At 41.3% G+C, this 133,961-nt stretch overlaps 7 protein-coding genes across 10 annotated transcripts; 6 read left to right on the forward strand and 1 right to left on the reverse strand.

The window, feature by feature from the left end:
- Positions 1–3,468: 3,468 nt before the first annotated feature.
- On the reverse strand, positions 3,469–53,481 carry LOC119659588 (arrestin domain-containing protein 1-like). 2 transcript variants are annotated; one of them, XM_038067748.1, is made up of 4 exons: positions 53,317–53,481; positions 53,045–53,207; positions 8,636–8,967; positions 3,469–3,980 (listed from the first exon to the last, which is right to left on the reverse strand). In XM_038067748.1, the coding sequence occupies exons 2-4, from the start codon at positions 53,046–53,048 to the stop codon at positions 3,495–3,497; spliced, it is 822 nt and encodes a 273-aa protein (XP_037923676.1). In that variant the 5' UTR covers positions 53,049–53,207; positions 53,317–53,481; the 3' UTR covers positions 3,469–3,494. The 2 variants fall into 2 exon arrangements, with proteins under 2 accessions (XP_037923676.1, XP_037923675.1); XM_038067747.1 differs by lacking the exons at positions 53,045–53,207; positions 53,317–53,481 and adding an exon at positions 20,181–20,449.
- LOC119659587 (arrestin domain-containing protein 2-like) lies at positions 25,411–40,365 on the forward strand. The gene is made up of 4 exons (XM_038067746.1): positions 25,411–25,653; positions 38,980–39,344; positions 39,402–39,948; positions 40,014–40,365. The coding sequence occupies exons 1-4, from the start codon at positions 25,539–25,541 to the stop codon at positions 40,208–40,210; spliced, it is 1,224 nt and encodes a 407-aa protein (XP_037923674.1). The 5' UTR covers positions 25,411–25,538; the 3' UTR covers positions 40,211–40,365.
- A 31-nt stretch (positions 53,482–53,512) lies between the features above and the next one.
- On the forward strand, positions 53,513–65,486 carry LOC119659586 (arrestin domain-containing protein 17-like). Its single transcript, XM_038067745.1, has 5 exons — positions 53,513–53,924; positions 63,890–64,048; positions 64,109–64,323; positions 64,466–65,102; positions 65,179–65,486. Exons 1-5 carry the CDS (start codon positions 53,813–53,815, stop codon positions 65,358–65,360), a joined length of 1,305 nt encoding a protein of 434 aa, XP_037923673.1. The 5' UTR covers positions 53,513–53,812; the 3' UTR covers positions 65,361–65,486.
- A 7,982-nt stretch (positions 65,487–73,468) lies between these two features.
- On the forward strand, positions 73,469–83,024 carry LOC119660365 (arrestin domain-containing protein 4-like). Of its 2 annotated transcripts, none has more exons than XM_038068873.1 (5): positions 73,469–73,977; positions 74,336–74,476; positions 74,551–74,765; positions 74,819–75,389; positions 82,786–83,024. In XM_038068873.1, the coding sequence occupies exons 1-5, from the start codon at positions 73,863–73,865 to the stop codon at positions 82,965–82,967; spliced, it is 1,224 nt and encodes a 407-aa protein (XP_037924801.1). In that variant the 5' UTR covers positions 73,469–73,862; the 3' UTR covers positions 82,968–83,024. The 2 variants fall into 2 exon arrangements, with proteins under 2 accessions (XP_037924801.1, XP_037924802.1); XM_038068874.1 differs by lacking the exon at positions 73,469–73,977 and adding an exon at positions 73,988–74,247.
- Positions 83,025–85,482: 2,458 nt separating this feature from the next.
- On the forward strand, positions 85,483–99,018 carry LOC119660405 (arrestin domain-containing protein 3-like). 2 transcript variants are annotated; one of them, XM_038068939.1, is made up of 5 exons: positions 85,483–85,714; positions 91,318–91,458; positions 91,521–91,732; positions 98,181–98,739; positions 98,807–99,018. In XM_038068939.1, the coding sequence occupies exons 1-5, from the start codon at positions 85,603–85,605 to the stop codon at positions 98,950–98,952; spliced, it is 1,170 nt and encodes a 389-aa protein (XP_037924867.1). In that variant the 5' UTR covers positions 85,483–85,602; the 3' UTR covers positions 98,953–99,018. The 2 variants fall into 2 exon arrangements, with proteins under 2 accessions (XP_037924867.1, XP_037924868.1); XM_038068940.1 differs by lacking the exon at positions 85,483–85,714 and adding an exon at positions 85,778–85,955.
- Positions 99,019–107,817: 8,799 nt separating this feature from the next.
- Positions 107,818–114,951, forward strand: LOC119660337 (arrestin domain-containing protein 2-like). Its single transcript, XM_038068822.1, has 4 exons — positions 107,818–108,186; positions 113,471–113,635; positions 113,695–113,909; positions 113,971–114,951. The coding sequence occupies exons 1-4, from the start codon at positions 108,072–108,074 to the stop codon at positions 114,553–114,555; spliced, it is 1,080 nt and encodes a 359-aa protein (XP_037924750.1). The 5' UTR covers positions 107,818–108,071; the 3' UTR covers positions 114,556–114,951.
- Positions 114,952–123,770: 8,819 nt separating this feature from the next.
- On the forward strand, positions 123,771–131,208 carry LOC119660518 (arrestin domain-containing protein 17-like). The gene is made up of 5 exons (XM_038069137.1): positions 123,771–124,028; positions 129,835–129,963; positions 130,030–130,244; positions 130,373–130,973; positions 131,044–131,208. Exons 1-5 carry the CDS (start codon positions 123,914–123,916, stop codon positions 131,205–131,207), a joined length of 1,224 nt encoding a protein of 407 aa, XP_037925065.1. The 5' UTR covers positions 123,771–123,913; the 3' UTR covers position 131,208.
- The last annotated feature ends 2,753 nt before the right edge of the window (positions 131,209–133,961 follow it).

Raw genomic sequence — 133,961 nt, forward strand, 5'->3', positions numbered from 1 at the left:
ATGACGAGCCGCCCCAGTAGTGGACGGGACAAAGGCTGAAGAAAAAGAAGAAGATGTGAGGAGCGAGGAGTGCATGACCGCTCCATATCATATAGCTGAAAATTCCACTCTGAGTTTAACATTATTAGCAAAAGCGCAGAATTTAACCTACATCAGATATAAACAAGTCGGGAAACCGGAAGCTGGACGCTTCAGGTACGAAAGGTTTTGTGTATTTCTTAGTACGTAGCACGTAATATATGCATATATTATGTGGGAATAACCACTTTCGGATGATATTGACATTTATAGTCATGAATTTGCGAAGAAGCGACAACTTTGACGTATTATAACTTTGTTAGTAATAGTGCGATTTCCACCAAACTTGGTAAGATCATGCTCTATGTTATACCCTATATTGTCGCGAAATTTCGTGGTCCTAGCATGAATTTAAGGGGGGTTCTGCAGCGAATTACTAAAAATTATAGTAATATACTATTATTAACTTTATTTATGCAGATATCAGTGTGGAAGGTATTTCGGAGCCCAGGCACCATATAGTGGCAGCCTTCTGATTTTTTTCAGATTTTTCGGTTAGGTAGTTTCTGAGAATGGCCCCCGTAAAGGAATGGTCACTTTCAACCACCCGCACTCCCCACCTTTCCAACAAATGTAAAAACTAAGACCAGCTTCGAAAAGTACTGATCGAGACCTTTAATTTGATACCCCACATGACTATATTTGATGAAAAAAAAATTTACACCCCCCTTTTGCATGTATGGGGACCCCCCCTTAAATTCGTTGTAAAAGGATGTAATTCACTGTATGCGTGAACGTTCACAGTTCCCAGCTTTCCACCAAATTTGGTGTCAATCGCTGCAACGGTCTCCGAGAAAAATGCGTGTGACGGACAGACAGACAGACAGACAGACAGACAGACAGACAGACAGACGGACAGACAGACAGACAGACAGACAGACAGACAGACAGACAGTAAACCGATTTTAATAAGGTTTTGTGTTTACACAAAACCTTAAAAAGAGCTGAGGAGAAATAGGCTCTTCATGAATGGAATTTTAATATTTCACTGGAATGTCAATTATTCTTGTCAATTATGACGTCAGCATCTTATTTGTATGGCTTAGCATGCTGTTAATTAGCGCGAAATTGCTAAGTTTGAACTGCTATAACTTTGGCGTTGGCAAGATTTCCATGAAATTTGGGACGTTTATGCGAAATATTGTCCTCTATGCCGGGATGAATTCAAGGGTTTTTTAATCAATTTCTAAAAGTTGGTAATATATTATTAGTAAGTTTATTTGAGCAGATATTGTAATGGGACATATTTTAAGGCCTAGATTTCAACTAAGCACATCACCGGAAGTTTCCGGAAATGAGTCCTGTCTCACTTTAAGTGTGTACATTTTGGCTCCTTACTTGGGCACTTTCCAATTCACGTCAAAATTGATATCAGATTCGGAAAGTACTAATTGAGTTTCATTCGATACCCCATATGACCATATTCGATGAAAAAAATGTTTACATCTCCCTTTACATGTATGGGAACCCCCCCTTATACTGCACGCAAATTTATGTCATTCACTATATGCGTACGATTTGATAGTTCCCATATGTCTACCAAATTTCGTTCGGATCGGCTTAGCCGTTTTTGAGAAAAGTGCGTGTGACAGACAGAGAGACAAACAGACAGACAGTGAATCGATTTTAATAAGGTTTTGTTTTACACAAAAAAAAGTTTAAGTAAGGTTCTTCATTTAATTGTTGAAAAACATGTAAAATAAAAGCAAATATTTTATAATATCGCTTGCGATTCTTTAAATTAGAAATCTTGAGCACTTTCTTGAATTTTTTCAGATTTTTTTGCAGCATCCCTAAAACTTGTATAAACATCAGGACAAAAAGAACGCACCTTTGCGGCTTAAAGGTACCAAAAAGAAACCGTTTACGTTTGACTTTTTAAGCCACACATTTCCAGTCCTCACTCCCCTATGCTTTACCCAATATCAGAAATATAATCATTTCCCAAAAGTACTAATTAAACCCTTTCATTTGATACCCCATTATATTCTGTGAAAACAAAATTATACCCCGCCCCCCCCCCCTTTCGCATGTATTAGGAGCCCCCTTCAAACTCAACACAAAATAGCGCCACTCGCCGTTTGTAAAGAAACACAAGGAGGATATAGTCGCGGTGATTCGCACTCAGTTCGAAATCGAGGAATTTTCTGTAGAAAAGACCAGACAAAAGACGCTGGCCACATAATTGGCAGTAATAAATATCCGGTGTTCAGGAAGACCGAAATCAACATGAAGGTAATACAGATAAACCTCAATCACTGCGAGCCGGTTCAGGATCTCCTAGTACGAACTGTAGTAGACGAGGATGCGGATGTGGTTCTGATCGGCGGATCATACAAAATATCTGAAAATAATACGTGGATTCATGACAAGGGCAAACAGGCAACTATGTGGGAGCAGCAACTATTCCTTGAAATCGAAAGGCGATTGGAGGCTTTGGTAGGCTACTGGAAACATTTGAGTGTTTAATTGAAATTAGGAATTGCTAATAACAGTGATGCAAACACATATCATAAAGCCGGAATGTTCGATAATTGACATCAATTTCACCAGGTTTTCCCTTTTGCACCCATCCACAGTGATCATCAGGCGGTAGTGTTTTAAATCTAGGAGCACAGAATAGTGCAGAATGTCAAACTAATAAGTTCAAAATGGAAGGATAGGCGCTTTGATAAAGATGCGTCCAATTTGGTGATGAATTCCGCTAGTATCAATCAAGGATGCGCAAAAAAGTTGACTAAGCATTTAATTCAGTTCGACATTGCATTTGCGTCTATTACTACTAGGTTTTCTAGACTATGCAGTGAGAGGAGGAGGCGTACTTTCAAGAATGCTATCACCTTATTTCGCTTAGGATTAGGCGCTAACATCCAGTTTATGTCACAGTACAGTACAGAAACGGAGAGGGGGAGGAGTAATTTTGAATAATCATTGTTGGGGTCCTCCGTATCAGATGTGGTTCAAAACCATCCCTCCTCCCCGCTCAACAAAAGACAGTTTTATCTGATAACAACAAGATGCAATCGAAAAATCGAATAAGTAATATTTACTTAAATTGGTAAATAATGTGCTTTGGTTTTATATTATTTTTTTGGAACTGGGGAACTGTCTCCTCTTTCTGAGTGAGGTTTACATTACATTTTTAAGGATTTTCTCTTTTAAAATGCTTGTTTACATATGATTCTACTATTATAATCTGCCAAATACTGTTTAGAATTTGCGTTGATACGTTATATTTAATATCATTTGCATATATGTATACAGTATGTACTTTCTGGCTTTTGCAAATATAATACTTTTCCTAGCATCCATTTGCATTACCTAAGCATTGTTTTTTAACAAAAACAAAGTCCTCCTACAATTCAAAAAATAAAACCAAAATTTCGAGGACAATGAATTCATTCTTAAGATTTTTCTCATAATCGTGTATCAAGGACATTCAGAACTTCAACTACATCACCTCCAATTGGAACAACCCCTAGTACGATGGGGATCACTGCGATCAAATCCTCATGTAGGCGTGGTGTTCTAACAATTATCTGAATTCTATAGTTAGTCGTTATTATATCACATGTGTCCTCTGAAGAAGATGAAGTTATTGGCACGTCGATGAAATCGTCAAACTTCCGAACTGTTAACTTTTCGATAGAACCTAGCGATTTTTCAGCAATCGTTACTCGGATGGTATTAGCTTCTTCGTCGGCTAGATGTCGAATGATTTGCCGTAGTTTCACGGAAACATCCTTACACTTGAACACGGTGTCATTTTCCACAATTAAATGAAAACTGAGAGGCTTTCCTATTTGAAATCCGGTCGTCTTTGTGTTAAATTTTACTCGAATCATTTGCGGTCCACAAACGTTCCACCAACTGCTGCATTGTGTTGTGTAGGAGATTGGTTGCTAAGGAGTAAATTAAGATAAATTCAATTAATATATGTGATGGGTTTAGAAACCGATAGAAAAATCCTACAAACTATCTTGCAGATAAATCTCAGTATTGTCACTTTCTTAATACCCAATATCTATCTACATAATGGCTCCAAGCTTTTATTGATTCATTTCATTAATTTTCATAAACAAAAAGAAGTCTGCTAAATACTAATATGCAATTTAATTTTTTTTGAATATATAAATAATCGTAAATATCTCCATACATGTCAAACTCATGTTCGTTCATGAACTTTAATATAAAATTTGTTTGCCAGATGGTCATATCAACGCTATCTTGAGCTATAAATAATTGTTGGTGTACGTATACACAATCCCATGTGGTGTTGAATTGCTATTAGATATGAAGAGTTATTACGAGTTTTCTAATTGCAGATTAAATTAAAGACCTCATGCAACATTCCGGGGAGATTCATTAATGAACTTTGAGTAACCATTTTGGAGATATAAAATTCATTTGCGACGTTTTGCTCAATTTATCTACACTTTTGAAAAGTTCCGAAAAGAAGGAAGGAGGCCTCATGCCAAATCGACAACTGCATCTGGTGTAGGTGATCTGACCGCCGGCGATGCAGTTGGTGGGTCATGCTCCGATGTGCCTCCACATCACTCTGCCCCCAAATGAAACCGCGCAGGTTCATTAGAGAAACCCGCGACGTGATCCCGCCAATGCAGTTACAGGGCGAACCAAACGCTTCGCGGACGCCCTTTTTTGGATAGTCCCTTGGTTCGGAAAAGGCATTCAGCCTCGATAAGGATTGGGTCCGCTTCGAACGTCGAGCTTAAAGGAGTGCTCCCGTCACTCCAGGGACTTTAAAGACCCCCCCCCCTCCCCCTAATAAGGACCGGCGAGCATGTGTCGAGCTCCCTGAGGGTGTCGACTTTCGGCGTTGTATATCGGGAAGGAGGAGTCGGCGTAGTTTCGAAACCGCGTCACTGAGCTCTGATATCCAGCACAGTGCCGGCGGGTAGTCGCAGATTCTCCCCATACACCACCTCCGCAAGGGTGGCCGTGAACTCCTCTCGATGAGTTGTGCAAAGGCCGAGGAGGACGAAAGGCAAGGTCAGCGACCGCTACGGATCGTCAGAAGCCATTAAGGCGGCCTTTAATATCCGGTGCCAAGGTTTCAGTTCGTCAAAGCTCTTACTGTACGAGGATAGTTCAATAAGTCTTTAGAATAAAGTGTAAAAACAATTTTTTTGAGCAAATTTTTTTTTTATTTTTCAGCATAATCTTCTTGGAGCTCTTCACACTTGGTCGATCGTTTTTCGAGTTTTTTTAATCCTTCAGAAAAGTGTGTTTTCGGAAGTTCCTCAAAATAAGCACTTACAGAGGCAATGACGTCTTCGTTAGCCGTAAATCTCTGTCCACCGAGCCATTTTTTCATGTTTGGAAATAAGAAAAAGTCACTGGGGGCTGAATCTGGTGAATACGGTGGGTGTTCGACCAATTCAAATTTAAATTTTTCATTTTTGCCGTTGATACGAAGCACGTGTGAACTCGGGCGCTGTCGTGATGAAAAAGAATTCTTTTTTCGCCAAATGTGGTCGTTTTTTTTAATTTCTTCTTTCAGCTGCCCTAATAATAATGCATAATACTCACCAGTAATTGTTTTACCCTTTTCCAAGTAGTCAATAAGAATAATTCCACGGGCATCCCAAAAAACTGTAGCCATAACCTTACCAGCTGACTTTACGGTCTTCGTCTTCTTTGGAGCTGGTTCGCCCGTGGCGATCCGTTGTTTTGACTGTTCCTTCGTCTGAGGAGTGTAGTGGTGTATCCATGTTTCATCCACAGTCACAAACCGACGAAAAAATTCCTCAGGATTCCGACTTATGCGCGCCAAAAGAGCCTCAGAGGTGACCAATCTATTTCGATTATCCTCAGCTGAGAGCAAACGCGGCACCCATCTTGCTGACAGCTTTCTGATGCCTAATTTTTCATGTATAATTGAAAAAACTGTACCTATTCATATCCCTGTGGCCACAGCTAACTCGTGCACTTTTAATCTTCTATCGTTCAACACCATATCGTAGATTTTATGGATGATTTCGGGAGTAGTCACTCCTACGGGCCTTCCTGAACGTGGTTCGTCACTTGTTGATTTACGACCATGCTTAAATTCATGTATCCAATAATAAACCGTTGCTAAGACGGGGGCAGATGTGCCATGAACCGAGCCTAATTCATTTTTTATCTCATATGGAGTTAAGCCCTTTAAATGAAAATGTTTTATTACCGCTCTGAACTCGTTTTTTTCCATTTTTTTTCACAAGCAAATTTTTTTTCAATCGATTATAAAAATATGTAAACTCAGAAGATGTGGACTGTGACTGCACTATATATCTAGTCGGGAGTGGCGCTGACTAAAAACAGATGATTTAGGGCGATTCGCGCGCCATCCGTTGCTCATTCTAAGGACTTATTGAACTACCCTCGTACAAGACTATGATCTTGCCAGTCCTCATGTATTCCTCGGAAACTTGGGTTCTTAACAACAGAAATTGCGAACTCTTGGTCGCGTTCGAGAGAAGAATACTCCGAGGAATTTTTGGCCCCCTACATGAGGATGGACGATTCCGTAGCTACATAACGACGAAATCTATGAGCAATACCATGACCAGACAGACAGACCCTGCCTAAGATGGAGCGATGGCGTAGGTCAGGATGCCAGACTGCTTTTAGGATATCGAATTGGTGCACCTAGGCGCAAAACCAGGATGTCTGGAGTTCCTTATTAAGGCAGGCCTAGACCGGATATGGGAAATGGTACGTTGTGTACTTGATTGCTTCCTATATATATCAAATTCGAAGCCGTTATTCCTCTTTAGTACTTTGATATCGAGGAAGGGGATGCCATCGTTTGATTACTCTTCCATCGTGAATTTTATATTTGCTGATTTGTTGATTTGATCCAGTATATCTTGTTTATCTCCCTCCTTTACAATGGCTAGGACGTCATCCACATAACGTAACCAAACTCTAGGTCATCTGTCGTTCCATTTTCTTTTCTAGGCCTTCCAAGAAAATTTCACTTAATAGTGGGGATAAGGGGTTAGCCATCGCTATCCCTTTGGTCGTCTTATAAAATTTATCTTGAAAAGTAGAAAGATTTTCTGACAGGAAAACAATAAAAAGAGTATCGTTTGCGCAGGTGGAAATTTTTCCTGACGTATTTAAATAGGTTGCGGGGTCTATTAAGGCTTTGTTCTGTATGTAGGTCCACCAACAGCCCATAGTGACGCAAAAAGGCTCCGCCTAAAATGGGAGTCGACTAGTATCTGCCATTTAGTCGCAATCCAAATATCACGTCGGGTTCACCAATTTAGGAGTTGGGTTCACTGACAAATCATTTTTAAATATTGTTTTTCAGGGTTCTAGTAAGATAAATAAGGTTTTGTTTTACACAAAACCTTAAAAACAAGTATAAACAGTTTTCTAAGAATATTTAAATCTATATTTAAATTAGTTTAGCTATAAAGGTAGTAGTAACGAATTATATATAACCACTGAATGAACTAAATTATTTCAATTAAATTTGACAAAAATGGCCGTCGTCCGTACGCTCCAGTGGTCACGAAAAGAAGAAAGAGGAAGCGCGCGCGCCGGCTTTGCGCCACGTCGTCAGCTGTGTCGGTAGCAGTTCAGTGCATCTGCTGGAGGTGATCTGACCGTTGGCAATGCCGCCGGTCGTGCTTGCCTCCAACGTGCTGCCACAAGGCAAACATTGCAAATACTACTAACTGTTGGTAAGCTTGGTTCCCCCTGTGAGGGGAGAATTCACTGAAAGTAGTAAAATGGATAGAAATTTGTGGACTGACTAGCAATCTGCGAATCTTAGATTCTTTATTTTTGGGACTCGACTGCCATGTTCCGGAAGCTGAAAGATTCTTTGGGTTTGACGTTTTGCTTCCATCAACCCTCCTACATTGTATGTTGGAATGTACGAACGCGCCTGGTCCGCCTTCGGGATAAAGTTTCGAAATGTACAACTTTGACTACGCGCTAACCCTAGTGAGGGAGGCAAAAGTTCCTGCAAAAAATTGTGATTTCAGAACCGCATCATGAAAGGAATTGTGGATAGTCACAACTTTTTCGGGGATCCGATCAAGGGCTTTAATGGTGGGGTACTCATTCAAGATATCGAGCAGCTGTAGAAGTGGAGAAGAATCCTTAACTATGCTTTTCAATCGCATAACACGCCTATGTCTTATGGACGGTTGCATTTTGTCGCAGTTACTATTCTTTATTGCTATTGATGACTAGAAGACTTGGAAAGCTTTAAGCGACCTTGATGTCTCTCCTCAAATACATTGATTACACTGATATCCTACACGACTATATCCGGTGAAAAATTTTTTTGAATCCCCCCTTTGCATGTATGGGGCACCCCTTTAAACTCCACTTAGATTTATGCAACTCGCTGTATGCGTGTGATTTCATAGTTCCCATCTGTACACCAAATTTCGTTCGAATCGGTTTAGCCGTTTTGGAGGAAAGTGCGTGTGACAGACAGACAGACAGAAAAACATTGAATAGATTTTAATAAGGTTTTGTTTTACACAAAACCTTAAAAAAAGACCTAAGTTTATTAAAAGGAAATTACCTGATACGAAATTTCAGAATTCAAATCAAGAGCATAGTTCACTCGAATTGATTTAATGCAAACATGATTTAATGCTAAAGGATTCACCACAGTTAACAATATGTCGTAGCTGATTCGTCCAAATTCCGTCTTCAATGAGCTTGGCAAATTCTCTGGCAGTAGAAATTGAAAGGGAAAACTGTGAACACCAGAAGATAGTGTGAATGGTTTACTCTCCTCACTACCCAGCAAATAGATTTGTTTTAACATGTAATGCCTTTCATCCATAAACAGTTTAAATGGTCCCTGATGCCAATAGACCTTCGCATATCCTTTGAATATAACATGGATACCTGGAAAAGAGAGAAATTGTTCTTTTTTAATATGATAATAGTGACGTGGTACTAGCAATCACTAGCTAATGGTTAGCAATTAGCTACTAACCTAAGGTAGTTGCAAAGCCTGTGTCCAAGAGGAGCTTGTGGTTACGAAGGGCGGCCTAGCGGCATTTCAAAATCATACAAGCATAATAGTGTCAGAAAAGTGAACAGCGGTGTAGCTCTCACCATGCTCAGTATGGATTGGTGCACGTTGTGTTTGTCCTTGATAAATTCGACCAGTTCAACTCTTTTCACACCAAGTTGGGTGAAGGGATTGCGGCCCTTATTTCAGTGGGCCATTCTCAGGACCCGCATGGCTCAGTGATTAGAGCGCTGGGTTATCGCAGCTGAAGGTGCGATTCAAATCTCAATGGTGGGAGAAGCATTTCGTATTGTGGATGTCAACTTAACTGTGAATGAGTACTAGGCTACTCATCAGAGTAATAATCACATTGATTCCGAGAGTATACTGTAGTCTTCTAGTGTATCGTTACGGTCTTGAATGAAGCGCTTTAACACAATTAAGGCCCTGATCTCATATATATCTCAGCCCTCTCTATGACTTTTTGAGAAGCCTGCACTACCATTCGATGTTTAGCAACAAATGTTTTCTATTGCGGTACCCGAATCTAGAAGACAATTCCTAAATCTGCCAAGAGCGGAAAGCATTTGATTAGCAATGAAATTTTCAATTTAAAATTTTTTAGTTTGCTAGCATATAGATTTCTCTTTTAATCGCCGTTTCCGATAAAAAGAGAATGTTTTCAAATGGGTTTGAGTCTTGGTCGGTGACGGAGCGAATCCCTGACAAAATCTTCAAAAATAAAGTTCAGCAGCACCGCTGCACAAGATAATGAGAAGTTGCAGGGGAAAGGCATGCTGCAGCTCCATGGAGTTCTACGTTAGGACGATTCTGAACATTTAAGCAGTAAACATACTTCTAATACGTAATTAAAATTAATATAATAAAATTCATTAATTTATTCTTCTTTTTCCAAATCTTTTAAATTATAATTCTGCCGCAAGAAAATCACAGCTTTCTTATAGCATTCTATCGTCATCATCAACGGCGCCACAACTAGTATCCGGTCTAGGCCTGCCTTAATAAGGAACTGCAGACATCCCGGTTTTGCGCCGCGGTCCACCAATTCGATAACCCTAAAAGCTGTCTGGCATCCTGACCTACGTCATCCTTCCATCTCAGGCACGGTCTGCCTCGTCTTCTTTCTCTACCATAGATATTGCCTTTATATACTTTCCGGGCTGGATCATCCTCATCCATATGGATTAAGTGACCCACCCACCGTAACCTATTGAGTCGGATTTTATCCACAACCTGACGGTCATAGCATCGCTCATAGATTTCGAGAATTTGCGAGAACGTGTGGTCTGACGTTCCCTTTACATATAGTAAGTGGTGCCATTTCATCTTCATATATGTGAATGGAGGGTGCAATTATTTTTTTCACAGAATGTTGCCATGTAGGGTATCAAATTAAGGGGCTTAATTACTACTTTTCGGAACTGGCCCCATACTTGCTTTCGGGTGAACTGTAGGAGAGTGAGGACTTAAAATATGAGCATCGAAAAGTGTAACAGGTCTCATTCTCAGAACCTATCCAACCGAAACATCTGGAAAAAATCACAGTGGTGTATCTAAACGAAATCTAGGCCTCAAAATATATTCGGTTCCGATATCTCCACAGATAAAGTTAATATAGTATATTAGCATATTTTATAAATTTTGCGGGAAACTCCCCTTAAATTCATGCTAGAAATAGCAAATTGCATTTGTAAATAATCCAACTAGTATTAGCAAAGTTATAGACAGTGAAATGTGCCATTTGTTGTGAATTTCGTGCATCCTACAACCTGTATGACGTCATCCTCCCATATCAATTCTTCAATACCACACAAAGTGAGCTCACATCAATGGGGGGTCCAAAAAACATTTTCTTTGAAGTATTTGGGTCATTTATATCAACATGTATATTAATATTACTCCAAACAGACTTATATGTGTATGTAGGTATATATACGTGGTAATGTAGTTTGCGGGTAGTTAGCCCAGATACATATATTAGTACATTAAACCAGCGGTATTTAATATACATACTATATATGTACATATAGATACTTTTGTACATGAAGTAAACCAGAAATATAAGTAGGATCAATTTATATATGCATGCATATGTGCAGTATTCGGTAAAAGGCAGTTTGTTTATTTAGGATGAGAACAATATCTACATGTCTGTAAAATGTACATATATCTTGTAGTTTGGAAAAATATGAAGGAATATTTGGATTTGTAGCTATATACGAATGGAAAAATGTGCGTTGAAGTTTCTCCCACAAGATGAAGAGAAAATCTTTATACCCGAAGCGCCTCATTTGCTAGGAGAGCACACTCGAATCTATTGCCCAGAATGTTGCCCGTGCTTGCTTCCACTAAGCTCGCTCGCTCGCTCGCTGATGCTATTAAGGTCCATTATCATTAATCCCAAATGAATCTTTAAGGAAGCTCCAACTTTGGTTCCCGCTGGGATATAGGGAGCCATAAATAGAAGTCTCTGTTTTTATGGCCCGTTAGCCGAAGCCGAAGCCCGAAGTTAACTCGCGCAACTCCCGTCGCGATACAAAGTGTGCAAGACTTTTTGAATCTCCTGTGTATAGTCTTCATGCTAGGAACTAAACAGAAAGGCGATGGTTACAATTGGCATTAGGAGTGAAGATGACAAATAAAGATAGACTTCACTGAAGTTCAATTCGAACTCGATAATTCACAAAGGATGACTGTATTACTGACTAGTTCTCTGCCGGTGTTACAAATGCAAACACTATTGATTTGTTATAAAAGCAGACATTCTAAAAATCGAAACATAAAATTACATCTCGGTTACCTATTTTGAAAGCCCATCGAAGAACCAACTTTGCAGTCAGATGCTAATTGCTCCTCTATTGAACACGTTTCTGCGCGAAGGTAATAAGATATCCAACTCCATATTTAGGTGAAAAATGATTCAGTTGTTTACTTGTTTACCTTTTACTAGAAATGGAGGAGATAAAATTGATTTCTTTGTTTGAAATGTGTGAACAACGCAGTACATAGTATGTAAATAAACTTTTTAGAACTTTTGGATAACACCGATACCATACGACTATATAAATCCAGACTAAGTTCCTTCTTAATATCTACAGTTGTGAATTCTGATTGTTAAATCAATGTTTAAGGCTTAATATTAGTAACTAGAATGTGAAACTTACAAGAAAAATACAGAACCCTAGGTCAAATCTAGAATTAACTCACGAACAGTATTGGAACAAAGTTAAGGTTGAAGGGTGGGAATGTTGTGGCTTCTGAATTTCCATTCCACATGTCATCGGAATATATGTACTATAAGTAACATATTCATCATCATCATCATCAACGGCGCAACAACCGGTATCCGGTCTAGGCCTACTTTAATAAGGAAGGTTTTGCGCCGAGGTCCACCAATTCGATATCCCTAAAAGCTGTCTGGCGTCCAGACCTACGTCATCGCTCCATCTTAGGCAGGGTCTGCCTCGTCTTCTTTTTCTACCATAGATATTGCCCTTATAGACTTTCCGGGTGAGATCATCCTCATCCATACGGATTAAGTGACCCGCCCACCGTAACCTATTGAGCCGGATTTTATCCAGAACCGGGCGGTCATGGTATCGCTCATAGATTTCGTCATTGTGTTGGCTACGGAATCGTCCATCCTCATGTAGGGGGCCAAAAATTCTTCGGAGGATTCTTCTCTCGAACGCGGCTAAGAGTTCTAAAACCCCAAGTTTCCGAGGAATACATGAGGACTGGCAAGATCATTGTCTTGTACAGTAAGAGCTGTGACCCTATGGTGAGACATTTCGAGCGGAACAGTCTTTGTAAGCTAAAATAGGCTCTGTTGGCTGACAACCGTGCGCGGATTTCATCATCGTAGCTGTTATTGGTTGTTATTTTCGACCTCAAATAGGAGAAATTGTCAACGGTCTCAAAGTTGTATTCTCTTATCCTTTTTCTTCTTCGTGTTTGTGTTTGACCAGTGCGGTTTGATGTTGTTGGTTGATTCGTCTTCGGTGCTAACGTTGCCACCATATATTTTGTCTTGCCTTCATTGATGTGCAGTCCAAGATCTCGCGCCGCCTGCTCGATCTGGATGAAGGCAGTTTGTACGTCTCGGGTGGTTCTTCCCATGATGTCGATATCGTCAGCATAGGCCAGTAGTTGGGTGGACTTAAAGAGGATCGTACCTCTTGCATTTACCTCAGCATCACGGATCACTTTCTCGAGGGCCAGGTTAAAGAGGACGCATGATCCCTCCTTGTCGTAGGCCGTTGTTGATATCAAATTGTCTTGAGAGTGATCCTGCTGCTTTTATCTGGCCTCGCACAGTGGTCAGGGTCAGCCTAGTCAGTCTTATTAATTTCGTCGGGATACCAAATTCTCTCATGGCCGTGTACAGTTTTACCCTGGCTATGCTATCATAGGCGGCTTTAAAGTCGATGAACAGATGGTGCAACTGTTGTCCATATTCCAACAGTTTTTACATCGCTTGGTAATATATTACTAAAAAAAAAAAATGGAAGTTGAGGCCTTAGGCACAAAACGAAATGATAGTGACGTAGCTGGCATCATAAACATAAAGAAGCAATCAATGTGTCATACGAGCGGTGCTTCTGAATCTACGTCACGAAGGGAAGTTAGATTGAAAAGTGAAGAGTGAAAAACATAAATATTCGCCTGAACACAAGCCAGTTAATGGCAAAAACCATTACATATAATCTGGGAAATATCGATCACATCATTTTACTAGGAGCAAGAGGACTTGCTGAAGGTACTCCCGATCCAAAACTAGAAGTATCATGGGTCGAAAAAAGTATCATAACTATATCGCGGTCTGACTGACAAGTATGGGTTTTCAGATATGTGTTTTATATGTCTCATAAACCTAAAACTGATAGCTGAGTGTCAAATCAAACGCTTGGTTACATATGAATACATAATAGTACTATAAATTACTGTAAATTTTTTTTTTGACTGCCGGTGAAGTTTGATTAAGATAGAAATAAAAAGTATGAAATTCGGCGGCGGATCTTATAAACAAATAATAGTGCGCTTTACTTGGCCCTCTTGGGATTTAAAAGCCTCAAAATTGCACCCAGATTAGGTATTCAATAGAGCCAGATGGCGAAACCGATCACGACGAGCGAACCCCGCTTGTGAACGTGAAAAAGGTTGAAGAAAAAGAAGACTTGGCCCTCTCAACAAAGGTGAAGAAAATTCCGCAACAATTACAGGACCAGCGTTACTACAAATATATCGGTGTCAAATTTGAACCAACTTATTATATATATGAACTTATATACAGATGCTCACAAAATTGAAGGCACAAGTGGTAATTTATTGATTCGGGTCATACTAGTTTTAAACTTTGCGGCAAATAAAATGGTTTTCTAGTTTTTGCAAAAGCAATATATTTCCTCTTCATAACATAATAAACAACATCAATTTCATTCATATATATATGTAATATGATACAAACAAAATAAGTCGGGAAACCCGAAGCTCGGCGCTTCAGGTATGAAAGGTTTTGTTTGCTTCTTCTTAGAGTATATTTGGGTGCAGAACTACTCCATTTGTGTGTAGCCCGTTATGTATACGCACTTAGCATGTCAGACTACTCTCTTTAGTGTAATATTTAGTTGCAGGAAATTTACATGGCAAAGCCAAATTTGAGCTACTGTAAGTTTGTTAGTAATAGTATGATTTTGATTAAAGTTGGGGGTAACATGCTTCATATTATATTCTATACTACAACAAATTTTTACAACTCTAGGATTAACTCAAGAGGGGCCTTTACTCAATTTCCCCAAAAATATGGTAATATACTATTATCAGTTTCTGAGAATGGGTCCGTTAAAGAAATCATCACTTTCCACCCCTCCCACTCCCCATCTTTCTACCAAATCTCAAAACCAAGACCGGCTTCGGAAAGTACTAATCGAGACCTTTCATTTGATACCCAACATGACTATATTCGGTGGAAAATTTTACACCTCCCTTTTACATGTATGTAATCTCAACGTAGAAGGATATAATTCACTGCATGTCTGGGCGTTCACAGTTCCCACCTTCTCACCAAATTTCGTGTCAATCGGTATAGCCGTTTCTAAGAAAAGGGCGTGTGACAGACAGACAGACAGGACCCAGAAAGGAGATCCCATGTTTGAACCGAAAAAATCCAGCGTGGGGAAAACTGACGGCTTTCGTAACCAAGTCTTAAACTCACTTGGGGAGAATGTCGCAGTTCGTTTCCAAAAACATGAGATCTATATCCAGTGCAAGGATTTCGATGAGGTAACATCCAGAGAAGAGATCTTCACTGCCTTGAAGCAACAATTCAAGTTGGAGAAATTCAGCGAAGGATCTATCGTGAGTCACGGTCACATTGCGACTGCCAGTGAAGTCAGCGCAGAAGTTGTTGGCCGCGTGGGAGGTTCGGATTGGATGGGTTGTTCGCCGACTAAGGGAGCATATCTCTTTAAAGAGGTGTTCCAAATGCCTAATGTTTGCACATTTTGCGAAGTCATGCACTAGCGACGTCGAAGGTATAGGGAGAAAGGACATATTGCCAAGGAGTGCAATAGAGACCCCAAATGCATTTTGTGCGAAGGAAAAGATGGACGGGATAACCGGCATATTGCCGGAAGTGGTAAATGCCCGGAATTTAGGAAGGCGTTAACTGCAGTGAAAAAATGAGGTTAATACAAATAAACCTTAATCATTGCAGGGTCGCACAAGATTTGCTTGCGCAAACCACTTACGAATCCGCGATGGAAGTTGCTATCATTAGTGAACCGTACAGAAATCTCTACGGTGGTGTATGGGTCACCGATTCGACTGGTGGAGCGGCGATATGGGCAGCTTTGTGTGGGAAAAAATAAGTGGTATATTCGTATACAGCTGCTACGCCCCATCGAGCCTCACACTGCCTGAGTTTAAAGACCTGTTAGACGATCTTGTTCACGACGCAAAGGGACGAAGTCCAGAGGTGATAGTCGTTGAATTTAATGCGTCGGCTATCGAGTGGGGCAGCAAAGAGACTAATTTAAGGAGGCAGTGCTTATTAGAAGCATTTGCCCAGTTAGATGTAGGTCTGGCCAATTAAGGCGATGTAAACACTTATCGGAAAGAGGGAACTGATTCAATTATAGATCTGACTTTTGTCTACCCTGCACTTCACGTACAGCAATCACCAGGCAATCATCTTTGAACTAAGGATGGGGCCACAAAGAAGGAGACCCGCACCTCGGAAGCCGAAATCCAAAAGAACACCAGGATGGTTTGCAAAAGCGATGGATGCGCAAACGTTCATGGAAGTGTGGCTAGACCTGCTTAGCAAAGCAGGTACCTCCACGAATAGAGCTCTCCGTGTTACACAAAGCATCTCTAAATCATGTGACGCGTCGATACCTAAGAGATGCTCATTCCCCACTAGAAGACCCAAGTATTGGTGGAATAGTGAACTTGCCAGCCTTCGATCGATTTGCCACAGTGGCAGACGAACGGCTCAGAGAGCAATAGGTAGGATCGATCAAGGGTAAAAGGAGCTTGCCTATAGGAAAGCTCGCAAGAACCTCAAGCGCGCCATCCAGTGGAGTAAGAGGGAATGTTTTAAAGAGCTGTGTTTGGAAGCGGACATAAATCCGTGGGGTAGGGCCTGTAAAATCGTGACAGGAGGATTCAGAGGCCGATCATCTCCGCAGATCACGTGCCCTATGTTCTTGTTGAAAATAATACAGGGGTTATTTCCCCAACAAGAAGAGGGGGTATTGACACCTTCCAGCGTCGCCTGAATGTGACGCCGATTCCACCAATCACCAGGGACGAGCTGCTGGAGATCAGCAGTCGAATAGGCGACAACAAAGCCGCGGGTCTGAACCGCATTCCGAATAAGGCCCTCAAACTTGCCGTCAAATGTAGACCGGATATGTTCGCGGAGCTGTTCGAAATGTGCATGTCCGAGGGTATGCTTCCTGTACCGTTGAAGCGGCAGAAGCTGGTGCTGCTGCCAAAAGCTGGCAAACCACCAGGGGAACCGTCCTCCTATAGACCCATATGTCTTCTAGACACCATGGGAAAAATGATGGAGCGGAGTATTTATAATAGATTGCTCCCAATCGTGGAGAGTCAAGCGGACCTTTCAGGTAGGCAGTATGGGTTCCGTAAAGTTAGATCAACCATTGATGCCATCAAAATGGTCACTGGCTTGGCCGAAAATGCAATTCACGGCTGGGGTTGTACTAGCAAATATTGCGTGGTATTGACCCTGGGTGTGAGGAATGCATTCAAATCGGCCAATTGGAACCTTATTCGAAAGCCTCTGGCGACGATTGGTGTTCTCACCTACCTCGCCGTTATTATCGATAGCTACTTGAAAGAGCGGAGACTCTGGTATAATACCGATGATGGACCCAAGGAGTACGTTGACTCCGCGGGTGTCCTACAGGGTTCTGTACTGGGTCCACTACTGTGGAACATCATGTATAATGATGTACTTAACCTTCCGGTTCAGGAGGAAGCCGCGGCGGTGGGTTACGCCGATGAGATATGGTTGTGGTCGTAAAGCATCTCGAGGATGTTGAGTTGTATTCAAGCGAAGCAATCAGTGTTGTTAAGGCTTGGTTAGAGAGTGCTGAACTGGCACTCGCGGAGGAAAAGACGGAAGCGGTCCTCATCACTAAGCGCCGCAAGAGAAATTACGCCTGCATTAGAATCTGAAATTGTATCGTCACTTCCCCTTTCCCTTAACAGAATCACTTCCAAACCGGCCACCAAATACTTGGAGGTGATGATATACGGCGGACTCAATTTTAAGCAGCACATGGAGCATACTTGTAAAAAGCATCCACCAAGTATGGCTCTGGACAGGCTGATGTCGAACGTAGGAGGACCGCGGCATACTTGCAGGCTGTTCATAGCCAGGGTGGCGAGTTCTATCATGCTGTATGCAGTTCCAATTTGGGGAAACGCGCTGCAGGTTTTAGGCAAAACACATAAACTGGGTACGGTTTACAGAAGAACATCCTTAAGGGTGTGTTCTGCCACCATCTCACACGATGCAGCGTTCGTCATTTCGGAAATGATGCCGATTGACATCCTGGCAATCGAAATGATGAACATTTATAACACTACATCCATTTCTCCCTTATCTCAGGTGAAGAAAACCGAACGTGAAAGATCCATTATCAGATGGCAACAGCGATGGGACCAGTCAGAAAAGGGTCTTTGGACTTACAGGTTGATTCCTTCCATCAGGGAGTGGCTGGAGAGAAAGCATGGGGAGATCAATTATAATCTCACCCAGTTTCTCATGGGCCATGGAGGATACCGTCAATACCTGTATAGGTTTAAATTGGATACCTCGCCAAATTGTCCAAACTGCGCCGGAGTCCCAAAGGACCCAGCGCACTTATTCTTCCAGTGGCCTAGGTTCGTGGAAGAAGGAAGGAATCTAGAGGAAACTCTAGGTGAAGTGCTATCACCGGAAAATTTTGTCCGGAGAATGGTAGCCTGTCAGGAAGACTAGGATGCGATCAATTCCATGATCGCAATAATCCAGGATAAACTGCGAAAAGCAGAAGAAGTGAGGAAGGCGCGGTTACGAACCCCGCGGGTAGACGGAAGGAGATTTAGCTAAAGTATGCTAACTCCGCCCCGTCATGTAATACCTAAAGGTGGTTCCACGGAGTAGGGGGAGAGTCGGGGGTGGTTTTAGTGGGTAAAAATCCCGTGCCCAGGCCAAAGTCTTTTGAAGAGCTCCTGGCAAAAAAAGGCAGACCGACAGACAGACAGACATTGCAAACAAAACCGTAAAAACCAACATCGACTCGATTCTAATAAGGCTTTGTTTCACACGAAACCTTAAAAAGGTTAACAAAGGTCACAGTTAGTTCAACGCGATCAGGCCTTATATTAAAAGTAGATCACATGTTAGTATGTACATAGTTATGCAGTGAGTTAGTGAGTCAATTATTTATTTTGAGCCGAATTTTTGCCAGTCTAAAATATATACGAGCAAGTCAACCTGACTAGGAACGTGAAGCGGGAAATGGAGTTGAATGGATTCGATGGAATCGAGATCAATAACGTAGAAATATTGTCTTTAATACAACGTTATGTTTCCATATGCAAGCTATTCAATGTTAGCTTAAAGAAACATATCCTGGATTATGTTGTGCCAGCGACCAAGTCAAATTGACGCCATTGCTACCGCCACCATAGCCACTACATTCGTTGGTTTCCGGAAATGGGTCAGATTCTGTACATTTTTCGACTTACACCCTCAAATACGACTATTGCTTTCAAATTATGTCATTTGGCGAAGAAAAAGCTATTTGAGATAATGTTATCCCTACTCTCAAATAAGTATATTGGGAAAGGAAAATTTCAACCACCATCTGGCTGGCACAAAATAGATTGGCAACTTTCAATTGACACGGTCTAAAGTTAGTTGGTAGCTCCGAATTGAAGAAAAGCAACCAGAAGTTAATGGGGGAATGGCAGTATTGTAAGATAGCACGTCCGCTGAGTCAGCTAGTGCTAAATAAATCACAAAGGTAATATGCTTCCAAAAGGAAGAGTTCACAACAGCCGTATGCCTACAGAGAAACTATAGTGAGCTGCGAAGATGCAATGCGTGAACAAACCCAGAATCTGCAGCTATATAGTATTTTGAAAGGTAGAGTCCAAAGAGGATAAAAGATTCTTATCGCGGGTAACAGATTGTGCTTTAAAACTGTCGGTACTAAGGAAATGATCATTGAACTGACAAAGTAAACTATCCTGAAGATCAAGTCCCAATTTCATATATTGCTTTTTAGGTTAAAGAACTTCTTCTTCGTATAATTTACTGTATTTAAGGATTCAATGTTACTCTTCCTTTCAATTTACCGTCGAAGAACAAGTGCAGGATTTGAAAAGAAAAACCACTTTGGAAGATAAAGGCGCATCAAAAATTGTAAAGATAATTTTTGAACTATGTGGGTTATTATAAAATTAGAGAGCAAATGGAGTTTCGAATCACATTTTCTATATTTTTATTAAGTTATTTCAAGTGTCACAATCACATTTCTTCACAGGCTCAAAGTTACCTTACCCTTGATAGTTTTTGGTTTCTTCAGTAGAACAACGGCGACTCCGGACAATATCTGGCCACTATAAAATACGTTGTTGGTGCTGCTGTTATTATAATCCTTAAACAAAATACTACAATCACAAGCCATTTCCTTGAGAATCTATATTCCCTTCCGCACTGTTCAGAATATGGAAACACTCGCAAGACTGTGAAAATTTGCACCACGTTGTACCGACAAGAAGATGTTGATTTGATTGTTCGGTACAAAATACTGAATTGATTTAACACGCGATAAGGCGGCTTTAAGTTTTCCTATATAAAGGTGTTATCGAGATAAAAGTATCTATTAGCATCTCGAATATCTATTAGCATCTCTTGTAACCTAGCATCTGATGTAGATAGTGGATTAACAAATTTGGGTTCATTTTGTAGCATAGGCTCATTGTTGGGATAATAAATTATAAATATCTGGCAATTTATTTTTAATTTTCATGAGTTAGCTTAGAGGTAATTAACGTAAGTAAACTATGTGTAGCATATGACCATATACCTATTGGTACGTTGTCTTAAATATTTACACTTAAAGATACATATCAAACTATTTAATTCTGTTGAAAAATATAGTGTTATACTAATGGGGGATCTGTTAAAATCATTGTTACCAAGGAAAATTCAAAGTATTCAGTTTGTGCTAATTGATCTATTTCATTAAAGTCAATTTTAGATTTAGACCTTTACTTTATGGTGGTCGAGAATGTACGAGGTGAGGGGAGCTGGGCAGTGTGGACTATAGTATTCCACTAATATAAGCGGTCAATTTCCGGCTGATGCGAGCATGAAAGACTTAGGCTTTGCTCTTAGATTCTGAAAATGTTCACCATGAGATACCATATACTGAAAACTGACATAGTAGGCTTTGTACTACATCACAAAGAAGAAACCTGAAAAGATAACTGGACCAAACCAAAGCCACCAAAAAAGTAACGAACCTTTCAACTTATTCTTTTCTTGCATGAGTAATAATAGGAGAGGATGAAGCAAGGATAAGAACTATGAAATTATTGAAACCACTTTATAGCTTCTACCAAACAGATGCATGGAAATCGGAGAATTAGAAGGCATTGCGAAAACTGGATTCAGTTCTCTCAATAAGTTTTCTAACACTTTGTAGCTCCCATGCTTCCCCATGGACCTAATCGAATGAGTCTATGAGCTGCTCTTATTGAAGTCCTCTGAATAAATAAATCTAAGGCTACAAATTGAGCAATTCATTTAGAGCTGCGCCGGATGTGCTCATGGCATCGGTAATACCCAAAAACACAGCTCTTTGCAGTGTAGCTAGTTTGTAGTGAAAATTCTTTTCTTTCTTTTTATCTTTACGTCTACATTTTTGTTCCAAAAAAGCTTTTTGTCTAGAAGAGCTACCAGATATTTCACTTCTTCGGAGAGTTAAAAAATTGCACCCTTCTCTCTGGAAGGCAAAGATCATTCAGTTTCCTACTCTTTGTAAATAATACCATTGCAATTTTATTTGGATTTACCGAAAGTCCAACCCGGAGTCACTAATTGTCAATCAAATCAACGGCACAAAGTGTATTTTTACACTCCGCTCCTTTCTGTCTTTCACGGCTTCACAGAGCTTTTGGAAGGGCCCATAGTCAAACGCCCCTGCAATGTCTACGAGCACTCCCATCGCGTATTCGCCTTTCACTGTTGCATCCTCTATCTTTAAAACCAAAGAGTGGAGAGCAGACTGACAAGACTTTCCAAGCTGGTGAGGGTGTTATTTTTCATTTAGTCAGTGCGAACTTAGCGCCTTCTTACGAATATACGCTACATGCTCAACGAATCTCTCCAGACATTTCAACAAAAATGATGCTAAGCTGATTTGTCTGAAGTTCTTTGGATTTGAATAGTCATCCTTCCCAGGTTTAGGTGTGAAGGCTACCGTAACCTTCTGCCAAGATGTATGTACGTAATCCAGAGCAAAACGTCTTTGAAACATATTTCTTCGAAGCTGCTCTGAGTGTTCAATGCCCTCTTTCAGCATTTCCGGATAGATGCCATCCATGCCAAGTGCTTTGAAGTGTTCAAATTATATCATAATAGAGCAGCTCTTGCCTTTTCATTGGTACAGCCACTCCGGCAGCATTCCAATTTCCCTTGCAACATTTTCGTGTGGAAAGGTTTGCAGAAACCGCCAATTCTCCCCCTCTCACTTCTGTCACCTGTTCTCCCGTCTGCATAGACTCAACGCTAGAGTTTGTGATAGTTCTATCCGGTTTTCTAAGATAGTCCAACTTAGCCGACATCTCCTTTTTAAGGACTTTGCATAGCCTAGAAGTCTCCCTTGCTCCTTCTAAATCCTCACAGTATGTATTAAATAACTTAAGTGTTGGCTGGGTTGGAAGGCAACGAGGCAGCAGACGAACTAGCCAAGAAAGGAACAGGTATGCCGTTACCCCAGAGCCCTTCAGTGGAATCGGAAACGGTTTCACGGCTATGAATCTAAGAAATTGGGGAATACGAACCCATACGCACAAAGGATTGTTTAAGCCTCACCAAAAAGAACCTTCGAATCATAGTGGGAATTCTCACTGGCCATTGTCGGCTGAACTATCACCTAGGGAAGTTAGGGATATCTACGGACACTGCCTGCTGGTTTTGTGAGGAGTATGGCGAAACCTCTATACACGTGCTAGGACAGTGCCCGGTACTTGTGCAAAGTAGCTCGAGGGATCTGGGAAAACACATAATACCAGATGCAAAGCTGAAAGATCTGGAAGTAGGGAACATACTAAAGTTCCTGATGGTTATAGGCCTGCTTGAGATACTATGATCAATAGGTACACTATAACCAGTAAAAGGGGCACAATAGTTCTTTAAGGACGCTGTGCGACTTTCCCTTAACAGAATAATAAATAAGTGTTCTCGGTAGATCTCTCCATGGGGTAATTGGTGAAAATTTCAAGATCCACGTTTTAGCTGCGACTTGATGCCTAATAGCTGCGGAAAGATTAGAATTCTAGAACTTATTACAACTTGAAAAGTTAATATCCTTAGATTCTATCTCCATTTTGGGACATACTTGGTGTAGTAGCGAAATACTACTGGCAGCCCCTTCACTTTGTAGTTTTCAGTTCATAACTCAATAACTCATCAACGGAGCAACAACAGGTATCCGGTCAAGATCTGCCTTAATAAGGAACTCCAGACACCCCCGTTTTGCGCCGAGGTCCAATAATTCGACTTCCCTAAAAGTCAGTCAGTCGTCTTGAGCTATGCCATCGCTCCATCTCAGGCAGGGTCTACCTCGTCTTCTTTTTCTACCATAGATATTGCCCTTATAGACTTTCCGGGCTGGATCATCTTCATCCATGCATATTAATTGACCCACATACCTGAGGCTGTGGAGCCGGATTTTATCCACAACCAGACGGTTGTGGTATCGCTCATAGATTTTGTCGTTATGTAGTCTACGGAATCGTCCATCCTCATGTAGGGAGCCACAAATTCTTCCGAGGATTCGTCTCTGAAATGCAGCCAAGAGTTCGCAGTTTTTCTTGGCAAGAACCCAAGTCTCCGAGGAATACATGAGGACTGGCAAGATCATTGTCTTGTACAGTTAGATCTTTGACCCTATAATGAGACGTTTCGACCGAAACAGTTTTTGTAAGTTGAAATAGGCGTGGCAGCTATGCGCATCACAGCTGTTATCGGTTGAGATTTTCGACCGTAGATAGGAGAAATTTTCAACGGTCTCAAAGCTGTAATCTCCTATCTTCATTGTTTTCGTTTGGCCAGTGCGATTCGATGTTGTTCGTTCTTTCGGTTTTGACGCTATCGATTCGTTCAGTCTTATCGATTTCGCTGGGATAACGAATTGTCTCATGGCCGCGTACAGTTTTACCCTGGCTATGCTATCATAGATGGCTTTTAAGTCGATGAAAAGATGGTGCAACTGATGCCCATATTCGAACAGTTTTTCCATTGCTTGCCGCAGAGAGAAAATCTGATCAGTTGCTGATTTGCCTGGAGTGAAGCCTCTTTGGTATGGGCCAATGATGTTCTGGGCGTATGGGGCTATCCGGCCTAGGAAGATAGCAGAGAATATCTTATAGATGGTACTCATTAACGTGATGCCTCTATAATTGCTGCACTGTATGATATCCCCTTTTTATGTATGAGACAGATAATGCCTCTTTACCAATCGTCAGGCATTGATTCGCTGTCCCATACCTTGAACATTAGTTGATGAACGACTTGGTGCAATTGGTCGCCTCCATATTTAACCAATTCGGTTGTAACTCCATTGGATCCTGGCGACTTACGGTTTTCAAGCCGAAGAATTGCACGGACTGTTTGTTCTATGATTGGTGGTGGCAGCATTTGTCCGTCGTTTTCAGTTAGCGGGACCTCTAACTCGCCGATGTTTTGGTTGTTGAGCAGTTCATCAAAATACTCAACCCGTCGCTTCAATATCGCCATTCTGTCGGAAATCAGATTTCCTTCTTTATCTCGGCAGAATGAGCATCGAGGTGTATAGGGTTTTATTCTGCTGACTTGTTGGTAAGACTTGCGCACCTGGTTCATTTGCTCCGTGTACTTTCTAGTTCACTGACTTGTTGGTTCTCTTCGTTTTTACCTATGTGAAGTCGCCTTTCTGCTCGACGTAGTTCATGATAAGTATCTGCACGTGCCCGCGTTCTTTGAGAATGCAACATTACTCGGTATGCAGCATTCTTCTGTTCCTCTACTAGCTTACATTAATCGTCAAACTAGCCATTCCGACTTCTTCATGTGGTTGTGAAGATTATTTGTTGAAGCCTCATCTTCAGGACATCTGTTAGCTGCGGTTATTGCGGTATCCATTGGTGTTGCGGAGGGTTGTGTTGTGAATAGCTTCAGTATTCACTCTCACCTGATTGTCAGTGGGAATTTATAGCTACTGACCAACACCCTGCAAAAAAATCATCATGCCTAATTTCATAAAAGACTATCAATTTTTTCAGAACTGTTGATAACCTTGGAAATAGCAAATATCTTAAAATTACTTCTATCACAAAAATATGCAACTGAAACCACGCGCGAGACATGAAATTCTGCAAAAGAGACCGAGCTTTATGTCTCTCATTCTCTATAATCTAACTTTTAGATCCAACGAGCTTCTGGAAGCTCCCTTAAAATTTCAGGAAGACTCGAAGAGTCGAGATTAAGAGTAAGGAACTTTAGGAATTTTAAGGGTCCTCAAAGTACATTTAGACGGCATTCAGATGCATCCGGGGTGTCGCGTAGTAGAAGTTTCGGTTCTCCAATTCTGTGTTTGGTTTTGCATTGATTGTTTCGTCGTGGCGTCAGATTTTTATCGGTCGATTTCCTATGGCAACCAAGTGCGTCATTCATTTTGATAATAATCGCCAAGGTGTATTCTATGGCGGACAGCTACTTTCGGGCACGGTTCAATTGATAACTCAGAAGGAGAAAACTGTTCGCGGTATGTACACATTATCTGAAGAGATGTTCCTAAATGTTTAGAATTTCATGAGGCAAAAATGTGGGCAGACTAAGTTGACAAATAAGAAGTTTGAAGTATGCACAATAAAAAAGCTTTTTTTCGGTACTGGAATAGGAAACATTGTCCATACGTCCATTGTCAGTCAGATGAGCTACGTTTGATATTAACTGCCATCAATTGATTTTTTGTTCTATTTGAATATAATTAGCTTCTTTCTCGTATTATCTCATCTTTCGATTATTATTTCAATCTAACCTTTGATATATACACTGCACAGCTTAGCTGGAAAGATACCGGATTTTATTCAAATGTTTGAATAGCACGAAAAGTAGGCGTTGCGGTTGTGAAAAGTGGGGATTGCGGTTGCATCTATTCTTTCGGAAATTTGATCCTGGGTGGTCAAAACTTTGAAAACTTCTCTACCAAGAGAATGAAATGCTTGTGCAATTTTTCTTTTCTGATATATTTGTTTTTTTTTTGCTGGGGCTTGCTATATAGTCTTGGATAGATATCATCATGTGTCTGGATAGCTGCGTGGTTAGAGCACAAGGCTGTTGTTCGGAAGGTCGCGCTACAAATTTCACTGGTGGCCGAGGAATTTGTACCGTGATTTGACGTCGGATATCAGTCGACTCAGCTGTGTATGAGTACCTGAGTCAAATCAGGGTAATAATCTCGGGCGAACGCCATGTTGACGACATTGCCTCCTACAGAGTACTGTAATCCTGTAGTGTAACGTTGCGGTCTTGAATGAAGTTCTCTAACACACTCTAAGGTCCTGATCCATTGGGATTGTTGCGCCAACGATTATTATTATTAGATATCATTGCCATGATTTTAAATTTTTAAAAAACAAAAAAATTCAACCAAAAATTGAAATCGTAAAGTCTTTATTCTCTCAACATTTGGAGACCTCAGCTTTAAAGTTGGATATTACAGTTCTTAAAAGATGCCCGTACTAAACCACTTCAAATGAGATGAAGGAACTAATGGTAAATGCAATCGAGAATGATAGCTCTTTTAGGGGAGTTGCAGTGCTTTTTGGTATCACAAAATTTCCGGTATGTGGGATCCCAAAAAAATGGAAGAAAGGGGGTACAGTATCCCTTTTTGATGTGATATGGATATTTAGTTTAATTTACTCGGTAAAGTCAACTTTGAGCTACTGTAACTTCGTTACTAACAGTATGATTTTGATCAAACTTGGGGATAATATGCTTCATATTATATATATATTATATATATTATATACTACTATCTTTTATAACTCTGGGATAGACTTAAGGGGGGTTTTACTCAATTTTCCCAAAAATATATAAAAATACTCTTATAAACTTAATTTGAACAGATATCTATACTACCACCACCACCAAATTTCGTGTCAATCGGTATAGCCGTTTCTGAGAAAAATGCCTGTGACAGACAGAGAGACAGAAGAGAAATTACGTCTTTATTAGAATTGGGAATCATATTATCACTTTCAAGCCGACCACCAAATACTTGGAGGTGGTGATAGACAGGAAGCTCAGCTATAAGAAACACGTACAGTATGTTTGCGATAAATCATCCACTGCTAGTATGGCGTAGTGTGAGGATGATGCCGAATGTGGGAGGGCCACGGCATATCTCTAGGTTGCTTATGGCCAGGGTGGTGATCTCAATCATGCTCTATGCGACCCCAGTTTGAAGGGCGACGTTGCAGATGTCAGTTAATACCAACAGACTGAGTGCAGTCTACCGGAACACAGCCCTGAGCGTATGCTCTGCTTCAGGACTGTCTCAGATGATGCAGCATTCGTCATCTCTGGAATGAGGCCGATTGACATCTTGGCAGATGAAATGACGAATATATACAATACGAAGCCAATTTCTCCCTTATCGCAGACGAAGAACGCTGAGAGGGGGAGATCCATAAATAGATGGCAAGAGCGGTGGGAACGCTCGGGAAAGGGTTGGTGGACTCACAGGCTCATTCCTGCCATCAAGGAGTGGTTGGAGAGACGACATAGTCAGATTAATTATAATCTCACCCAGTTTCTCACGGGGCATGGAGGATATCGCCAATACCTGCACAGGTTTAAATTGGAGACCCCACCCGATTGTCCAAATTGTGATGGAGTCCGAGAGGACCCAGACCATGTATTCTTCCACTGTCCGAGATTTGTGGAAGAATGGAGGAATCTAGAGGAGACTCTAGGAGAGGTGCTGACACCAGAAAATCTGGTGTCAAAAATGCTAGCACATCAAGAGAATTGGGATGCGGTCAACTCTATGATCGCATCTATCCAAAATAAACTGCGAAAAGTAGAGAAGAGTGGAAAAGCGCGGTCACGTAGGCCGCGGATAGAAGAAAGGTGACTAAGCTAGAGGGAGCTGACTCCGCCCCGTGATGTAAAAATATCTTATGGTGGTTCCGCGGGGCAGGTAGGGAGTCGGGGGGGGGGGGGTTTAGTGGGTAAAAATCCCACACGCCGGTGTGTCCAGACCAGTGGAGTCTTTTGAAGATTTTCACCTCCTGACAAAAAGAAACAAGTCGGGAAACCGGAAGCTGGGCGCTTCAGGTCTGAAAGGTTTTGTTTGCTTCTTGTGTCAGTATATTTGAGTGTAGAACTATCCCATTTAGCATATCAAATTTAGTACCACGGGTTGTAAATTTACAGGGTAAAGACAACTTTGAGCTACTGTAACTTTGTTACTAATAGTATGATTTTGATCAAACTTGGAGATAATATGCTTCATATTATATTTTATACTACTACCAACTTTTGTAACTCTGAGATAAACTTAAGGGGGGTTTCACTCAATTTTCCCAAAAATATAGTAATATACTATTATTAGCTTAATTTGAGCAGACATCGATATGGAGAGTATTTTGAGGCCTGGGCACCATATAGAGGCAGCTTCATGATTTTTTTCAGATTTTTCGGTTGGGTAGTTTCTAAGAATGGCTCCGTTAAAGAAATCATCACTTTGCACCCCTCCCACTCCCCGTCTATTCAACCAATCTCAAAACTAAGACGGGCTTCGAAAAGTACTAATCGAGACCTTTCATTTGATATCCCACATGTCTATATTTGGTGAAAAAAATGTTTACACGCCCCTTTCACATGTATGGAGACCCCCCCCCCCCTAAATCTCAACGTAGGAGGATATCACTCACTGCATGTTTGGGGGTACACAAGTCCCACCTTCTCACCAAATTTCGTGTCAATCGGTATAGATGTTTCTGAGAAAAGTGCCTGTGACAGACAGACAGAGGAACAGACAGACAGACATTGAACTGAAACAAAACCTTAAAAATAAAGTTTTTTTTATTTTTGCACTCTTGTGCTGAAATTTGCTTTTTGTTTTTACCAATATTTTGTTTGAAATTTGAATAATTGCTTTATTTTCTGATATTGTTTCAAACATTGGATATTCAAACTATTAAATATTTACTAATGGTCAAGTTGCTTCAAGTATGTAAAACAAAACTCTATTAAAATCGATTCAATGTCTGTCTAAAAGGGTTAAAATCAGGGAGCCAGGGGTCCTACTATATGGCAATGTGAGACTTTTATTCACTAAAACCGTCTTCTTCTCCTTCGCTTACACGGCGGGACTGCCATATCGATATTACCTTGCTTTTCTCCCAGGTTCCCCTCCTCAGGAGATTGTGGATCGCTGCCTAATTTTTCACTACCCTTCAAGTTATTTCAAAGGCTAGCATGCCCTCCACAATATTTTTGGGTGATCACTTCGGCCTTGTGTGCGGCGACCCTCGGGCAGTTAAAAGCTATATGCTACGCATTCTCCGGAATTATCTAGCATGTCGGGCAATATGGGGAGTCGTCACGCCCGAAGTAGTAAAATCATGCACAGTACCCTCCGTGTTCGCTTAGGAATTGAGTTAGGTCGTAGCAAACTTCCTGGTGCCTTCTTTTGTTCCATTTTGGCACATGTGGGATAATCCAGTGAATCCAGCTTCCTTTATGCGAATCATGCCAACATTTTTGCAACTCCAAAGAAACTACGTACTAATTTCCGACTATAAGTACAGGACTCGCCGATCGCATATGTCAGAACATAAAGGAGTTGATCCTTGTTCGCCAAGATGTCGATGGGGACCATGCCTGCTATGACACATGCTGCTTCGTCTGATGTTGTATAGTAAATGTACGACTAGTTTTCAATTTCAATGCAGATGGCCAAATGGAACTGCATAAAGCAAGATGGAGCTGACAATTCTCGAGATAACCCGAGGCTACCTACATTCGGTCACATTTTGGCCAACAATGTACCGAATCCGGAAGCCTTTTTCGCTAAACTCTCGAGATCCGACTTGAATTACAGTTTTTGGTCAATCATGACTCCTAGCTATTTAAGCGTTGGTTGTGAATTAATGGTGGGTTCGCCGACCCTGATCCTTATTGACTTGCTTGAATCATTCCTTAGTTTGGGAGGACCTCGAACTACTAAATATCTTGTGTCACCATTTTCGCTCCGAAATCGTCGGTTAAACCAATAACTATCACTCCTTTAGGCAACCACAACTTCAAAATTCCGCCATGCGTTATAATTCACAAAAGAAGACCGATGACTGATCCTTATTGAACCCCGCAGGTTATTCTATACGTCTTTGGTCCATCGTAACACAATATCCTCTTCCGGAAGAATCCTACGACTATGCGCACCAAGTATTTTGGGAGCGCCTAATTTGGATAAAGCCGCAGTTATGTTACTCCATTTGGCAATATTGCAATATATTCACATTCGTTTCCTGAGCACAGTGCGGTGTGGCATTGAAGAATCACATGCTTTTTGTATCCTTTCAACAACCTGCTCACCTTTCCTTCTGCATTTCCGGTCTCTTGCAATTATATTTCTTCGGACATTTGCTTATTATTGTTGGATATCCAATCCGCTACTGCAGCTTTCTTGATATGTTTTGCTCCTGTCCTACATTCCCTCTGGAAGATGATCACTGTGCGAATATTCCTTGCTTACCTGCCATTCAAGATCGGTAATGCGTCGCTAACAAACTTAAGGTCTATTACCGATCGCATATCCCGCCTCGGAAAATTGTTGTATTTGCCAGAATGATATTCAGACATGAAAATACTTCGAGTAATATGTGGTCTCTTGCATTTGTTTCGCGATTACCCTAATCTTCTGCTTAAGTGTTAAAATCGCAAGCTATTATTATTGCGTTGTGGACGCTCGCTTTAAAATTTAATCTTTCCACCATCAATATGAATTCAAGTGGCGCGAGATTTGACGCATGTGAATGGAGCTTACCTTATCTCTTTTGAATTTCCTGGGCTATTGCTCGTGTTCCAGATTGGCGCTTTGCCGGTTCTGTCTGATACAAAAACTCCCCACTGCTACCAGTGAGATTTGAACCGCATCCTTCCATACGACCACCTTGTGCTCTAACCACTCAGTTATCTGGACAAATCCGAGCACGTATTTACACATCAATAAGTACGCCACTACCTATCACATGGGGTCGCCCCTGATGGAAGATCTGTCTGTCTGTCTGTCACACGTGATTTCAAGGGAAACCGTTGAACCTATCGTGGCGAGATTTTCTGAAAACGTGTGGTCTATGAATTCCTATACATATAGCAAATGACATCATTTTGAGTTTAAGGGGGCTTCTCATACATGCGAAAAGGGGGTGTAGACATTTTTTTTTCTTAGAATATGGCCTTAAGAGGCAATTTCCCTTGGAATATTGTTGTATTCTACTAACGTGAAAACCTCGTTCGCACGGAGCTGATGTCGTCATAGCGCAAATATTTCAAGATTTAAGCCCATACTTCAAACTTGGAGTCGAAAATTCGGATGGTATCGGGTTCGGAGTTACTCGTATCTAATGCGACTCGAGGTCTCCGAGCTACTCAAACAAACTTATGATAGTCCACCCATAAGCTGTATTCATTTTCTGCTCTAAAATTGAATTTCCGAAGTTAACGGTGATTGATGCCAATATAAAAAGGAGTTTACCTCTGGGCCTAGAATAATAAAAGATTTTCCCGTCACATATTGACTTAGTAGCAGATTCAAATGGGTCGAAAAGTAATACCAAGTGCTGAAGAAATTCGACACCTGTTGCTGTTTAGAATAGGCGGAGCTGACGTATTGATTGATTTATAATGCTGTTTCTGATTGGCCAAAGCACCAAAAGCCGTTCGATCAAACAATAAAGGGCTCGCAAAACAGAAAGCGGGCTGTCCGCGCGAACTCTGGATTATGAAGTATTGCATCGTCCTAGTGAAACAGCAAGCGATTTACCGCGGTGGACCAGTCTTGTCCGCGGTGGACTGCGAACACGTTGTGAAAAATTACAGAGTTCGCGGCGGACAGGAAAAATGGATACAAAAAAAGTAGTTATTCTTCATCGGATATCATCTTGGAAACAAAATTTGCAGCGGGGTACATTCAATCACTTTTTGCATAAAAAAAGTTCGCGTATTTGCTTTTGACAATGGAGAGGAGTTTTTGAGGCTTATTACTGGAATACATCCATATAACGTAAAAGCAATAAATCATTTCGTAGCTCTTGATGGCAGCTTGTCATCTTTGGTGCAATAGTCTAGCTGCACACATTTCAGAGTAAACTAATTGGTATTGAACTACTATCATCATCAACGGGGCAACAACCGGCATTCGATCTAGGCCTGCTTTAGTAAGGAAATCTAGGTATCCCGGTTTTGCGCCGAGCGCCATTCAAAGCTGTCTGGCCTACACCATCGCTCCATCTGAGACAGAAACTACGTCTTCTTTTTCTACAATAACTATTGCCCTTATACTTTTCGACCTGAATTATCCTCACCCGTACGGATTAAGTGACACACGCACCGAAAACTATTGAATCTGATTTTATCCATTGGTATGGCTCATAAACTTCATCGTTGTAGAGGCTACGAAATCTTCCACCCGCCATGTAGGAGGCCAAAAATTCCTCCGAGGATTCTTCCTTAGAACATGGGTAATAGTTCGCAATTTTCCTTGCTAAGAACCCATGTCTCTGATGAGTACATGAGGACTGACAAGATGATTGTCTAGTACAGTAAGAGCCTATGGTGAGATGTTTCGAGTGGAATAAATAAAAACCGTGGTTGGTTCATTGAAATGTGCTTTAGGTCCTGTTAGTTTTTCCCGAGAAGCCTAAACTCCTCCTCTATTCTTCTGTGCCGTGTTTCAAGGGCAATGGGTTAATGGATTCGATGGCATGGTATTCTCAGCAATGGGGCTGTCTCTCTTTCTTAAAGTGTAACCTACCAATTGTCACATCTGCCTTCTAATCACAACATTTACGGGTACTTGATCCGTAGGTCGAGGCTACTCTATATTCGAGGTTGTCAGAGTACCCTTGTGACATGGTGGAGATAGGTATTAACGAAAGTTTGGAGCCTTTGAGTGACAGTGGTCACCTTTCATGTGCTGTACAGAGAGACCGTAGACGCGAAACAATCTCAACTTGGTGTTGGTGTTGAGGTATCTCCATTTCTAGATTTTAGACGAAACGGCTAAAGTGAATCTAGTGCTTTTAATACGTCAGGTAACATCAAGGTCGATGCCACCGTCGGATGGGAATAGTGCTACTAACATAGGCAAATTGATTGACTCCTCGGTGCCCTTTTTCAAAATCTTGGTGATCATCCCTTTTCTTACTGGATCTCCGATAGTTTTTAAAGGTTTTTAAATAATGGTGAATAGCAATTGCCTAGATCTGAATTCAATCTAGTGTCTGCCGGCTGTTTGCTAATGAATCAGTTTTCGTAGGCGTCCAGCTGGTTAATTTTCCTTCCTGTTTTAACACTTGTGATCGTCGGCGCTTAGATTATGGCCGCATAGCCACCATAGATTTTGTAGGTTTAGCTGGTAAATACGACTTGATCCTACCAGTTGTATATCGAACCTTTTTAATGACCGTTTTATATGCTTGGACAAATTTGAGAAGGTGACACTTGATCTTTTTAATACGGTAGAAATCGATTGTTGGGTGTACAGTGTCATGAGATTACTACGTTCTATCCTTCATGCGTGCCTCCTGACCATCGTATCTATGGTGGTGCTGGTGTACCCGTTCTTCCTTGCATTTTATGCTGGTAACTATGGAACGAGAGAGAGGCTTCATTCCAGGCAAATCAGCAACAGATCAGATTCTCTCTGCGGCAAACGATGGAAAAATTGCTGGAATATGGACAACAGTTGCACCATCTATTTAAAGCTGCCTATGATAGCATAGCCAGGGTAAAACTGTACACGGCCATGAGAGAATTCGGTATCCCGACGAAATTGAAACGATTGACTAGGCTCGCCCTGACCAATGTGTGAGGCCAGATAAAAGCAGCAGGATCACTCTCAAGACCATTCGACATCAACAACGGTCTACGACAAGGGGATGCCCTATCATGCGTTCTCTTCAACCTGGCCCTCAAGAAAGTTATCCGTGATGCTGAAGTCAATGCAAGAGGCGCGATCCTCTTTAAGTCCACTCAACTACTGGCCTATGCTGACGATATCGACAACATGGGAAGGACCATCCGAGACGTACACACTACCTTCATCCAGATCGAGCAGGCGGCGATTGGCGCGAGATCTTGGACTGGACATCAATGAAGGCAAGACAAAGTATATGGTGGCAACGTCAACACCGAAAACCAACGAACCAACAACATCAAACCGCACTGGTAAAACGGGAAGAATAAAGATAGGAGAATACAATTTTGAGACCGTTGATAATTTCTCCTATCTAGGGTCGAAAATCACAACCAATAACAGCTACGATGATGAAATCCGCGCACGGTCGTTGTCAGCCAACAGAGCCCATTTCAGCTTACAAAAACTGTTCCGCTCGAAACGTCTCACCATAGGGTCAAAGCTCTTACTGTATAAGACAATGATCTTGTCAGTCTTCATGTATTCCTCGGAGACTTGGGTACTTAGCAAGAAGAATTGCGAACTCTTAGCCGCGTTCGAGAGAAGAATCCTCCGAAGAATTTTTGGCCCCCTACATGAGGATGAACGATTCCGTAGCCTACATAACAACGAAATCTATGAGCGATACCATGACCGCCAGGTTGTGGCTCAATAGGTTACGGTGTGTGGGTCACTTAATCCGAATGGATGAGGATAATCCAGCCCGGAAAGTCTATAAAGGCAATATCTATGGTAGAAAAAGAAGACGAGGTAGACCCTGCCTAAGATGGAGCGATGGCGTAGGTCAGGACGCCAGACAGCTTTTAGGGATATCGAATTAGTGCACCTCGGCGTAAAACCGAGATGTCTGGAGTTCCTTATTAAGACAGGCCTTGATCGGATACCGGTTGTTGCGCATTGATGATGATGATGATGTACTATGGAACGAAGTGACCGGGATTGTCCGCTAGGTGCTGGTGGGTTTCCTCAACCATATATATGGCAATAATCCATCCTGCTCCATTTTCTCCTCCAGTGATGCCACAAAGATTTTTTGCCTGCTATCATTTTCCCCTGGATAATGTCAGGAATTTCTCAATGGGAGTGTTTGAAAATATCTGACTCGTGTTGTTAAGAAGCGTTGTCGATGGCCTCACCTTTTTTGAGATATATAGATCTCCGCTTTATAGAGCGCAGAATAATCGAAATAACTTCTGCTGTTGCCAATATTGCCGGCTTTCATAGGATTCTCGCAACCTTCAAGTAGGAAGGAAAACATCCAGTTGAACTGATAGAGTGACAATCCAGCTTAGCTTGTTTGAGCATTTAGCGCATTTTAGTGATTTGTGGACAACATCGAAAAGCAGTGAAGAGGCTTAGTTTGACGGACGGGCTTGTTTCCTTCAAACCAACTGCATGTTCGTGCTCGTGTTTGACTTCGAAACTAGACTGTATAAGCAGATTACTAAGGTAACACCAGAAAACGTTTTGGGAAGGAATTTAGTGACAGAGTTGAGGCGCTCCATTGCAGGAACCCTGATTAATGGAACCTGTAAGGCAATACAAGTCGCTATCAGCACTTTGACATCGATTATCATGCATCGATTAAATTCAAAATGATGGGGCTGCACGTTAAGATATTCCTCTGAGCAACATATGCACACATTATCATGTAACTTACTCTGTAATTATTTTTCTTTGTATATAACTCCTCTTTTCCCTTTTTCCTCCAATCTGCGCTTACCTTTTCTTTAGTCGATAGCCCCAATGGCAACCTTGAGGGTAATTTTGGACGCGGTCTCAATTACCTTACTAAAATCGTTGTGTTGAAAATCAATTATTACATTTTCTTCTCTATTAGCATGATTTCTAGCAAGAGCAACCTTCGACTGTCATGGAAAAGCCCATTATTATACATAATGCTAGCGATCATACCCATGCTGAAAATGTCCGTCCTGTTTCACTTCTCTTCTTTAATCCTCCGAAATCATTCAGTTACGAGTATATGCTTCCTTTGGCTACCTTTTAGCTCCTCCAGCATCCTAGTCTTCACCTGCTACGTGGCTAAATGTTTAAATCCACATTACCTACATGTATTTCTTTAAGGTGAATCACTCGTTACTTCCGTCAAAACTCGCCTCACTTAACCGTTCCCTGCCATTCATTCCTACCTTTCTTCCTGCAGCGTTTCTTTCGATGGTAGTGTGGCGAAGCGACACTAGGCACCCACTTCACAGTTGTATAGTATATCCCGTTCATTTTATTCTCCCTCTCTCCAAGTGTTCATTCTGGGTCCTTAATTATTTTTGTTCTTGATTGACGACTTTCTTTCTCTCTCCGCTTGCCACTTAATTACTTAAATACATTTTCCTCTGTATTGTCCCCAATAGAATGCGCCCCTACAATCTAACCTGTTAGACTTTTTAGCCCAGTCGAGCCCTGTTAATAAGTTGTCGCTAAACGTCAACGAATATCACCTGATGTGCCATTTGCCTAAGTTTTCGTCCACTATTTTTCTATACTCCCTTTGCCAGTCATTCTTTATGATATTAGGCATTCACAGCGTCAGTTTTGTAATGGTAAAAATCAACCTTACAGTTAAGGGCCAGCGATTATGCCAGCGTTTAGGCAGACCCTGCCCAAGATGGAGCGACGGCGTAGGTCAGGACGCCAGACAGTTTTTAGCAACATCGAATTGGTGGACCTCGGCGCAAAACCGGGATGTATGGAGTTCCTTATTAAGGAAGCCTATACCGGACACCGGTTGTTGCGCCGTTGGTGATGATGATGATGATGATTACGCTTGCTGGCGAGCAGTTATAAGCTAATATGACAAAAAGTGACCACGTTCCAAGGGAGGGGGTTAGACTCGACTATTGCTCTAATATACGTCGGTGTGTCTTTGATGAACGGGGTATGCTCTTGAGGGTGGTTGAACACCGTACTCGCAACAGTCATCACTAATCACTTTTCCCGAAATTCGAGACGAAGCTTCAGCTACATAAGGCTTTCTCGCAGCATGACAGCCAAGGTGTTTCTCTGGAACCCGGGGCTTTGATGAAAAGGCAATTCTAATGGCTTTAGAAGGAGGAGGAGGAGGCAATGACCACAATTTAACTGAAGTACTCGGCCCTGGCTTCTGGTTCAAAATAATAACAACCCTTGTTACGATGGAAAACGAAGATTAGCCTGAAGCGCTAGTCCAACGAGATGAGTTATCGATACCCTCAGTTACTGAGGAGGAACTACAGTTAGTTTCGGGCATATCTGAAACCAATAAGGCTACTGGTTAGTTGGAATATCATATAGAGCTTCCGAGCTATCTGCTAAGGCCTGGTCTCGCCAGCAGTTTTAATTTCTGCATAGTGGGAGGAGCGTTGGCTGCCTAATGCTTTACTAAAGTAACCCCATAATTCATCTCACGCTCATTATGTCGTCCTATCTGCCTTTTCGATATCAGGATTTTCTACGGTGGATGAGTTAGCAAAAAACATGAATCTGATCGTGATTTGATTGTATTTGGTAACTGCCTCATGATGGTGGCGCTACGTAACAAAACGTAATCCAGCAATCTGGTGCTTCATTGGAAGTATTTTTTGGTATGGTATCGAGATAGATGAACAGCCGGAGGAGTACATTATTAGAGTAGGAGGCTTACAAAATTTCGTATTGAGACCTATTCAAGGAGCGTATTGTGCAATGGAATGCTTGACTTGTACGGCTAAGTTTTGGTTTTGCAGATGACCTGGCGGTGATTATAGTCATAACGCGTACTGAATACTATACGTTTCTCAAACAATTCATATCATCAAATTATTGTTACGAATGGATCAACCCTAGTGGCAGAAACATTGAGGTGATCCTTATCACTAACCGTATGAAAGACAACAGTATTAATATTGGAGTCCGTGACTATGAGGTCGTCTCAAAACCTTGGTTAAGTGCTTAGGAGTGATAATGACTGCCTGCGTTTCAGGGGGTGCCTGAGCTGCACTCAGGTCTGGTACCAGCTGGCTCATTTTTAGCCATGATGATGCATATTATCTGGTGATCGAGATGGAGGGCTGTTTGTGGCAGAAGTGCTTGGTTTCATCTGTTATGCGTGGCTTTTGTCTAGGGCAGAAGTGCTCAGAGGTGACGAGTAGGTGGACAGGGTAGCAATTCTGTCGGCTGAGTCAACACCAAATGACTAAAGGAGAAGCTGCAAGTTGTGACACCGGGGACGTTGTATTAAATTGACCTACTGATTGTGAATGCAGGAGACGAATGCATTGAGGCCTAGGACGCGAGTCTGCAAAGGACTGATATGAAGTAGCTCTCGGAGGTTATCTGGTACCATGGAAAGCGGGATGGCCCTCTGAGAGTATATGTCTTAGGGGTATCCCTGGGGGATGTGTTCTAGGCACGATCATTTGAAGTTGGCCTCATTGTGGGAGTTTCATGGTGGTTATGCTTGTGCCCATATCCTCCTTGTGGGCTGAATCGCTGTGGGCGACGTGTCCCTTAGTTGCAGTAGATAGTGCTTCGGAAGTTTCGCATTCACTGATATAAATGCTAAGCCTGCACTTAGTATAAACCAGTACTGCTGTGCCAGTCACGGCAGGACTCCGGTTGTGGTCTCGAAATTAATCCGGAGAACAAATAACAAATCTATTGGACGTGCCTTCGGACTTTCAAAAAGTAACACGTTTTTGTCAATGTTTAACTATCTCTTGTACCGGATATATTTGATATCCTAGTAAGATAATTTTTAGGTAATAAGATAAATTTTGTCCATATGCTGACTTTTGCATTACTCGGATTGGTACAGTCCGTGCATCAATTTTTTATATCAGTTTCTAATATGGCCGTTATCGATCATAGAGTCTGCACAATTTTTTCTATGTATATTTACAGCCATTCATATCACTATTGAAGGATATGCATCTGTGCATTGGACAGAATCACGTTCACGACGGGAAAATGATCGAACTGTTCATTATACAGTCGATTATCGGGCACATGATCAGTATTTATCATCTAGAACTTATGTCCTAGGCCGAGAAGGAGGAGATTCAATAGACCTACACCCCGGAACATATTCATACAATTTTCAAGTGGCCTTACCTCATCAATTGCCAAGTTCGCTTGAAGGAGAGTACGGACATATTCGTTACCAAGTAGTGGTGACGATCGATCGACCTTGGCGCTTTGATAATGTGTTCAAAAAGCCTTTCACTGTTTTGTACTCGTTGGATTTAAATCGAGATTTCACGTATAAGGTACACAAGGTAAACTGTTTGAATCTTTATCTGAATAACCCTAACTTTCACTTCCAGACACCAATATTTTTAGAAGATGAAAAAACATTTTGCTGCATGTGCTGTCAATCAGGCTTGTTAGTAGCAAAACTAAGTGTGCCTTTTTCAGGATATGCTCCCGGCCAAAAGGTTCCCTTTGTCTTTAAGGTCGAGAATGAATCAACTGTGGATTGTGAAAATATTCGGGTGAAACTCGTCCAAGAGATAGTTTTTACCAGTGACACTCCAGAACGGGACACTAGGAAACAAACCAGGAAAGTTGCCGAAAAAAATCTTGGTCCAGTATTAAAACTTAGCAATAAGGAATTTAAAAATGTCCTTGAGCTACCATCAATTCCACCCAGCTCAATAAATTCCTGTCGAATCATTTCTACTTCGTATTCATTTTATGGCGTTGTGCACACTCCAGGGTGCCATACAAATTTGGAAATGATAGCACCCTTTACAGTTGGTAGCGTTCCATTGTATGAAAGTGCAACCAATCCTGCAAATATTATAACGCAACAGCCAACAGCACCACAGCTGCCGGATCAAGGCGACAGTCCTCCGGGGTATAATACTATAGGTAAGAGTTTTGCTTTTGGTCAAGCCTCCTGGCACTGATGTATATCAATGTGTTTGTTTTTGCAGTTCCACCGTCTTATGAAGAAGCGACAGCTAAGGCTGATAAACAGTATGTCCCAGATGATGTTGATCCACACGCCCAAGTTGAACCGTATGTTCCTAAATATCCAGTTTATTATAATTTCGCGACAGCGCCTCCAGAAGAAGGAAACTCCAGTGACAATAGGGGTTTGGATACAGTGTCTTACGGATGGAAAAGTTAACGAGGGCCGACGGAGAATGAAACGAATTTATGCCTAAAATACTTAATCCTACCTCTTTATTATTTGCTATTTGTACTCGTATTGTCTATTGGTATATTTACATGCTTTTACATGACCAAATTACAAATATATTACATATAATGTTTGAAATAAAACGAAATCTAATAGGGTTTGATTTTCTATTGGCGAAAATCAGCCTATTTCAGCTTACAAAAACTATTCCGCTCGAAACGTCTCACCATAGGGTCAAAGCTCTTACTGTACAAGATAGTGATCTTGCCAGTTGTCATGTATTTCTCGGAGACTTGGGTTCTTAGCAAGAAGAATTGCGAACTCTTGGCCACTTTCGAGAGAACAATCCTCCGAAGAATTTTCGGCCCTCTACAGGAGGATGGACGATTCCGTAGCCTACATAACGACGAAATCTATGAGCGATATCATGACCGTCCGGTTCTGGATAAAATCCGAATGGATGAGGATGATCCAGCCCTGAAAATCTATAAGGGCAATATCTATGGCAGGAAAAGAAGACCAGGTAGACCCTGCCTGAGATGGAGCGATGGCGTAGGTCAGGACGCCAGACAGCTTTTAGGGATTTCGAATTGGTGGATCTCGGCGCAAAACCGGGATGTCTAGAGTTCCTTATTAAGGAAGACCTAGACCGGATACCGGTTGTTGCGCCGTTGATGATGATGATGAAAATCAGCCTGCCTTGTGTTGGAAGCTCGAAGAAGATGTCAAAGGTGATGGCGACTGTTTATACATAGAGTAACACTATATGAAGATCCGCCTTTTAAAATACCATACCTTTCATTATTAACATCTACAAACTTGTTGATTTACTCTTCTTTAGCCTTTGTTCTGTTCAGCAATAAGATTGCCTCGCCTAGATAATGGTGTTCAACCCTCTGGTTTTAGAACCCACGGAGACAAAACTCATCAAAATTTAATGAAAACTATTAGAATGCTGACGAAATACATTTTACTTTGGCTACTCAACCCTAATATTAGTAAATAGTTACAGCTGGCCCGCCCGATTCAAATCACTGATGGGCTTCATTGAATTCTGTTACAAAGGTAGGCATACATCTGACTGAACTGGAAATAGGATCCATATGTTTTGATTGCAAATAAATATTATGTATATATAACCGGAAGGACTGAGTCCCTAAAGACAATCTTCTAATGGTCGTGGACATCATCACTCTATAAGAGTTTTTCTATCGTCTAAAAAGGATCCTGATGGGAGACCATATTTGAGAATTTTCGTCCTTTGAGGAGTTACTATTGGCCTGAATAAAGAGGAAACGTGAATTTTTAATAAAGATTGTACGTATACTTGCGAGAGATACATTTCTTAAATCTTAATAGGAAGGTTAAGAACACGAAGCAGCCGCAAAGGAAGGTAGCAATTCAAGTGTCACTGATAATAGAGGGATTGGATGCCGTATATTAGTCGACCGAGCTGTAAGTGACCTGAGTGAAATCATGATGCCAAGCCAATTTCAATATATTGTCTCCTAGTGTACCTTTACGGTCTAAAAAATGAAATGCTCTAATATATTTTAAGTGTTTGGTTCCGTCCTTTTCTGCACCATCTTTATCACTAAAAAAAAAATTTCGGTTCAGAATTCAAATGACATAAGATCAGGAGAATACAAAAAAGCGCAAAATATCAAATCCTAGTTCACTTAATTCATATTAGGCGAAAAGGTCATATGTGACTCACACGTTCTTGATCATAGTATGAACGATATGATTGTCAGAATCGTTCAGATTCTTCGATCAAGCATTCATTAGACTGTTCACACGAAGGTGGCGGTTAATTTCAACTCAATTCTCATCTGACTAGAGATTGTAGCACATACACGCAGCTTGTGGGAGATGAATTACTCCAATTTCATCAAGTCGCCGCGAGGCCGCACCCTCGTTTACAAAACGATCTTTGCTGCAGTCGACTGTATTGTTTTATTATTTTCCAATTGTTCCAATCTCGGTAGAAGTCAGATTTTACCTAATACTTGCACTATGTCAAGCATTTAGGCTCCGATAATCCTACCTATTTAAAAAACCTTGGGCGCTTTGCTGCAAGCAGTCTCTGTAAATATCCCTAGTTTCCTTAGGTGATAGTTTAGCGGGTAGTGGCTAATAAGAATTCCAACTATGATTCGAAAATTCTTCTTGGTGAGATTTAAACAGTCCTTGTACGTGGGTTCGTATACCCGAATAAACACCCTGAACTGCTCCATTTATGAAATACCCGCCCAGTATAGTTCGCTTAGCCTTTCCTCTTCATTTAATGTCGTAGTCATGAACCCGTTTCCGACTACACAGAAGGACTGTGGTCCGTGTAAAGGTGTCCCTGCTTCCTTCTTGGCTAGTTCGTCTCCTACCTCATTGCCTTCCAACAAAACATAGCCTGAAACCAGAATATTCAGACCTTGTGGAGCGAGCCGAGCGTATTCAGTCTGCAAGGCATTCCCGTAGCAGTTTAGAGTTCACCTGGTTGGACCTAAGTGCCTTGATCGCTGCAGTTCCTTTGGAGATCTATTCCGTATATTTCCACCTGGAATATGCTAGCGTGCTTACCCATTGGCTCCAAGTACATTTTCCTTGGACCAACGACCACCCGCTCTCTACGCTGTGAGGGATATAGCCACGCTCCCCCAGTTTGCCTTGTTACTCCAATGTGTTTCAAACTTCTGATCGAAGTGAAACCTGATTCTCATCTTATCCTTGGGTATCAATAATTCTTTTTAGGCGGTAAAAAAGAACATCAATCTTCCTTCGATTTAGGCAGCTCCCCGCCTCACTGATACTCTCGGCCATTCTGAATATTGCCCTCTTTGCCTGTATCTGTATGTGGGGATGGAAAGGAGTTTATCTCAGAAGGACCTCCAGGGATGCGGTTGCGCATGTCTTCATTGTAGCACTGATACACACCCAAGCCAGTCTTCGGAGTTTGCGCAACTCCCTCGCTTGTGTATTGAGTTCAGTTCTTTCTGCCCAGAGTACCCGTCATTGGCCTTACTATTCCAATGTAAGTAGTATCTTCGGGGTACAACGAAATTTTTCCCTGCTGTAGACCTGCAAATCATCAGAGCCCTCGTGGCTTTCCGACAAGTGTTTCCGATATGCGTTTTCCAGAGTAATTTTTGGTCTAGCGTAATTCCCAAATATTTGACCTCTGTTTCTCGCTCCATCCTGGTGTCATGTAACCTTATGGCTCTCAGGTGATCAAGCTAACGATTCCTAGTGAATGGTACTATGGTGGTTTTGGCTGGATTGATTAGAATTCAAACAGAAGAGCATCCTTCAAATCACTAGCCCCACCATGGGTTCCTCCCACGATTTCTTGGTGCTTGTTAAAGTCTGTCTCGGTTATAGCTTGGATATGGAGGTCACCATATGTCCATCGGGCTCCTCGTGATGATTTTCGCGGATGGCTAGGACTCGAAACTTGCTTACACTAAAATCCATCCGAATATCGCGCCTGAATATCTCTAGTAATAGACTTCTATGGTAGCCATTAATATCAGCATGCAACCTGATGTCTTCTAAGTACATCAAGTGTGTCAGTTCGCACTTAGAACATAGGCCATACTTTATTATGAAACAATGTCTTCTAGCATCATTCAGTAGCCATAAAGAGGGTTCAACACCATACAAAACCAAAGAGATACAGATACAGATGTAGGATATCGATAAGTCAGGTGTGCGGGACATTGTCAAAAGCCTTGGCATAATTGAAACGGCAAATAACCTCCTAGCCTGTCCTACAACTACCGCGTCGATAATGAGTTGCTCTTCGCAATTCGGTACCACTTCTGCTCCTCAAACAGAATGTAGTTGGTCTCGAGGTGTGCATTGACCCTTCGATTAAAAATGGACGTTCATAACGTGGAGGGTTGGTAAGCAAGTAATCGATCTTTTGTCTGTAGACTCCTGCTCTTTGTATTTGTTAGCGCAGTGTCCCGTAGGCCGACATGACCTGGTTTAAGCTGTACGCCAACCGAACATGCGTACTGGTGAGCTTTTTATACCGAAAATCCTGCGCCTAATGCAAATTCGGGCTACTCCAATTCTTCAAGCTGTTTATGGCTATGGTGTTACATCATTGAGTCTTCAAACGCAAGTCTGTTGTAGCAGGAAATCTCGACTCTGGTTGAGGCGCTGTTGACTACCGTTTAGAACGTGCAACCACCCTGATTGCTCATCGTAGAGCATCAGATCCCTGATCGTCTCAAGGATGTTCCGCTCGCCAATCAGATGTTTCTAGCGTTGGACCGAGGGTCAGTTTGAGTTTGGGATCCGTAGATTGATTGGACTTTGCGGAATCGATACTGCACTGGAATGCACCAAGATAATTGTGACCAATTTATCCTATGTCTAATCCAACGTTGTTCTTTTGCGCAACGCCTCGGGTATTATCACTGACGCCGGTAACACTGTGCTGGTCTGTAAATTTAAAAATTTGATGGAAAATACAAAGGGATTACAACTGGATCATGATAAAAGATATCTTAACTATATCCTTGGTAATATGTTTCAGTACTCCGACGATCGGTTGGGGTGGGCCGCTACAAGGCACCTATATCATCGGGCCCCCATGAAAAAGAAGGGAAGACAGGGCGCCACTCGTTGCGTAGGTACCAGAAATCGCTCCTCTCTTCTTAGGTCGTTAGGCAATTTAGCTATTTTGGGAAAGAAATGTTTGATGGTATCAAACCGTCTCGAGATTTCACGTCTCTGCTAAAGTATTATAGTTTACCCCGGATCTGTTTAGTTTTTTGAATACTGAGTCTAAGCATGTGAGTAAAATCTCTGTCTCCTGACAGAGAGGTAATATTTGAGAATCAAGACCAACCCATTCATCTCGTCGAATTGCTAGCATTTGGGTTAGCTCTAGAACATGCCGTCCGGTTATAGTAGAACTTCACTCAGCATGCGGGGCGATAAACCCAAAGTCCACCACAATATTCTTTCGCTTCCGTTCACAGAGATGACATTATCTAGACGCTCTGTTGGGATTGGTTGTGTGACCTGAAAAGGCTCCGCTGGTTCTGTGACAAAGCCCATAAGTGTGAATTCCCGTTAGAAGCGGGAAAACTAAGCATCGTCTAAGATCGACATTTCTCAAAAAATTCTTTTGACAGTTGAAGTTTCAGGGCTGGTCACAGGAGTCGATTTCTGGATTCTGCGGATAAGAGCAAGCAACAATATTAATTACCCTTTCCTATTTACCGTCTGTCTATTCCAGAGAGAACATACTCCCCATCCATTCATGCCTTTGTGCTGCTTCTATAATTCAAAGAAAGCGATTCAACATTTTTAAAATACAGTGGCTTTCCCGTGGCTTGGATCTCTGCTTTTTCCTTACCGCTAAGATTTGCTCCTACGGTCAACCGATCTTTTGAGATATCATCATAACATTTTCACGAATTTCGAACCAAACATTTTTTAACGAATCCCCACTTTTTCCTGGTGGACCATCTGTTGATTCTCCAATAATTTTACCAGCAGAGACGCTATTATACGGAGCATTTAATTTGGGAAACCATCTCGGCATCTGCCGAGGTGGTGGCAACTCAGAAATAATATTAATATCATTAATATATATAATAATATTAAATCATGCTATGGGCGCAGGTAGTACTTGATAGTTCTTCGTCAAGCGTTTCCTGCAATTCGGTGCTGCGAGTCGCAGACCAGTACCGCTTTATTACTCGCACCGGCACAATCCTGGCCATCATCAGGGAGTGTGTTCGACTCGAGGTCATCGCGGAAACTGGTGACCAAGAGTCGATGGGGGCAGACGCGGCGGCATCAACAACAGCACACCACATTGCAGCAGTTTCAGGACTCGCTGAAGTGCTCTCCTTTACCGTCCGGCTGAGGTTTCGTACGTATGCAACCCAGAGGAACGGAGAACAAGTTCAGTTCGAAGAACTCGACAATCGACGTTTAATTTTTTTTTTGCAGAACCCTAATACAGCACTTGATTTAACGAAGGCAAATCAGAGCTGATTCGCGAAGACACGTCAGGAAAAACAGGAAAACGAGTACACCTGGACTTTTTGCGTACGGAGTTCCAGGGACACTTGTGTTGTAGGGACGGTTATGCTCCAGTGGCAAAGAGGATGGAATGCGCTTCTTTCTTTTTCGATGCTTCGGCTGACAGTAGCTCTGACATACTTTCACTATACGAACCGCTGGAAACAAGAAACTAAAAAATTTACCCGAAAAAGACACCCGCGCTAAAATATTATAGTTGACACAGGCCAAATTTGTCGGTTAAAGTAGCTACTGCTCCAGCTTACGTGGGAACTCTTGGAGATTTCAAATTCCGACTTCTCCCTCAACTGCCGTCTTCGGCTCAGCAGCCGTCAATCGGTTACCCGGTCTCGTTCCAGCTAAAGCGAAGTTCATATCGTCTCAGCGACAACACCAACCCACCGAGCCTGGCCCAGAAACATAAAAGAGCGGTTAGAACCTACACCCAACATCACGGTGACCAGGGGCCAGTAGTTAGTCTTTTTATGAAATGATGGCTTAATGACTTAATTAAAAAGTTACAAAAGTTACATGTTTAAGTTGAGAGTTCAGATTGGAACGTAGTGTTGGGAATGGATAAACTGACTGTAGTAAATTTGGGAAGGCTAAGGAGTGTAGGAGGAGAGAAAATGAAGGAATACTGCATATTATTAAATGCATTCCCCCGTTTGAGTGTCCCCGGACAAGGCAAAAAAATGTTGTCAATATCGCGGTCGTTATATATCTACATTATACCAACACCAGACTGGACTTCAAAGATGGCGCTATAAACGATATCCAATTTATAAATCTAACCTTCAAGTTTTGGCCGAAAAAAGGAAAGGTATCAGACTTGAGCGTATAGCGAACGAGCATTCTGGTCTGTACGCTTCCAAGCTAATGCCTTTGGTAGGCAAATTAAAAGTGGTATACCCTTGTGTCCCCTCTTCGCAAACTAGGAACAAAATTCAAATCAAATTTTGTTCAAACAGTCACTACCAACGGGGAAATTAGGATCCCAAAACATGATAGCAACTCTGAGGTCGCTATCCTCTTAACTAAAGTAAATTTCATAGTTTTGGTCATGAATACCATCCACTTGACTTACTTTGGAGTTATCTTGTGATACCAGAAAGCGCAATCAGACTCTAATTGTACTCACCTGTAATACTGTATGCGATAAGCAACAACTAACTTCAATAACCCCCATGTGTATCAACATAAGTTGTCATCATTCTAATAATTCTACATGTCAGGTCATTACCTATCTGTCTACCTTCAATTCAGATAGTAACGATAATTCTCAAGTGTTACTCACCACAATACACCTCTTCAGACTTGACTGACTCAACCACTTACCATTTTATCAACTTTTAAATGAATCACACTTGATAAGGGGTCATCTGCGAGAGGACTAATTTCCTTGAGATAAGCAGCTAAAATTTATATATGTGCGCACTTTTAATCATCGATTAATCGGGGGCCATTTGGGCATATTTTACAACGCTTGATTAAGTATGTTAGGTTGGAAATTGTTTATTATTGTTTTAAATTATTGAAACAATGTTGACGTTGGATGTGTAAAAGCGAAAAATTAATGATTTAATCTCCACATGTATTGATACATTGCGGTAGGAATTTAGTTGATGGATTGGCTTTGGAAACGGGGAAAAACTTTTTGGAATTTTTTTCAAGGGGATGTATATATTATAGTTGCATGGGATGGTATGAGGACATTTACTCAATTTTTTTCGATAGCTTAGTAAATGTTTAATAAAAAACTGTATTAATATAATACATATTGGGGGTTACTTATAAAAGTTCTTTTAAGAAAAAGAATTAAAATTTGCTGATCGACTGTAGTTTTCCAAGAGAACATTTTTCGGAATGTTTTGCAGTGGACACGATAACCAGATAATGGTTCTTCCGAAATCAGATTTAAAAAAAACTTAAGAATATCATATTATCTAGTCGCAGAAAGGAGGATTTGGCGAAATACGAAGTATTAAGAAAATGATGACAGTTTTAAAAAATTTTTAGTTCTCCGGTGAGTTAAACTTCCAATTTTTTCACTCAAGGTGGAAACGTTTCAAACTTTTTTGCATATTTAATTTTTTGAATGGCGAACCTATCAGGAGTGTTGTGCGAAAATTGGAGACGGGGCAAAAGTAAGGAAGATACAATGGTTTAAGCAACCGCACCTCATGCATGACTTGCGGTTCGTATGGCAAAAACTACTGCACGGGTCTTTTTGAAATTTTTAGCACTATTTCTGTACATAATTTACGAGGTAATGCTGGAGAAATTTTTTAATATTTTTTATATTGTAATAATAAATTAGCCTATTATTCTTTGCAAAAATTGGGTTTTTCAATTCAAAGTGTCCACAAAAAGTGAAAAATCGAAATTTTGTTGGGCTGAAAAGTTCATAGGCTAACACACAGATTGCTCTACCAGTATTAAATCCATATGATTTTTAGTTAGCTCTAACCTTCAAAAGACACGTGTATAAATTTGACAGCTGTCGGACTATTAGTTTGCAGGATAGAGCATTTATATTGAAGCAACTTTTGTTAGTTTAAAAAAATGGATAAAAAGGAATTTCGTGTGTTAATAAAGCATTGTTCTTTGGCAAAAAAATATACTGTTGAAACCAAGGCTTCGCTTGATAAACATTACTTGGGCTTTGCACCAGGAAAATCGACCGCCGCTGATTAGCGGTGTGCTAAGTTTAAAGGAGGCGAACTGCGCAGTGGACAATTTGGGATGACCGCAAAGTAAAGTTGGTCGAAACAACTCAGACTGGAAAGATATCAAAGAGACGTGTTGGTCATATTGTGTATGAACGCGCAATCGACTAAAAACAACAACGAGTTGACGATTCTGAGCAGTGTTTGAAGCTCCTCCTCCCTAAAAAATCCGAATGCGTTGATATGTGACAATGGACGAAACATGGTTCACATTATATCACACTAGAATCAAAACGATCGTCATCTGAGTAGACTGTACCTGGTGAACCGAATCGAAAGCATGCAGCGGTATAATATTCATCGACTATCTTGAGAAGGGGAAAACCATCAACAGCGATTAATGCATAGGGTTATTGGAGCGTTTAAAGGATGAAATGGCAGAAAAACGCCCCCATTTGAAGAAAAGAAAATGCTGTTTCATCAAGACAATGTACCGTCTCACAAATCAATGAAAACGATGGTCAAATTGCATGAGTTGGGCTTCGAATTGCTTCCGCATCCACTGTATTTTCCAGATTTGGACCCCATCGAGATTATTCTCTGGAAAGAAATTTAGTGACAATGAGGAGGTAATCGGCAAAATTGAAGCCTCTTTTGAGACTAAAGACAAATAGTACTATACAAGTCGGGAAACCGGAAGCTGGACGCTTCAGGTACGAAAGGTTTTGTGTATTTCTTAGTACGTAGCACGTAATATATGCATATATTATGTGAGAATATTTACTTTCGGATGATATTGACATTCATAGTCTTGAATTTGCAAAGAAGCGACAACTTTGACGTATTATAATTTTGTTATCTAGTAATAGTGCGATTTCCACCAAACTTAATAATTCCACCAAACTTGGTGAGATCATGCTCTATGTTATATCCTATATTGTTGCGAAATTTCGTGGTCCTAGCATGAACTTAAGGGGGGTCTTGCAGCGAATTACTAAAAATTATAGTAATATACTATTATTAACTTTATTTGTGCAGATATAATATACTATTATTAATTTTATTTAAATAGGTATCGATATGGAGATTACTTTTAGGCTTAGATACCATGTGAATGGATCATCATATTTCTTTTCTGATATTTGGATTGGGTAGTTTCTGAGAACGGGTCTTTGAAGTAACTCACCGTTTCCGGCCCCCCGCACTCCTCCCCTTTGCAACCAATGTCAAAACTAATAGCGCCTTCGGAAATTACTAATCGAGACTATACTTGGTGAACGGATTTTTCAAAATAAAGTGTTTGACTTCAACTAAATATGTTGTTATCTCATGCTAAATTACGTGCTCGTGCAACCACGTGGTGGCATCTGTTATATCAATCATATGTCATCACATGAATGCACGTGAAAACCATTCGCAGATGAGAATAAATACACGCGAAGATGCACCGAATTCTTCAACCAGTCCCATGCCCCGCCCACATCTTGATACGTCTTTTCACTCAAACAAACGTTGCGATTTAGGGGGGGGGGGGGGGTCCTCATACATGCAAAAGGGGGGCTTTCCGACTTGTTTACCTTTGATGTAGGTTAAATTCTTGGCATTTGCTTATAATATTAAATTCAGAGTGTGAAGCGTATGAGGTTGACTATTATCAATACAGAGCCTTCCATCAAATGATTTATTCAAATCGCTTTCTAAAAAGTAGAGGGCTATGGAATTTTTAGCTATATGACACGGAGCTGCCGTACACTCGTCGCTCCTCACATCTTTTTTTTCCTTCAGCCTATATCCCGTTCACAAGCTGGGGCGGCTCATTGTGATCGGTTTCGTCATTTTATTTTCTCAAATGCCTGATCAGGATGTAATCGCGAAGCCTTTAAATTCCCATCCAGCGTATCAAGCCACCATTGTTTCGGCTGACCTTTTGGTCACTTACCATCGACTTCGATGCTCAGACCAATCTTGTCAAGTGAATTCCCGTTAGCGGGAATTACGTGACCACACCATAGAAAACGCCTCTCTCGCAGTTTTTCCACGATCGGTGCAACCTCATGTCGATCGCGGATATCCTCATTTCGGATGTGATCAAAACGTGTCACGTCACTGGTCCAACGTAACACCCTCATCTCCATTACCGCGAGACACCGTCCGTTGCCTTTTATAGTCGACCAACACTCAAAACTATAGAGAGCGGCAGACGGACGACATTGCGGTAAATTTTAGATTTGAGACGTTCGCTGATACGTCGTTCACAAAGAGCACCAGTTGTGGAATGCCACTTCATCCAGGTCGCGTTAATGCATAAACAATTTCACTAAGCAGTTCTCCATTGGCTGGTAGCATCGACTCGAGATATTTAAATCGCTGAGTTCTGGCAATGGCAGTAACCTGGCCAGAATTGAGCGATTTAAACATCTGGGGTCAAAGCTATCAGCCAATGGAGAACTGCGTTATGCTTCTCACATAGGGAAACACAAAACCTTTTATACCTGAAGCTTCAAGCTTCCGGTTTCCCGGCTTATTTATATCTGTTGTAAGTTAAGTTCTTCACATTTGATAATAATTTTAAATTCCGAGTGTAAAGCGTATGAGGTTGACTATTATTAATACAGGGCTTTCTATCAAATGATTTATTTAAACCGCTTTCTAAAATAGAGGGCAATGGAATTTTCAATTATGTGACACCGAACTGCCAGGTACTCATCGGTTCTCACATCTTCTTCTTTTTCTTCAGCCTTTATCCCGTTCACAAGCGGAGTCGGCTCGTCGTGATTTTATTTTATCAAATGCCTGCTCTGGATGTAATCGCGAGGCTTTTAAATCCGCATCTAGTGTATCAAGCCACCGTTGTTTCGGTCGGCCTTCGGTCGCTTACCATCGACTTCCATGCTCAGACCAATCGAAGACCAGCGAAGACGCCTCTCTCGCAGTTTTCCCGCGATCGGCTCAACCCCATATCGATCGCAGATATCCTCATTTCGGATGTAATCGAAACGTGTCACGCCACTAGTCCAATGCGACATTTTCGTCGCTATTACTGGAAGACATCGTTCATTGTCTTTTATAGGCGGGAAACACTCAGAACCATGGAGGGCTGCAGGACGGACGACATTGCGGTAAAATTTAGATTTGAGACGTTCGCTGATATGTCGATCACAAAGAACGCCAGTTGTGAAATGCCACTTCATCCAGGATGCGTTAATGCCTGAAACAATTTCATTAGGCAGTTCTCCATTGGCTGATTACTACAACTAATTAGTTTATTTTTATGTCGCTTATATAAAAAGAAATGAAACAAGTTGGGAAACTGGAAGCTTGACGCTTCAGGTATAAAAGGTTTTGTGTTTCCCTATGTGAGGAGCATAACGCAGTTCTCTATAGACTGATAGCATTGACCCGAGATATTTAAATCGCTCAGTTCTGTTAGCGGTAGTGACCTGTCCGACTTGTTTCATTTCTTTTTAAAAAAGCGACATGAAGATAAACTAATTAGTTTTGATTTCCCTTCTCCAGTCTAACTCGCAAGACTCACAGTAATTTTACGGACATCCTACAATATTATGGCCTGAGGATGACAAGGCAGGGTGCGAACCGGAAAGGCCAAGCTTCATGGACATCTGAGGCAGGAGAATTGAGGATGTGATTGTGTGAACCCACGCATCGGTATAACGATAAGTGAAGGCTTGTTAAATGACACATGAAGGATTAAAGTGTTCAAAGGATCCCTTCTCACATTCTCAAGCCTGGTTAAAGGCAAAGAGGCAAACAAGCGGAACAGTTCGGTGGAGGTTCAATATTAGCGAGCGGACAGTTTTTGGGATAGCTCTCTCCTCTTGGTCGACTCCAGTCACTCAATATAGTCTTTTGACCATCGCTAATTCACAAAAGTCATTACACTTGGCTACACTTTCTTTTACACGTAGGTGTAGGTACATGCACATCATATTCATTTAATTATTTGTTGTAGTTGAACTTAGGCTTCAGTATTTACTTTGATTTTAATCTGACAATGAACTTAGGTACTTACTTTCTAGTAAAGCAAATGACTCCTAAGAAACTAAATAGTAAACCCTGGAGAAACATATATGTATTATATATACTTACTTACCCATAAGCCAAGCAGTTCACTTTTTGGTTTGATTATCGTTACTTAGAAGCTTTTTATTATCAGAGTGGCATCAAAATAAAATAGAAAGTAACAGTGAAAACTTTACATGCCCCCTTTAGTAGAGAAATGGCAGTACAATAGTTCAATGTTGAATTGAAAAGATCTGTAAGGTTTAACGAGCCATAAATTCCATTATTTTCTTAAGTATCTCACACTATCAGATAAACAACAGATAATGCAATATTGAATCCACGTATGCAGTATATCCACACCTCAATTAAATGAGATAATTGTGTCGGTGTGCAATCTTTAGTTATCTGAGGTGGCACCAGTATTCAAGCGTATTTTTTCGGTAATAATGACCACCAGAATTAATATTTAATACAAACCAGAGACTGTTAATCTAATACTTTCCCGATATTTCAGCAACCTGCGAAATATTTGTTATGAGCATGCGTGCTAATTTATTTTGCGATGAAGTTATCCCCATTCTAGTAGCTCACCTAAAGCTATCTGTTATCTATAGATAAAAAGTACTTGGAAGTTAAACTCGGAAAATGGCAAATATTATCATGTTATTCGGAGCACCATCAGCAAATTGCTTAGTATATGACGGCGTTTCAACGGCATCGTTTATATTTTTACTTGACCGGTTACTAAGAAAAACATTTAATAGGCCTATGACCAATTTGAGCTACATTCCTATTTGTTTCACCTCATTAGATATTCTTAATTGAGAAGTGACAAAATTAGGATAGTGTGTAAAAAATGAAGCCGATTATTAACATAAAATTTGATCAAAGCGAGTGCGTTTATTACAGTGGACAAGTAGTTTCTGGAAAAGTTGAAATTTCTTTTTCAAAAGCTAAAAAAGTTCGAGGTAAATAGGATTTAAACATATTGGACTGGTTTCTGACATTGGTACTCGTACTGTCCAGCGGAAACTGAGCAAGATCTTGTTAGTGAAGATAAAAACATATTGTAGAACGTTGGGGACAAATCTGATGATTCATCTCATTGCCTTGTGAATGTTATTAAAATAACTAAGTAAAGATAACACGGGAGATAACCAAATATAATGTACCAATTGTGTTTTCAAGCTGAAGCGAACACAGCAGCGGTATTCGCGTATACTAATTAATGAAAAAGTGATAAAGCAGAAGCGTGTTATTCCACCGAGTTGTCATTGATTTTGATAATTCAGAGTATGCGTGACTTTTGGGTTGCACTTAAATTGGTTATTATCTAACTATCCCACTGGCCGATTTTTTCAGATAGCATTTGTAGGTCGCGTTGATCGGGCACAATGAAATAAGGTTTATTTCATCGAACTCCAACTCTTATAATTCGCATGATCCTTTTCATGTATTATGTTAAATTTGATTATAGCACTCAATTCTAATAAAAAAGGATGTTAAGAGTGTGATCTAATAAGCTTATATTGAAAGAGGGCTGTGTGGCCGAACGAACGGTTTTTCTGAATATTGACGACCCCTGCTAGTCGTCCAGCATTTCCTTAATAAATCAACTAAACCTTGATATCAAGTGAGTTATTCAGATGGTGATGGTGTACTGAGTAAGGCAGAAGTAATATTGAAGGAGGTAATGTGCTACTATCTTCTTCTTCTTCTTTGGCCTTTGTCCTGTTTAGTAGCGGGTTTGACTCGTCTCGACTGGGTGAGTCATTTGCTATGATCATAGTCTTGGTTCGACTGCGTTCGAAAGGCTCTTATATCACCATCCACCGTAAATGGCGATTACTGTTTCGACCAACCTTTTGGTCGTTGTCTATCTACTTCGATACTTACCCGAAATATAGCTAGTGTGATCTTGTTAGCACGAATAATACGATCAAATCACACCTTTCTTCCAATCTTTCGTCAATGGTTGCAACCCCATACCGATTGAGCATGCCTTTATTTCGGATATGATTACGCGAGGCGCCGTTCATTGTCGTAAATAGTCGGACAGCTGTTAGAACCATAGACGGCAATGGAACGAACGACGCCGTGGTAGATTTTAAATTTGAGGCTTTCGGTTATCATGTAACTGTTTGGAAGGACGGTGCTTCACATGAGTCCTATCTATATTCTATTTAGCTGTGACAGAATAAATCGATTAGGGAAAGAAAAATGCATAGCAGCGAATCTAGAAGATCACCAGAGAATAAAGTATCGATAATAAAATATTCATATCGTACGAAAAACAAGCAAAGTTTCTATCCTAATTTAATTAAAATAATTTTAAAAGATTTTCTGCCTGCGTTCAAAAATTCAGTTATATTTTTTTTGTTAGCATGTTGTATGCTATTGTCATCATTGTTATCAAATTCTGCAGTTTCTATATTGCAAGCGAAAATGACTTTGTTGTGAGCGAGCAGCAAGAAATGTGTGGCTGATCGACTAACGAGAGAGAGAACAATTGGAAGATTGTTCCCTTTTAGAGTAGTGTTTTATTTGGATACATAGAATGTATTTTTTAAACTGTGGAATATTCATAGTCAATATTGGTTTGAAATTATTATTTATTAATCTTGTGCACAGTGTTTGCAGTCCACGCAGCTCACAATGCTTGTGGGTCATGTAAGCCATAGTAGGACACATTTTGAGACAAGTATGGATATGTAGGGAGTTTTCTGGAATGTTGTAGTTGGCATTGCCCGTGGTAACCACTTTTTAAGATTTTGTGTGAAATGAAATATTATAAAAGTGGCTTCAATGTCTATATGTCCGTCTGCCTGTCTGTCACAACAGATATATTGGGAAACGGCTGATTGTCCCGAAGTTTGGTGCGAACATGTGGTCTGTGTGTCTCTTTACATGTAGCGCCATTTAGTGCCGACTTTGAAAGGGGGCTTCCCATGCCGCGAAAGGGGCGTATACATTTTTTTTCATCGAATATGGTGTCATATAAAGGTCACGATTATTATTTTCCGAAACAAATCTTATTTTTGATATTGGGTGAAACATAGGGAAGATAAGGCTTAAAATGTTAGCCTCAAAAAGGGAAACTGGTCTTGTTCTCAGAACCTATCCAACCGAACAACCTGAAGAAATCACAGTGATGCAACTATATGAAATCTAGGTCCCAAAATACATTTCATTTCGATATCTGCACAAATAAAGTTAATAATAGTATATTACCATGTTTTAGAAATTTACCGGAAAAGTTTGAAGGCATTCCCATTATTATTAACGTATTAAGTTATAGAGCAGTTTCGATCTACTGTCCTGCCCGGTAAGCATGTTGACGCTGATGTAGGGAATTCCGCATTAGAACGTTAGTTCCAATATAGTTCTCTATTACCTTCTTCACCGTTTTGAGTACAAATGATGTTAGGCAAAGTGGTCTAAAAATGTAGGCTGAAAAGGATCGTTTTTATATGCTTTCGGGGTAAAGACCACTTTTGTCCGCTTTCATTCCCATGGTATATATCCCACGGATTTGCTGCCTACCACCCTTAGAAGAGACTCAAAGGTAATTTCTAGGCCTCTCTGAATTAGTGCTGGGGAGATGCCTTCTACTCCGGGGGATTTCAGTGGTTTAAAAGTTCCCCCTGCCACCTTAGCTTCCGAGCATACCTCTTTAGTTTCCATTTCTCCTTTTTTCCCCTTTTATTCGTTGTTGGGGTGTTGAGAAGAATGTTGTCGCCTTCCGCCGTGGAGGCGGACCCCGGAAATCAGTTCTGAGAAGCAGATATATTCTGTCCTTCTCATTCTCGGTAAATGTCTCATTCTCCTTATTGAGATAAACAGAAGATATTACCTCGTCTTTGGCTATAGCTTTGTATAGCCTGGTTGGCTCTGTGGTTTGTTTGATCTTTTCACAGAATTCCCTGTAGTTGTTCCGTTTGGCTTTCCTGATCGCTTTGCTATACGCAGTTAGTGCATCTTTGTACCTCGGCCAGTCCCCGGTTTGTTTTGCCCGGTTGAAGAATTTCGGTACCTCTGTTCACATTTTGGCTAAGTTCCTATTCCACCAGGGAACATCCCTTGATGACTTAACTGTCATAGCCGGACAGCTGGCGTCATATGTGTCAACGACGAATTTGTTGAGGTTCTGTACCACTGTTTATAGTTCTAGTTTACTCCTGACGTCACCGCCCCCTTGAAGGTGAGCCATGTTGTGCTTAGGTGCGTTCCATAGGAATCGGAATCCATTATCCTGGGATTCCTTATTATCCTTTCTATTTCGAAGTTGGCCTCAATGTTGAATCTGATCAACCTGTGATCTGACATAGAGAGCTCATGCAACAGCCTCCAATTCCTGACCAGCCCATTCGTCAGAGTATTCCTTAGAGTTATGTCTAATACCTCTTGTCTAGTGCTGATCACGAACGTTGGATTATATAGTATAATTATTCATGTGGGGTCGGAGGCTTTTCTAAGTCTAATGCTACCGTGGCTTTATTATAAATGTTAAGTTGGGCGCGAATGTCGAAGTTTTCCCATGTTTGATAAAAGGGAAATGGGCTTTAAGTTTTCTTGCTCATGAGAGATAGCCTCATTAAAATCGGTATACTGTCTGTCAATTTGTCTGTCTGTCACACCCACTTTTCTCAAAAACAGTTGTGCCGACTAATATCAAATTTGGTGGGAAGGTGGGAATTGTGAATGCTTACGCATATAGTGAGCTACATTGTTCTCTACCACCAGAAGGGATGTGAACGGTGACTTTCCATTGCGATAGTCTAGTGTCCTAATAAGATAAATTGGGCCGTGATTTAACGGCTTGGGTGTAAAAAAGACCCGGTTTGACCAAACTTCGTGATATCTGTATCATTCTTTGGTTGACTCATGTCACCATCCTTTTTTTTCATTTTACAAGCTTCTCTTCTGAAATTAATATCCTTATATGCTGGACGCCCGTGGTCTTCAGCAGGATATCTGGTTTTATCGTAGTTGCAGCAGTGTGAAGCTTCTGCTTTGGGTCTGCGACATTCTCTATGAGGATGGCTTTTTATGCACTTAACCCGCTTATATACAGCAGGGCAATATGCCTGAAGTTCTGTCTATTAAAACACTGCACAACGTGAATGTTCTTAACGCTGTCAAGGGTAATCTTCTGTTAATGATGTTCTTTAAATTGAAACCATCATTAAGCTTTTGAGAGGGCTCGAAGGTGGCAATAACAATCCCGATTGGGTGTTCATTGGGAGCTTTCGTCTGTCTGTTTCCCAGTTCCTCCGTGTGTTTTCCTGTCGAGGTCCCGATATCGAGGAACCCAGTCCTTGCAGTTGGTGGGGTGCTTGTTGAAGCACTCAATACTCCTAGGGCAGAAGATTTTGGCAAGGTCCATAATGGATTTGGCAAAAAGGGCCTTAGTAACCATTCTATCCATTAGTGACACTTAAAAGTCTTCCTCTTAAAAAGTCTGCAGAAATGACGGAAGGATTGGGTAAAATTTCAAAAGGCAGTTTTATTTTCTCGGGTCTAAATTACAATTCTATTATTAACCTTTGCTGCACTTTTTCTCTGTACGGAGCCTTTTACTCCCGTTCAGAAAATTGGAGTCCTTGCTATTATATTATCGGGCTTGGAAGGTATGGTCAAGTATTCTTCTACGCTACTCTGTGGGGTATTGTCGATAAGTGGAGTTTCTCCTTTGCCGCTTGTTCTGCGGCTTTTCGAGCTTCCAAACGAATCACACATTTGTCAAATTTATACTAAAAGCATACAAAAAATGTTACTATAGAACATAGAAATGCTTAGTTTTGGCTGAGAAGCACAACCTGGAAGCAAATGTCTAAGAGTTCCTGGCACCATATCTGCTTCAGATGGTTGAGTGACGAGACAGATTTCCGAGAAAACCGCTAAAATTAAAACAACTTTTGGGGAAGATTACTCAGACGGTGAAAAGGCCTTTTTTTCATCAGAACTAGAGCTCCAAGTAATTCTTATTTAAGAAGGGGGGATGATATTCTTAGCGACTGGTACAAGCAGAATCAAGTTTACAAGGGCTTCCCCATATGCCGTCCTGTAGGAGTTAGGCATTCACACAAATCTTCATTCAAATAACGATAAAATCAAAAAATACCATCCTGTAATGTTAAGAGACAGTAGCAGAAAAGATATTAGATTTCAGGAAAGGAGGAATAACTTCTGCGCTTTGAGTAGTAGAATATATTTACATAATTATATAAATTGCCCAATTTATGTACATTAAATTTATTCAGAAATCGTTCCATCAAAAGAAACACTTGCTTCATAATATGATAAACCATAAGCACAATAAGTAGTGGAAGATAGTGTTCTAGACACAGGCTGCTACAAGGGTGACTTTGGATTTAATATCCATTATTTAATATCTATATATCATTTCTTTTCATCAAACCAAAAGCGAACTAAGGTGTTCTAACAATCTATTTCCAAGAGTGCCACTTTCAAAAGGTTTCGGGTTTACAAACCCACATTGGGCGCCATTATTATTGAATTTTAGCCTGTTTAGAATTCGTATTAAGCACGGTTTGTAATGCATTAAAGGAGTAAAAAAAGTCTTCCACGTCCCGGAAGATAATAGAATTACTGGAATATCTACGGAACAGAACGACCATGATATCGCCTATAAATTTTGTCGTTATATATTCTTTTGAAACGTCCGGAAGATTCTCTTCTCGAACGTAGCTAAGAGTTCTCAATTGCTCTTGCTAAGAACCCAAGCCACCGAGGAATACATGAACACTGACAAGTTCATTGGGTTGTACATGAGGAGAATGATGCTTTTCGTATTTACATCAGGATCACGGATCACTTTTTCAAGGGCCAGGTTACAAAACAATGTATGATAGAGCATTCCCTTTTCTTAGACCGTCTGGTGATGGCAATAGCTCCCGAGAGTGATCTTGCCATTTTTTATCTGGACTTTGCGAGGACTAGCCTAGCCAGTTTTATTAAGCGATAAGGATTTTTTTTCATAGTCATATAAAGTTTTATTCCGATTGTACTATGGTAGGTGCCCTTGAAGCTGATAGTACAATTGATGGGCGAATTCCAGCGATTGTCCCAGAAAGAAAATCTGATCTGTTTGCTAATTTTTGTAGAGTGAAGCCTGTGGTGATCTTGTGGGAGAATATTTTATAGATTGTGCTCAGCAACGTGGCACCTTCATAATTGCTACATAGCGCGGTATCTCCTTTTTAGACATCCTTGAGTATAAGTAGGTGAGCCGGTATGTGTAGTTTTTCGCTTCAATATTTAACCTTTTCGGCTGTAATTGCATTGATTCATCATCATCAACGGCGCAAAAACCGGTATCCGGTCTAGGTCTGCCTTAATTAGGAACTCCAGACATCCCGGTTTTGCGCCGAGGTCCACCAATTTGATATTCCTAAAAGCTGTCTGGCGTCCTGACCTGCGCTATGGCTCCATCTTAGGCAGAGTCTGCCTCGTCTTCTTTTTCTACCATAGATATTGCCCTTACACACTTTCCGGGTGGGATCATCCTCATCCGTACGGATTAAGTGATCCGCCCACCGTAACCTATTGAGCCGGATTTTATCCACAACCTGACGGTCATGGTATCGCTCAAAAATTCTTCGGAGGATTCTTCTCTCGAACGCGGCCAAGACTTCGCAATTCTTCTTGCTAAGAACCCAAGTCTCCGAGGAATACATGAGGACTGGCACGATCATAGTCTTGTACAGTAAGAGCTTTGACCCTATGGTGAAACGCTTCGAGCGGAACAGTTTTTGTAAACTGAAATAGGCTCTGTTGGCTGACAACAACCGTGCGCGGATTTCATCATCGTAGCTATTATCGGTTGTGATTTTCGACCCTAGGTAGGAGAAATTATCAACGATCTCAAAGTTGTATTCTCCTATTTTTATTCTTCCCGTTTGACCAGTGCGGTTTGATGTTGTTGGTTGGTTGGTTTTTGGTGCTGACGTTGCCTTCATTGATGTGCAGCCGAAGATCTCGCGTCAATTACCGCCTGCTCCATTTGGATGAATTCAGTTTGTACGTCTCGGGTGGTTCTTCCCATGATGTCGATATCATCAGCATAGCCCAGTAGTAGGGTAGACTTAAAGAGGATCGTACCTCTTGCATTTAGGGATCACTCCATCCAGGTTAAAGAGAATGCATGATAGGGCATCCCCTTGTTGTAGACCGTTGTTGATGTCGAATGGTCTTGAGAGTGATCCTGCTGCTTTTATGTGACCTCGCACATTGGTCAGGGTCACCCTAGTCAGTCTTATTAATTTCGTGGGGATACCGAATTCTCTCATGGCCGTGTACAGTTTTACCCTGGCTATGCTATCATAGGCGGCTTTAAAGTCGATGAATAGATCGTGCAACTGGTGTCCATATTCCAATAGTTTTTCCATCGCTTACCGCACAGAGAAAATCTGATCTGTTGTTGATTTGCCTAGAATGAAGCTTCTTTCGTATGGGCCAGTGATGTTTTGGGCGTATGGGACTATCCGGTCTAGCAAGATAGCGAAAATATCTTATAGATAGTACTCAGCAACGTGATGCCTCCATAGTTGCTGCACTGTGTGATATCCCCCTTTTTATGTATGAGACAGATAATGCCTCGTTGCTAATCGTCAGACATTGATTCGCTATCCCATACCTTGAGCACAAGTTGATGAACTTGGTGTAACTGTTCGCTTCCATATTTAACTATTATAATTCGGCTGTAATTCCATCGGCCCCTGGCGACTTATGATTAGCCGACGAATTACACGAACTGTTTCTGCATTTATTCCTTGTCACTTATGGTGATGAGCCCATGGATTGCACTGGCCGTTTCTATATGGTTGGTTGCGGCAGGCTTTAGATGCGGGTTCACCGATATTCTGGTTGTGGGTTTCTTACACAGAAGGAAATCAGATTGACTATAGCTGCATGCTGCTGAGTTGTTGCTAAAACTTGCGCGCCTGGAGCGGTTTCTTCCTTCATTTCATGGACCCGGGACTTTTAAACTTTTGCATTGCCCAGTTTGCAGCACTGCTTCGTTTCATTGTTAGTTGACAGTCATCATCTAACCAGTCGTTCGGTTTCATTTGCAACATGGGCCAAATATGTGTGTGGCCATACCAACGATAATGTTCTTCATGTAGTTGTGAAACTCATCATCGAGGACATCTTTTTGATTTGTTTTTTCATGGCATCCATTTCGCCCTTACAAATGCTACGAATGTTTTGTTGTGGTTCACTCTCTTCTTATTGTCAACGGAGATTGTTATTCGAGCCTGGAGCATTTGGCTAACGAGACGTCATTCATCATTGTTGACAGCAGCGTTCGATTCATATGCAGTCGATTCGGTTGAAGTTCTCTGTGGATCTTTTTCCGCATCAACTATGAACTTCCAAAAACCCTTTCGTATGACGGGGCTAGTTGAATAATCCGAAGTCGGACGTATCTTCTCAATAAAGAGTCTGTGCCTACTTCGCTGTTAAAATCTTCAAGTATGTTTTTGATAGTATGAGTATGGTGCAGACTTAGAGGTTTATTTTCACTGTCTTGTTGAAGATATCCACTTAAATTCTGCAGTCTCTTCTGTAGGGACGTGAGGGTTTATAATTAGGAATTTTACGCAAGAAGCGCATAGCTGGTGGCTTATGTTTTCAAAACCGATAAAAGCAGGTTTAATTTTTTAACTGACTACTCCTATACCTACTCTAAAAACATGGTTTATTGGATGACCCCTAGTACCTCTTCTGCAGAAAACCGGTCTCTGACCAGTGAGGCTCTTGTAACGCTGTGATATCAGCCTTATATTGGGACAATGTATCGGTTTGCTGCTCAGAAATTCCTATTCTGATCAGGGAGTATGCGTCCCATGAGAAAATGTGCAAATTGTTTGTCTTTTTTCATTATCGGATCTACTGTTTTACGGCAATTTAGTCAGAAACTCTTTCGTGGTTTCGCAACAGTTGTCAACGTTATGCCATTTCCTTTAAGTACCTTGCCCGATTGAAAAACTTCGGAAACTGTCATCAAGCGAAATTCGCTCTCGTTTCTACCTTTTCTTTATACTGCTTTTTTCTTTGAATATTTAGGAATGGGTTCTAACAGCTAGGCGTTCGCCAATGGGCGCTGTATTCCCCACCCACAGGTCTATCGTGGAAAAGCGCATTGAAGATGGACTGGAATTTGCTCGGTTTTATACGGGGTTAAGTCAAAGACCAAAATCGCTTTTCAAATAAAAATGCCTCTGTCCTTGACATTCAAGAACTTTACCCTCTAGCGCCTGAGATCAACGCCTGTTGACCTACCTTTCTTTTGGGGGACGGGTATCTGACATCCTCTGTAATGGGATTCCAATTTTAAGGAAGCCACTTCAGTCGTCTGGAAATTGAGGAACCAATCGCGAAAACCGGATCTACCACTCCTGCAGTATGGTAAATTGCCCTACTGCAATTATATGACTTTGAAAGAAACCCCCCCCCTCGTGCTGTGCTTGTTTTGTAAGGGTCCAACTTCGTTTACATTTTTATCGCTAAGACATTCTTCGTAGACACTGGGTAAATGCTTTCCATTGTAGTCAAGAGTGTCCTTTCCACAGATTTCTCCGGGGAGAAACGTGAATTTGATGAGACCTCCAAAATCTGTCCCTTGTCACTGATGAATTTGTTGTCTATAATTTCTTACCACTTTAAGGAAAAACATCAACAGACACATAAAGATTATCTCCGAGAGGAGTTTTCCATTATGTTGATGGTGATGATGATGTCTCAGTTCCTAAAAAATATTTCAAGGTAGGTGTCGTTGATTGAAATTCTGAGGCTGTATTCAACTCCCATCGGCATAATGTATGCTAAAATTGTGGAATAGATCCCCTCTGCGTTGAAGCACCTCTCTTTTTCAAATTATTATAAAATTTAAATATTTGTTCTTCAGGAATTGTAATCAAAATAACCGGACTCGCTAAAGCACAATGGAAGGGTAAATATCACTCTTGGCCTGAAGACGATAATAAAAGACGAACCCGCACATCTCAGTTCCAAGGAAATGAAGAGTATCTCTCAGTGACAACGTACTTATTTGGGTCCGAAACCGGTGAGCTGAAAAAAGACTACATTTGATGTCAGAAAAGTTATTTTTTTTTAATAATTCTAGCAACTCCTGTTGAAATTCTTCCTGGTATCCATACGTTTAACTTTGCTTGTTCTATACCGCCATTTGCACCATCTTCATTCGAAGGAACTTATGGGCATATACGATATGTCGCAAAAGTTATATTGGATAGACCATGGAAATTCGACCAAACGTACAGCGTGGGCTTTACAGTTTTGAAAACACTAGATCTTAACTATGATTCACCTTTATTGCGAGTAAGATATATCTTTATTTGAGATTAGTATCTGACTTAGGATAAGATTAGAATGCTCTAATCAGTAAGAATGAAAATATGCCTAAAGTATTATTATGACTGTTTATATCGCTTACATGAATATAACTGTCATTACCTTGCAGATTCCAGCAGAAGTTGAGGTGGTCAAAACGTTTTGGTGTGGTATTTGCACATCGGGTCCCCTTTACCTTAAAGTGAAGATACCTCAAACTGGGTTCGTTCCTGGACAAGCAATACCAGTCCGAACTGAGATCGTTAACAGTAGCAATGTTAAGGTCCCAGAAATAAGTTTTTATCTTCGAAAACTAATAACTTATCGAGCGGACACACCAGGAGCAGATTATAAAGAAGAGACAGTTGATCTTGCGCGTAAATCTTATGGAAACGTTTCTCCCAAAGGAAGTACAAACTTTGAGGAAACATTGATGGTACCAGCAGTACCACCGACAAGCCAATTCCAGTCAAAAATTATTCAAATCAACTATGACATCAAAGTGGAAGTTGAGCTCTCCGGAGGACATACGAATCCATTTGTTTTGTGTCCAGTTACTATTGGCACGGTTCCCCTCTTTACTAGCTCTCAACAGCCTATGGGACTACCATATGGGGTGGATATGGATGCAAGCCAGTCACATTCAGCGCCTGCGTCGTCATATTTTCAAAATAATGCAGCTCTGAGTAACACAGAAGCTCCACTTAGTTTGCCTGTCATAGCCCCTGTCTATAATAGGGCGCCAAGTACACCGAACAGTAACTTACGTAAGTGACAATAGTATATACATACACATTTATTACATCGAGAACTTGTTTAATGGTATATTTTCTAAAATTACAGCTCCTCCTACTTACGAAGAATCTATTCTTATGATGCGTGCTCGTGTGGATGAGGGTGAGGAGCATTCGCTACAAAGAACTGATTATGTTCCCAGGTATCCTGTGTACAATTTTAATGCCCCCTCGGCACCTCAAGAATTTGAAATCGCAGAAGATGTGCTGCAAGGAAAATACGTTATATAATATTATTACTGAATATTTTATATTTCCAAGTAATTGTTTATTTTGTAAATATATTCCTTTTTGTATCCTTTATTTATAAAATAATACTCTTAAAATAATGCAAATAAATTCAGCGTTCGTATGAAATACAGGAGGTTTAGACTAAACTGTTGGTATTGTAAACTTAGTTGGTGGCAAATATCCTCCAAATTGATCGTAGCGCGTTACCAATTCGATGAAATGTGTTTCAGCTCTCCCTAGGGTTTTCCGGGTAGCCTATAGAGAGAGTAGAGGACCCTACAGTTGTTCGTCATTTATTACTAGGGCGACCCACTCATAGGCCATTTTGGCATAATGGATTCATTGCATGTCACACTCGATCGTCCTTATAGTGTGACCTATTCAGTACCCCTCCAGCCCTCTAATAGACATATCTACGGATCCCGTGAGTAGACTCAACTTGCCTTTCTGGATTTTCCTCCTCCTTCAATTTCGGTATGCATTTAGGGATTTTTCTGCAGTCCATATACTCTTCATAGGCTGGAGCATTAGAATCTTAATATGGTTGGTGGCTTCTTCATTCTATAAAAAGTAGATGTCAAATTTCACTCACTCTCAGATATCGCTTTTGAGAATTAGGAGGGCGTGTTCAATCGAAGGATCTACCTGATCGGTAAACTAGGATAGTGTTGTTCCTATCATAGTGTTCATTACTGATTAATTGAGTTATCTGCTCGAAGATTTTGGGAAAATTTGGGAGAAGGGAGATACATCGGCACCTAACAGGGAGGAGAAGGTTTTCATTTGTTTAGGGATAAGGGATTTTTTAAGCCCGATGGACTTTTTGTTTTTACTCTGCTAAATAAATGCTAAATTAACCCTCCTTGGATTCCCGGTCAAAGGCACATAGAGTACGCCGATGGAATAGCCAGGTGAGATTCCGCTGTTGACAGCCCCTGAAGTGTCAAATCTCGCACTACTTAACAGTCACTGACTTCATGGTTACATGTGCTAAGTTGAGTAGAATATGGCCTTTCTTCAACAAAATCTAAACGAACCTTTGGGTCAGACGCACGTAAACGTGTGTGGGATTGCGGTTATAGGCACCATGCCGCAGACTCGGCATACCCTAAGCATTGTCGAAATTGCGGAGAAGAGAGAAAAACGGGATGTACAGCCTTTATGATTGCCGAATCCTTGCTAGAGCCAGGCCAGCAAACACTAGGTAAACCATTTTCTGGGGACCTCAAAGAGATCTTTAGATGTAGAGTTAGCAGCTACTCTTCGTAAATATTACGGGCTAGGTTTGATGTGGCTTGCTTGTGCTCCCCTCGCCCTTCCGACAAAGCCACATTCTTTGGGGTGTGTGGCATCAAAATGGTTTCCAACAATGTTAATTGGGCTCCACGGAGAGGCCACTGATAAGTGGTTGGGAAAATGAAGTTGTGGGTTTAAGTGAGGTAATTGATGCCCGGACTTCGTGCTCAAAGCTTTTGTTACATATTTAAGTTGTAAAATGGGTGGCTCTTAAGAAGTAGTTTGCAATAGCCTTAGTCTCTTGGGAATGGATATATAGTATTTTGGGGTAGGATATCATTGCGGTTGGCAGTTCCACGCCCTTTATTTGTTTGAGCTGAGTTTCATATTGGACGTTATTGGTAGTGCATAAAACGTTCTGATAATTACGTGTTTTCCGACTTTTAGGATTTACATAATGTTTTCTTGTTATTACCCATGATTTTACGAAATTCTTTTTTAAATGATAGTCCAGAATATGTTACTGTCATTTGTTTATTTCAGTTTGCTTATGCTATGTCTATTGAAAGTCAATAAGACACAGTTGTCGAGTTGCATAAAGCGTGAATGAAGACAGTCGGCATTGTTCGAATGGTAGGTTTCAAAACAACGTGAACCTCTATAGAGACTGGAGGGACTGCGTACAGTCCTCGGAAGGGTCATCCAACCACATCTATGACCTCGGAAAACATCCAGGAAATCATTTGCGAAATTAAACGAAATTTGAAATTTTCGAGGCCTAAAATGGCAAAGGAGTTTAGGACCAGCGAAGATAGCATACGAAATATTTCCAAAAAAGAAATGTTAAAGATGTGGCTATAAGGCCCTTGCACACTTTCTCAACGAAGTGATTACGGTGATATGGTTCGCAGCGCGGTTGCGAAAACTCTCGGCCGCAGTAATTTTCCGGTTTCGGTGATGATGTGGACCGAAATTTGCGCCAACGGGAAGACCCACTGATCTTTATCGAACGAATCATCAAGATCAATGCCCCCAGCTATCATAAGCGAAAAAAGAAATCTTGACTGACGGTTTCGTCCAGAGCAGCGGCAAATCATCAAACGCTGCCTCACCTTTGCCCTGGGAGCAGCGTGACCGAAAGTGGCGACAGGTGGTAATCGCTCCAGTTATATATGTATAATCGCAGACACAACATGAGTTCGAATTATATTGAAGTGAAATCCGTCCTAAGTTCATACGTACACCAGGCGTCTCAGCATCCTCAACAACAAAAAAAAAAATCATAAGCAGGTTTTGTGTTACGTGCTACAACTGTCAGTCATTCAATCTTTGATTAGCTAACAGGACTGAGTGTGCTAATGCCTTCCACACAGTCGACAATCACCGTCCGCGAAAAATTGTTTCCGGATTTTTAGGACGTTTGGCGTCGAAGTCACCGGATCTCAAACTGATGGACAATTCTGTCTGGTCCGTTCTGGAACGAAGTCTCGGCTATGTGGTACGCTAACGTTCATGTTATATTTGAAGCAGCGATTGTATGTAGATATCTCAGCTAAGTGTCGCATAGCGGACAAGTTGGTAGTTTTTGCATTGCAGAGTCCCTTTATTCAAGATCCGTCTAAAGTGGACAAAGTATATTAAGTGGTCCACCTATTACAGCCTATTGAGCCTGAGCTCAAAGGTTTCGCCTTTATACCTGTTATGGAAGTCGTGCACCCTTCCATAATGAGCAAGGACTCTCCGGAAAATTATCTTCTCCAGCAAGTTTTGAAATTCGCAAATTTGTTTTCGAAATTTCTTAGCTCAGGCTCAATAGGCCTAAATTTCTAAGGAGTACGAGGAAGTTAGCTAGATTGTGGTACTCTATAGTAAGACCTTGCATTGTGTAGGGAAACACTTCGAGTGGAAAGCTTTTGATGGATTCAACTGGGAATGAGTATCCTTATACGCGCAAAAAGCGGATGTAAAATATTTTTTCACCGGATGTATTCATGATAGGTATAAAATGAAAGGTCTCGATTAGTACCTTTCGAAGTCAGTCTTAGTTTTGACATTTGTAGTAAAGGCGGGGAGTGCGGGGGGTCGGAAATGATGATTTCTTTAATGAACACATTCTCAGAAACTACCAAACCGAAAAATCTGATTTGGTGGTTTATACAAGCGCTTCTCGGCAACGCTCTCGAGTGCCTCAGAATACGCGCTTCCTCCAACGTGGCACCCTGGGAATCAGTTGCCTTCCTTTTGCAAGTACCAACTTGGGGTTGCGTTAGTGTTCAACACATTTGGAAGTGCATCCTATGCATCATATGAGAACCCCAGAGATCGGATGAAGAAACACGACCTTGGTGATCGGAATGGTAATGGTGGGAGTTTTGTGGATTTTTGTATCTACACTGTTTGGGCACCGAGCTTGCGTGAAAGTTACATTTTAACTGACTACAACAACTAATGAGACCGATAACCACCAGAAATAGATTTAGAATATAGTAACTTCCCTCTGGATATTCGTAACAAGAGTTGTGCTAACATCGGTTTCGGAAAGGATCATTAGTCCACAGGTTGCTTCGCACATGAGTGCATCTGCGTAACTACTTTTGCTCCCTGTTGTCCTTAGCAATGATTATTCTCTTAAGTTTTGACTTCATTTAATTTCGAGTCTTCAAAGATCAGTCGTGGCCGGGCTATGGTGAGCCTCTTTGGGTTTGGATTGCATAGTCCACTCCCGATGTGGAAATGCTTTGCATTCGACCTGTGTGCGATAGTAAAGTGAGACGGGAAGTAACTGCCTGGAAGCATTTTGTGCGTCTTTGAAGGTTTATGGGAGGAACCTGTCAAAGGGGGCTATAGCTTAGTCTCAACACCACACGTTCAACAGATCACCTCCGAAGTACTGTATTGACGAAGTGTGAAATTTTTTGCCAGTCAGCCGTTGTTTCTCTCATTTAATTTAATGAATGTTCTCTCTATGCTGTTATATGGGAGCAGCACATCGAAACTGGTTTCCACTTTTACTTAAATTCTCCAGGTAACATCCCTTGACGGTGTCATCCATGCGATTCCACTTCTTGGAGGCCACCTTAACTCAATTCACTCTAGCAGACAATTTTAGCTTATTATGACAGTATGCACATATGTTGTTCCCGCATATTTCTACACTGATACTAGCGTTTTGATGGCATGTCAACTGGGAGAATTTGAAGGCTGTTGTGCAAATTTAGTCCTGTGGGAGCTTATCTGGCTGAAAAAACCAAGTGTCTTCGAAGGACTTCGGGAAGTTTTGCGAGTAGTGTAAAAATGGTGAGGCGTTTATCTCACAGGAATGTAGCGAGATGGCTTACCTTCGATGACGGAAGGGGTCAATCTCCACACTAGGACGAAGTGTCCATTCTGCTGGAAAGTCATGGAGATTTCTGCTATAGATATGGTGTAAGTAATGTTTTGTCAGTCCCAATGTGCGCGTTGCTCTCTAGCAAAAAGCGAACAACCAGCACGGGCGGGGGGCCGTAGAAGGTAGTAGTATTATGGGAAGTGCCACCACTTTCTCGAGATGCCAAATTTCTTTAATTTCCCGAGGCAGTGGTTTATAGTTTACTTGCGTCTCCTGGTATTTCCTTTCAATGTTGCTATTATGGGGGACAACAAAATCAATAACATGTCCGGACCGACCCGTCTTGTGAAATGAAAAGCAGGTCGGGTTGTTGGTGTGGTATTTCACGATTAGTTAGAGCTGCCAGTCCCAATAAATGGTGCAAGTAGAACTATCAAGTACTGCTTGCGGCTCACACCAGTACACCGGACATGTCCCTATGTTCCGCCCGCGCTTGTATGCAAGGTTTTAATGAATCATTTTATATACGGCATTATGCCTGCTCGTTTATTTCACCGGTACCGTTACATTGCAACCAGGAATGAGATGGTATACCGTCTTTAACGCCGAACCACACATTCTGCACTGGTCGTTCTCCTCCCGTTCTTTCACTATGAGATTTTTATAAGCTCGGGTGGCTCCCCAGCACAGCCATCTGTTCGACAAATGCAAATCGACAAATGGCTGCCCAAAACAATTCACGTATTTACCGTGCATTCATCGATCCGCTCTTAGTCTGACTCTACCCCAGTCAGAGGATTGAAAGATCGATCCTTCGAGTTAAGTGGAGTCAGCCCACAGACTGCGGTGTTTGATGGTCATGTGGTGCCGCTAAGTGGACCACGCCCCTGCCCTCAACGTCCTGAGGCAGGTTCATCCGCTCCACAGCAGAATTGGGGTCATGTATTCAGAATTTGGACATAGTAGCCCGTATCTGCCGCTGGACGTTTTGCGGGTCGGTTTTCGTCCACGGCAATATTTCGAATGCATAAGCCAGTGAAGGGATAGCGAATATATTCAACGCGTTCATTTTATTCTTCCTCGAGAGATGCGTTTTCAGCATCAGCTTCACACGCCGCAGGAATTCGGACAGCAGAGCATCCTTCAGATAACCAACTTGAAGGTGGCTCGTAATGCTCTCTGCGGGTGGCTTGCATTCGACACTTGTTTAATCCAAATTCCATCTGAATATCATGGCTAAACATATCTACTATTCGCAACAGACTTCTTAAGTGGTCGTCAGTACCAGCATATAGCTTGATGTCATCTAAGTACATCAAGTATGTTAGCTTGCACTTGGTACGTAAGGAACTAGCCATGGGGGTTCAGTGCCATGGAAAACCAAGGGAGACTCAACAAATTCAACTGGAAGATGCCTCTCTGTTTGTGCTTAGGCTCTGAGGTACTGGCATCCTCAAATGAACGCATTGATAAGGTGGTATGCACAGATTGTGGCGAAACAGTTGCGGCAGGTGGTGCCATACTCTCGATAATCGTGGCGCCTAGATGTCGAACCGCCCTACGATTAGCGGTTTCGACGCCGTGCTATCCATTCCGGGACCACGACTCAGTCACTAAATCAGACGATTCCTGCCGGTTATTTGTACCGGACCTCAAATTTCTCCTGCTCCTCATTTTGGGATTTGCATTTTATACCCAATTGCTAGGTGTGATGACAACTTCTTTAGTAAGTGATCTGTAAGACTACAAAGATCCTGCACTTTCCTCGCCTACCCCCTGAGGCGTTGCGGTGCCATACGTTCATTCGGGCTGAAGATATATAATCCTCCTCCTTTTACAATCGGGTTTAGGACCCGGCTACGGCGGAGTTTTGTAATGTATTACTATTATGTTAGGTTATAGTTTTTCTTCTCCTGTAAAGAGCATTCCATATACACTCCCTGTGAACGCTGTCGAAATTTTTCTCGAAATCTATGGAAAACAAGTATACCGGGGACCTAAACTCCGCAATTTTTCCATGCTGTCCAGAAAAGAATTAACGTAATTGATACAATCTTCGGGGAAGCCATCAGTTTTCTGTCTACAAGGACCAGGGAAACCATCATTGATGTCAGCTAAGCTTTTTTTGAGCCCATTGATAGCATTGTATGGAGGGGCAGTCTTTAACCGGCTATTATGGTAACGGTTCATGGTTCATTTCATTCACATGTGGTGCAACTTTGCCGGATATCAAACGATCGGGAGTCACAGTGTAGTGCTCCCTGTTCAATATCGTAGGTAGCAAGCCTACATACCGCTAGCGTCCATCACAAGGCCAAGTTTGCTACCGTTGCTAGATGCTTTGTGGTATGGTATATAGCAATGTAATGATGGAATTCCTTTTGTTGCGGGGTACGCTTTCATTGACCTCTCGTACTTTATTACAGTATAGGAGCTTCAGCGCATTACCAACAACGATTAACAGAGTTTTCAGCTTTTTACGCTTATTGATTCGCCTCTACGTTTCTGCAGTCAGCCAGGTTTTACGACCCCCCTTGGGACGTGATGAACAACCTGACCTTCTTCAAAGATAGAGGCACTTTTGTTATGGTCGGTTGTTTATCCGTGAGATTGCACGGGTTATACAAACGGATTGTATTCACCCAACCGGGGATAAGCGATGTTCCCTTTCGATGCCAATGTCAGTACCCCTGGAACGACTTTTTATTCTACTGGTGGTTGCCATAAGGTCGATCTAATTAGATGTTCATTGCCGGTCACTCGAAATCCAACTGGCTTTGTGGCCCTTCAAGGCCCTTCCTTGAACATTTTACAGCCGATGACGAGACGGTGAACATTGCACAAACCCAAGAATTTTCCACCTTTATTGTTAAGATCATGTTTCCCCATTAAATTTTCAATAAAGGTGTTGTTAGACCTCACTTTTCAGATCGTCCATCACATTTGCAATGTCACCTTTCGAAAATCTCCACTGAACTGCGTGTGAGGAGCCCTCTCCGGGTTCCCACAATCTTACTTCGCTTGGGACTAGAATATCTAGCCTACGTTGCCAAATTTCCTGCTGAATTTGGAGAAAGCGAACCTTTCCGGCTCTAGATACTATAGTTGACAAGTGTACCTATATTTCAGAAACCCATTAACAAGCATTTTCGATAGCCGAAGATTGTAGTCTTTATCCGAGGCCCCGTTGATGGTTTGGTAGCAAGATAATTTCTAATTTTGCTGGCTATTCCCACATAAATTTTTATCCCTTTTAGGAGAAGCAGGAATATTTTGGATATATTCTTAAAGACTAGTAGAATGGGTGAATTGCACTCTCAACAAAATTAACAAAGCGCTCCATAGATGAACCTCACAACTTTCTATCTCAATTTGGCTTTGGGTTTCTATTTTGGCTGAATCCCACGAAAATTTTAAGCTTGTGGAAATGGACTTGCATATATCTTTTCGCTTTCTTCACATCTGAATCTGCTGGAGTGAAAATACGTTACGATATCAAAAGCAATACGAATATCTACTCTTTATGCGTATAAGCTCGATATTTTAAGTCTGTGAACTTGGAGTGAGTGAATGTCTACGCAACCGGTATACTCGTATACCTCCCATTTTTAATCTGAAAGATACTCTTTTTAACTGGTGAATATCTTTAGTAATTGCTTCTGAACTAATATTTTCCTCTTGAACGTATCAACCCTCCTGAGTGCAACCCCCCGATAATGTCAAAAAAAGATGGATTCACGCCGAAATTTCGTAGATGCTAGCTTGGTGCTGTGACTATGTTTTCGATAAGATAATAGAATGTTGTGTAATTTGGATTTCGGTGCTAAGTTCGCGGTTTAAACCAAGATCGACGCCACGCAAAGCAGTAGTGTTTGTTTTGACTCGGAGTGTCCCACACGGTTTTGGTGCTGCACGATCCAGCGGTCCGACTAGCCAACATGAAACCTGTTGTCAACATCATATTCGATGAGAATGCCCATGGGGTCTACTATAGTGGCCAGGTTGTCTCTGGGAAGATTGAAGTGATCTTCTCGCATTCCAAAAAAGTTCGCGGTTAGTAATTTGTAAACTTAATTAATTCCAATGTAAACACCATGATTTTGTAAATAATTGGGCCTTGTGAAAGATTCTGAAGGACGTTGGAAGAGTGTGTATTGTGTTGAATGTTTTCGCAAAGAGTCAGTGTATTGCGTGAAATAATATGGAATCTAATGCGGTGGTTTCGTTATCAGACTGAGTGTGTCCGCTTTAATTATGCGTACTCTAATACATGCTCTTCTAAAATGTTTTGATTACTTAAGAGACACGAATATTTGATAAATGGTACTTTAGATAATAAATAAATGGTACTTTAGATAACTGCTGAGGCGAGCTGCAATAGCATATGTTTATAGACCATGTTCCAATTTAGGTATTATTCTGAACATCATCGGACTAGCTTCGGCACAATGGGTCATGAGGGCATTTGCTGGGAGAAGTCGGAGGAGACGACGATTTACAGGCAAAGAAATATACCTTTCATCTAGCCAATATATTTACGGTTCAAGCCATGGTATACATGCATTATGATGTTTAAAAGCAGACTTAGAGACCATAATATGTGCATATTTTATATTAAATTTCTAGCACCTCCAGCCGTCATCCAGCCTGGGTCATACACCTACAACTTTTCTTGTCAACTGCCCTACGAGGTGCCTTCTTCATTCGAGAGCCCTTACGGTCATATCCGGTATTCAGTCAAGGTGGTCTTGGATAGACCCAAACGGTTTGATGATAGTTTCACGAAGAATTTCACCGTTCTGAAAGCGCTGGACTTGAATTATGAACCACCAGCAATAAGAGTAAAACTTAAGACAACATTTTAATGAAACTTTACTAATCTAGAAAAGTTTAGGTGGTAACTGAAGCGCACATGTCGAAAGCCTTCTGGGGTGGTTTAAGTACAAATCCACTAAAATTGAAAGCTTCCATACCACAAGCAGGTTTTGTCCCAGGGCAGACTATACCAATTCACGCTGATATTGACAATACCAGCAACATTCCTGTCTCAAGAGTATATTTTTGTATTAATCAAATAATTCATTACTCTGCGGATCTACCGTATCCCAGTACGAAGACCCATGTGTCACGTGTAGCAAGTGCAAAGGTAGTCGAAGTGATTGGGCCGAAGGATTCGGCACAATTTGATCAAAATCTAGTTGTACCACCTATTGCGCCAACTAGTCCGCCTTACGCTAGAGTTGTAAAGGTTTCATACGAAATAAAGGTTGAAGCTGTTGTTGCGGGATTGCATAGAAACCCAGTAGTAACTATTCCGATAATTTTGGGAACAGTGCCACTGATTGGAGCTTCCCCAAAGGATTTGGAAATGATGTATGCGCAGAATAGCGTGGCTGAGCCAACCCCATCAACATCAACAGCGCCTCCAGTCGTCGCGGAAACAGATATGTCCGGTCCAAATATACGTAAGTAAAATATTTTAATATTAACTATTTGTTTACTGTGTATGCATATACTAATTATAATACATCCTAAATTCGAAGCAATAATGGTCGGGTATGTTGAGGATGGCCAGAATGAACATTCGGGTTGATTGGGGTTAACCAATAGAGTGGAGCTATACACATAACCTGAAATATGACGAAAGCTGGTCGCTAAGGCCCGCCAGCTCGTAACTGAAATTTCGCTGAAGTGTCGTATTGAAAAACGCATTCTGAAACCATACGATTTCAAATAAGTTGGGAAATGTGGTATGAAATTATTTGTGTCTCTGTGCCTTTGTCCCGTTCGCAAACGGGTTCGATTCGTTTTAATCGGTTTTGCCATTTGGTTTTATCAGAAGTCTGATCTGGATGCAATCGCGAGGCTTTCAAATCCACACCTAGCTCATCGAGCGACCGTTGTATGGGCCGGCCTTTTGGTCGCTTACCATCGACTTCGATGTGCAGACCAATCTTGGTGACTAAATTCTCGTTAGCGTGGGTTACGTGACCATACTATCGAAGACATCTCTCTCACTATCTTTCCACGATCGGTGGAACCCCATATCGATCGCGGATATCCTCATCTCAGATGTGATATAAACAGTTTTTTTTTTTCTTCAAAAGACTAACCTCAGAGTTCACGATCCCTGAGAGTGTGACATTTTTACCCACTTAAACCACCTCTCGCCAAGCTACGACTGAGATTTCTTCATCCAACAGTTTTCTTTGCATATTTAGGTATCATTTTTATTGGGAGAAGACCCTTTGGTTCATCCCAGCAATTTGGTTGGCTTCGCTAAGGAACAGGCTGTTCCTCAGTGGCTTATATCTTTAGGCATCCTTTATGTGAGCAAATCGTTTGGATTTACTCTCTTCAGTCGTCTCACTATATTATCGATATCAATCAATTTTCGAACTTTGATATCTCATGTGATCGTAGTCGATGGCTATGTTTAATTGTTTGATCTTTGATGACTTCATTAACCAACTGTACTTCCAGGCGCCTATTCAGATCCTCATTACGAATGAGCCAGGGAGTGTTTACTATGCTTCTAAGTAGTTTATTTTGGAGCGTTTGATTTTTTGGCACAGCCCCAGAGCTGGATGCAGTACGTGCATATGGGCCTTAGGATCTGCATATACATTAGCATCCTTTTATCGATGGTCAGTTGAGAACTTCTCCTCAATAGCCAATGCATCTGTCTGTATCTAGCTCGTCCTTCTTTCTTAGGATCTGTCCTGTCTAGCTAAGCTTAGCATCGAGTGTCATACCTAAATATTTGAGCACACTCGCCCGTGGTCCATCTTGTCCGTTTATGGATTCTCTTTTTTGTTTGAGAAGTTAATGTACATTGATTTGCTTTCGTTCAATTCTATTTTTCATTTCTGACCAACACGCAGAACCATAGAGGTCGACAGGACTGTATTCAATTAACTATATATGGAGGGTATTTTGAGCCCTGTATGCCGTATAAGGGCAGCTAAGTGATTTTTTTTTTCAAATTTTTCAATTTGGTAGTTTCTGAGGATGGCACAGTCACACGTCTACACAATAAAATCCCCTCTATATGATTAATTTCAAAACGGGTTCGCTAAACGAAACTTTTATTTGATACCCCGCATGACTATATCCGATGAAAAAGAAATTACACCCCTCTTTATCATGTATGGGGATCCTCACCACTCAAACTGTACGTAGAACGATGTTACTTCCGGCGTGCGCAGGCGTTCGCAGTCCCCATATTCCCACCAAATTTCGAGTCAGTAGGTGTAACCATTTCTCGGAAAAGTGTGTGTGGCAGATAGACAGAGAGATTAAATTAATTTTCATAAGGTTTCTAAGCCCGATTGCGGGAGGAGAAGGGATGGATACCATCAGTTTCAATCGCTATACAGCGTTTCAGAGAATAGATGAGGAAAGTGTAAAAACTTCGTACTGACTGAGAAAGCTAGTACGACAATGTCAGTTCAGTATAGAATGCACACCCCTTAAATGAGAGGATGAAAAAATCTAGAGTCCGGTACAGAGAAGCCGCTGGAGTTATCTGAATTTGTGACGGAATGCACAGCACTGCGTTGAAACTGCTAACAGTATGGCGGTTTGACGTCTAGGTGTCATATAGACCTGGCGGATGACCAGCTGCAGTAGCTTCGCCATAATTTTTATCAACTACTTCAGCCGGTTCACGTATTTAGCGAATGAAAGGGACTGAGGAAATGAATCTCCTTATCACAAGAACATGCATGACTGTGCATCCACGCCGTTATCGGCGCCGCACTGCAGGTAACAGGTTCAGTGTGACCGTCGTCAGGTCAGAAGTGGTAGTTGTAGAATGAACAACTTGGAATAGTGGAAACTTGTTAAGGTACTAATTCGATTAACCCAACTAATCGAAGTCTTATGTCTGTATAGCATGGGTCCGAAACTAATAAAACTGTTAATAACATCTACGGAAGGCTGGCCTTTCACCTTGTCATACATCATAGGAAATAAATAGTTCCTCAGAGCTCATCCGTATACAGAGAAGCATCTTTTTAGGGGTTTTATTGAGTTTTATTTGGTTTTGCATAATATTACACTTCCTTACATGGATTTATAGGAAAACTGGTCTAGGTACTGAGCGCGAGTGGACTTTTCTAGTGTATTTTTTTTTGAAGAGGCGTAATTGATTGCGCTTACCCACTGAGTGTTGGAATCTCGGAATGGTATACCGCTGGACTACCAACTAAATGCCTCCCCCCCCCCCTTACTTCGGGCTAGCCTTTCCGGAAAGGAGGAAGGGAACTGTTAGTTCAAAGAATCCCCTTCCATTCGTCCCTCCCCCAGTCGACCTCAATCTTCTTTGCAACAAGAAAAGTCCGAACATAATGCGCAAGACGATTTCAGCTGCCAGCACTTCTCAGCATCTCTCTGCCATCGTTGTCTGGATAGAGCTCTCCTGTATTTGCAAAAAGTTGCTGACGAAATCTGGCCAACCTTTCACAGGATAATAGGGTGTGTTCAGCGTCTTTCGCCACTCCATGGTAGAGCACACAATGAGGAGATCCTGTCTTGCTAACTTTATGCAGGTAAAACTGAAAACTTCCATGCCTACCTAGAAATTGCGTAAGGAGATAATCTCATCACACTTTCGGTTCAGCCACAGATCTAAATTGCGATGAACCATGCAGTTCATCTGCCACTTGCCTCATTTTGCCAAGAGAATTGCCACTCTGTAATTCTGCGTTGACGTTCTCCATGGGCCACAACCCCTATTAAATCTCCACTCAAGTAGCTGCTTACGGTCCTTAGCATGGAGGGCTCGGGGGATCACTCCAGCAATCACCATCACGGCCGGTTCTTGTCTCTGCACTTGGGCAAGGCGCTTATGATACACGTCCTTCCCAAGGGTATCAGCAGCGCTGTTACTTTGATTTGTTCGAAACTTATCTTCGAGTCGAACCTTGGCTGGTTTTTACTCTATACTCTTTAGTCTCAACTCGCCAATCAACATGGCACCCAGGGTCGGGATTCCCTTTTTGGTCAAGATGACTACTTTACTTCGATTTATTTGCAGCGCATGGCTGAAACCTTGACCAGTCCACCTATCTGCTTACCCGTCATATCAATATGCCAAGTTTGCTTTCCGTCTGTTCGCGGCCGGCAACAAGTGCCGCAACGTTGATCGCATAATTGGTCAGGCGCGACTTTTCTGGCATATTGAGTCTCCAAAGGATGGATCCTTGTGCTACTCGCGGCTTGATCTCCATCATCCTCTGGCCCTCTCTCACCTCATATACCAAGGATCGGTCTATCAGATGGTCCCTCAATATTTGTAAGGGATAGCTCGGCACGTGGAATGGGTTTCCCAATGTGGCTAACATATTTCTCCATCTTACGGAATAGAAGGCATTTCTGACATTAAGAGTTATGAGGAGCACTATCCATCGAGATCACCGTCTCGGTGAACCGGATCCACCACCTCCATAGTAGCATCCACCGTGGATCTCAATGAACCCGAACTGCTAATTGTACTTAGACGCACCAAGTTGTATTAACATCTTAGAAGTCTGGTTGATATTTGATTTAATGAAGTGTCGAATCCAAGCCATCTCAAATTTCATTACGAACCGCGTTCCAAACATAGCATTGGTGACCTTAACATCCATGCTATGCTGGGCACACCTCTGCAAGTAAATGGGCGTTCTGAAAGAGACCCATGTTCGAGCTAGTAGTTTGCAGGATGTTCTATCGTTGGGAGTCCAGAAAAGTGTCAATCTGGCGCTGAAGTGAAGTTCAAGTCCAAATCCACTGGTTGACGAGCTCTTTGTATGCGGTTGTTTGCAAGTAAGTTTGCATACTGACCCCACTTAACTTGAAGGTTAGCGGTTGTCAAAGTGGGGATGTACTCGAAAGAAAAGTGAATTGGATGGTGGTTGTCGAAGACAATGACCGATAAATACGTGCCTCTGGCAGTTGTTTGAAATCTCTTTGTTAACGGAAGCCTGTGTTAAGAGCTTTTAAGTAAGTTATAGTACTATAAATAAAAAATCCAAAACCGTTTTCGTTAACTTTACTAAAAATTAATTTTTTGCAAATATGCATATTTCGGCGATTAATTGTCGCCTTCCTCAGTGCTTGGGTTTGGAAATCTCTTTGTGGACAGGTGAGACGGTTTGGTCGTAATATAGAGTAAGAATGTGTAATGGCATTAGTGTAGTATGCGGATAATCATAATGCTGTATGTAAGGTGATTCATTAGAACCTTACTTAAAAGCATGAACGTCTGGTTAACGAAATGGACCGCAAGCGGTGTTAGATATTTTTGTTTAACTAATGTATTGGGTCCAGCCAGTTTTAATCGATCTCTATATTCCAAACTTGACATTCTGTTGGCTGACATGCATCAATTCCATCCCTTAGTGCCGTTTCTATGTGTCTGTCCTAATAGCAACATTGTGAAAATACACGTTCGAGAAATAAAAGAAATTTCTAGTCTCGAGAGGGTAGCTGTAGTTCCCATAATGTTGTCAGCTTCAGATATTGTACCTAAATCCTTCATAGTTCCCCTATATATACTCTCGCACATTCTGGTTTCAACCCTGTAGAAGTAAACCATGTTTTAAAAATACAAGGTGTTCCAGGAGTTTCTTGGCGGATATCTGTAATAAGGCAGGGGGGAATAAACCGACGAAAAATTATGGCCGGGCACATAATACTATTTATAGAGGCTGCCTAGTATGGGCAGTGCATCCCCAGCTACGTCTGTAATCTGCTGCAGTATATCCATCGTTGCACAGATACCGACTAAAAGGGCAGAATAACTAGCCAATCGTGAACTATGCTAATGTTGTGAAATATATTTCAAAAGAGTATTTAACTGACAACAATGCTTCTCATAATCTAGATGAACTTCTCATTACACTTACGCATACAATAGCCCATTTCACGTTATCAAGGTAACATATGTTTCAAGACATCTTGCGCAACCAACTACTGTAGGTTCATCTCAGATAAAAAGGAATGTACTAAAAATATATTGTTGGAATGAGGACCACAAATTTGAAACTCATATTGAGCCATTCACTTGGCTGACACGATTATTGCCCACCAAAATTGAAAGGTACTACAGAGCAGCTCGAGCCTCTTTTCCGTAAATTAGGACACAAGGAGGTTGAGGGGAAGCTGTTGGGGACACAAAAAAAGACATTTACTGGGGACACGTTTCCCCAAAAGTAAAATAGTCGTGGACTGCAGCCAACGCTCTGAACTTTGCTTCCACCAGGAAGATGACATCTTGGCCAAGTGAGGAACGTAAAAAGCAAGGTTACAACTCTTAGAATAGTAGTTCACAGCAGCTACCAAAATCCTGAAGAAGACGTACAAATAAGATCAGGATTCAAGTATTGAAACGTATTTCAGCTGTTCGTTCCTTTCAGCAGCGCCGCCTTCTCGCTTTGGATGGCTAATAAAAGGTTTGAAGTACTCACAATAATATGAATCAGATATAAATCTCCTGGGTAAAGAGTAATACAGCCCATATGAACATTTGGCAATTATTTAACAAGTCGGAATACCGGAAGCTCGCGCTTCGGGTATAAAGGTTTTGTGTTCATCTTATGTAAGAGACGCACATTTCTCTATCCGTATATAGCTACAAATCCAACAGAATCCTTCATATTTTTCCAAACTACGAGACATACGTACATATTAGAGCCATAGATATCACGCTCACCCTAAACAAACAAACTGCCTATTACCTGCTGTACACATATATGCACGTATCTAAATTTATCGTACCCATATTTCCGATTTACGTCTTATATCTATCTGAATTAGGCACTAGCCGCAAAGTTCATTAGCACGCATATATTATATACCTACATATACACATGTCTGGTTGACAAATAACTAAAAAACTAAAACAAAATAATTGTCTGCGACCCAATTCGTAAGAACTCATTTCGTTGTGGAATTGACGAATTGATATGTGATGATGACGTCATGCGGGTTGTAAAGTGCACGAAATTCACAAAAAATTGTAAAGTTTCACCCCCAATAACTTTGTTAATAATAGTTGGATTTTCTTCAAACTTGACCAAACTGTGCATTATATTCTTCGTTATACTCATGCCAAATTTTGTATTTCTGGGATGAACATAAGGGGGGTGCCGGGTAAATTTCTAAAATGTGGAAATATACTATTATTAACTTTATTTGTGCAGATATCGGAACCGGATATATTTTGAGGCCTAGATTTCGTAGAGATGCACCACTGTGATTTTTTCCAGATTTTTCGGTTGGATAGGTTCTGAGAACGAGACCTGTTACACTTTTTGTGGGTCATATTTTCAACCCTTACTCCCCTATGTTTCATCTAATATCACATATTGAACCAGATTCGAAAAGTACTAGTTGAGACCTTTCATTTGATACCCTAATTGGCTACATTCTGTGAAAAAAAAATTTGCACCCTCCATTCACATGTACGGAGAGCCCCCCTTAAACTTAACGTAAGATGGCGCCACTTACTGCATGTAAAGGGATCACCAGATTACATACTCTCACCAATTTTCGTGACAATCGGTTTAGCCGTTTCCGAATAAATCGGGTGTGACAGACAGACAGACAGACAGACAGACAGACAGACAGACAGACAGACAGACAGACAGACAGACGGACAGACGGACAGACAGACACCGTCACCATTCTAATAAGGTTTTGTTTCACACAAAACCTTAAAAACGGTACTCACCCCCTCTCTACTTGGCAGAAACAACCGTCCATCCAAAATGTAATCATAATTGAAATTGTTTTCCAATTTTATTAAATTATATTCACTTTTAAAATCAAAATTTGCGGATGAAAAATGAAGGCTTTTTTCTATTTTCTTTACAGCCCCTCCGTCATATGAAGAAGCAATGTTAATGGAGCGCTCACAAGTAGCAGACGAAGGGCAAGAACCGTCAATACAAACTGAATTTACTCCGCGATACCCTGTTTACAGCTCAATCCCTTTGGTAGTGGAACGTACCCCGCCGGAAAATGATACGACAAAAGAGAAAATTGTTCCCTGTTGATCTAATGATGTTTCGAATACACAAATTTACGAAATTATGTTTTGATATTTTCCTTTATGTGTACTTTTCTTATTTATCTTATTGAATGAAAATAGAGCTCAAATATTTATCCCTTTGTTGCCTGCCATTTAAAGAAGCGCCACATAGATACATTTATATCAAGCAAATGAGGACAAAGGAAAGAAGACAAGGTTGGCTTATTGCCCGATATTAAGCACCACTTAATACTGTGGTAAGCTTGACCTGATATCACGAGGTAAAATCTCAGGGGAATTTGAGCTCCAAAGTGGAGTACGATAAGGTTGCAACCAGAAGACATGAAATGCTTAAATCAACAATGACATCTATCCTCAAGTCCCTCGACTACGCTGATGGATTTCGAGGATCGGGCAAGGAGAGTTGAACTAAAGATAAACAATACCACAAGTAGAGTTCTCAATCTGACGGGTCATTGCACTCTTCCTATCTGGATGAACGGGCGGACTATTCAAGGGATTGATCAATTGTGTCTCCCTGAATAGTTGTTATTGCCGACGGCGGCACAGAACTTAATGTTGCTCAACGCATTAAGTGCGCCAAATTTGCCTTCGCTGTTATGTCTAAAGTCTAGAAATGTAACAATCTTAATACCACACATTCGGCCGCTGGATCAACGAAATGGGCATGCCGCCGCCAAGTTATATCAGTGGTTTACTCAGTCTCACATTGTCTGGGCTTGGAATTTATTCACAATGAAAGGATATGAAATCCAAAGGTGATGTCAGTGATTTTAAAGAGTGGGGCCTCCAATTGGGGAGCAGAGAGGACAACGCAAAGAGCCGATGTCAATTAGAGGGTTTTATGTATTTAGATTTAGTTCTGGCCAACGAAAGTAAGGTAAATACAGCTCGTTGCTAGTGGTTTTCGGAAGCCCACAGTCACTTCGGTCCGATACACCCTCCTTCTCCGGTAGAGACAGTGTGCCCGATTCGCTAGAAGATCCAAGGGAATTATCCCCACGATGACACAAACTGTCTCACCAGATATCGTCCTATATGGACTGCGCACCCTCAGTGCGATTGGCCGGTATGCCGAACTTACCCTTCGCTAGTTCACTGTGTTATCCAGTGCGCACGCCCAGACAGAAGCCGCGTATAGCAGGATGGATTTCACTACCCCTACTATAAGATATCGTCCAATATGCACTGCGCACCCTCAGTGCGATTGGCCGGTATGCCGAACTTACCCTTCGCTAGTTCATTGTGTTATCCAGTGCGCACGCCCAGCCAGAGGTATAGCAGGATGGATTTCACCACCCTTCCAATATTAGGCAGTATCCTTGCTAGGTACCTAATGATCGATTCTGAAACGAACTCGTGGTTACCAAACCGGATTTTTACAGTGTTGTTTTTCCTGCGATTCTTAATAAGCATCCACTTTATTTTATCTTCCGTGAGGTCCAGTTTCACCATTTGGAGCCACGCTTTCATGGCCTGAGTGGTTTCACTTGTTTACAGTTCCACATCCTGATGGTGTTTCGTAACTGTTGCCACTGGCAGGTCGTCTGCGAAACCAATCAACGTTGCCTCCTTTGGCATGCGAAGGCCGAGCGCTACTTCATACATTACATTCCACAGGAGGGGCCCCAATACGGAACATTGGGAACACCTGCTGTCACAACATATTCCTTCGACCTGTCGTCCATTTCGTAGCAAAGAAATCTCTCCGATAGATAACTATCGATTATCCAAGCTAAGTAACCAAGGACACGCCAGTTGGCTGAGTTCAATTCATTCCTGGCATCCAGCGTCACCACTGTGCAGCAGATCGTGGACCGCGCCCTGCGAAACCCATACTACCGCTCCGATGGACCACCTGCTAACTCGAGGAACGGAAGGAGCCTGTTGTACACCACCCTCTACGACATCTTCGTAATAATATCTAAAAGACAGATAGGGCGATATGAAGAGGGTACGCCAGATGGTTTTTGGGGCTTCGTTAGCAAAACCAAACTCTGCTTTTTCCGCTGGGCAGGAAACTCTCCTTCCAACATGCATGATTCAAATGCGGGGGTGAATTATATTATTGATTCACTTGGTTTCATACGTATGTTCATTTGATATCCACTGCCATTAACCCATTTTAAAGACCAATAGACAATAGGCCTCAGTACATATGAATACCTGTTAACAGATGATATAAAGTATATGAGTCAACTTTATAACGCACATTCCATGAAAATGGGTAATTTCTTGATGTTTTTTTTTTTGTAGGATGAGTATTATCTTCAATGGCACTGCAACCAAACAAAATTATTTTTGAAAAGTTAATAAATACTATACTCGATTTTACTGTCAAACCTGTTAATTGAAAAAGACAGATAAATCAATGAAATTAAATAGCACGCTCCCGAAGCAAAGAGTGACTAATCAAGTAATATAGAAAGATAAGATATTCGAGAATGATAACGTATCTTAGAGAAAAAAGTCCCGAAAAAAAGCGATAATGGCATGAAATGATGATCATTGAAGAACACAGAAGTATTCCGATTTCATTCGAAGTGCGCTTACCGGAAGATAGTAGTCACCTTTCCAACTTTTCAAAATTGTATTCAAAGAATTGGTACTAGGAAGCCAATCGATTGTAGTTTGTAGTGATGTCGCAAAACGTTCAGATAATATTTGACCCTCCAAGCGGTGTTTATTATGGTGGACAAATGGTTTCCGGTGTTGTACAAGTCACGCTGACGAAATCTGTGAAAGTTAAAGGTTAGTGATTGCTTAGACTCGTTCTGAGAAATTGTCTTCTAACCTTCCCACCTATAAGGACGAGTTCTGGAAAATATACATTCCAGAGAAAATGTTTCTAATTGTGAAAGATAAATAATTCGGATTTGGTCTTTTCGATGTGAAGTTCAAGGTGATCACTTGTGAGTTTATTGCATGTATTTGTGATCATCAAGATGCACAGAGTCATATTCTTGTTTAGATTTCGGTAAACACTTAAAAGGTATTTCTCTAAATATACATTCCGGGGATAGTGAATTATATCTATTTTTGAATTTAAATTTATTTAAATTTAATTGAAAAGAAAAACGAAGGGTCTTCTTTTGGATATATTTTTTTATTTAAACAAATAACGTATTTCGGAAGTCAGTTGTTCCTTTCCTCTGTGCTTCGTTCTTTCTGAAGAAACTGATTTCCGAAATACGGCATTTGTTTAAATAAATAAAGAGAGAAATTTAATTTTTATCAGACAGAACGAATATGCATTTTTTATCTTAATTCAAAGTTTCGTAATGAGAACGCTAAGTAGGGGTGGTTCAAAGGAAAATACTTTATTTTGGCAAATTACCACATATTGATCTTGTTCACTTGCCTCTGCCCATATGCAGTTCCACAGGGGTGTTTATCTATACGTTGAGGAACGCTTGAATGTCTTGTGTCAGCGAATTCGGGGTGGTGCTCTAGTTTATTGTTTCCTTGGGAACACTCCCCGCGCAAGGTAAATTACGGTGAAAATGGTAAAGTTTTGATACTTTTTGTTCGTATCTCATGCGAATTGCTTACGTGCATAATCAAACTGAAAGTTCCGCAAAGATAACCTGAGTAGCACCTTGCATGTCTCACTCTTCTTGTGCGCTCTTGGCATGGACCAGATATCGATCGGCAAAAAGTGCAGCAATTATTTTACACCAAGTCTTATCATGCAATCGGTTAAGCATTTTATTCCAGGGATGATTGGCGTTGGCGATATGCAATCTCTTACCTGAAATTTATTAATGATTACCTAATAAATAGGCTTTCCGATAAAGCATAAATATAAGATAAAACACCATAGATCTCGTATTTTTTGATTTTTTACGATTTTCTAGACCCTCTTTACGGCAAGTAAAGAGCTCTTTGGAAAAGAAAATAGCTTCACTTCTAACACACAAGGTGCTAACCCAGTTGTTCCCATCAATAGGATTTTTCCGCCACAGTCACAAATGTTATATTAGGTACCTTATCATGTTGACATAATGATGTGAAGTCTCTCAAGCCAAAATTAATCTTTATGATTATCTGTGCAATAAAATTTTTTTTCGTTTTATGAGAGTCTTTTTGTTTATCCAGATCTTTTATTAGTTGAGATGAACGAAGTTGATCCATGTAAATTCCACATACACGTTTTAATATTATGTACTGTATGTAGGTTTAACTAATTTTCCTTTAGGGTTTCGTATAAAACAAAACCTCACAATAATCGGTTGATTTTCTGTGTGTCTGTCTCCTATAGATGCAAAATTTGGCGCTCGATATACGAATTGATCAACGTCCTCGATGTTCTGCTCATTGATGCAGATAGGGAGAGTATAATATTTCGTCAGACTTAGAACCTTGGTTTTGTGGGTGTTTATATTCAGTCCGACTCTACATGCATTTCCTCCGAAATGAGAGTCAGTAGGGCCATCTTCAACAGTTGCGTCTTAACTCCCTTTTTCTCTCATTTGTAGTCTCCCAGGCTTCCATTTCTATTATCCTTGTACATAAATGATTTTACTTCATTATTTAGTTATATGTTGCACATTAGTTTTTTCCCTTAAATCTCCTTTCACTTCCAGGATTTAAAGATCTTGGCGTAACATTCGACAACAAGCTTCGGTTTAATTTTCATTATATTGACATTCTCAGCGAAACCCTGTAAAATTTTCGATCTTCGCCCCTCTCAAGGAGCTCAAGGATATTCATTCATCAATCATTGTATATAGCTCATTTGTCCGAAATATTCTTGAGTATACCTCCGTGGTATGCAGCCTTTACCATTATTGTGACAGTCAGTTCAACGCAGAGAGAGAGAGAGTTTACGCGCTCTCTGCTTTCTAAAAATAATCCTCTCTATTCATGTTACCTTCATCATCATCAACGGCGCAACAACCGGTATCCGGTCTAGGCCTGCCTTAATAAGGAACTCCAGACATCCCGGTTTTGCACCGAGGTCCACCAATTCGATATCCCTAAAAGCTGTCTGGCGTCCTGACCCACGCCATCGCTCCATCTTAGGCAGGGTCTGCCTCATCTTCTTTTTCTACCATAGATATTGCCCTTATAGACTTTCCGGGTGGGATCATTCTCATCCACACGGATTAAGTGACCCGCCCACCGTAACCTATTAAGCCGGATTTTATCCACAACCAGACGATCATGGTATCGCTCATAGATTTCGTCATTGTGTAGGCTACGGAATCGTCCATCCTCATGTAGGGGGCCAAAAATTTTTCGGAGGGTTTTTCTCTCGAACGCGGCCAAGAGTCCGCAATTTTTCTTGCTAAGAACCCAAATTTCCGAGGAATACATGAGGACTGGCAAGATCATTGTCTTGTATAGTAAGAGCTCTGACCCTATGGTGAGACGTTTCGAGCGGAACAGTTTTTGTAAGCTGAAATAGGCTCTGTTGGCTGACAACAACCGTGCGCGGATTTCATTATCGTAGCTGTTATCGGTTGTGATTTTCGACCCTAGATAGGAGAAATTATCAACGGTCTCAAAGTTGTATTCTCCTATCCCTATTCTCCATGTTACCTTGTTGGTCTTAAATTTCTTAACATGTCGTCTCTTCAACAGTGCAGAATTCTGTTTGATTCATTTTTCCTTATTCCTTATTAAGGAGCATGTAGATACCTTTTCAATTTCTGCACTCACTTCCATCCTCTAGGTAAGTTCTGGGATCCCCGGGATTTCCGCCTAAATGGAAGTAGTAAGTCTGTGGAAAGTAGAGTATCAATGAATAGTTTTGCAAGTAGGCTGTCAAGTTCGGCAGCTTCACTCATTTTCCTCTTCTATTTGGAAGAACAAGCCGTATCTGCATGTTACGGTGACTAACCACTTTACTAGATGTGATAATATTAAGAACTACGGTTAAGTATATGACTAGCGATTTCGTCCAGCGCAAAGGCAACTCATCAGACGCTGCCTCACCTTTGCTCATATGATATAAAGTTATATGATCGGCCGGCATCAGAGCCACCGGATGTTTGTCAAGGAATTTCTAGATGGACGCATGTTCGTATGATTGGCCACCTTTCCACGGTCCAATGGTATCGAGTCTATATGCGTCGTTGGCTGCTTTCCGTTTCACCTCCAAGTGAATAGGGGGTAGATTAGCCAGTGTAGTACTCATTGCTCCAGTAATACTCAGGCAACCAAAGCTCTGAATCTGCGTTAGCGGCCTCCTGCTGTCAGCAAAATTCAGTCTCTGCCACCAGACGGTACATGCATAAATCAAATAGGGTTTAATATGAATGTATACTTGCAATGTATCCATTTTGGTGAAAGTTCCCAGGTCTTACCTAGCCCATTCCTAGAGCGCCAAATCAATCTGCAGGATTTCTGATATTGTTCCTGGATATGGTGCTTCCATGTTAACTTGGAGTCGAAATGTACTCCTAAATACTTGGCTGTTTGTGCCAGCTGGGTTTCCGCCCCTGCTAAGGTGGGTAGCGTATAGCTGCCCTACCTGACGTTTCTAGTGAACATAACTAGTCCAGTCTTCTTATTGTTCACCGTGAGTCCATTGCGGAGGCACCAACTGCGGATTTTATGCAGAGTTGCATTCAAGCGGTCACATACTGTGTTCGCAAACTTGCCGGTAATTATTATGGCTAGATCGTCCGCAAATGCTTGCGAGAAAACTTTTGCAGTTTATCTATTACCAGTAGCCATAACAGTGGAGAGAGAACCCCTCCCTGTGGGTAGCGCCTAAGACATCCTACCTCAATAGACTTCTGGCCGAACAATATGTGAAACTTTTTCCACTCTACTATGTGAAGGACCTGTCTTGCTGCATCACGAATTGCCTCGAAAGGGCAGAATTGAGGGTGCTTTTAACGTCTATGAATGGGCCTAAGCCGTATTCTTTTTCGGACATCGCCTTTTCACTTTTTGTCCGTGGATTTGCCTTTGTGGTAGGCATGTTACCAATGGTGAAGTGGCCACTTAGGAATGTGTGTAAATCTTATCAACCTATCTACTAGTTTTTCTACTCCTTTTAGTAGAAATGACGTTAGACCTTTTGCGTCCATGTAGGCGGGTTTTCTTGGTTTGGGAATAAATATCACCTTCACATCATGAAAGTTAATTGGAATATAAACGTGTGCTAGACATGCACGATATATATTCCGAATATGTAGACCCAGGACATTCATTCCCTCTATTACTAGCGCCGGAATGATGCCATCCAGACCTGCAGACTTGTACTGTATCCAAGGAACAAGTCACAAAACCTAAGAGAATGTCGAAATTCAATGTGAAGGTTCTACTAGTGTTCTACTAGTGTTCGACGTTACTCAGGTATACGCGTTTTTGCTAGCTTGGCTCGGAAGTAGGCCTCAAATGGGATAATCACATACTCATTTGTCATTCGCAAAGATTTCCTATCTTGAGCACCTTTGAGCCGCAGCAGTCTAAATTGTTGCAAATGTTCAAGTGATTGTGCAAAATGATCAGGACGAAAAAGAAAGAAAAAGTAGAGAAGAATTCCTTACAGAGACAAAAAAATCCACAATTCCACAATTCCGAATATTGTCCCTTCTTCTTCATTTGATCTTCCGCTACCAACTCAACATGCATTGGGTAATGAGGATCTGCCGGTATTTAATCCATATCAAGGAAGTACAAAAATCCCGCAGTCCATGCCTCGAAATCATCTGGAGCAAAGGAAGCGTTGGGCGAGGATCCATCCATGGAGTTCCAATTTCATATTATTACCAGACCCTATCGCCCGGATAGTCCTTTTATGTATTGGGTTATGATGTTTGTCCTGTTATAAATCCAAAATGGACCGGATCTAAAACGCATGATTTTCGTAAATGACTTGAGAGGGCACGAAGCTCCGAAGGAGCGAGCCCACATGAAAGAGCTGGCAAGTACCCATTTATGGATATTTCCTTGGGGCTGCACTTGTTGCTGGTGGATCTAAATAGTCTACATTTATTTTACCTTATTATTGGTCGATTATGGGAATCCTTAAGCTTCCAGTTGATTATGTAAAGCGTCCGACTTCCCCGACGATCAAAAGTTAAATTCACTACTTTTTGGTCCAATTGAGAGCTATGCCAAGGGACAACTTGTATATGCCAGTTTTAGGTTTTCGTGTGCTTCCTCCTCTTATATGTCATTTTGAACCAACTTAAATTTTGCCCCTGAATTTCATTGCAATATTTGTAACCATTTCCGAAAAAGATATTTGTGACAAACACACTGGGGTGCAAACAGATCGTGAATAGATTTCAGTAGGGTTTGCCTTTATAAACGGTTAATATCTTTACTTCCTTTTCTAAACTTAACTAAATGAGGTAAATATGCTACCATAAATAAAAATTTTGATATTTCAGGTATTTCACTGCATATTTACGGCTATGGAAAAGTTGAATGGTATGATCAAAGTAAAAAGAAAAAGAGAACAGGTCGTCCAGATTACACAGGAACGGAGGAATACCTTTCAATGAATACAAATTTGGTACAAGCAGAAAATGGTAAGATTGTATATTTTCAGTGAAATTTAGCATTTCTTATTAAAATTGTAACTGTATTCCAGATACATTGGAATTACCTCCAGGCATTCATTCATACATATTCAAATGTCATTTGGCAGAGGACTTGCCTACATCATTTGAAGGAACCAACGGTTGCATAAAATATATTGTAAAAGTGACTTTAGAGCGTCCATGGAAATTTAATGAAACGTACACTGCTGGATTTACGGTGTTGAGAATGCTTGACCTTAATAGAGAGTCTCCACAATCCAAGGTGAGACATTTTGTGTAGCATGGTTTTTAATCAAATATGCTTTTTGGAAATTCTAGCTGAGTGCAGCTAGAACGAATGCCAACATTCACTGCATTAATATAGAGTCAATATTATATGCCTTAAAGTGACAGGATATCGCGATTGATTTAGTGCGATATGTGGTAAGACTGAAAAGTTCCATGCCCACTTAGAATTTGGGTAAGGAAATAATCAATCTCACCATGTTTTCGTTTCAACCACGGATCTAAATTGTCGATGAACCGTGTAATACATCTGCTCCTGACTCATTTTCCCAAGAAATCCACGGCCTTCATAACATCTACCGTAGATCTCCCTGCTCTGAGCCCGAACTGCCTTGGGGATAAGTTCGCGGCAGCACGGGTCGGCCCAGCGAGTCCGCTCCTGATTATAATTTCGAACACTTTGCCGGCCATGCCAAGCATACACAGCGATCGGTAAGTAGAGGGCGGCTCAGGAACTTCTTTTCCTTTGGTGATTAGTACGATTCTCGCCACTCGGTAAGCATGCGTTGACTTTCTTAACGGGCAACCATCTCTCTTAAATTTTCGCTCTTGTGGGTGTAGATAGCTTCTGAGATAGTGCGATAAGCAAACGCCACTCGCAAAACTCTCTGTCTCTGCATTTGGGCAAGGCGTTTGCCATGCACCTTCTTGTCAATGGCATCAGCCTATACCTCCACGCCGTAGAGAAGAACAGACTGCTGCTGGTAGATACAATTCATCCTTGTTAGCGTCATCGTTGTTAGCGTTTAAGCTGGTTCCGAGCTTGATGTTACCCGACGCGTTAACAGTGCTTGACAGTACCTTTGCTGTTTTGGTTAAAATCCAGAAATGTGTTAAGTTGAGACTGTCCGGTATAACTGTTCTCTCAGTGTTCTTGAATGGGAGTTGCGCATCAACGATTCATTGTTTTTGTCCTTAGATAGTGATCAACACCTCTAGCGATCCCGAGTCCGCCCAGGACAAAATGGCGCGGATGCTCTCCGGGAGTCTTTGCAGCCAGAGAGACTTTAGCAGTTCGAAGGTCGGACCTACCCCACATAGCCCCTTCATTTCTCGTAGCAACTGGATGGGGGTACGGTCGCCTAACGTCAGCTTATTCAGTAAGTGATTAAGCTTTGCTTCCTCATTCACTGAGAGGCGCCGAAGCAGCTGCTTCTTCAAGCGCATGTACGAGCACTCCTCCAGCACGTCCGTGACGAGTCCAATGGTCTGCTCTTCGAGACCGATGCATGGTTGAATCTGGTGGCCACCCGCCAGCGCAAATTGAGTCCCCAGTTGGTGGAATCACGCAGCCAGATTGTGTCGCCAAAAGGGAGGCACCCTAACCGCGACTACCGCCAGCGGTAGGTTTTCTCGCGCGAGACATTTCCGCAGAGTCAGGGGGGGAGCGGAGAAAAAGAAGAGAAAAGGGAAGGGACGGAACACCGGAGCGGACAAACGACCGTAGCGAAAAATAAATACAAATGCAAACAAGAATAATAAATGAAGTTGTAAATTGAAATAAAATTGATAAATAAAAAGAAATAATAAAACAACATAGTTAATAAAAGAAAATGAAAGTTGAAATTAAATGAAAAACTGAAAATGAAAGAAAAAATGGCCTTGGCATAAACTGCATCCAGTGACCCTTGGCGAATGCAATCCACAAAGTATAGTTGATTGGCTGACTCAATGTGATCTGTTACCATTTCCTTTGTCTAATCGATTCGCTGATAAAGGCTTGGCTAATTGCTCCTAGACTGTTTTCCCGTTGCACTTTACTAACGGCTTTTCGGCGCAACTTCACGTGGATCACGAATAAAGACCACTCTTTGTGAGTACATTATAATCGCTAATACAATTCCTCCGCTGGGGTCACCACTGTTGGGATTTGTTTTTCTTTTATATACAAATTAAAACCCATTTTTTAATTTTTATGTTTATTTGTCTTCCACCTGCCACCACTGCCTCCGCAAGAGTCCTCCCACTTCATATCAAGCTGACATCTCTCACCTTGGTATCCTGTCAGACCGCCGGGTGTTTCCACGGCCGTTCAATGCGACAGCAGCGGCGAATTCGCGATAGCACTCAGGTTTGCGGCTCCGATGGGCCGCCACAGTGGTAAGCATGTTCTTTTTAAGGTTTTGTGTGAAACAAAACCTTATTAGAATCGAGACGGTGTCTGTCTGTCCGTCTGTCCGTCTGTCTGTCTGTCTGTCTGTCTGTCTGTCTGTCTGTCTGTCTGTCTGTCTGTCACACCCGATTTATTCGGAAACGGCTGGACCGATTGTCACGAAAATTGGTGAGAGTATGTAATCTGGTGATCCCTTTACATGCAGTAAGTGGCGCCATCTTATGTTAAGTTTAAGGGGGGGCTCCCCGTACATGTGAATGGAGGGTGCAAATTTTTTTTTCACAGAATGTAGCCATGTAGGGTATCAAATGAAAGGTCTCAATTAGTACTTTTCGAATCTGGTTCAATATTTGATATTAGATGAAATATAGGGGAGTGAGGGTTCAAAATATGACCCACAAAAAGTGTAACAGGTCTCGTTCTCAGAACCTATCCAACCGAAAAATCTGAAAAAAATCACAGTAGTGCATCTCTACGAAATCTAGGCCTCAAAATATATCCGGTTCCGATATATGCACAAATAAAGTTAATAATAGTGTATTTCCACATTTTAGAAATTTACCCGGCACCCCCCTTATGTTCATCCCAGAAGTTCAAAATTTGGTGTGCGTGTAACGAAGAATATAATGCACAGTTTGGACAAGTTTGAAGAAAATCCAACTATTATTAACAAAGTTATAGGGGGTGAAACTTTACAATTTTTTGTGAATTTCGTTCACTCTACAACCCGCATGACGTCATCATCACATATCAATTCGTCAATACCACAACGAAATGAGTTCTTACGAATTGGGTCGCAGACAATTATTTTGTTTTAGTTTTTTAGTTATTTGTCAACCAGACATGTGTGTATGTAGGTATATAATATATGCGTGCTAATGAACTTTGCGGGTAGTGCCTAATTCAGTTAGATATAAGACGTAAATCGGAAATATGGGTACGATAAATTTAGATACGTGCATATATGTGTACAGTAGGTAATAGGCAGTTTGTTTGTTTAGGGTGAGCGTGATATCTATGGCTCTAATATGTACGTATGTCTGTGCGTCTCTTACATAAGATGAACACAAAACCTTTATACCCGAAGCGCGAGCTTCCGGTATTCCGACTTGTTTGTTTAGCTGGTACGACCTTAATACCTTCTTGTGATTGTGATGCTTAACCAGCCTTTCCAAAACAATTCGGTGAGCTAATTTATCGATAGCGCTTCAGGTTTGAATATACAGATGGTAGGGAGATATTTCCGTTTAGGTGCTCTATATCTTTCTTTAGTATTGCTAGATAAATGGCATTCGTGCAAGATACTTTGATGTTCTCTGGTTTTTTCTCTGGTAATCATCAACATCATTCTTGCTCTCAGGCTCGTTATCCTCACCACACCATGCATTTTACTAGGCTATAAATTCGCTATTTGTCAGCCAAAAGCGATCGGAAATGTTATATTTCATTCTTTTCGAAGCAATTCTTCTAGCAGTTTGAATTCCGTTACAATAAGGGGTGGTTTTGTCAGACTGCACAATGTATTGTCCGCGGGTTTGTTATATTTCAAGTATTTCATTCACCTTGTCCAGGAACAATCTAATGCGAGAATGCATTTAATAATAGGCATCATTTTTCTCACGTTTTAGCACCCTTTAACTTCTCCAATATATTCCTTCCATTCATTCACTTCTAACATTTAATATTTAAAACGATTCATTTTATTTTATTTGCAAAGAACGTATCACCTGGTACTTTCTTCAAAACCCGGAAACCTACCTTCATTTAATTACATATATCAAACTTTACCATGGCAATTTGATAATAATACAAACGGGATAACGGCCGCCTCTTGATTCTGGTTGGAACGTTATTATTCTTTTCGCAACGCAATGTTCTAGTGTGTCGAAAGGATCGTCGACGTTTTGCTTCCACACAAGCCTGCTCATATTCATATTGATTTTTTAGAAAGAGGTATCCTCAAATATAATGGCAGGAGCATGCCAAGGCAGAGAGCGAATATCAAAGGCCCCGCTTCATCACACATCTCAGGTAGAAGAAGCATCGAATTAGGACGCAATCCGTCATGGAACCGTCTCGATTGCGACACTCGGGTCCGGACTTTTACGACTTCACACGTGCAGTCCAGCGGTTATTTTTAAGGTTTTGTGTGAAACAAAAGCCTTATTAAAATCGGTTTACTGTCTTTCTGTCAGTCTGTCTGTCTGTCACACACATTTTTCTCTGAGACGGTTATAGTGATTGACCCCAAATTTGGTGGGAAGGTGGGAACTGTAAATGCTCACGTATACAGCGGGTTACGTCCTTTTACGTCAAATTTAAGGGGGAAGTCCCCCTACATGCAAAAGGGGGGTGTACATTTTTTTTCACCAAATATAGTCATGTGGGGTATCAAATGAAAGGTCTCGATTAGTACTTTCCGAGGTCGGTATTAGTTTTGACATTTGTTGGAAAGGTGGGGAGTGCGGGGGTCAAAAGTGATCATCTCTTAATGGTCCCATTCTCAGAAACTACATCACCGAAAAATCTGAAAAGAATCAAAAGGTTACCACTATACGGTGCCTAGGCTGCGAAATACCCTCCATTCCGAAATCCTTCCAAAAGTTAAAAATAGTATATAATGTATATATATAGATATACCATTTTTAGTAATTGACTGCGAAGCCCACCTTAAGTACATCCTAGCGCCATCATTTTGCAGTAATCTAGGCTATAACATAGAGCATGATCCTATCAACTTTGCTGGAAACCGCGCTATTACTAACAAAAAATAATAGGTCAAAATTGTCGCTTCTTTGCAAATTCCAGATTATGAATGTCAATATCACCCGAACGTGGATACTTTCACATCATATTAGATGCTACGTACTAATGGGTCAATTGGATGCTCTAATGTGTTTATATAAGAAATACACAAAACCTTTCATACCTGAGGCGTCTAGCTTCCGATTTCCCGACTGGTTTTTATTTCATTTAGCTTGTTTGTTGATCTTTCGGTAGGCTCCCGCGAATTCTCCAGTTTGCTGGATTTTCAGTTTTCAGTAGGGACCCACGCATCAGTAAAGTGTGACATTTTGTATAATAGCGCGTGAGGGATTGGAATGTTAAAACAATCCTCAACCTTCCCGAGCCTGACTAGTAAAGAGCAAGCAAGCGCATATTGACGAATCACTTCGACTTTTTGTATCGACTTTGAACCCCAGACGTCATAGGTCTTTGTATTTATCTTTGGGTTTGTCTCGCTGGCCTAGACTTATTATTTGCATTAACGCATCTCTTGCAATGTGGTGACATTGACCTAATATTTGGGCATAGTACCGGCTAGCTGCATAGCAGCTATTATTCTATACAGGGAGCGTAGATATTTTTTCTTTTCCGGGTCTGCCCTGTATTTAATTCAACCATTATCTCGCAGTAAAGACAGGATTTGGTAATAAAGCAGCTGATCTTGGTTTGGCTTATCTGAGACCTATAATCCTCGATCAACTTTGCTTCTTTATTCACTGCTTGTCAGCAAATTAACGATCGACAAACAATGTCAAACAATGTCATAGATTTGTTACGGCTTGCCAATCATTTTCCCAACATAAACAGTATCTTTTATGTTGCCATAAAATCCAAATAAAAATTTTAAAATTGTGACAAAATGCACTCCATGCTTGTTCATCTTATCAATGGAATAATTAAAGGAGAACGAGATTATTGTCTTAATTTTAGGGTTTTAGACTTTGACTATGGGGGCCTTTTTCAGGTTTTGAATTTTGGTTTGGTCCTTGAAATATTTGATTGGCGAAGGATAGTTAAAGTGCAAACTTATGGTCAGAGTCATAGGGAGAAAAGCTGACTCCAAAGTGAAAATCCTGTGACCCGCGTCGAGATTGCACAATGGGCCTAATTTTATTGTGGGTCCTCGAAAGAATTCCGGATCCAAATTTTTCCCGCTTTTCTCCATCTTCCCCTCTTGAAAGGCCGGTTTACAGCACATAAAGTATAAAGTGGTTCATTCTACCTCCTTTGTCTTTCAAAGGTTAAAGGTATTAGCTTTGAAGTATTTGGAAGCAAGTCCAAGCTTGATATTGAGCCTTTCAAATAATGCCAGTAAGTGTCGAACTCAAGGAAAGAACAATTGTTCCCCGCAATAAAAGCATTGAGCATATTACCTAAGCGGCGAATTACAATTAGATAGAACTGAAATGTAATGTAATTTCAAAAAAAATACTTTGTAATGAACATTTTTTTATATGTACGTTCTTTCTATTGTACATAATTTTAAATTTAATGTTAATTGAGGGTGTAATTTCCGTTTTTTCAGCTTCCGATCGAATTTGAACACATGCAAACAAAAAAATGCTGGATTTGCAAATCAACCCCGCTGGTTCTGGTGGTGAAGCTAGCAAAAACAGGATTTGTGCCCGGTGAGACCATATCTGTGAATGGACGTATCACCAACTTAGGTCCAAATAAAGTCGAAGAAGTTCGAATTTATTTACGGAGAATTGTCTCCTATAGAGCGGAAAAGCCCATTGTCAGTTTCATGGAGGAATGCACCGATCTAGTGCATAAAACTTCTGAGCATCTACAATCAGGAAGTTCAGATATTTTTGTGGAAAACGTACTCGTGCCAGAAGTCCCTCCAACTACACTTTTCCATTCAAAAATTATCCGAATCAATTACGATCTAAAAGTAGAAGTTGTTCTTGGAGCTAATGAGAAAAATCCTTTTGTATTGTGTCCTATTACGATAGGAACTGCACCATTATTGCCGGAATTTACAAATAGTTCGGCTGCTGCTAATGAGGAACCCGCTGTATCAGTCCCTGCAGAGGCAAATGTTCAAAATGTTTCACCTGTAAGGAGAGCTCCTGAAATCCGTAAGTAGAAAATTGAAATTTCAATAAATATTCATAATCGAATTTTTGAAATAATTACCAATTCTAGCTCCACCATCTTACGAGGAATCTATTGAAAAAATGGAAATGAAGCTTGATGAGGGTGAGGAACATCCTATTCAATCTACTGAGTTTTCTCCCAAGTGTTCGGTTCCTAATTTGCAGCCAACTGTGTGCGAAAAAAGCTGGCTTTAGCCTAATACTTAGATTAATACGTTAGTCTAATACTGATTATAACCTAATTTAATAAATTTAATGTGATATTGATGTTTTTCTAGCTATGTGTCTTTCTTCATTTGTTTTTATTTTTGGTCTCTTGACGGTGGTAGAAATAATGACCATTTCCACAAAAAAAACATAAAATAAAAAAACTTCAATGTCTCATTCAAGACTGTTGGATAACAGGGTCAGCTCATCTGGTTCAAATTCGGTGGTCTGGGTGCGACCACCATCTAGCGGTTGCATGGCCTTTGTGTCAATTCTCATTGACTTCTATATTTTGGACAACCTCAACTAGTAAGTTGTTATCAGCCCGAATGACTATATCATCAAAAACATTTCTATTGCAATTTATTCACTATGGATGTAACGTTATAGGGATCGCTAATGCTCTCATTTCTTCGCGCTAAGCCGGTGATCCAACGCAACATTTTCATCTTCATTAGAGCGAAGTGACGTTCATTCTCTTTGGTAGTAGGGCAAACATGATGATCGGATTGAGTCACGACCCTCGGAGAAATGCTAGGGCATCCACCTCAGTCGACGCGGCAGGACGGGTCCCGGTCTTTTCAAGAAATAGGCATGGGTTCTTGATGCATGGACGGCGTCAGGACGTAAGCAAGTTAGTCCGCACACAAGGAACAAAACAAATACGTGTCTGCACGCTAAATGTTGGTTCCCTAACTGGAAAGACCGAGGAACTCGCAAGAGCCCTTCGGAAAAGGTGCATTGACATCTGCGCTCTGCAAGAAACCCGATGGTCTGGTGCCAAAAGCTGCGACATTGAACGCGAACGCGGTAAAAATGGCTACAAACTTCTCTATTTTGGCAACCCACACACTCAATATGGTGTTGGCATTGCCATCTCAGAAGCTTTCCGTGATGCCATTAAAGAAGTCGAACGATTTGATGATCGGCTGATGAACCTCACCATTATATCAGCTGATCGCACTATTCACTTCTTCACCGTGTATGCACCACAGACAGGTGACCTGATGCCGAGAAAGATGCCTTCTGGCAACTTCTCGATGAAAAGACTTGTCACGTGCCTGCTGACGATTACATAATCATTGCCGGCGACCTTAATGGTCATGTGGGTGAAAAGGCAGACGGTAACAGGTGCCATGGGGGAAAGGGGTTCGGAACGCGCAATGAAGGTGGCGAGCGTATAATTGATTTTGCGGACACCCATGACTTTGTACTTATGAATACATGGTTCATCAAACTGCTAATTGGCAAATTTATAAGAATGCCAACCGGGAAGCAAAGAAAGCGATCGCTGTCACCCGAGCGAACCGTTTCAAAAATCTTTACGATAAACTGGACACTCGGGATGGCGAGAGATCTGTATCGACTTGCTAAAAGCCGTGATGAACGCACACAGGATATCGAACACTTCTGTTGTGTTAATGACAAGAACGGTACTTTGCTTACCAACCGTCGAGCCGCAACAGATAGATGGCGAGAATACTTCGAGAAGAATTTGCTCATCCTCCACTTCCACAATCATTGCCGACATTTGGAGCAGTTCCACCAGTCAGCGCAACTGAAGTCGAGGAGGCAATAAAACAAATGAAATCGGGGAAAGCAACAGGACCTGACGACATCGTATCTGAGCTCTGGAAAGCGAAGAGCTGGAACCCCACACTGTGGCTCAGTGAATTCTTTAACCGGGTTATTCAGGAAGGAAGAACACCATCTGACTGGCAAGAAAGTACCACTGTTCCAATATGGAAAAAGAAAGGTAGCCCAGCAGGATGTTCAAATTACCGTCCGATCCGGTTACTTTCAATACCATGAAGATTTTTGAACGCATTCTTGACAACCGTATTCGCGAAATCGTTGAAATAACCGTGAATCAAGCCGGATTTGTTAAGAATTGCGGAACTACTGACGCAATACACGCTGCGCGTTTACTCATGGAGAAACATCGTAAGAAGCATCGCCCTCTTTACATTGCATTTCTGGATCTAGAGAAAGTGTTTGACCGTGTACCACACGAACTCATCTGGTATGCTTTACGACAACACTTCGTGCCAGAAGAACTTCTGTGCTGGGTTCAATTGCTCTACCATGATCCGAAAAGTAAAGTTCGAAGTATGGCGGGTGTATCAAAACCGCTTCGTGTCTCTGTTGGTGTTCATCAAGGAAGTGTCCTCTCACCACTCCTCCTTGTCCTTGTTATGGACACCGTCACACGGGATATCCAACGTCCAGCACCCTATACACTGCTTTATGCAGATGATGTTTTCCTAGCATCTGATAGCAAAAATGATCTCGAGCAACTTGTTCAAAAATGGAATGATCGCCTCATGCAACACGGTCTCAGATTGAATTTAAACAAAACTGAATTTTTGACGACCGATGCCCATGAAACAGGCACAATCACTGTCAGCGGCAGTGATCTGCCCAGAAGTGAGCGATTTAAATACCTCGGGTCAACGCTATCAGCCAATGGAGAACTGCGTTATGAAATTGCTTCACGCATTAACACAACCTGGATGAAGTGGCGTTCCACAACTGGTGTTCTTTGTGATCGACGTATCAACGAACGTCTCAAATCTAAAATTTACCGCAATGTCGTCCATCCAGTCGCCCTCTATAGTTCTCTGTGTTGGCCGACTATAAAAGACAATGAACGGCGTCTTGTGGTAATGGAGACGAAGATGCTACGTTGGACTAGTGGCTTCACACGTTTAGATCACATTCGAAATGAGGATATCCGCGATCGTTATGGGGTTGCACCGATCGTGGAAAAGAGAACGAATAGAATAGAGCCAAATGGCGATGCCGATCACAACGAGCCGACCCCACTTGTGAACGGGACCAAGGGTGAAGAAAAAAAAATGCTGGTGCGAAATTCAGTAGTCCTGGAATGAATTTAAGGGGGTTTTTCACTAACTTTCTAAGAGTTGGTAATATACCATAGTAAGTTTATTTGAGCAGATATCGGATTATTTTGAGGCTTAGATTTCAGTCCTGTCTCACTTTAGTGTGTACATTTTACTCGCGGACTTTGTAATTCACGTCATAGCTTTAATATCAGTTTCGGAAAGTAATAATTGAGACCTTTCATTTGATACCCCACATGACTATATTCGATGAATAAAGCTTCTACATCCCCCCTTTACATGTATGGGGAGCCCCCCTTTAAACTGCACGTAATTTTATGTTGCTCACTTTTTTTTGTTTTTAACAAAAAGTGGCTTCCAAGGTATAGGACGAAAAGCGCCAACAAAGTGGCGTTTCGTGGCAGTTGCGCTCAGCTGCTGTTCAGAATAAAATTGTCGGACAATAAATCTAGGCAGTTTTGCTTCTTTTGCTGGTGACACTCCGGATTAACAATAGAAGTATTTATTGATTAATAAATAACTTTTAATCTAAGCTCTGTACTTGTGGGCCCATTGGGTTTGGGGTTCGATACTCAGCCGAAGCAAAAAAAGAAAGCAAAAACAGCATTTTTAAATTTATATATTTCCTTTACCCTAACTAGTGCAGATTAGGTAGTGCTACACAGAGTCGGGCACCCATAGTCAGCACATAGCCTTCCGCTAAAGCGCGTACTTTAGCTGCGTGGCGACGGGGAGTTGGGTTATTTTTTCTAAAATAAACTTTAATTGTTTTACCCTGAACAGTGGTTGTGTATAAATAGTTAATTGGAGAAACATTATGGCTCGCGGTACCTGCAGTGGCTAATTTTTATAAATTATTAATTCTAATATAAAATTCAAAAGATAATTAAAAGATGGATCAAGACATTCAGCACGAAGGAGATATGTTTTCCCTTTTCTGAAGGACATCGCGGCAGCAGGTGTGCAATCCACTAGCGAATGTGCTAAAGAGGAGCCGTTTAAAAACGCTAATGATCCTTTCAGGCGCAGCGCTAGAGTATTGAGATCGCCGACGGGGAAAAGTGGAGGAGATCGGATATTAGAGCGCACACCAACTACAAGTGTAACGAAAAACTCGGAAGCAAACGGTGTTAATGCTGTAAATGGCGAGGAAAAAGACGCTTTTGCAAAGTTAGGGGAGATGATTTTGAACCTGATGGAGTTTGTAGGTCCCCGGCACAACGTGCACGGCGAAATAAAAAGCCAAGTGCGTGCTATCAGATCGATGAATTTTGAAGCACGAAACGAGCTACACTGCTCTCAGAAAAAAAAGTTTACAGTGGAAGTAGCAACAGAAACGTCCTCAAAATCAATCCACCTGATTGGAACTCAGACTAGAGCTGATAATCTAGCAGTGGATTGCTTTCGTGAAAAAAATAGCAGAGCCCCGCAAACGGCATAGGGACGCTAATATAGAATCCCCGGAGCGGACTCCAAAGCGCAAGAAGGGCAAAGTACAGCAAATGCAATCAACAAACTTTCCCGTTGAAAGTTTACCAAACCATCAGGAGATACACGTCAATAACTCTACTTGGACTAAAGTAGAGCGAAAAGGTAGGCCACAAAAGAGCTCACGGCCCGATGCGCTTATTATAAAATCAACAAGCGACCTGACATATGCAGAAATCTTATGGAAAGTAAAAATAGACACTTCCCTCTTGGACTTGGGTGAACACGTGAACCGTATAAGACGCACGCAGAAAGGCGATTTGCTCCTTGAGCTTAGGCCAGGAGAGAGTAAGTCCCACGATTTACATAAGAAAATCGAGTCATCACTGGGCAAAGTAGCTGAGGTAAAGGTGAGCCAGGACTCAATGCTAATTGAATGCAAGGACCTGGATGAGATCACCACAAAAGCGGAGATTTGCGTGGCCTTAAAGACTCCACTCGGGCTAGATTCGATCCTTGAGTCCAATGTGATAAGGCTCCGAAAAGCATATGGTGGTACTCAGACGGCCACAATAGCCCTACCATTCGAAGCAGCAAAAAAGGCTGTTACTGTTGGCAAAATACGCGTCGGCTGGGTCAGCTGTCGACTGCGAGAACAGATATCGCCAAAGAGGTGTTTCAAATGCCTGGAATTTGGACACATCTCGAGAAACTGTTCAAGCAAGTACGATAGATCTAAGTTGTGCCGAAGATGTGGAGAAGAAGGGCATATTGCCAAAGAGTGCAATGCGAATCCTAAATGCCTGCTATGCAGAGAAACACAGGAGGGTAACGTCGATCATGTCACAGGCAGTTACCGTTGTCCGGCGTTTAAAAAGGCGATTTCAGCTTTTCGCAAATGAAATTCCTACAGCTGAATTTAAACCATTGTCAGGCAGCTCAGGAGCTACTTTCCCAAAGCGTGCTGGAACATGAAATTGACGTTGCCATTATATGCGAATATTACAAAGACTTCCACAGTGGTGTCTTTGTATCAGACAGAAGCGGCAAAGCGGCAATCTGGACTTGCGGAAACCGAGCGATCGAAAATACGAGCAATAGGATAGAAGACGGATTCACAAGAGCTAAGGTAGGCGGCATGGACGTATTCAGCTGCTACGCTGCGCCGAGCCTCACGCTAGATGAATTCGCATTAATGTTGGAAAAATTAGCTTGCGAAGCAAGCCGCTACAACCCAATAATAATAGCTGGCGATTTTAAAGCTTGGGCCGAAGGTTGGGGAAGTCGCGAAACAAATGCTAGAGGCCGCATATTGCTCGAAGTATTTTCACGTTTGAACGTTGTTCTGGCAAATACTGGCGGCATCAATACTTTTCGGAGACGGGATATGCGATCGGTAATAGACCTCACCTTTGTTAGCGATTCATTATCTAAGGATCTCCAATGACATGGGAGCGAGGAATATACGCACAGTGACCATCAGGCTATCATCTTCCAGATGGAGCGTACGACAGGAGCAAAGCGAATCAAGAACACTGCAATATCGGGTTGGACCTCCCAAAAACTTGATGAAGAAATGTTCGAGGAAATACTTGTGCAGGAAGCGATGCCGGTGGGAAATGCACGAGAAAATGTGGCGCAGGTCCTTGAAAAGTTACAAAAAGCTTGTGACGCTTCCATTCCTCGCCGCATGGTTCTCAAAAAACGAATGCGCAACTTCTGGTGGAATGCCGAAATCGAAGAACTTCGTAAAGTTTGCCTTAAACCCAGAAGACACAGCCAACGTAGCAGAAACCGGTCTGAGTCTGAAGAGTTGCACAACCAATATAAGAAGGCGAGGAAAGCATTGCAAGCAGCCATCTCTAGAAGTAAAACTGAACACTTCAAGAGATTATGCAAGGAAGCGGACTTCGACCCATGGGGAGGTGCATACAAGGCAGTTATGGCAACAATCAAGGGAAAGCGCTCACCGCCGATCACCAACTCTAATTTGCTGCGGGAAATCATTAGCACTCTCTTCCCATATGTTTCAAGTGAGTCGAACCTACCCACTGTCCAGGTAGATCCCGGTGAAATTCCCGAGGTAACCACGAAAGAAGTCCTGGAAGCCGCGAATAAGATTGCCGAAAATAAAGCCCCAGGTTTAGACGGCATTCCGAATAAAGCACTGACAGTGGTCGTCAAGACAGTTCCAAGGTGGTTCTCGGAAACATTTACCACGTGCCTCAAAGATGGGATTTTCCCGGAAGAGTGGCGGAAACAGAAGCTTGTGCTAATCCCGAAGCCAAATAAACTTTTGGGTGATCCTTCGTCTTATGACCTATATGCCTGCTAAACGGCATCGGCAAACTTTTCGAACGGGTCATCTTCAATAGGCTTGTAGCAATCACAGAAAGGGAGGGTGGTCTCTCAGACAGGCAGTTCGGGATTCTGAAAGGCAAGATCTACTGTCAATGCCATCAGCACGGTGACGGAAATTGCGGAAAAAGCAATGGAGGCCAATAAATCTTGCGCGGTAGTTACTCTCGATGTGAAGAATGCCTTTAATACAGCAAAATGGAACAAAATAATTGAGGCTTTAACCAAATTGGGCGCTCCTAAATATCTGGTGCACATAGTCATGGAATTTCTCCGGGAGAGGATATTGTGTTACGATTCGGACGATGGACCTAAAACGTATACAACAACCTGCGGGGTTCCGCAAGGATCAGTTCTCGGTCCTCTCCTGTGGATAATAATGTATGACGGAATTCAAAAGTTGCAACTACCCAAAGGAGTGACAATCATTGGCTTCGCAGACGATATCGGAGTAACTATCGTCGCACAAGACATTGATGAGATCGAGGTACTCACAAACGAGGCAATTTTTGAATTCAGGTCTTGGCTAGAGGAAGCTGGTCTGACACTCGCGGAGCATAAAACCGAGGTAGTTTTGATTACAAAGGTCGGTAAAGGTCAGAATTGGCGAACACATAATACAGTCGCAGCCAACGCTTAAATACCTAGGAGTTATGGTTGACCAAAGACTGAAATTCAAGTCTCATCTTGAAAATTTAGCAAGCAAGGCTTCCGGAGTGGCTACATTGTTGGCAAGAATGTTGCCAAATATAGGTGGTCCTAGGCAAAGCCGTCGGTTCCTGATCTCGAGAGTTGTTAGCTCCATCGTGCTTTATGCAGCTCCAGTCTGGGCATCGTCTTTGAAGGTGGAAGCAAACAGAAGAAAAATCGCAGCCCCATACCGATTGAGCGCATTACGTACGTCATGCGCTTACCGTACAACTTCAGATGAAGCAGCTTGTGTGATAGCCGGCATGATCTCCATCGACATCTTGGCGAATGAGGGTCGACGCCTCTATGACCCATCATATGCAATCGGTGAGCCTTGTACCAATCGTCGGCAATTGGCACGAAGTGATTCTATTTTGGAATGGCAGAAAAGGTGGGATGATTCACGTAAAGGATGCTGGACACACAGGGTTATTCCAGATGTCTCTAAATGAATCAAGCGAAGACACGGTGAAGTTAGTTACTACCTAACTCAATTCCTAAGCGGACACGGAGGGTACCGTGCATACCTTTATCGCTTCGGGCGTGACAACTCCTCGTATTGCCCAACATGCGTGATGATTCCGGAAGATGCGGAGCATGTTGTTTTTAACTGCCCGCGGTTCGCTGCACACAGAGCGGAGGCGGAAATTAACGCCGAGGCACGGTTGACACCCGAGAATATCGTGGACCACATGCTAGCCTCTGAAACATCATGGAGGGCGGTTGAAAAATTAATGAAGGCGATCCACAATCTGCTGAGGAGGGAGGAGCTTCGGAGGAAAGTGCAAATAACGGCAGAAGCCGCAGTTAATAACTGATCCTGCCCCGCGATGCAATACCGAAATGGCAGTCCCGCGGGGTAAGCGAAGGAGAAGGAGGTGGTTTTAGTGAGTAAAAGTCTCACATAACCGTATGGCAGGAGCCAGCGGTAGGTTTTGAACCTTTCCACCTTCCAACGTATAAAAAAAAAAAAAGAAAAAAGTTAGCAGTAGTAGTTTTCGTGTTGTGATTTTTGAAGTGTTAACTAAACCCAAATGTTCCTTCGTCATTTAATGACATCATAATATTTACCAACAAATTAATCATTATTCATTATTAAAATGTATAACACCAAAAAGGTAACCACATAATCCGGTTATTCCAATCTGGGCGCTGCCTTTCATCCTTCGTCTTGGCTTAGTTAACACGCGACAGTGATTGGAAGTTTGTTTGTCTTGGACTTTCCTCCAACGTGCCGTACAACGAGAAAATAAAATTATTAGATTTAGATTAACATATATATAACCTTAGATTAAGTTAGTTGTAAAGGTTACTATTTAACTTTTGAGTTTTTATATTATTATTATTTATTATTAAAAATATTGTTTCACCAAAATGCTGTTGAAGGAAAATGTTGCTTAACTAAAGTGCCATTATTGACAATTACTGTATCAAAAAATGTGAAGCAATGTATAATAACTGCCAGATAAGATATACCCAGCAGCCGCCTACAGTGCTCGGGTAGAACGCTCCTAATGTGCTCGTGCTTTGACAATTAGTTATTAATCGAGGCAGCAGATTACAATTAGCGATTAAGCCTTATCGCACTGAAACGTACCAACATTTTGGGGTGAAATTGCACTGCCAAAAAGTACGATCAGTTTCCAATGAAACGCTCAAACGATAATCGATTAGTTCGTTAGTTCGCGTCTTGGAAGAAACTAGCCAGTGTTTTGCATACGACATAGTGAAAATAGAAGAAATTCAAGAAGTTTTCGGGTCGAAAGAATGCCGCCGGTAATCAATGTTAAATTTGACCAGCACGACCACCGGGTGTACTGCAGTGGGGAGACGTTATCAGGAAGGGTCGAAGTTTCATGTACCAAGGCCACATTGATTCGAAGTAAGTAAGGCAATGCTAACACTTTGGTATTTGTTCTAATTGTGCTTCTAGTTGGGTAGTTTACGTGCGAAGATCCCTAGCTAAATTGTTTGCCACACCTAATTACCAATTAATCGATCACAATGCCCAGAGGCTGGTGTCATATTTCAGCCTGTCCGGTGAGCTTGTTTATGTGCGAAGAAATCAGTGGAATTTTGGGTGGAAAGCTGAAGAAATTGATGTTCGTTTTTTGAGCAAGCACAGTCAACAAGCCCCGCTTAATTCAATCAGATTCAAACGGATCGGATGGAGATACTATTATGGCTGAAAGTCTTCCAAATTTGGTTTTCAATTTTTAGTGCTTACTCATAGAAGCAACTCGATTTTTACTGGTTTTGAGCTCATCATGTGTGCAAATCTTGGGGGACTTGCATTTTCGAAGCACCAGATAAGATTTTTGTAGTAACAAAGTTCGAAATAATTTGGCAAAAAAACATTTTAGAGATTCGAATTGATATACAGAATAAAAGCAGATTATCAAGATATAAAGAAAAAAATAATTTGCTGATTTTAATAAAAATATCATATTTGTTCGAAAGATTGCAATAAAATAATGCAAATCCCTCAGAAGGCTACTCCCGTGCCTCCCGGCTCATCGTATGTAAACACAGCTGACTCACTATCCATTCTCCTCAAAAATTGGTTCGACAAGTCTACACATATATGGTTAACCTGTATGTGGGGGAGTAGCATGTCAACCAAATATGCAAGCCATTACCATTGGTTTCCAGCAATAGGCTTCAGATTGCCTCATTGCTTTCGGAAAAACTTGCGCTCCTCCACTGTCCTGCCCCATGTAGTTTTAAGGTGGCTAACTCGGCGGCCATCCTGGGGTAGTGCATTCCATTACATGGCATAGTCAAATCTGAAGCTGTTGCCCATTCTCAATGTGTGACCTATTCACTGCCAATTTCGCCGTCCATGGATATCCGGAGGCTAAAAGGACTTTTGTAGTGAGTTATAGTAGCGAACCCACAATTATGCTGTCCCATTTTATTCTCTAAGGGTTGACGGATTAAAGGGTTATACGGATTTAATCCAGGAGCGACAACAAGAAGAGATACTGCTATAAGGGGGTTCTACTGGGTTGAACCCCTTATCGGTAACCAATCCTTTATAAGTGCTCCATCCATATTACGGCATACCATAATTCTAAACTTTCGACTGTACCATTTAAACAGCCGGAGCACTATGATGAGTGACGTTAAAATGGCTTCAATATGATGCTTTTCCTGCATGAAGAGATCATTGGAGAGAGACACCCTCATTTTAATGACTAATAACTGTTTTTCTAGTTTTCCTAAATGGCTGGTATAGAATGATAGCATGGATTTTACCATATCTCTTACCTTCCCTCCCGTAACTTGAATTCACTTTTATTTAATCTCCTATGATTCTTTTCCGCATTTTTATCTCTTTTGTCATTCATATCTACGTTGTTACTAATATTTTTCATCCTTCTCGGTTCGATTGTTTGTATGCCTTTTTCCAAGCTTGTTTTTATAATTTTTTGATAAGACTGCTGTGTTTGCCACGGGCTTCATTATCATATCGTTGACTCTCCAATATGAAGTACGTTTTTGTTTTCTTCCGCTTTTAGTGAATGATGGCATTAATGTGTCTGACTGTTTAGAGTTGTATCGCTGAAAGGTCGAGATTTATAAGGCCTAAAATTACCTTTCACTTCCTCTTTGTGAAATGAAGGATATTATGAAATGTATACATTTTTCTCTATACCATTGTAGACCATGAACCTGGAGGTTGTGAGATGATTAAATTATCATCTGAACTAGTTATTAGGCATTATAACGTCTGTATGTAGCCCTACTGCATGACATTTCTGAAAAGTGGCAAATTTTGACTGTTCAGGTCTACCCTCCAATACACTTTGGCACTTCGATCCGTCACACTTCTCAGGTCTTCACTTTGGTGTATAAGGCGATGATCGAGTATATATGATCAAGCGTCTAGAAAGCACAGCATCTAGGGAGTACGCAAATTTTCAAGACTGCTCTGTATATGTATCGCTGGAGCAATTAGGATGTGCCCAATAGCGTCCCTGGAGGTTCTTCTGGAATTAACTTGTCTCCGTCTTTACAAAAAGCTGCAGACAAGGAAGACAACCTTTAGAATGTCCGGGGGTATAAATGAGGCGGAGGGCTGTCTAAATCGAAGGAAGATTAATATTCTTTCTAGATGGTATGCTGAATTGCTGATACCAAGGTTTAATATGACAACGAGGTTTCATTTCGATAAGAAATTTGAAAGATGTTAGAGTAACAGGACAAACTGGGAGAACCTGTTAGCTCGCTCAATAATGCTTGGATCGTCTGTGTTCGAAGCCATAGTCGGTTAGAAGACAATGGGACGGCGGAAGAGTTGGCTACAAAGAGAGCTGGAACGCCGCCATACGGAAAAGAACCCTGTTATTCATTCAAAAAGCTATTCGTTGCTGTTGAATAAAGAGGAACGGTTGCAAGAAATATACTGGGTGAACTAACCAGGAACGGAAAATTTCAGGGATACGATCTCAAGCGCTCGTAGGATTGTTTAAATCTCACCTCTCTCACTCTTAGAATCATAGAGGAAATACTCATTGGCCATTGTAGGCTAAACTACCATCCGGGGAAGCTCGAGATATCTGCGTACACTGTCATGGGACAATGGCCAGCACTTGTGGAAAGTAAGTTAAGGTATGTACGATGAAAGTTTAGAGTTTTCGAATAGCGCGCCGAAGTTCAATCTTAACTTAATGTTAGTGTTGAGATAACCGCATTTACAGACTTCAAACAAAATAGCGAAGGCGGAATTAGTGCTTTTAATAAATCGAGCAGCATCAAGGCACCAATGCTACCTTCATATGCAAATTGTTTGACTCAATATTCTACTCTTTTATTCAAATAGATAAAGTAAAGGGGGACGTTTGAGGCAACATACTTTGTTTTATCCTCAGTAAAACAAAAATAAAGTGATGAGATCGCAAAAAGAGATAAATGAATTAAAGTTGGACTTATTCTACCATGCTAAATCCTATCTGATCTCTCTCTTGGTGACAGGTCACGCGATATGCCGACCAAGCAAATGCAATGCAAATGCCGACCAAGCAAATGCAATGCAAATGGTAGCAACACCGAGGAATTCGAAAGATACCTTCAGAAAACGCACATTGATATCTGCGCTCTACAAGAAAACCGATGGTCTGGTGACAGTAGCTGCGACATATAACGCGAACATGGTAAAATCGCTATAAACTTCTTCATTTTAGTAGCCCACACTCTCTGAGGGTTTCCGTGTTTCCATTAAAGAAGTCGAGCGATGATGAAGCTCACCATTATATCAGCTGGTCGCACTATTGACTTCTTCACCGCATACACACCATAGACATGTCGCTCTGGTGCCGAGAAAGATGACTTCTGGCAACTTCTCGATGCAAAAACCTGGAACGTGCCCGCTAATGACTATATCATCACTGCAGGCGCCCTTAATGGTCATGTAGGTGAAAAGGTAGACGGTAATAGGTCCCATGGGGAAAGGGGTTTGGAGCGGACAAAGAGGGTGGCGAACGTATAATTGATTTTGCGGACATCCATGACCTTAAACTTATAAATACATGATTCATCAAACGATTATCTCATCTTCCTATATTTTATAGTGGGAACAGTAAAACGCAAATCAAAGACGCCGGCATTTTATCACCGTCACGAACTGCAATGCCGTTCCCTATGAGACCATCGCACCCCAACATCGGCCCTTGATTACTGTCTTGAGAATCAATCCACCAATAAAACAGCGTTAGGAATGTTCCTGCCCGCCGCGCATTAAATGGTGGCAATTTCGTGTTGCAGATTTCAACATCTGAGTTTAAGTGTTTTTATAATCAATTGAAAAAAAAATTGCTTGTTAAAAAAATGGAAAAAAAGGAGTTCAGAGCGGTAATAAAACATTTTCATTTAAAGGACTTAACTCCATATGAGATAAAAAATGAATTAGACTCGGTTCATGGCACATCTGCCCCCGTCTTAGCAATGGTTTATAATTGGGTAAATGAATTTAAGCGTGGTCGTAAATCAACAAGTGACGGACCACGTTCAGGAAGGCCCGTAGAAGTGACTACTCCCGAAATCATCCGTAAAATCCACGATATGGTGTTGAAGGATAGAAGATTAAAAGTGCGCGAGTTAGCTGTGGCCACAGGAATATCAATAAGTACAGTTTTTTCAATTATACATGAACAATTAGGCATGAGAAAGCTATCAGCAAGATGGGTGCCGCGTTTGCTCTCAGCTGAGAATAAACGAAATAGAGTGGTCACCTCTGAGGCTCTTTTGACGCGCATAAGTTGGAATCCTGAGGATTTTTTTCGTCGGTTTGTGACTGTGGATGAAACATGGATACACCACTACACTCCTGAGACGAAGGAACAGTCAAAACAGAGGATCGGAACGGGTGAACCAGCTCCAAAGAAGGCGAAGACCGTAAAGTCAGCTGGTAAGGTTATGGCTAGAGTTTTTTGGGATGCCCGTGGAATTATCCTTATTGACTACTTGGAAAAGGGTAAAACAATTACTGGTGAGTATTAAGCATCATTAATAGGGCAGCTGAAAGAAGAAATTAAAAAAAAACGCCCACATTTGGCGAAAAAAAATTCTTTTTTATCACGACAACGCCCGGCAAGACCCGACTTGTTTGTGTCTGTTGTAGGAACTCCTGATGTGAAGCGTATAAGGATAAATGCTATAAATACAGTGCCTTCCAGTTCAAATTATTTGTGTAAATGGCTTTTTAAGAAGTAGAACGCAATTGAAGTTTTAACAATGTACACACATACCTCAAGCGTCTAGCTTCCGTTTTGATGATTGTAATCCGCCGAGGATCTTTCCTCCCCGATTGCCACTTGCAGCAACTCCCCACCATAAAAATTTGATGAGGTCCCTAAAATCAAGGCCTAACGCAAAGCCTAGTATACCAATGAGAGGGCCACCTAGTATTCATCATTCGTGTAAAGCTGCACATAAGATATTCAATGATAAAGAATACTTGAGCTGGTTCATCGATAGTTAAAGGTAACTATTATCCCTATCGTTATTCGTACCCAAATTCAATAAAAACTTCGGAATTGTATTAAAATCAGTTTGATAAAAAGACTGAGCAAATTACTTTAGAAAATAATATTATGTTTATTTTCACATATACAGATAGATATATGCAATATAATGAAATTCACTACTACCTTTTTTTGTTTTAGGTATTTCAATTCAAGTTCTAGGATTTGCCAAAACATTCTGGGACAGAACTATTGTCTGTTCTTGTAAATTAAATTGCATCAAAAGAGATCATTCAACCTATTATGACCATTCCGGCCGCGAAGAGTATATGTCAAAACACATCTATTTGTTGGGTTCGCCAGATGGTAAGTTCGACTTTAATCATTCACGTAAACTAGATTATTTCATTGGAGACTAATTTTAGCTACTCCAGTCGAATTTTGTTCGGGCCTTCATAAATATGAATTTTCATTTGATTTGTCACCAACATTACCATCATCCTTCGAAGGAACTTGTGGTTATATTCGCTACTTGGCAAAAGTAGCGATTGATCGTCCAAACACAAGTATTCTGACAACAGTCGAAAAGTTTGCAATAATAAACGCATTCGATTTGAACAAAGACTCACCAGTTCTCAAGGTGATTTAGATATATAATAATATTAGTTTCTTATCATGACATTTTATCTGTCTATTTGCAGCTTCGTGCAGATGTTGAAACCGTGTACGAGCCAGGATGCCTTTGTTGCTCATCAAAGCCATTCCAGCTAAAAGCAAGCGTGCCTCAAACCGGATTAATCGCTGGACAGATTATACCCGTTCGAACCGAAATTAACAATGCCAGTAACCTTGACGTCCGAGATGTGCGATTCTATTTACGGAAAATAATCACATATTACTCTAACAAGCGGAAACGAAAGAGCAGTAAAACTGATATAGTAGAGTTGGTCAGCGTATCGTGCGCCTATATGGTCCGAAAAGGGTGCAATAAGTTTGAGGAGTTCCTCGCCGTTCCTAAAACGCAAAGTTCCACAAAGGATATGAATTTAGGTTTAATACAAATTAGTTATGACATTAAAGTTGAAGTTGTGCTTCATATGTGGCGTAAAAATCCTTTTGTGGTATTGCCAATCACTATTGGAACAGTCGCTCTGAAAGATGTTGTGCAAAATGAAGTCACTTTTGACAAGAACAGTAAAAATTATGGTGCAGACGAACTTGAGCCTTTGAATGGAAAAGCATTCGGTGACAATGAAGATGTGTACATTGAATTTATTGATGAATAACGGGCGAAGTTAACTTTGAAACTTTATCGGCTGGAATGGAATTCAATATAACTCACTTCTCAGGTAACTTAGGGAAGGATGACAGGAAACTAACATGACCCATGGCCTCCGTTAAATTTATATTAAATATAAATCTTACGTTTTGGATATAAAAATTATTTATATATTTATGCATAAAACGCAAATATCCTCATCAGGAAAAATGAGACCTTGAACGATCTGCATAACTTATTTACTAAAATCTCTACTGTTCAGTCAGTCAAATTGATTGATTAAAGTCGACCAACTAGTCCCAATAGGACCACAATTGATTTTTTTGGTTTACAGATTTTTATATTGTAAAATGCATAGTTGTTGGAATGGAGGTTAAAGCTATAAGAATTAAAACGTTAGCTAATAAAGCCATGATTGTTCCATTTATAAGTAAATGTATTTTTTTTTACATAGAGAAACTGGTGAAAGACGAGTGCAGATGTAAACACCAAATAAGAAAATCAAAAAGAAAATTCCTACCACCTAAACTGTTTGGACGAAATAAATTCTCAAGTATTTTATAGCAAAATTCCTCCAGACTACTTGTCCAGCTGCTTCTTTTCTGTGTTCATTTCCCATGATTGAGCCACTCGTACTGGGTTAGTGTTCCTTGAAGGTGTGCTTATAGAATCCGCCGATTTGTGATATACAATAATATTTCAATAACTTATGCGGAGCTGATGGAGAAATTTATTCGGTTGTATACAGCAATTTCATTCTTCTCACCTATATAGCATATCTATTACATTTATCACATAAAACAAAAATTAACATTCACTTTTTTTTAATAGACGCACACGCCTATCCTGACCTGCAATTACATGCATTTTATCTAAACGATCGGTGTTGGTAGCGTTTCCAAGCGGCAAAGACCACCTGAAGTTGTCGCTGCTGGGTGCGGGAGTCGCAACGTTCTTTACTTCGCATGGTCAGCTAATGACGTCATGGAATGCAGGCGAACAGTGACATTGGAGAAATCTAGTTCAATTTTAGTATGTCAGATATAACAGAACTATGTCATTTGTCAGTGGAACGACGGGAGAGCGATTCAACTTCTAAAGGGACGTAGTGATTGAGCAACTTGTCTTAATATTTCGTTTTTTTTCTTCTTAATCCTTCCTCTGTGACTGTGTCGAATTACGTCAAAGCACACATTTGCTCCTCTGCTAACATGGTGTGTCTCAAACACATATCATATCGTGTGGCCCCTATGCCCACGGTAGCATTGTCGAACTCCGAGCACATCCAGAGGCAGCAAAAGTCTTCGCGACTAGAGCGCTGCATGGCTGCTAAATCTGATAGCTAGGCGACTAGGTGACAGTTAGTGAAATAGGCAACCGTGCACCCGTCCTGAAAAACTTGCAATCCCCCTTCCTGATGGCTAACTTTTGAGTGCACTATCAATTACTTAGTGGTGGGCTAATTCTGCTGACTGGATGTTATCGCTGTATTTTCTGACTGCGTTTGTGATCCATACATTTTGATAGGGTATATAATGTTGGTTTACTGAATCTGTTGCAACCCTACTGGGAGACGACGTTTTTCCCACATTTCTTTTCTCTACTTTTCTGATGGCTGGAATGTTTACTTTTGATCCATTGTCCTAATGATTCTCATCCTGCAGCTGTACATACAACTATCCTTATAATCCATGCTGTCCTTGTCATCGGGCGGTTATTCTATGAAATTTAAAACCAAAGAGCAGCACTACAGAACAAAGCCTTGAACGACGTGTGACTTTCACTGAATCTGTATGCCTTCTGACTTGTCCCTTTGGATTGATTTAACTCAGATATTTCTTTGCAACTGTGGCATCAGGAGCCACTTTTTGTTTGCTAGCGCATAAGCTGAGATGGGAGAAGATACTTGGTTTCTCTGAATCATGAAATGGGCGAGAATAAAAAACAGTAAATTATGGATGTAACCCCCTAGAGAATAAAATAGTGGGTTTTTCAATATTACTTTTCCAACCTCAAAGACCGGAATAAACAAAATAAACTAGATGTGAAATTGATTACCGTGGTGTGTCGCTTCAGGTCTACTAAAACGACCTCTAATAACCATTCAAAGTGACTGATTCTATGTGAGTCCAGCAATCAACTTCTGACTCATGTCAGGTTTATTGGAGCATCTTCGAAACCCTCGTCAAATTCATGTCATTGCCACCAGAAAGGCATTCTGTGTATGTTCTATACATAACTCTAAATGGACTGCCTTAGTAGCCACACAGGCAATGTGGCTGGGTATAGCTTTATTGTTCCTAATATTCTCGAATAATTCCGGCCTCGTGTATTTCCGGATTTGTGTATTTCTTTTATAAAGACATTTGAGTTTGAATTTGTACCATTAATATGTAACACGTAATATACGCATATATTATGTGAGAATATACACTTTTGGATGATATTGACATTCAAAATCTTGAATTTACAAAAAAGTGACAATTTTAACCTATTATAACGTTGTTAGTAATGGTGCGATTTCGACCAACCTTGGTAGGATCAAGCTCTATATTATAGCCTACATTGCCGCGAAATGGTGCTAGGATGAACTTGAGGAGGGTTCTGCAGCCAATTACTAAAATTATAGTAATATACTATTATTAACATTATTTGAAGAGATATCGGTATGGAAGGTATTTCGGAGCCTAGCCACCATATAGTGGCAGCCAGGAGATTTTTTTCAGATACTTCGGTTGGGCAGTTCCTGAAAATGACCCCATAAAATAAATGACCACTTTCAACCCCCCGCACACCCTGCCTTTCCAACAAATGTCAAAACTTCGGAAAGTACTAACCGAGACCTTTCATTTGATTCCCCACATGACAATATTTGGTGAAAAAAAATTTACATCCCCCTTTTTGCATGTATGGGGACCCCGAACCCCCCTTAGGTTCGACCTAAAAGGATATAACTCACTGTATGCGTGAGCGTTCACAGCCTCACATTTCCACCAAATTTGGTGTCAATCGCTGCTACAGTCTCCGATAAAAATGCGTGTGATGGACAGACCGACATACAGATAGTAAACCGATTTTAAAAACGTTTTGTTTTACACAAAACCTTAAAAATGGTGGCACATAATAATAACGCGGATACAACCAACGCCTTTGTCACGAGAGTTCTTCTCTCTGCCGAGGTGATCCGTCCAATATGCTTAAATCCTTTCCGGCTTACAATTCTACAAAAATTTTCACGTCGTCACGAATTGTCTCCACTACACAGTGAAAAACTCTTTCAAGAGAGAGGAAATTGAAAAGCGTGCATCTACATACGTATCCGACGATACAATGAAAAGACCAAAATATTTATTCCTACGTAATACAGATAACACAAGGAAAGCAATGAAACTATTATGTTCAGTTTCGTTGCTGTGCAACAAAGGTATGTTCACCGCAAATAGAAATATGAACTTCCATTTCAATTTTTAGGCCTAAATCGAAGGAAGATTGATATTCTTTCTAGGCGGTATCCCGAATTACTGATACCGAGGGACACCATGACAACGAGGTTTCACTTCGATAAGAAGTTTGAATCACGTTGGAGTAACAAGGCAAACTGGGAGAGCGTGGCTGCGACATACGGCTTAAACCAGCAACTGATTACTTGGTACACTGACGGATCCCTCACAGCAGAGGGAGCGGGTGCCGGTGTCATTGGTCCAAGGAAAATGTACTTTGAGCCAATGGGCGGGTACACTAGCATATTCCAGGCGGAAATATACGCCATAGACAAATGTGCCTCCTTTAATCTGCAAAGGAACTACGGGGGGCAGAACATAGCTATTCTCACCGATAGCCAAGCAGCGATCAAGGCACTTAGGTCCAACCAGATGAACTCTAAATTGGTATGGGAATGTCTTGAGAGACTGAATACACTTGGATCGTCCAACAAGGTCTGGATACTTTGGATTCCAGGCCATGCTGGGTTGGAAGGCAACGAGGCAGCGGATGAACTAGCCAAGAAGGGAGCAGGGGCGCCTTTACACGGGCCAGAACCCTTCTGTGGAATCGGAAACGGTTTCATGGCTATGAATCTAAGAAATGAAGAAGAACGGTTCAGGGAAATATAACAAGAACCCATGCGCACAAAGGATTGCTTAAACCTCACCAAAAAGAACCTCCGAATCATGGTGGGAATCCTCACTGGTCATTGTCGGCAGAACTATCACCTAGGGAAGCTAAGGATATCTACGGACACTGCCTGCAGGTTTTGTGAGGAGGAGGACGAAACCTCTATACACGTCCTGGGACAGTGTCCGGCACTTGTGCAAAGTAGGTCGAGACGTCTGGGAGAACATTTAATACCAGATGCAAATTGAAACATCTAGAAGTAGGGAAGATACTAAAGTTCCTAACGGTTACAGACCTGCTTGAAATACTATGATCAATAGGTACACTATAACCAGAAAAAGGGGCACAATAGTTCTTCAAGGACGCGGTGCGACTTTCCCTTAACAGAATAATAACAATGATGAATGGAAATGGAGAGGGATTGAATCACATCAGTGGAAATGCCTTTTGAAAATAATTTCTTGAGGAGATTGGGCGTATATGGAATTTTAGCAAATGCTGCATGTTTTCAACCAGGTAAAAATTTACCAATTGAGGAGGCATTTAGAATCCTTGTGGCACATTATACAAATTATCATTCTCGTGCCGCCATGGCAGGTCACATTTAACGCTAGCAAACTAAGGGCAGTCTACAGAAGAACAGCCCCAAGGGTGTGCTCTGTATTCAGGACTGTCTCAGTCATCTTGGCAGATAAGATGACGAATATATACAATGTGAAGTCTATCTCTCCTTTATCGCAGATGAAGAACGCCGAAAGGAAGAATTCTATAAATAGATGGCGAGAACGTTGGAAACGCTCCGGAAAAGGTCGGTGTACACACAAGCTCGTCTCTGACAGACAGGTAGATGGACACCTTCTGCATCGATCGGGTCGATCAATGTCGCTGATGCATGCCTTCGATAAGTGCACAAACATGAGGCATTTAAACCACCTCATTAGTGCAGTTTGTTCTGTGCTGTCTCCGTTGGTACTCGTATTGTGGCCGTTTGAATACCACCATAGGCTTTTCGTAAATCCACAACAGACGCTTCGGTAAGTTTTTCCAACTTGAATTGCTTCTTCAGAGCAGCACAAATTTCTCCTTTCAATGTAACTTCATCGAGATCCTTACATTGTATGTAGATCTCATGTTTCTGCGCAAGTACTAGCGCATTCTCCCCATGTGAATTTTTAACTTGAGTGCGAAAATCATCAGTTTTTCTTACGCTGGATCTTTTCAGCTCGAACTTGAGATCTCTTTTTTGGGTTCTTCGGATTCTGATCATATTTCCGCGCAGATCTTTTAGGTTGGGATCAGCTTTGACCTTTTTGAGTATCTCCGCGTATTGCTCTTACTAGAGATAACAATAGCCTCTGAACGAATTCGCACTTTTGTTTTTATACATACATACACAGTCATAAAAGAAAGCGCATGAACACATATTTACACATCAATAAGTAGGCTGGGGTCGCGCCTGATGGGATATCTGGCAACTCACACAGCGCTGTCTGTCACGCATTTTTCTCGGGGACGATTGTAGCGATTCACGTCAAATTTGGTAGAAAGGTTACAACCGTGAACATTCATACAGTGGGTTACGTAATTTTACATCGAATTTAAGCGGGGTCCTCATACTTGCAAAAGAGGGGTACACATTTTTTTTTCATCAAATATAGTCATGTAGGGTATCAAATTATATGTATCAGTTAGTACTTTCCAAAGCTGGTCTGAGTTTTAACATTTATTGAAAAGGTGGAGAGTGCGGAGGTCCAAACTGATCATTTCCTCAACGAACCCATTCTTACAAACTATACAACCGAAAAAAACAGGATCCTGTTACTATATATTGCCTAGGCTTCGTAATACCCTCCATACCGACATCTGTTCAAATAAAGTTAATAATAGTATATTACTTTAATTTTTAGTAATTGGCTGCATAACCCCCCTTAAGGCAGTGTAGGCTATAACAAAGAGCATGATCCTACCAAGTTTGGTGGAAATCACACTATTAGTAACAGAGTTATAATAGATCAAAGTAGTCCGTTCTTTATCTATTCACGACTGAATGAAAATGTTCTCACATAATATGTGCATATGTTAGTGCCAGGTACTATTGGGACAAATACACACTCGAATGATATATTATTATAAAAGAAATACACAAAGCCCGACTTGTTCGTTGTTGTTTCCACATAGAACTCAACATGTTGTATATTATTAAATGAATTTCTAACGCTTATTTCTGGCTAAGGAAAAATGTTACACATGCGAATGTGAACGGTGCTGGCGACTTTGTTTTTCTAATGACCAGTTCGACGCATTGACGGAACCCCAAAAGCCGCGTCTATTGAAGATCAATGGTAGAAGAGCATCGGTCGAGGATCAAATCCCTCGCGGATTTTCCCAATCAATCGCGGCACTTGGGTCTCGAGTATTAGAGAACAAAGTTATTTTTATTTTTCTTTCTTTTATTTATACCTTTTGCTCGCGTGCTCTCTTTCGATATGTTCACGGTAAATCTCGAGATTTGTTCGCTTTTCAGGTTCCGGTGCGGACCCACGCATCGGTTTAATGACACGTGGAATGATACGGGTTCAAAGGACCCCTACATTCCAATAAGGCGAGCAATTGCATTTCGACGAACACTTCAGCAGAGTTTCAGCATTTGTGGGCGATTTTTTTCGGCCAATTTCTTTAAATTTGTAAATTTTGAGATAGCTCTGCCCTCTTGCTCAACCTTGGTCACTCAGGATGGTCTTTTGACTACTGCTAATGCAGTAAGTCAAAATAGCTGACAGAACTGAATGTTCAAATTTATTTTATCAGTTTTTTCCATAACCCCGCCCTCTTATTTGACAGCAATCAATCCATATGTTCATTTTAAACATCATCAACTCAATGAGTCATTACACACTGATGAAGGTTCGAACTCCCGAGGAATGGGAAAGGGAACGTAACGATTAATAATTATTGAGGGCGAATTTATGGAGATAACTAAAGAATAAGATATCATCCCTTAAACTTAATAAGAGTGGGTTCCTCTAATCCATTCATTTCGACCACCTACCTACTACGTCATCAAAATTTTCAACTGCGGGTGCTTTATCAATAGATCCAATAAATTTATCAGGAAAGACACATGTACCTGTGAGTACTTGATGCCCGATTGAAGATAAGTCCTCGTAAAATACACAGCCCCTGATTTTTTTTTTTTTTTTTTTTTTTTTTTTTTTTTTTTTTTTTTTATGGATGGAGGTGGAAATCTTAGAAAGACGCTGCTGCGCCAGGTTGCAGCAGTGTGTGGGATTCACACCCACTAAAACCACCCCCACTCTTCCGCCCCTCCCCGCGGGACCACCGTGAAGTATTACTTCGCGGGGGAGGCTCTGCTTCGCTATACCAGCTCGTCCATGTCACGTCTCCGTCGCGCCGCCTTCCGAGCTCGATCCAACTCCAGGAGTTTTGCCTGCACCACGGCTACTGCCTCATTTACCGCCATCCAGTTTTCCTCCGACTTCAACATCTCTTCCACCAGGTTGGAGGGCTCGATGTCCGCCCCTAAGATGCTGTTCAACCTCCTTTTCTGCTGTAGAAATCTGGGACAATAGAACATAACGTGCTCCGGGTCCTCGAGTGTAGTACCGCATTCAGGACAGTTGGGAGACTCGTCCAACTCGAAGCGATGCAAGTACTTCCTATAGCCACCGTGTCCCGTAAGGAACTGTGTCAGGTGGTAATTCAATTCTCCGTGCTTTCGGTTGACCCATTTCTCGATGCACGGGATCAATGTATGGGTCCACCTGCCCTTGTCGGAGTTATCCCATCGTTGTTGCCACTTGCCACACAACTCTCTCCTGATGGCTTTTCGGAAATCCGCATTCACCTCGGCTGGATTTGCCTTCCGTTTTTCGTAGAGCCAGTGTGCCTCGCTCGCTAGAAGATCTATAGGGATCATTCCTGCGATAACACACACTGCCTCCGTCGACGCCGTCCTAAATGCGCTGCACACCCTTAGCGCAATTGGCCGGTATGCCGAACATATCTTCCTCCGGTTGACCGCGTGGTTCAACGCTCCCGCCCAGACAGGGGCCGCGTATAGCAGGATCGACCTCACCACTCCCGCGATGAGTAGCCTGCGACTATACTTCGGCCCTCCCACGTTAGGCATCATCCTTGCAAGGGATGAGCTGGCATTTGCTGCCTTTTCTCGCGCATAATCCAAGTGTGCCTTGAAACTCAGCTTGGCATCGATCATCACCCCCAGGTATTTGACAACCGATTTTGAGACGACCTCACGATTACCAACCCGGATGGTAACCGTGTTGTTCTTCCTACGGTTGGTAATGAGGACCGCCTCCGTCTTTTCGTCCGCCAGGTCCAGCTTGGCCATTCGTAACCATGACTTGATGGTATGAATGGCTTCATTTGCATAAAGCTCCACGTCCTCGGGATGCTTTGCAATTGCAATTACCGCCAAGTCGTCCGCAAAACCAATCAGCGTTGTCTCCTCCGGCACGCGAAGGCCAAGCACTCCGTCGTACATTATGTTCCACAGCAGCGGTCCCAATACAGAACCTTGAGGCACACCTGCTGTCACAATGTACTCCTTCGGCCCGTCGTCCGTCTCGTACCAGAGAAGTCTATCCGAAAAGTAACTCTCGATGAGCCGAGCCAAGTAGCTAGGAACACCCAGTTTGGCCAAAACGCCCTTAATCAAGCCCCAGTTGGCTGAGTTAAAAGCATTTTTGACGTCCAGCGTCACCAGAGCACAGCATTTGCCCATGGCCATCGCATTTCGAGCCAATTCCACGACCTTTGCTACTGCATCGACCGTAGAACGGGCTCGCCGAAACCCATATTGCCGCTCTGAAAGATTTCTATTCGTACTTGATACGTATGTACACATATAGTATATCATGATTGAAATTCCTTAAAGTCTTACTATCTTTTCAAAATAGTGATGATTACAACTGTTTACAATATTCACTGCGAAACTTCGACTTCCGATAACTTTTTTCTTAGCATTTTTTCATGTATATGGCGAAGATAAGATATTCCTTATTTCGCAAATTCTTTGATAAACATGTGTGTGGATGTTTACTATTGCTAAATATCTGAGTAACAGAATGTTATGAACGAGTTTGTGAGATCAGTTCCTATTGGATATGTGTAATTAAGCTACTGCTCCGCTGAATAGCGCATTTGGAAGAGGTTTCACTAATTGAAATTTTGAATAGTTTTTGGTTTGTGAAAAGTGAGAGTCAGTGATAATGCCATCAAGGATTAATATACATTTCGATGGAAATGATCAGAATGTTTACTACAGTGGTGAGACGGTATCTGGAACAGTCGAAATTGAGTTTCAGAAAGTGAAAAAAGTTCGAGGTGTGTAGAAATATATATACATTTGTACGAGTACATAAAGTGGAATAAATTAGGTGACTTCTCTAATATGTAAGGTTGGTCAAGACACTGAAAGCACAGAATAAAATATATCCTTTGGAATTGATCTGGAAACAAACGCAATTCTTACCTAAATAATTAACTTTTTGTGTGGAAATAAACCAAATATCAATTTCATCTAATCAATCTTATAATGATCGATTCAAAATCTTCCTCATTCCAGTGAAGTCCATAATTCCATGGAAAAGATCGATTAAAAAGAAAACTAATCGCTATCCTTCAATGATATGAATGAAGGATTACTTTCTCCTAATAAGCCTGCAGCAAAGAGGAGGCGGAAAGCATCAATTTATTATCAACTGAATCAGAAATCTTGTGTTTGAAAGCGAAAGGTTTCCGTTGGAGTAATCGATTCATACGGTCAATGATAAAGTTTGCGCTGGAATTCGCAGATAACTTATCATCCGTGCATACTCACGAATGTGACTTACTGATATGGCACGCATATACACCATTATTAAGGAATGTGCAAGGGATACTAAGTAATGTAAAATTAAACGTGCGCTTAATTGATGGTTTTTAATCTGGGCTCGCCAAACCTTCACATGACGGCTTGTTGAGGTTTGGCAAACATGTTGATCCCCAGGTAACTACCGATAATAGTCCGAATATTGCAGACTTTTTTCGCCTACTGTTTTTAGAGAATCTTGTCCATTCTGCCGATAGAACCTGTGACATTTTATAGTTTGGCTCAATCTCTTGGAGCCTTACAGGGGGTTCTATTTACCCGATATTGCTCTGTGGAGAAACGGACACATCTGCCCAACGAATTTATTTCATTTTTGGTTTTTCATTGTAAACTCAATATTTCGGTAGCAATTGTTCACGTGACCTACTTAATGTCGTTTATTTGACTGGATTTGGTTCAAAACCATTCGCTAACTTGTCTAAGTTGCCAAATTTCCGTTGTTAACTTTCTGGAGATCGCATGTATCAAGGTTGAACGAAGTTCAAAATAGATATTAAAGTTATAACTAAAATTTCCTTGTTTAATTTAATTGATTAATTTTATTTTTGTTGACTTTCCAAAATCTTGATCGACAGTTTTGTTCAGGGCAGAGGCAACTCATCAGACGCTGTCTCACCTTTGCCCTGGGAGCAGCGTGACCGAAACGTGACACGTGGTAATCACTACATTTATATATAATCGCAAACACGACTTGAGTGCGAATTATTTATATTAAAGTGAAATCTGTCCTAAGTTCAAACCTAGACCAGGCTAAAGTGATTTTTTTTTAAAATGCTGGGAATCCTGAGTCCGCATCCACTTGATGACGGAAGCAACTTACTTCTTCTCTTGTGGTCCAATACTTTCCTTTTGGAATTTAAATTGATTGTTTTATTGATTGAAATTATTTTATTTGCACTGAGAGGAGTCAATTCTCTCCTCCTGCTTCCTTTACGTCCCAACTCCGACTGACATCGAAAAACAATTTTCGTTGTCAAAAATAATCCCGTTTTCTTGTTGGACGAAGGGCTTTAGTCGAGTCAAGACGAAGCGTTTGGTCGTGCCCCCGGCGCTGAGGCTATAACAATGTTGGGTTCGCTCGAGGACTTCGAAGCGGCCCTCAGAAGTTACAGGATTCGAGATTCCTAGGCACGTCATCATTTTTTCGCGTGGTTGGCGGGTGGTGCCGGCTTTAGTTTTGGCATTACGTCCTTGAGCAGACGCAGCAGACCGGTAGCGTTGAGTCCCGAACTGATGTCGAGAACAGGGTCGCTGGAGGGTCTCAGGTTCTCCCCGTATACCAGCTCCGCGGGACTTGCAGCAAATTTTCGTGATTGGCTATTCGAAGGCCAAGAAGAATGAGTGGCAGTGCATATGACCAAGAAGGGTTGCCTTGGGCCATTATAGCGGCCTTCATTCTATTGGACTACGGTTAGCAAGCAGTTGTCCGATGGCGTTTAAGGCCGAGGAGTTTGCCGAACTTTGAGAAAAGGGAGGACTTAAACTGCCTTCCCTGGTCGGTGATTATAATTGCCGGCACATCTAAGCGTGGAATCAATTCGCTCAGAGGTGTCACCTTAGGCCACGGCGTGAACCTATCGATGATTGTGAGGCAACACCTGAAACGGTGCGAGCCTCGCAAAGGGCTAAAGGCGGATTTCATCGTCATAGCTGTTATCGGTTGTAATTTTCGACCCTAGATAGGAGAAATTATCAACGGTCTCAAAGTTGTAGTCTCCTATCTTTATTCTTCCCGTTTGATCAGTGCGGTTTGATGTTGCTGGTTGGTGGATTTGAAGAGGATGCTGTCTCTTGCATTAGCATCCGCAAACAGGGCCGAGTTAAAGATTACGCATGATAGAGCATCCCCTTGTCTTAGACTGTTGTTGATGTCTAATGGTTTCGAGAATCATCCTCCTGCTTGGTATGGGCCAATGAAGTTTTGGGCGTATGGGGCCTAGCAACAAAAATACTTCCGATAATAATTTCATTTCGTGCGATACTGCTAATTGAATAATCCGCAATCCGTTATCATTGGTATCTTTATTTAAGCTATGTGAGCCAGCGTATCGCTTGAATAAGGGTTCCGTCCTTACTTGACTGCTAAAATCTCCGAGTATAACTTTGATATCAGACTTGAAACAGGCTTCGAGGGTCCGCTCAACTGCTTCGTAGCTAGTATATTTTTCCTATTCTGCAGGAGGCTCCAGGGGCGTAAACATTGATGAAGCTTTTAAATTTACTTCGCAAACGCAGATTGCACAGCCTTGTACTTATGTTTTTAAAGCCAATAACAGCAGATTTTCGGTTCCATTTTCGTTGTTGTAAAATCCATCCTGTCCGAGGCTCCATTCGTGGTTTCGTAACATCAGACTTCCTTGTAGGGTTGTCAACCCTACCCAGCCCCATCCCTGCAGGACCAATTGATACAGTTTGTCCCGTTTTTAGGTGCGGGAGACTAGCCTTCATCCTTTTCCGTCTGGAGTTTTTCATAAGGAAAGAACTCCCAGCGATTACCACATGGAAATGGAGATAGGATTTGATAGTAGAGCTCTTTTGGTGTTTGTTCAGCAGGCTTTTCCTAGTTCTTATACTCAATCACGAATACCAATCCACGTTTCGCCATGTGACCTATACTACCCTTTGAACGCGTGAAAAAATGTTGCTTTAGTTTAACCGAGAGTCAGAGATCAGATCTTTTTAGATAGTTTTGTAACTTTTCTTGAGCGCTTAACTGCCTCCTCGTAACTCTGCAAGTCTAATCATTGTGGTAAATTAGTATTTATTTTGGTACCCATATATCGATATTTCGGGAACAACTTGCTCCCTTCTTCAGTGCTATATGTCATCGTCTAATATGTAATTCTCAAATATTTCTCCTCTGTTATTGATACGTAGCATTATCTTATAATTCTTCATTAAATTTGGATTCTACCTTATAAGTTATCCTCATATTTGCCATTACAGATAAAAACAATGTCGCTACCGTAACTCTGGGTCTATATTCCAGACGGGTGTTCCCTATTCCCTTGCAGATCAGGAAACTTTGTATCTGTTGCTATATATTCTCGAACGTTCCTTCGATGTCCGAAAACGCACATAGTGCTTACCGGCATGCTTCCTCCCCGCGCCACCCAGGTCGCTTAAGATAGCGCCTCTTATCCTTGGGAATTGCCAATCACTGCTGACGTAGCTTTTGAACGGTGTTGATTTGCCTGGGCTATCTTAGCGCAGACCATTGGCTCTATTTTCAGCACTCCATTTTCAGAATATCGTCCTCCTCCTCCAACATTACAGTCCGAGATATCGCTGCTCATCCAGGTCTAGGTCGTTAAATTTCTCCCCCTCATTGGGCAGTAGGTCAACTTCGTATCTTGGTGCTGCGCATTCAGTCCCTATGACCTATGCCATTTCTTCGGGGAGGTTAAGTTTCGGTTTCCACGGGATGTGTCCTCCAAAATATCTTTCATCAGCTTCTTCCTTTACACATGCATCGGCGTGTTACCAAATCTATAATTGATAAGGCAGTTGCCTTAGTGGTGAACCTACTGGCTTCTGCCTTTACCTTTGCCGAGATTTCTCCCTCTTTGGTTCGGATTTGCATTTTTTTGGGAGCATTTCCCTTTGATGGGTTGTTCTACGCTGCTCCGCTCTTGGTTGGTTCCTTGATTCCAAGTCTTCCTTCAGATAGCGTAGATATCATTTGGCACTGACGCCACTATGGTATTTGACCTCTGAACTTCTTTTTTTTTGGCTGCAGTCACTTGGTTCTCAATATTGCGGAGATATGCCCCTTCTAATAGAGCAGTTTGCATTCTGTATGGGAGTCTGCTTGTTTGCTATTCGTTTTTTACTATTTTTTATTACTGTGCTTATTTGATTCCCACGAGTATGTGGCCTAGAAGGTCCGCCATTCTATAGCCCTCCATAGCACAGCAAGGTCAAGCTCACTCACTGAGGGGGCTAAGTATCAGCCGATTGCAAATTATCCGGTAGACACGGTTCGCATAACGATTGGGGGTTTCGATTCCTGAACCTAGATCCGTAGCGTTTTGTCAATAATAGGGTGGTCACCCTATTTCGTATACCACAAAGAATCTTGGTAGATAAGAATATGAAGAAAGATAGGTTGGTTCCGCAGGAGCTCTATTCCGCGTGGGTCTTTCCTGGAGTTTACTGTTTGGAACCCGGGAGTGGAGGGCGGATTGTTGATTTATTTAGTTTCCGAATAAATTAGTACTTTTTCAATCCAGTATTGAAAACATTCGGAAGAAGTTAAAAGATTAGATAAGAATTTCAAAAAGAAATAAAACGATTATTTAGTAATGAGTGATTATTGTGAATTTAAAAAGCAGAGAATGTAGGATTCTAGATAAACTAGAAAATACTATATGCAAGCTAAAGAGCGTTCTATAAGCTCGGTGCGAAACAAGTCGATTATTCCGCGAATCCACAAACATTACAGTCTTCATTCCGTTTTTCAGCTGAATCCCTCTACACAACAATGCTGTCGATTTATTGATGGGGATTCATTGTCTGCAGGAATTGTTGTTCTCAGGTTTCAACATATTTCGAGGTATTTCGTGGCTTTGGAGATCTTGAGTATATAGTAAATTTCAAAATGGGGACGGGCTAGCTTCTCACTTTCAGTGTTTGATATCCGACATCGATATCTAGTTGGGAAGGCATAGTGATTGCTATTGCAATTTTCTCTGCGCTATGAAGTTACTTCAAAGATGCTGTATGTAACTCCTTTCTTAATGGGAATGTGATCAGTCTTTCAATAAGAATACCATGCTTCTGCTATAAGCGAATTCAAAGAGCCTGCGATGTTGCAGGCAGGAACTTTCCAGTCGCTTTCCAGGGTCTAAGCCGGTAGATATTTTCCTTTGCTGTAGATATTTAATTTCCGATGCGATACCAACATTAGCTTCAAGTTGTCAGATAATATTGTACTCCTATTGTGAAAAGGTTCCCAGTGTGTTGCATAGCCTCCAACCCAGAGGATCACTCCACTCATCCCTCTTTTTTACATCAAAGAAGGTCCGTCGTTAACCTACCCTCGTCTGCGTCGTCTGGCGGTTATCTCTATGGAAGTAAGAGTGGAGTTTTATAGTAAGGTTATAGGTGTGACATCTTCATATATTATGTAGTTTTTTTAGGTGTGGCCTACCGAATCTGCAAACTCTGCTGACACATTTACAACTCGTTAACCCCTATCTAAGGAAAAATTATTTAGGCAATATACATTAACATTTCTTTCCATTTTTCAATTTGCAGGAATATCTTTCCAAATAATCGGATTCGCTAGAACCCATTGGGATGGCAGTTCTTTTTTAACTCAGTACACATACATTGGGAAAGAAAACTATTTGACGTCAAGAAAATATTTAATTGGATCCGATCTTAGTAATATGCACAGATGTCAGCTAGATATTTATTTTTTTCACCGAAAAATTATTTGAATATTGGCAGATTCAGCCAGAGACATTGAACCAGGGATATATAGCTACAATTTCTCATGTACGCTCCCAAAACAATTGCCTTCATCCTTTGAGGGAAAGTTCGGATGTATTCGATATATTGCTAAAGTTACCTTGGAAAGACCATGGAAATTTGATCAGACATACACAGTTGGATTTACTGTGCTCCGGCCTGTTGACTTGAACTTAGAGTCGCCACTTATAAGGGTAAGTTGTTTGACTTTACGCACAGTACAAGTGACTGCACTTGTACAGAGACTTCAAGTAACCTACCAAAATTTGAATTGTAAATCGTAATCGTTCTTTATAAAATGATGTCCATTTTCTCCAATTAGGTTCCCAGCGAGGTTGAAGTCTTCCATCAATTCTGGTGCAGTCCATGTTTATCTAAACCCATTCATATTAAGGGAAAATTACCACAAACAGGTTATGTTCCGGGTCAAACTATTTCCCTTCTAGCCGAAGTTAACAATGCCAGCAACGTAGATGTAAAGGAAGTTAACATCCGTTTCCAGTGTGTGATATCTTACCAAGCTGACAAACCTCGACTGAAATGTCGTCAAGATATTCTCGATTTAGCGTGCATAAAATGTGATCCAATCCCGAAAAAATCCTCAGGTTGCTTTGTTGAAAAAATAGTTATTCCCCCTGTCCCTTCGTCTAGTAATTCAAATTACTCAAAAATGATCCAGCTCTCCTATTGTGTGAGAATTGAGGCTGTTACTTCCCAGTTTCATAACAACGCCTACGTATTGTGCCCCATCACTATAGGAACTGTTCCATTCATCCCGCTCAGGCAGCAAATAATAGAGAACGCAGAGATTATTAGGCGAACATTGTATGATGATTCGAGTCCTACATCAGCAGACGAGGGATATATGTTTCCTGTTTTGAGCCCTATACGCGGTGCTGAAGCCTTATCTGAGTATGATGTTGGTAAGTCATATTCCTTTTAACATACCTATTTTTATGTTCCTGGAAGTGTATATTTCACTCTTTATTTTAGTTCCCCCAACTTATCAAGAAGCTGTGAATGCCTGCAGGGTCCAAGTCGATGCTGATGAAACATTTTCCGTCCAAAGAAGTGAATATGTTCCGAAATATCCTGTTTACAACTTTGAAGTAGATTCTAATAAAACTGATTTGCAACAATTTAATATTGTTGAATGAAGTTTATGGTGTTTCCTTCGTATATTTAGCAAGTAAGACGTCTCGTATCGGTCTCTTGCTCCGGACAGTATTTGTAAGTAGAGGAATAATATGCAAGATTGAAGGAAAATGAAAGATAGCACCTACGATTGCCTCTATGGTAAACATCTCATAATTCAACTAAGATAAATAGATTAACCATGTTAAAGAAAAATTTGGTGGTTAGAGTTTACGATCATCTACTTTAGCGAAATATGAACGCATACAGTAAAGTAGCACCAAAGTTCCCATTTTCACGTCAGAGGGATGCCAAAGAAAAATAATATCCGGTCATATGTGCAGTATATACCAGATTTGGTTTCAAGTAATCACGATGCTATTGCTCTTACGACGAAATTCAATTCCTTCAATCGTTTAAGATCCACAAAGCGGCCTATGCCACCCTCTATCAAAAACCGACACAAACGCACAGAAGATATTAAATACTTCTGTTGCGTTAATGACAAGAACGGAACTTCGCTTACCGCCCTATGAGCCGCGACGGATAGATGCGAGAACATTTCAACCGAAGCATTTACCCATTCTCCATTTCCACAAGCATTGCCGACAGTTGGACCAATTCTACCTGCCAACGCCATTGAAGTAGAGGAAGCAATAAAACGAATGAAATCGGGGAAACCAAAGGTACCCAACAACATCGCATCTGAACTCTGAAAAGCAATGAGATGGGACCCAATACTATGGCTCCGTGAATCCTTCAATTGGGTTATTTAGCAAGGTAGAACACCATCTAATTTGAAAGGAAGTACCACAGCTCCAATTTCGAAATGGAAAGATAGTCTAGGGTGTTGAAATTACCGTCCAGTTCCTATAAACATTTGTAAACGCATTCTCCACAATCGTATTCGCGAAATCAACGATCACCTCAAATCTAAAATTTTCGGCAATATCATCCGCCCCTATGCCGTTTATGGTTCTGAGTGTTCACCGACTATGAAAGCAAACAACGGCGTCTTGCGGCAATGAAAACGAAGATTTTACGTTGGACTAGTGGTGTGACATACCTTGATCACATCCGAAATGAGGATATCCGCGATCGATATGAAGTTAGACTGCTCATGGCAAAATTGCGAGAGAGGCGTCTTCGATGGTATGGTCATGTAATACACGCTGAGGAGAAGGAGCTTGTCAAGATTGGTCTAAACATCGAAGTCGGTGGTAAGCGACCAAAAGATTTGACAGTCTCGCGGCTGCATACAAATCAAACTTTCGATAGAAGAAAGTGACGGACCCGAATACGGCGAACCGACCTAGTTTGTGAGCGGGAAAGGCTACAGAAAAATATATATTTAATTATGGTAGGGGTTGTAGCATCTATTTTTCAAAGATTTGTTTTTGAAACAAAACCTAAAAAAATATTTTTTTAGATAGTATGTGTACTTTCTTATGTGGAAAGTATATAACGAAATCATAAATCCTTTTATGGAAAAAAGTTCCTAAAAAGTTCTCCTGCTCCATAATGAAATCCTTGAAGAAAGAACTGCATCATAGTGTGCGGTCGGTTATGAATCCATTTACTCCTCGCACACTCCTAAAATTATGACATCTCCGAAAAGAATGCACCGGCTATCGAGCGACAACCCAAAGCTAACAAACATAAATATTTCCATGTTGCCTGTGCTGTTTCGCTTAAGCCCAAAGGAGCAAATTGTCTGCAGTCATATATGCATTATAAGGTTTTAAGGTTAAATGGGTTTGGGTGTTTAGTTTGAAAGGTAGCTAATATGAAGAATTAATTAGCTGCAGTTGGGATTTCGAAAAAGATAAGTGTTTAAACGAAGCGCACAACCTACTATGCTCAGGACCTATATATATGTGAATTGTAGCCAATTTTGTTAGGTCGACTCTCTCCTTGCTTATGAAGAAGAAAATGCACAATATGTTATGTTATATTTCCGATTTACTTCGCGTACAAAAGCACATATATGTACATATACAGTACTTATATTGATATCGCTGGTTGAATGTTGTTAACATTGGGTCAAAGGGTAGTATAGGTCCCAGAGCGAAAAGTGGATTGGTACCCACGATGGAACATAAAATCTGAGAAACGAGCGCTGAACCAACACCAACAGCTCTACTACCCAAGACTATCTTCACCTCTACGTGGTGATCGCTGGAAGTTCTTTCATAATGAAACACTGCACACGAAGGAGGCGTGTTTCTCGCGCCTAAAAACGAGACATGTTGTACCAACCGGTCTTTCAGGTTGGGGGTCAGGTAGGGCTGACAACCATACACGGAAAACCCAAGTTTCGAAAACAGGGAAGGAGGATCGGACAGGATGGGTCTTACAATGGCGAATCCGGCAACGAAAACTGAACGATTTGGCCATTTTCCGATTCGGTTCAGCAGCTAGCCGATACGGTGTCCCAATATAAGGCTGATGTAACAACGTTGCAAGAGGTACGCTGAGGCAGAGCTACTACACCATAAATTACAGTGGCCAACCAAAAAAATGAAACCTGCTGCTACCGGCTTTGAAATAGTGATTCGCGGTGCAGATGTCAATTCAAGAGGCACCATCCTCTTCAAGTCTACCCAACTACTGGCCAATGCTGACAATATTGATATTATGGGAAGAAGAACTCGCGGTGTACTGTATCCCTTCATCAGATCGAACAGGCGGCGCGAGATCTTGGGATGCACATTAATGAAAGCAAGATGAAGTACATGGTGGTACCGTCAGCGCCAAAGAACAAAGCAACAACAACA

The sequence above is a fragment of the Hermetia illucens genome, chromosome 6, assembly GCF_905115235.1.
Source record: "Hermetia illucens chromosome 6, iHerIll2.2.curated.20191125, whole genome shotgun sequence".
Classification (NCBI taxonomy): Eukaryota; Metazoa; Arthropoda; class Insecta; order Diptera; family Stratiomyidae; genus Hermetia; species Hermetia illucens.

Bases quoted from the DNA above. Each gene is read 5' to 3' on its own strand.
- LOC119660337 (XM_038068822.1), top strand. From the start codon at position 108,072: ATGCCGCCGGTAATCAATGTTAAATTTGACCAGCACGACCACCGGGTG. The intron at 113,636-113,694 runs GTAAGTTCGACT...GACTAATTTTAG, and splicing joins TTTGTTGGGTTCGCCAGATG to CTACTCCAGTCGAATTTTGT. The intron at 113,910-113,970 runs GTGATTTAGATA...GTCTATTTGCAG, and splicing joins AAGACTCACCAGTTCTCAAG to CTTCGTGCAGATGTTGAAAC.
- LOC119659588 (XM_038067747.1), bottom strand. From the start codon at position 20,307: ATGGCTTGTGATTGTAGTATTTTGTTTAAGGATTATAATAACAGCAGC. The intron at 8,968-20,180 runs GTAAGGTAACTT...TCTCTTTTCCAG, and splicing joins GAAACCAAAAACTATCAAGG to GTATCCATGTTATATTCAAA. The intron at 3,981-8,635 runs GTAATTTCCTTT...TTTACTCCTTAG, and splicing joins ATTCTGAAATTTCGTATCAG to CAACCAATCTCCTACACAAC.
- LOC119660365 (XM_038068873.1), top strand. From the start codon at position 73,863: ATGAAACCTGTTGTCAACATCATATTCGATGAGAATGCCCATGGGGTC. The intron at 73,978-74,335 runs GTTAGTAATTTG...GTTCCAATTTAG, and splicing joins GCATTCCAAAAAAGTTCGCG to GTATTATTCTGAACATCATC. The intron at 74,477-74,550 runs GTATACATGCAT...TTAAATTTCTAG, and splicing joins TATTTACGGTTCAAGCCATG to CACCTCCAGCCGTCATCCAG.
- LOC119660405 (XM_038068939.1), top strand. From the start codon at position 85,603: ATGTCGCAAAACGTTCAGATAATATTTGACCCTCCAAGCGGTGTTTAT. The intron at 91,459-91,520 runs GTAAGATTGTAT...ACTGTATTCCAG, and splicing joins TTTGGTACAAGCAGAAAATG to ATACATTGGAATTACCTCCA. The intron at 91,733-98,180 runs GTGAGACATTTT...CCGTTTTTTCAG, and splicing joins GAGAGTCTCCACAATCCAAG to CTTCCGATCGAATTTGAACA.
- LOC119660518 (XM_038069137.1), top strand. From the start codon at position 123,914: ATGCCATCAAGGATTAATATACATTTCGATGGAAATGATCAGAATGTT. The intron at 124,029-129,834 runs GTGTGTAGAAAT...TTCAATTTGCAG, and splicing joins GAAAGTGAAAAAAGTTCGAG to GAATATCTTTCCAAATAATC. The intron at 130,974-131,043 runs GTAAGTCATATT...TCTTTATTTTAG, and splicing joins CTTATCTGAGTATGATGTTG to TTCCCCCAACTTATCAAGAA.
- LOC119659587 (XM_038067746.1), top strand. From the start codon at position 25,539: ATGGCAACCAAGTGCGTCATTCATTTTGATAATAATCGCCAAGGTGTA. The intron at 25,654-38,979 runs GTATGTACACAT...GTATATTTACAG, and splicing joins GAAGGAGAAAACTGTTCGCG to CCATTCATATCACTATTGAA. The intron at 39,949-40,013 runs GTAAGAGTTTTG...TTGTTTTTGCAG, and splicing joins TCCGGGGTATAATACTATAG to TTCCACCGTCTTATGAAGAA.
- LOC119659586 (XM_038067745.1), top strand. From the start codon at position 53,813: ATGAAGCCGATTATTAACATAAAATTTGATCAAAGCGAGTGCGTTTAT. The intron at 53,925-63,889 runs GTAAATAGGATT...TTTGTTCTTCAG, and splicing joins AAAAGCTAAAAAAGTTCGAG to GAATTGTAATCAAAATAACC. The intron at 64,049-64,108 runs GTGAGCTGAAAA...TAATAATTCTAG, and splicing joins CTTATTTGGGTCCGAAACCG to CAACTCCTGTTGAAATTCTT.